General features: G+C 38.4%; 3 protein-coding genes and 1 long non-coding RNA gene across 7 annotated transcripts in view; 2 read left to right on the top strand and 2 right to left on the bottom strand.

Moving 5' to 3' along the window:
• The window catches only part of ANN5 (annexin 5), an 11,186-nt gene extending 5,712 nt beyond the window's left edge, over nt 1-5,474 (top strand). For all 3 annotated transcript variants that reach the window (XM_010272853.3, XM_088903639.1, XM_088903640.1), the window contains exons 2-6: nt 1,467-1,612; nt 1,855-2,073; nt 4,593-4,808; nt 4,887-4,976; nt 5,125-5,474. In XM_010272853.3, coding sequence (XP_010271155.1) covers nt 1,467-1,612; nt 1,855-2,073; nt 4,593-4,808; nt 4,887-4,976; nt 5,125-5,325 — 872 coding nt within the window. In that variant the 3' untranslated portion in view covers nt 5,326-5,474. The remainder of the gene's footprint in view (nt 1-1,466; nt 1,613-1,854; nt 2,074-4,592; nt 4,809-4,886; nt 4,977-5,124) is intronic.
• Nucleotides 5,475-50,703: 45,229 nt separating this feature from the next.
• LOC104607256 (voltage-dependent L-type calcium channel subunit) lies at nt 50,704-89,033 on the top strand. The gene is made up of 3 exons (XM_010272854.3): nt 50,704-51,491; nt 87,464-87,701; nt 88,644-89,033. The coding sequence occupies exons 1-3, from the start codon at nt 51,180-51,182 to the stop codon at nt 88,790-88,792; spliced, it is 699 nt and encodes a 232-aa protein (XP_010271156.1). The 5' UTR covers nt 50,704-51,179; the 3' UTR covers nt 88,793-89,033.
• A 3,055-nt stretch (nt 89,034-92,088) lies between these two features.
• On the bottom strand, nt 92,089-97,913 carry LOC148792207 (uncharacterized). The gene is made up of 3 exons (XR_016085969.1): nt 96,224-97,913; nt 95,222-95,509; nt 92,089-93,873 (listed from the first exon to the last, which is right to left on the bottom strand). It is a non-coding gene; the product is annotated as an uncharacterized LOC148792207 (long non-coding RNA).
• Nucleotides 97,914-100,337: 2,424 nt separating this feature from the next.
• LOC104607257 (transcription repressor KAN1) lies at nt 100,338-109,238 on the bottom strand. 2 transcript variants are annotated; one of them, XR_736925.3, is made up of 7 exons: nt 107,966-109,238; nt 107,744-107,820; nt 107,175-107,220; nt 106,656-106,815; nt 101,125-101,221; nt 100,598-100,882; nt 100,338-100,456 (listed from the first exon to the last, which is right to left on the bottom strand). XR_736925.3 is itself a non-coding variant. In XM_010272855.3 (6 exons), the coding sequence occupies exons 1-6, from the start codon at nt 108,888-108,890 to the stop codon at nt 100,769-100,771; spliced, it is 1,419 nt and encodes a 472-aa protein (XP_010271157.1). In that variant the 5' UTR covers nt 108,891-109,238; the 3' UTR covers nt 100,338-100,768. The 2 variants fall into 2 exon arrangements, 1 of the variants encoding a protein (XP_010271157.1); XM_010272855.3 differs by having other exon boundaries at nt 100,338-100,882.
• Between the last annotated feature and the right edge of the window lie 34,941 nt (nt 109,239-144,179).

The following is a 144,179-nucleotide window of genomic DNA, read 5'->3' as shown; positions in this document are numbered from 1 at the left end:
CCAATTGCCACCCCTAGGGTCGGCTATGTAAGTCATGCTTTGCCATTTCGTTCTATTCAATGTTATCCATTGCAGTGTTTTAAAAGGCGTGGGAGGCGTACGCTTGGAGGTGTGCCTCCAGGTGAGACGCCCCCAAAACACACCTCCAGCTCCAGGCGAGGTCCCCCAAAATGCCCTGAGGCGTATTTCTGATCCTATCCTTTTGAGTTTTTTCACTCATCCATTTCAGCATATATATTTCTGCTACTCATTTTTTGGACATGTTGTTTCTTGATTGCCCAACAACATAGCTGGCTTTACAACTAATTTATAGAATTTTCCTTTTAATCTAAGTGATATTGGCCCATCACATAAAACTCCAGATGCACCTCTTCATTTTACCCATTTTACACTAATTCTATGGGTGACATCCAAGGTTTAAAGTATCGACACGATATGCCTTGTATTAGGCATATCATGTCATAACAGCAAGCTACCGATACTTGAAATATTAGGGGTTTTGGATTTTGGGTATTTTCAGGGGGTAGGCAGGCCTATAAGACCGACCCTCTGACCAATTTTTAAGGAAAAGAATAAAAAAAATATGATGTTTTGTAGTATTGGAACACCCGATATGCTTGTCTTTGCATATTGGTTGTATCAATACTTCAAACCTTGGTGACATCCTCCTTAAATCTCCTTTGTTATGTACTCTGATTTCCTAAGTGTACTCTGATTTCCCTCCTATTGTTATCAAGCTTACATATCATATATTCTTTTTAGTCCTACTTATTTTATAACCTCTTGTTTCAAGGCATGTCCATAAGTTCAATTTTACCCATTGAATCCTTGTTTTTATATGATCATTAAATTCTGATAAATTTGAACTATTATGCTGATAGGTGACAGAATCTGTCTATCATGTATTATTTTATGTACTTCCTAGTCCTTCCCACTTCTTAATATGAAAATTTTATTGTCTTCCATCCTTATGGTAAAGGGATTTTACAGAGTCATCATCTGCGCTATAAAAAATATTATGAGAATTTATATGTATAAAATATTATATTAAGTACAATATATAAATTTTATATGTATCATATTATTATATATTTATGTGTTATAATGTATAACATATAATTTTCATATAATGTAATATGATATTGTCCAAATAACTTCTTAATTTGGTGCTGAGTTTATTTAGAGGGGACCTCACCTATGAGAATTTAAAAGGAAATTTCAGAATTCAGAGGTTCGGATGTTTAACAGAACAATCACCTGACCCCTGGAAAGAAAAATTAATAGGGTTCAGAAATCAGTTTAATGCCACCAAACACAAATGAGATGAGCCTTCAATGTAGTAATTTTGGGATCCAAGTAATCGAATATTGTTTATTGAATATGAGATTATTTTATAGATTTCTCCAAGATTCGATGTTCCTTTCTAAAGGATCTTAATGATCTACACTTTGGTGATGTTTATTCAGGACTAGGTTGTGACACTGCAACAGTTGTCAACATCCTCGCCCATCGTGATGCTGCACAGCGTGGCCTTATACAACAAGAGTATAGATCCATGTATGCTAGTGACATTATGGATCGTCTGGCTTCAGAGCTTAGTGGCAATCTTGAGGTATCAATAGAACAATGTTCAGTCCTTGATACTCTTGTAGGAAAGGATGGTTCTCGTGTTCATCTCCCATTGATTGAAATTGAACCTTTTAATGTTTATGGCTCTTTACATATAATTTCATTAACATGAAATCTACGATTACCTTTCTTTTTCTCTTTAATTCTTTTATTGTATAAATAACTAGTTGTCAATTATTCTTTTATGGGTTTGTTTTGATCCAGTTTATCCATTTTTTGTCTCAGAGAGCAATTTTGCTTTGGATTCATGATCCAGCCTCACGTGATGCAACCATAATAAGGAAGGCACTAACTGGGGACATCATTGATTTGCATACTGCTACTGAAGTAATATGTTCTCGAACCCCATCCCAAATACAAGTATTTAAACAACTATACTATGCAAAGTTTGGCATTTACCTTGAACATGATATCGACTATCAAGCCTCTGGAGATCACAAAAAGGTCCTTGCTCTCTCTCTCTCTCATATGGATGTGTGCATGTATATTACTGAGCTAATTTTACTACTTATTGAGATAAACTTGCTGTAAGTGAATCCCAAAATCAAATTTCCTGCTTTATCGAGGAGCTTGATCCTCAATCCATCTCCTTTAGCTGATCTGAATAAATACAACCTTAGCTAGGGTCAACAGGTATTTATTGGGAGTTGATTGTTTATAACTTAATAAATTAAGTGAAAATTAATAGAAAGAGCATGTTGTTAACTATCTTTATTTTTCTTTGATGACTTGGAATTCAATAGCCATAATTTTACAATAGGGCTTTGGTGAACTAAGTGAGCCTGAGCCTGCTAACCTTAAAAACCTGAGTTTGTGCCCATGGGGTGATTTTGATCCCTATTTTATGAGGACATGAAGATTGATAAATGAAATGGATAATTTTAATATGCTGATCATCAGAACTTGGTAGAAGTTCTCTTTCCAAAATGGCTGCTTTCTTATCACTGGTTGATTGAGGGTGAATATGACAATTGTCTGGAGTGATTTATGATTGATAATGGAAAGGGTCAAGTTGCACATGGATGAACACAAGACAGGGCTGGGCTCATCATGAGCCTATTGCAACCCAAGGGTAATGGGCTCAATCACATCTGGAAAAACCATGGTTCATTAACAACCTTATTGTTTTCCATCAAGGTTCAAAGTATGGATACATATCGGCCCGTATCGGCTGATACGTATCGTGCCGATGGCTTACCGATATGCCCCTCCGGGGGTTGTACTGGGTCAGGCACTGGTTCAGAGGGTAGCCGGGCCTTAAACTGATCCCTTTGAACTGGTTTCGAAAAAAAATAAAACTTAAAAAAAAGTACAGATACAGGCCGATACTTTGAACCTTGTTTCCATAAAATTATAGAATGGGAATATTCCCGATTAGTACCCTGTACTTTGGGCCTGTGCCACTTTTGTCCCCGAACTTTAAAATGCGACAATTCGGTACCCGAACTTTCAAAACATGACAATCTAGTACCTGCTGTTAACTAGCTGTTAACCAGCCGTTAAGTAGCATTTGAAACAGACACAAATGCCCTTCGAGTGTCATTTAATTTTCTTTATCAACCATCCAAACATTGACAAAAGTTAACAGTCTCAAATCCTTGCCTCTTCTATTCAAGAAAGTTAGGGACTCCAGAATGCCCACTCAAATGTGACCCCAACTTTCTTGAATGGAAAAGGCAAAGATTTGGGACTGTTAATTTTTTGTCAACATTTAGATGGTTGATAAATAAAATTAAATAACACTTGAAGAGCATTTGTCTTTTTCAAATGCCACTTAACGGCTGGTTAACAGCTAGTTAACGGCAGGTACTGGATTGTCATGTTTTAAAAGTTTGGGTACTAAATTGTTGCATTTTAAAGTTCGGGGACCAAAGCGGCACTAGACCCAAAGTACAGGGTACTAATTGGGAATTTTCCCTTATAGAATATCTTTCAATGGTTGGTCTGTTTGACTATATATCACAAAATGGCATTTTGGAAGATTCTTTTTTAGATCAAAGCATAACTTTTCAAGAAGGCAAAAAATATAAAAACAAGAGCAAAAGAAGATGACTTCAAAAAATAAGTTTAGAACTTAAATGCAACTAATCCACCTTCATATAACAATATACAATGCAGAATGCCACTCAGAACACCAAAAGGCTTACACTTGAACAAATCAAAACACAAGGATCTATTGATCTACACAATACACCAAAACCAAACAGTAATGCCCTATAGAGATTAACAAACACAGTGCCTTCCATAGAGAGAGTAATTGGTGTTGCCAGCGAGGGAAGAATCTATCTCCATGCACAAGGCCAAGAATTGCAAAAAAACTGAAACTTCAAAATGAATTAATTGATTTACTAACTTCAAACTGAAAGAGTAGATAGCTTTTTTTAAAACAGAAAATATGCATGCTTTTTTTAATATCCTCCTGTTTTCATCTAATGATTTGGTTTTGAAACATAGAGCCTTACTGTGGGCTGTATTAATTAGTCTTAAATGGTGGGATTAGCCCCAAAAAGAATGCCTAGGGTCCCAAAAGAGATGGTAGGGCCTCCCTAGTTGAATCATTGGGATTATAGGCTTGGCCTGCATCACCAAGTTTCAGCTAGAAAAGCCCTTGTCAAGTTTCCAAACTAAGACCTTTTCTCCGGGCACTTTTTAAACACTAGAGCTTAACCTTTAGACAACTAATGTCATTGTGGGAACATTTACCTTATGGTGTGGTATGGACACTGGAGCCACATTACCTCTTCATGTGGCCAAAATGGAGTAGGTCATGTACAAAGAAGCCTAAAATATCTATTAGGAACCTGCAATAAGGTCAAATTCGTCAGTTTTGTCATTTTCCTTTCTGGCATTAAACTATCTTATGATAAGTAGTGAAAAGAATCAGTGTTTGAGAGTTACAGTGTAAAATGCACATGCTATTTTCTCAGAAATTTAAACAAAGATGTACTTAATGTTTTATGCAGTTGCTGCTTGCATATTTAAGTAAACCACGTTATGAAGGACCTGAGGTTGATCGAGCGATGGTAGAGAAAGATGCTAAAGCTCTTTATAAAGCTGGGGAGAAGAAATTGGGCACTGATGAAAAAACTTTTATCCAAATTTTCAGTGAAAGAAGCTGTGCACATTTGGCTGCTGTTAGTTCTGTTTATAAAGATCATTATGGAAACTCACTGAAGAAGGTAAATATCCTGAATGAATCTCCATTCGGCATAATACTAATATACTGGTAATTATTAAACATCTTTAATCCATTTCAGGCAATTAAGAGTGAAACATCTGGAGATTTCGAGTTCGGTCTTTTGACAATCCTAAAATGTGCAGAGAATCCTGCGAAGTTTTTTGCAAAGGTATCTTCTACAATTTCAATCATTCCATCTTTTTTTTTTCAGGATGGTTTTGTTTGTTAGTGGTGGTACAAGCTTCACCAAAGAAAATATGCTTTTCTTATTTTATGAAGCAATATAGTAGTGTTTTAATTCAGTTAAAATTTTACAGGAGTTACACAAGGCTATGAAAGGCTTGGGAACTGATGACAAGACACTTGTTAGAATTGTTGTTACAAGGACTGAGATGGATATGCAGTACATAAAGGCTGAGTACCAGAAGAAACACAAAAAATCCTTGGCTGATGCAATTCACTCGGAGACATCAGGCCATTATAGAACCTTCCTTCTTACGCTTCTGGGTCAACACTAGCCAGGCAAAGATGGGTTTTCATGTAAAAATCTCATGTCATGGTTTTAGAAGTTTCTTTCAGGTTTTAGTCATTGTCTGTTAAAAATGTGAAATAAATTCACCATACTGGTGTAAAACTCTGCATAAGTTTATGGTTAATGTTTGTTCAATTCCTTGGTGTATTATTTCTCTAATAAGCTTGCTATAAAGTTTTGATTAATGCCTTCAGAGGCTTAGAAAGTGCCCTGAATGCTCATCTCAGAACAGCATTGCAATCTGCAAAATTGAAATTGTGAAGGGTATTGTAGCTGTAGAGGTTTTTATTTATAACAGGATCAGCTAGTCCTTAACTTAAAACATAATCACCTTAATCTTGATAGTCAATACTGCCATATGCTATTATATCTTGCTGCAGGAAATGGAACTTGTTACAGCCTTACAGGAAACATCCCAACTCCCAGGTGAGTCAAACACCAATAAACACTGTACAAGCCTACCAATTAAGAACTGAACTTGTTTTCTTTCTCTCTTCTAGTGGGTGTGGATGGGTTGCCATATTGGGCACTCACTTGGGTAGCCAGACTAGCCAGTTAGCCATGTTATTGTTGACAGGGCAAGGTACCCTTAACATTTATTGCCTTGGCTGCACCTGGGTAATGGATAACTGGCTTATGGCTTGTATATTGGCTTGTGAATCACATCTCCCTGGATTAGATTCAACATCTATTCATGTCAGTAGGAAGCAGGAACATCCATTTTCCAAGTATTGGGGGCCAACTTCATCACAAATCTGTCCATTGATCCATCACTATGCATATAAATCAAAACATGCCAAGCAGTCGTACTTGGCTGGTAGTTATGTCGAATTTGGAAACTCTTGGTATCATCAAATGCATAGCTCATCCTGGAAAGTCCAGACCCAGCAAAACAAGAGCCATCCTTAGGCTTGCAGGCTCTATTAACGTTTTGGCCTCTTTCTTTTTCTTTGGAGAGAGGGGGGTAAAAGATAGGGCACAGTTACTAAGTACAATAGTACACATGATGGAGCACACTCAATGTAGTGTTTGGTACTAATGTCATAAATGGGGTACCATGGAATGGAGCAAGACCCTACCTCTGGTACTAATGGCCATAATTTTTTATGGTACCATCATAGTGTAATCCGTGATCCTTTCAAGTTTCAGCTGGTAAGAGTGAATGAGAGGTGAATGCATGGGGGCCTCTCACTGGTCTCCCTGTCAACCATGGGATCAGAATCAGGGGGTGGAGGTGCATGATAATACAGGGTTGTCATGTTCTCTTCATCATTTACATGGGTAATATGGTTTCATGTGATGGACCAGGATTCTGGTTGATTCTCACTGCAGGGTGGTCCAATATGTTACTTCCTCCAGCGTGCAGGAAACAAACAGTTTCTTGATATATCTCTGGCCTTGCAGCCGGACCATTGAATATGATAACAGGCAAATTGATGGGTGATTTGCTGGTACCAAGTTGAGAAGATGGTGTCTGAACTCTGGGATTTATCATTTATCAACGTCACGCTTCTTTGGCTTTTGGGTGTTCACCGTGATTCTTTGTTTCATGAACCAAAGAAGATCAACTGTCGTGTCGGTCAAGAGACTGCCCGATGTAATGGCCGATGCTGATGCATATTTAGTTTTAGACGAACAGAACCAAGCCATGAAGCCACCAACCATGGAAATGCGATCTTTCTTAAGAGTGCGTCCAAAAGCAGTTCTATGAAATGACTTCACCATTTGATTAATGAATTGGTTTTTTGGCCTCTTTGATATGAACAGTTGCTGCTGGCCTACTGCCATGGTTCATGGCCACCCTGAGGAGTCTAATCTCATGGGCTTATATCACAAAATGATAAGACTGAACATGCCATAACCATGATGTGTTATCACTTATCACATGAACAACTATGTTTACACCAGGATTTAGGCTGTCAATTATCTGGTTCACATTCAGTTTCTGATTTTTTGAAAAAAAAAGATCTTATTTGAGAAGAGTAGATCTTGTTTGATCCATCCATGCATTTTGGCTTTTATTTAGGCATCAATATTCAAGCAGTTGGCTTTTTATTTATTTATTTTTTGTTGTTATGACCAAGGATGCAGGCTTCTTTGGATCCGGTGTAAAACGTCATCACTGATGATGTTTTACACTGAACCGTATATATAAGTGACCATTATATTTTGAAAACCATGATAAAAAAGTGCAAAGTTTTACATCGATAAAATCGATATAGTTTTTTCATCGATTATCGTTGTAAAACCTTATACTTGATGATGTTTTATATCGATTCACAATGTAAAACTCCATCCAAACGCCAACAAATCTAAACTGGAGTGAAGTTTTACGTCGATCATAATTACACGCTCCTCCCAAATGTCTATAAAACTGAACCGGTGTAAATTTTGCATTGGTTCTTGATTTACATTACTTCCAAATGCAGCTTCAGTGTCAATTTTGAACAAGAAAGAATGAAAAAGCTACTTGGGGAGGTGGTCTTCTTTAATAGGTTTTTCCAAACACTGTGTTTGGATCTTATAAATAATTAAAATAAAAATCAGAACTGAAGGAAAAGAGAGAGAGAGAGAAGGAATAAACACACTAATTGAAGAAAAGGGATTCTTGAAAGCATTATTTATGCTCAAATAGCTTGACCAAAAAGCTTGCAAGCACTTGAATTTCACCATGCACTCAGATCTAACCTAAATAAAAAGTGGAAAACCAATAAGCTGAGTGATGTCGTTGTAGATGTCTAGCTATGAGTTTGTAGTATGATTATTTGTTTATAGATTTCAAAGAATACTTTAGACTAAGAACCATTTGAATAGTTTGGATTTCTTCCCAGGTTTATCTCTTATCTTCTTGTATACTTTTTTTTCTTACTTGTATTTTATAAGGCTGTGTATCGTATGGGTTTCCCTACCTTTCCCTATCTTTTCCTTGAAACCAAATATAACCTATGGCAAAGAAATACAATTTGTTCAAAAAATAAATGCAACTAAAATTTTGTATACTTGAATGGATGAATGAAAAAACTAGAAATGACAAGGTCATAATAATGAAGTTATTTGAAGAAACTTAGAAATAGTTCTAATAGATGATAAAATGAGAGGAAATCGACTAAATGGTTTTAATATATGCATAAAAGGCCACCGACAATACCCATAAGAAGAAGCGATCTGTCGCAAATTAAAGGGACTAGAGGGACTAGGGGTAGATCAAAAAGGACATGGATCTAAATAGTAATAAATGATTTCAGTGATCAAAATTTAAGAAAGCATATGGCATTAATCAGAAAGGAATGGCAAAACAGGGTTCATGTAGCTGACCCCATATGGTTGGGCAAGGCTTGGATGATGACAAAGGAAATAAATATTTTTTCTCTTGTTTCCAACATCTTTCTTTCATGTCTATCAAGAAAGAAAAATTATTTATTATATTGAGAAAATTTTCTATTATTTTCTTTCTTTGACCCAAAGGCAATTTCCATTCAACTAATTAAATGGTTAAGTTACATCGTTGTTCATGGTAGAAATAAAGAAATCTAGAATAATTGATCATGTCCAAGTGGAAGAAGAAGATAAAGCAAAACAAGAAAATTTATGAGTAGCCTTGTTCCCTGTCCTCGGGGTAGAAGTAATTGAGACATCCGGAAATGCTCTTGCAGCTGGTCATACTTAGGCAACACACATGGTGCTTATTTATTAGGGTAAATTGCTGAAACCTTCCCTGATGTTTTAGGTTATTGTTAAAACCTCCCCTGAAGTTTAGTATTTGTAATTATCTCTTAATTTTTTAACAAAATTGCAAGTAGACCCTTTTTGCTAGAATCCTCTAAAAATAAGCATGGAAATGTTCAAAATACCCATAGAGATATTTTGACCAAAATGTTTATTTTTTAAGTTTTCTCTATATAGGAACAGCTACTACAAATCCTTTCAATCTCTTTTCTGAAATTGATTTATTTTTATAAATTTGTCCTTTATACCAATCACTCAAAGGTAAAGCTGTAACTGTAAATTCTTTTTTTTGTTTTAATAAAGTTTGTATTTTTTTGTGCAAATTTCTTAAACTACCCTTACTATTTAGCTAATTGACTAACTTTATATCTTTATTATTTAACTATTGTCTTAAATAGTAATGGAAGTGATAAAATGTCCCTTTTGCCCTTAAATTAAGAGAAAAGCTGCGAGAGAGACAAACTTTGGAAAGAGTGTCTAGGCTTGGTTTCTTCGCTGCTATAGACGAACTCTGGTAGTCCCTCCTCTCCCATTCTTTCTCATTCTCTCACTCTATTTATCTCTTTATCATCCTCTCAGCCACTCATTTCTTTCTCCATCCCCTGTTATCGCCACTACAACTTTCAGCAAAGGTGGTTTTCCAACTTTTGCCTCTACTTTCTACTGTTGTGCTGCCATTGCTGTTAGTGTTGATGGTATTGCTGCTGATTATGATTCTCATTTCCTTGCCGATTTGGAAGCGTCTTGACTCAAGTTTGATGATCCTCCAAATCAGGTTGCCGAGAAGCGACCACAAGCTCTGGTGTTATGTGATGATGATGAATAGTTCTTGGATGGTTGAGAGGAGATGGTTGCATAGGTGAATCAACTAGTCCTTATGGCCCCACTAGGGATGCCAATGAGTCAGGTTTGGCATGGATTTTCCTCATCCCTAACCAACCATACAATGCCTCAACCCGAACCCGACATGACCCACCCGCCTTAAGCATATATAATTTCACCTGACCCAACCCTATAGGGTCTAACTCAATACCAACCCGACCTAACCCGTAGTATTTCAATTGTATTTTTTTAACATGTTTTAAAGACCTAAATCTATTAATTTAAATTAGGAAATCGTTTTATAGAATTTAAGATGTTACTTTTCCCATTAAAAAAAGAAAAAAAATCAAAACCAATATATAAATAAATATTAAACTTTAAAACTATAGAATTAGAAATCAAAAAATTACAAGAATACTTTACATATATACATGTTATTATGACCCGGCAGGGTAGGTCAGCCAAAACCCAAACCTAACTTGGATTGAATAATCACCACCCTAACCCGACCCTAAAACCAAATATATTGATCATAACCCGATCCTAGGTCGGATTGAGCCAAATTTACCATTTAGCCCAATTCATTGACATCACTAGCCCCAACAACTTTTGTTGTCAGTGATTCCCGCCAAAAGGTTTAAATGGTAGATCCGGCCGACATCTATGACAACATGAAAATCCAACGGTTTATATTCAGTCAACAAAGCCTATCATGATCCGTCTCTTTGACTACACTCAAAAACTTTGTGTTTTTCAACTTTGACCAAAGTGTCACATCCGTTGAGGCACAATACCCTCAAATTTCAATAAATTTACTAAAAAAAGGCACTGTCTCTCGCCCTAATTGTGTCTATCAATCCACCGTCTTGTGCGCCAGCAATTCCTCCAATTTCATTTCTTCCTCTCCAGACCCCTTTTTTTAATTATATGTTTAGCATGAGAAAAAGGTGATGTTGGGTTGGAAGTACCGTTTTTTAAGAGAATGGTGTTTCTTTTTTGTTTGAAAACGTTGTTATTAGATGGAATATTTTCAGGAGCAACAACAACATTTTCTGTTTAGCACCAGTGCTCCGTATTTATTTTTAGCATTTGTATTCATTATAGAAAGTCCACATCACTGTCATATAATGTCCTTGTTGGCAGCAACAAGTTGCATTATGAGAAAATGTCAAATTCGGCGTTACTCAAAACCATTCGGCATTATTCAAAACCATGCTTTTTTGATTTCCGAGACATGGCTTGGAGCATCATTTTTTATGGAAAAACGGTTCCAAACATATTGGCATTTCCTAAAGCACCGTTTTTTTCTGACATGGCGCTGATGTGTCACCATTTTCTGGAGCAATGACATCGATTTCAAACAGATGCTATCACGCTAATTCTCTCTCTTCATCTACGTTACCCCCAATTGCCCATCCAAATACCATTTATGCCGCTGCAACTCGTAAGGGTAGAGTTAGTCAATTAGCTAAATAGTAAGGGTAGTTTAAGAAATTTGTCTTTTTTTTATTTAACCAGCCTCAGTAGTAATTGTATGGGTACTTAAGACATTTTCATCCTTCTTTTTAGAAGATTCTAGTAGAAAGGGTTTACTTATAATTCTGTCAGAAAGTTCAGGGAGAGATGATTGCAATTACCAAACTTTAGGAGAGGTTTTAGCAACTTTCCAGAACTCCAGGGGAGGTTTCAGCAATTTACCTATTTATTATATTTTGGCTATGCAATATTGGTGTATATGATATCTATTTATAATTGGGCCAATTATTCCAATTTAATCTGATTAGAATCTGATCGGCCTAGTTATATTACCATTTATAAATATTAATATAAACATATTCCATTAATTAATATGAATTTATAAATTATAAATTGGTTTTTCAATTACGTTTTCATTAAAAGATTGCTCAAGTCTTATTTTTTAGTTCAAATTCATGGATTTCCTTTTCTGAAGTTATGTCAGCTTCACAACATGGCCCTAGCATTTGTTGGTAAATTGGGCAACAAGTCACCATGGCCCCTGGCTCCCAGCAATGGTTCTATTCTCTAAATTAATGTATATTGTAAGTTGCAGTTGGTAACATTCTTTTAAGCAGGTTTTTCCTGAGTTAATTTTCATCCATGGTGGGAGGTTGGGAGCTGTTCAGTGATGGCTTCCAAACATGGCTGGTTTCAAACAACTGATTGTTTTGTGGATCCTCTGGCTCAGAACCCATGATTCTTTTTTCGTTGAGAGATAATATGTATGTGTATGTTTAGGCTCAGTTTGGAAAGAGTATAAATGCAAATATGTACAGTATAAATACATACAAAATAAAAGGCTTTGCACTATACATATTTGCATTTGTACTCCTTCCAAACTGAGCAATGATAGAGACAAGCAAGCACGGGCTGTAGCCATGGCTGTAGGCCACTGAAAACGTGAAAACAAAGAAATTGAAGCTTAATATGGACTGTGAAGCACACCACATGGGCTATATCAGTGGCTGCCAGAATCCTGTTAAGCACAAAAGAACAGGATTAAAGAAGAGGGTTTAAGCTAATATATGGAGTTAGGGGAGTTATGGAACTGTTTGGGTTTTGTTACTTTTGGCAATTTTGTGCTTAACAGGGTCATCACAGCCATGGCAGGTGGTGCTACCATCCTCTACCTGAAAACCATGTTGGATTATTGTTTGAGACCACTAGTTACATGTTGAGACAGCATAAACGACAGATTACCCACAGACACACAGTCACCCAGAAATTTTATTTGATAGAGGAATTGATGTTTTCGATATAGGGACAGAGACATGCACATACACAGACAACACTTTGGAACAATGTTGTCAGGCTTGGACTGGACCAGATGGATGAACCAGTGAACCAGTGACCTAGTGAGCTTTCTGGGTCCTAGTCATTTGATGGTTCCTATGGGCTCAATGATCTTACAGGCATGGTTAAACCAGTTAAACAGTGGTGCAGTGAAATCTAGGGAAGTAGGGATAGAGCTCCACCTCCACTGATCAGTTCAAATTTTACTGAGAATTCATATATTGTCCTAAACAATTCTTATCCTTTGCCAAAAAGAAAAGCTATTCTTATTCTTATCTTTATCCTTTACTTAATTGTACCTTTAGCTACTGGCCTTTTTAAAAACCTTGTTTCAAAAAAAAAAAAGGTATTTTCCCTCAAACTATATACATAATACCAGCTATATATCAGGTGCCCATAAGTTAGGGACATACGATAGATCAAACTCACCCAGAAACTTCGATTGCAGAGAGAAATTGACATGTTTTGATAAGTTAGAGAAGCACAGCACATTCTCCAAGTGCAGTACTCATTATATTCCCTGGGAAACCCATTTTCTAGTAGAATTTTGTTTCCAATAAAAATGCTTTTTTTTTCTCTCAAAACGATGCATTTTCTGTAAATTAGGGAATCCACAAGGAAAATTCCTCAGAAGCAATATAAGTCATCAAGGAAATACAGACATCAAAGTGAAACGTTTCAGAAAGATAAGGAAATATGTTAATTCCTCAGTGGAATCATCATTTCTCTACATTGGTTCCAACTCAATCCCCACACTTTATCTTTTGGCAATTGGCATCTCTTATGAGTTTGTTCCCTTCACTTAAGTCGTTTCTGATTTCTTTTTCTCTTGTCGTTTTCTGCTCCTTCCTGGTTCCTTCCCAGGAGACTACGCTTCTCTCTCTCTCTCTCTCTCTCTCTCGCACACACACACACACAGGAATTCCTTCACCGAATGAATCAGAGCAGAAGAAATCAAGAGAATAGAAAGCTTACCCAGATTACAAAACAAAGTTAGAATGCAAGGTTCGATGATTCAACATAGTCAAATCATCCATCTTTACATTATCATATACGATCAAGTTAAGTGCACTCACCGCAGTCGGTACAGTAGTACCAGTGCCATCACTTGGTAGATATACCAACGTTAGCCTATTTCTAAAAGGAAGGAGGTTGTGTTACAGTTGTTGGCTGAGGAGCACTATCAGAACCAGAAGAAGCAGTAGCAGACATGATCCTCTTGAGAAGTTGCAGGATGGAACGTGCGATTTGAATGGCTGGGTCTGCATTGGCTGTCTCTCTGAACATGGTATGGACCCTCAGAGCAACCTCCACGCCCACGCCTAGCCTTGCTTGCTCATCTTTGATGGCTTCCTCGCAGAGGCCGCACACCCATATCCCACCAAACCGCTCCTTCACCCACCTGATGTAGCCCACCGTGCACTCCTCCGACATCCCGCAGCACCCACACTGTTCCTTCTTCACCACTTCAGTGCTAGTCGTTTCTTCTTCGATCTTCATTACTTCCTCAATTTCTGTACTAGTATTCTTGCTGGAGGAGAAGAAGAGGCTCTCTGTTTGAGGACTTCGGGCTCAGACTAGACCTTTAATGCAAAGTCCATCCCCTTTGTAACAAGAAAAAGTGAAGCAGCTGCAGCATTTGCTTTGAGAGAGAGAGAGAGAGAGAGAAGGGGGAGAGGGGTGTGTGAGGGAGATCTTTGTGGGTCTCTTTATATTTGTTGCTTATGTAATACATTATAGATTTGTTTTGGTTGTTGTGTAAAGGGAGGTTAGAGAGCTCCAAAATATTTTTGGCAATTTGGCAGTCACTCATTTGGAAATTTGACCCTTAAATTAACAAATAAATTAGTTGATCATAATTTGTCTTGATTAGTTAATAATTGCATTTAGAAATGGAATTTTAGCACCTTAATCACAGTGTGGTAAGGGCACTTTTGTCATTTAGAGTAATGCTCCACATAGAGAGAGAGAGAGAGAGAGATTATACTTTTGGTTGGAATATAGTTCCTTTAATCAGAATCTAGTCCCCATCCCTTTGGTCCTCCAATGGCATGGTCGACCAACTTTGATCTCTGGGTAATGACCCCGTAAACTTAGCCAAGTGTCCTGAAATTGTGCTCTTAGGTTCTGATCAATCAATGACTTGGTAAACGGTGTAAGGTGTGAAGCTTATGAAGCATCATACTAAATTCTCAATTGGAGCACAAAAAAAAAAAAAGAAAGAAAAACCCTCAGAACTTTATATGTCCAAACTGAAGAATGATTGGTGGTTTTTCTTACATGGCATGAAGCAATGGCTTAGTGGAAGAAACCAATGTGCGATGGATATTGAGGGATAAACATGCATTGGTGTCTGTGAGGCTGTAGTGGGTGTGAAGTTATTGTCTTTGTCTTCTTTTAGTTCCTTTTTATTATTAGTAGTATTAAAATATAGAGGAAAGAGACTTAAAAGTTGTGCCCATTCAGTGCACAGAGAATAGGAGAAGCAGTTGATGGCAGTTATAAACATTGGTCCATCTTAGAGTAGGGTCTTAGGAAGCCTAGTGACTTGACCTGTTTGGATCAACAGACAATGGATTAATTGATGAATGAGAGGTTACACTTTGTATTGTCGTCAGATTAGAATATTCTTGATAAAAACACCTCCATCTTCTATTGATAATAGTAGTCCCCATTTGATATCAGCCCAATGTTTTAAGGCGCTTCATCTTCTGTGGGGTCCTTTGGTGAATTGCTTGGCATCCATCTTTTCCTTCTTTCACATCTGTACCTGATGTTGTAAACAAAAGGGCCCATGTTTTACAATTCACTTCCTCTTCACCTGACAACTTTCTCCTCCTAGGGGTTCTGCCACATGGGCTGTTGTTTGAGGGAGAGAGAGATCTTAATGTTCAACTGGTTAGGCATGTACCCACAAAATTAGCAGCCACTGGTTCAGTCTAATCAATTCCTATATGGTCTACTAAGGGAAATTTAATTATTTTTTATTGATTTATCTGATCAATTTTTATTCTTCAATCATTCATGGAAGATTCCAAAAGTGTGATGGAGACCTTATTACTATTCTCCTGTAAATTCAATTTTACTCCAACAAGATGAAAGCTGAATATCCATATTCAAGTCTACTGATATTTGGTGGTCATCAAACTACCTCACCATATCAATCAGAATCCTCTCTCTCCTCTCTCTTCCTCTCTCATTAATCTCTCTCTTTCTCCCCACAAATATTTTTTAAACTCCAGCCCCAACAAGCTAGTATCCAGGGATCTACCAACAAAAAATAAATAAGTAAAAATAATTTAAAGAAAAGAAAAACAAGTATCTAGGGAAGGTTGTTGAAATGGACTAATTATATATAAACACTTAAATTTATTTGTATATCAAATACCTCCTAAATCATGTGGAAAGTGCATAAGACTAGATATTTACTATTTGTTCTAAGAATCAAAAGCCAACAGAGATACGAGACAGGGCTCAACTTAATTATTTTATCAAGTCTAATAAATTGGGTTGACTGATATGGCACTCAGAATATCTATTAGTTTATAGGAAATGGGAAGAACAATTTGGATATCAACTGTTAGAAATCTTCTAAAGACTAGTTTCCTTCTACAAAACACTTCAGAGCTTTGGCTCATTCTAGATACAAGAAAACTCCAACAGAAATAGATAGGAACTTTCCTACGTCCATGAAAGAAAAAAGACAAAAAGAAAAGTTAGAGAGGGAGATTTGAATGAAGAAAGTCAAAAAGATGAAGGGGGGAGAGAGATACGGAGGCATGTGAGAGGAGGGTGGATTCACATGGTCTGAAGCAAACAAAGAGAAAGAAGAGTAGAATGACTACTAGGGATGATGGGTTGGGTGAGAGGGAGGGGGGCTCGAGACCATTTTCTTCATATATTCTTTCACGAGGGGAGATTGGCCAGCATCTTTGTCAAGTGGCCTTAGTAGAGAGGGAAGGAGGAATAGGATGTGCTGTGCCTTCCCTTTTCATGGCTTTTGTCTTTCTTAGAATAATAAGACCCCACGTGAATGTCTCCCCACCTTCCAACAAATTAAAATTCATGGCTTCTTTTTTGCACTCAAGCCAAAGGTAGAGCCAAGCATCCTCAATGAGGCAATCTGCAATAGGGAAAAGACCTTGTGCTAAGTTCATCTCTGGTTATTCTACATAAATGGAACTGATGAGAGCCCATCACTTGACCCTCTTCTCTACATAAATGCACACATAGATGTGTGTGTGTATGTGAGAGAGAGAGATATGATGAATAGTTCAGTCAATTATTAATATATATATATATATATATATATAAACTTGCAAATGGAAATGGCTTTCTATTAGGCAATGCTTGATTTAAAGGAAAAAGTAGGGAAAGGAAGGAAAAGATAGGAAAACTTATATAAGATTTGTAAAGGTTTCCTCACCTTTCCCTCTCTTTCCCTATTTTTTCCTTCAAACCAAATACAGTGTAATTAAGGTTAAATAAAGACTAAGGCTGCATTTGGCATTTATTATTTCAAGAACTTATGTCCTTTCTATTAATAGAAAATTTTTAACAGATAAAAGGAGATGAGCCCTTAAAATAAGGAAAGCCAAATGCAGCCTAAGAGGGGAGTAGAGAAAAGATTTTCTCCGACCATGGTTTAATGCGAGGCTAATGAAATGTGAACATGCTAGTATTTTAAATCAAGCAACATCAGTTGATGTAATGTTTTGTTTTTTCTTTACCACCGTAGTAGCAGGAAGCATGATTCCATGGTTGTCAATGTATTTGATTTAATTTTTTTAAATAAAAGCAAAACCATATATATTGACAAACACCCTGATAATGCTATACATAGAAAAATGCTTGTTGTTTAGCCAAGTGTCCCTAACAATTCAGGAATCTTTGGCATGGCAAGTCAATTTAATCCAAAAATGAGAGAAAACATTACCTACGACCCTGGTCGCAGAACAACCCAACGACCCCCCAGTGAAATGTGAAGACACATATTTGAAATAAGAAATCAACTGACGTGATGTGCTGAATTTATTATAAACAACAGACGTGTTGGCATCTCACTTGAGGTCACTGAAGTGTTCTGCAGCAATGGTCACAGGTAATGCGATCACAAAATTGAGACATGCAACTCAATTTATTCTCCCCACCCTTCACTGACAGTAACAAATTTTGGCCTAAAATGAGTCATTGCCACTTATTCAAATTAGTGTTGTCAGATTCATATCAGATTGAATGGTCGGACCGTCGGAACCGGGAATCGGCAGCCAAGACAGATTTTTGGCTGTCGGGTTAGAATAAATTTGGTCAACCTACCTCAAGTACACATTCAATACCTATTTAAACGTATAGAGTTTCTTGTTTGAACTTTAAAGTTTATTTTGATATAAAATTTGAAAAGATAATCTGGAATTATTTGCCTTTTAAATTTTTCTTTCTTTTTTCATTTTTAGTTTTAGGCTTTGAGCAAAGCGATAGTTGGACCGGATACTCTACCATTCATGGTTTTCAAAACCGGACCAGACCAGACGGTCGGATCAAAAAAATTAGGGAACCGGTCAGGTGACCAGTTCTATTTCCCCCCAAAACCGTTAATTTTGGTCAGTGAACCGTTGAACCGGGTGGTTAACCGTTTGAACCATTCGGACGGTTTTGACCATTTTTATTTTTCTCTTAAATTTTTTTTTATTTTTTGTCAGAATGGGCTGAGCTTTGGGCCAAACGGTCGGACTGTTCGACCCGGTAACCGGACCCCTGACCGGTTTGGTTTTAAAAACCATGCTACCATTCAACCCATGACCAGTAACCCCAACGTGACAACATTGATTAAAATAAGTGTTTTTTATCTCAATAATTTTTACACTAATGGGGTATTCTTTTTCTGGATTTTGAGAGGGGGAAGTTGGTCGATGAGCTTTTGATTCCTATTGACTAAAAAACCCATGTTCTTTTTTTAAATTTATGTGGGGACCAGGGAAAGTTTATTTTCCTAAGTATCATTTACTCCTAAGTGGGTAAATAACTTTTCCACTTGGGGGAAGGTTGTCAACACTTGAATGGGATAAAAATGCCCCCTTTAATATTCGATTTTTATGGCTAAAATGGCCATTTCTGTATTTACATGGGAAATAAAAAAGAACATGGGTAAATGCACTTACCTGGGTAACTTACCGAAAAGCAAAGGAGCCTAAGGGGGTGTCCTTTTTTGGATTTTGAGAGTAGAGAAAGATGGACGATGGGATTTTGGATTCTCTTTGACCAAGAAACACATGTATCAGATTTATGTAGACTAAGGAAAGTTTAGGGTCCGTTTGGTTCGTAGTCGGAATCGGAACCAAAATGGTCCATTCCCATAATCTGTTTGATTCAGACAAGAATGGGAATGAAATTCTGATTTCGCCCCCATTTCGATTCTGATTCCAGACCCCTATTCCCATGAATCAAACGGGCCTTATTTTCTCGAGTACTCCTAGGTGGCCAAATGATTTTCCCACCTGGATGGGGGGGGATTGCCGACACTTGAATCTGACAAAAATAGCCCATCATTGCTTTATTTATATAGAAAATAAAAGAACATAAATAAATATACTTGAATAAGTCTGAAAAACACTTACCCATAAGTACATTTTGAATAAATAACTTACCGAAAAGCAAACGAGACCTAAAATAATCAAAAACTTTGAATCATTTATACGAAACCTTATACCTTATAGGAAGCAGATTAAATAAGGATCTTCTCTATATGACCAGCTATATTTCTATGTACATTAAGGGATTATGTGGCCATTCCTAACGGGGGAACCCTCTGGATTGGCTACATATTTATAGTTTCTCTATCACATCAGTTTGTAGCCCATCTTTGATTATTATCTTCTACCAGCAAGATTGGATATTGTATGTATCAATATTTTAATACTCAACTTTGCCTAGAAGAGGGATTTAATGTGACCGTGTAGCGAAGTGTTAGTGGGCTCAAATTTGCCCCATAATAGGTGATAGCAAGATTAATCTGTGGGGCCACTTTTGAACCCTGAACCAATTTGTCAAGTGGAAGATTCATTTGTGGGGTTCACAGTAAAAGAGGGATTTACTGTAACCATGTGGCAGGGGTCAGTGGGCTCAAAATTTCCCCATAATAGGTGATGGCAAGATTAACCTGTGGGGTCATTTTGAACCCTGAACTAATTTGCCATGTGGAAGATTCTTTGATCATTCACCTTTCTTTGCAAAACGACTCAACTAGCGCGCAGATCATGTGGCAAGGGTCAGGGGACTCAAATTTGCCCCATAATAGGTGATAGAAATATTAACTTGTGGGGCCATTTTGAACCATGAACCCAATTTTCCATGTGGAAGATTCTTTGGTCATCACTCACCGTTCTTTTCAAAATAATTAATCCAATTAGCAGACCCTCTTCCCACTTTTAATATAGGTAATGTTTGGTATATGGCTATTTCTATTTGAGATGCTGCCACATCATTGCCACTTAGGCTATGCATTTTGAGTTTGAATCAATTTTCTGTTTGATTGTGGCTGTTTTAAAATAAAACACAACCATTAAACATCTCTACCAGAAACAATAATCAGGGGATGTTATGGCAATGTAGAGATATATTCTAATGCTTTACATACTTGCAAAGATGGGATATACACTATGAAAAAACAATAAACCCCAACTCCAGAACAAAGGTTCTATTTTTGTTCTTTGCTTCTAGAACCATTAGATCGCAGTTAATCTATGTATTAATAATGGGCCAATCATAAAGAAAAACATTTATTTTTAAATTTGACCATTGGATGAGAGTCAATAAATAGTAGGGTAGTGTCAAATTGAATATAAACATTTCATTTAAATGTTTTAGGTAGCAATACCAATACCAAAAATAAGACTGCTCAAAACGGGATCAGATATGCTACTCACAAGCTGTTCCTATCAAGGGCTATACCGGTATTGTTTTTTTATTTTTCTTAAATCGGTTCAAGGGGGGCGGTTTAAGGCTCCTCCACCGAACCGGTCAGATACACCCTGTAAGGACGTATTGGGGAGTTCTCAAAATGATATATATATGGACTAATACGTTTCAATACTTTGAACCTTGGTTCCTATATCCCTATACATTAGGTCATTATAATTGCATATTAGGAATATCTTCCTTAGCGTTCATGGCCAAAGATGGGAACAGTTTGTAAGTAGCAGATCCGGAGTGGCTCAAAACACTTATTCAATACCTCCTCAGCATTAATACCAACCAAACAAGTTAATTTCATCTTAAAACGCTTGTGTGCCATTACCTCTTTGCATGTTCGAGCTTGAAATGAAAACCGTCCCAAACACAACCATAATTGGGTTAAAAGTTCTCAAAACTAATTAATAATTTGGTTAAAACGACTCTTATTTCTGTTCTCAAAACCGTCCTTTGCTCTTATCATGGTGGAAGGGGTCAAATCTCATCTCAAGAGCTAGAAAGCTAAGCTTTTATTGCACATGGGATGTATAGTTTTCATTAGGTCCAATCTCTCTACTATTCCTGCCTATTGCATGTCTGTATGTTTATTCCTATTGAATTGTTTGTTCCAAGCTGAATAATTTGACTCTTAGTGGGGACCACCAAGGGAACAAAATAGATACATAGGGATCATGGTGATCTTAGTGTTAGAGATGTAGTGATCACCAACAGAACTTTGAAGCTTGGCTAGCATTTTCACTAATAATGGATCTATTTGGAAAGAGGTTTTAAATGAAAAATATCAACATCAGAACCATGGTCTTGAAGCTTGTTTGGCATTTTTAACTAATAATGGATCCAATCTCTCTACTATTCCTGCCTATTACATGTCTACTATGTTTATTCCCATTGGTTATTTGCTCCGAACTGAATACTTTGATTTCTGATGGAGACCCAACAACCAAAAAACTAGGGGTGGCAGTACCAACCCACCCATCTTGACCCTCTAACCCAATGACCACCCATATTTATTAATGTTAGTGGGTCACAGCCCACCCTGACCCACACATATGATCAGACCAGTTTACGTGCTGGACTGGGTTGGACTTTGTCTTTGTATCAATAAAATACATTCAGGACTAAGCCCGAGCCTAGCCAGAAATTAGAAATCAATTTTTTTTTCTTTTTTATTCAATAATAAGTGTTTTATTTACATTAAAATCTCTCAAAACCCAAAAATAATAAAATATTTCACTATTCCTTGAGAGAAAGAGAAGAGGAACAAAGAAAAAAATGTTGTATATATATTTTTATTAAATATAAAATATTTTTTTATTATATAATATATTATCAAGTTGGGTTTGGGCGAGGAGTTTTTGAGAAAGTTTGAGCTCGGCCTGAAAAAAGATTGGGCCTAGTGTTTTAGGCCCGAGCTTGAGCCCGCAGGCCAAAAGTCATGTCCAAGCCCGACTTAGAACGGGCCAGGCTGGGCTGGCCTGTCGGGCTACCCGACCTATGAACAGGTCTAATATATATATATATACACACAAAATATTATGTTTAGAAAAATATAAAAATTAAGGAATAGAAATTGTAGAAAATTGGAAGAAATTATAAAAATCGACAAAAGTTATATAAAAAACAAAAAAAAACAAATAAATAACAAAAAATACAGGAAATGTATAAATTGCAAAAAAAAGAACAGAAATTATTAAAACATTGGAATTATAGAAAAACATGAAAATCCAAAAAAATATAGGAAAAAATATAAAATTTGCAAGAAATTCAAAGAAAAATGGTAAACTGAAACCACTAACATTCAAATAACCAGAAAAATTAATCGGAAAGAAAATTCAAAGAAAAAATAAAAGAAAGCATTTTCAAGTGTTGTATAGACCAGAAACTACTATAGTCGATCAGATCTCGTAGAGAAAAACTTGGATGCATCAGTGAGCTCCGGAGGCAGAGCTCCAACCCCTACATTACTAATGCCTATTGATCCAAGGATTTACTTCCCAAAGTAATCCATTGACTTTCGGCAACAAAAGCCTCGGAATAGAAAATACCCCAAGGAAAGGATCCATGACTAGCAATGTTTTCTACGAGTGTCATTGGTGGAAGAAGAAAATAAAAATGGTTTCTCAGCATTTGAGGGGGCGGAAGAAAGAACAGAGGTCTCTGGAAGAGAGAAACTTCATTCGATTGTTTGACACTTTACTTGACCCAACAGACCCTAACCCTTTATGACCTATTGGGACCCTCGACCTGATGCCACCTTGACCATTTTCCCCTAATCCATTATCGATGCCTTTGGAATGGGTGGATATGAATGGGTTTGTGAGTGGGTGGATCAAATGGGTTGGGGTCAATATTTCCACATCTACAAAAAAGATACATTTGAAAGCTTGGAGAGACTTGATGATTAATAAAGATCATGGTGATCTTAGGCTCTGTTTGGTTTGTAGGAATAGGGGTCTGGAATCGGAATCGGAATCGGAATGGGCTATTCCGATTCCAACTGTTTAGTTGGGCGAAATTGGAATCCCATTCCTATTTCTGCTGGAATGACATTCCCCCACTTGAGAAAATGGTTATTCCCTGCCCTCTCTTAGGAATGAAATCCCATTCTTGCTGATTTTAATTCTCATTCTCATTTTTATCTGAACCAAACAGACTATAGGAATGGATCATTTCAATTCCGATTCTAACTATAAACCAAACGGATCCTTAAATCTTGAAACTTATTTGGCATTTTTAACTAATAATGGATCATTATGGAAGAAGTTTTAATGCTATCTCCTAAATGGCAGTTTTGGGCTGCAAGGTTGGGAGACAAATAGGCAATGCTTCTCGTATTTGGGCATGCACTATCAGCTTTAATGGAGTCAAGCTTATGGTGGGAAGCCTTATTGATCACACAACCTGTAAGTGTGGAAAGAAGATTTTAATGCAAATACTGCAGAATATTGCAAATTCTTTTCATGTCTTTATATTCAGGCCTCATAGGCAAAATTGACACGAAAATGGTCCACGGACACCACATGGGAGATATCAATAGCTCGTGTTATTAAGCTGCGCCCCCAAAATAGAGAAAGTCCATCCCAATTCAACGGCAACTTTTGATGACATGAAGTGGACAGATTGTTGCTGGAGAATCAAATATATTTATATATGTAAAAAATTGTTATCTATCCCTATTGGGAAAGAATTAATCGTGTGATGCAGGACGAGGTGTGCTTTTTAGCAAGGTTTTTAATTAGGGGTCCGGTTCTTGTGTTGAATGATCTGACCGTTCGAATCGAATGGACAGTTCGTTCTGATGAAAAATAAAAAACGGCCAAATCATTAGACAGTTCAAATGGTTCGAATGGTTCGATTTTCTACGTCAGTGGTTTGCTGATCAAATCAACAGTTTTTGGTGAAATAATGGTTCTGGAGTAAAACGAAATCGGTCACCTGACCAATTCTCAGTTTTTTTGACCAATAACCAAGCTTTGTATGATCTCTAATACGGGGTTGTGCATGGGTGATATGAATGGAGAATCAATTAGAATTTTTATTGTTACAAGAATATTTCACTAAACCAATTTTTATTTCATCAAATCACTCTCCTGGAACTCCAATTACAATGACTCTATTTAGACTCAACTTATTAACTCAAATGCCCCTTTTCAGACTCTAATTTGAGATTGGAAAATTAACCCAACACAACTCCTAATTGCTTTAGAACTAAGACAAATCCATAACTAGCCCGACGCTTAAATAACCACAACACGAGTCAAAATGGTTAGATTTAAAATATAGTGCATTTTGCATCTTGACTGTTAAATAAGAATATAAGTTAAGAAGATATTTGTATATTTATTTATATTATTTTATATATACATATTATTATGAGAGGGGGGAGAATGAGACTTTGAGAAGGGTGGCTAATTAAAGCTGATAACAAAGAAGAAGAAGAAGAAGAAGAAGAAGAAGAAAGGAAACACCAATGATAGTAGTTGTTGATCTTATGTGTTTTGATGATAACAAATTCATTAAGAGTGCTAATGGTGCGACTATGTATATAGTTTTCTTATGAAAATTTCTCCTAGCCTAAATTAAATTAAAGCAAGTATGCTAATCAAGATGAAGAAGTGGAACTTTGGTGAATTAGTTGCCTAAGTTTCATGATTTCATCATCATCATCAAATCTCTCGAACTTAGAAAGCTCTCACAAATCAAGCATGACAAGTCTATTGAAGAACTAAAAGAATTAGAGATGTTTCATTTGGTCATCTATTACAACAACTTACTAAGGAGGAAGACTACATCAAATTGATTGTGTTAATCCTTTTATAATATTGATGTAATCAGTTGTTTAAGATGCACTCTCTTGATATTCAACATAGGGGTGAGCATTATTCAGTTAAAACCGAATAACCGAACCAAAAATTTCAGTTTTTGGTTAAATCGATTCAGTTTTTGGTTTTGGCTATTTTGGTTTTCGGTTTTGGTTTTTGAAATTAGAATTTTGGTTAACCGAATTAACCAAACTTTTTATTATTATATGTAATATATAATATATAATATATAATATATAATATATTAATATATAATATACTGAAATTTGATTTCATAATATATATTTTATAATATATAATATATAATATAATATATAATATATTATTATAATATATAATAGAGTATAATATATTATTAAAATTCGGTTTTAACCAAAATAACCGAAAATTTCGATTTTGGTTATTTCGGTTTTTCTAAGTTTCAATTTTGGTTTCACTTTCGATTTTTATTTTTTTAATTCGGTTTTTAAAATTTCGGTTCAGTTTTTAACCAAAAAACTGAATGCTCACCCCTAATTCAACAAGATTGAACTTAGGTTAGGCAACTTTAGAAACCAATGGCTAGAAAAGATTTGATTCCTAAACTTTCCTAGACTTAAAAAGCTTTTTTACAATCTTAAAAAGGGTGGCACCAAATTTCCTTTTCTCCCCCTCCTTAAATCCTTGAACATCTCTCTCTCTCTCTCTCTCATTTTTCTCCCGCTCTCTCTGCCTCTCACCCTCTCTATCTTGTTCTCTCTCTCTCTCTCTCACACACACATACACATTTTTCTCCCACTCTCTCTCTATGTCTCACCCTCTTTGTCTCGCTCATTCACTCACTCTCTCATTTTTCTCCCGCTCTCTTTGTGTATCACCCTCTTTGTCACTCTCTATCTCTCTCTCAACTTTCTCAAAACCGGAGAACAACCTTAGTCAGATTTTCTCACAACCAAACGGGAACTAAAGGGCGATCTCAATCTCGATTTTCTCACAACCAGAGAACGACTTCAGTCTGGATTTTCTCACAACCAGACGACAACCAAAGGGCGACCTCGATCTCGGCTTTCTTAGCACCAAATAGACAACCGGATATCGACATTAACATGTGAGACTCTCTCTTTTCCCTCTCTATGTTCATTGTAGATGCTTCTAGAACTTATTCAGCTGAATGTTAGTGGTTTCTTAACCTTTGTAGGTCTAGATATCCTTTTGTTTGTTTATATTGATTCTTTCTAGTTAATATATTTGAATTTTTTTTTATGATAGTTAAGTCAATAGTAGGTATGGAACATACATTGGCAGTAATCACATTTAATGATGTAACAGGTCTAGTGAATTTGAACCACAACCCTAACAATGATCTTCTTTCATAGTTTTATTTTCTCCAAGTGTTAAATTTGAGGTGATCTCCAGATTTCAATAATAATAGTTCATGTAGAATTGGAGTTCTTTATTCCTTATTATTTCATGGCACAGAGAGTAACTACCATGTAAATGTCATCATTTTAAGGGGCAATTGCAGTTCCTTGTATTATATACCCAAAACATTTTGGAGTTAGGTTTCCAAAAATATCATTTTTTGGGTTCACTATGTTCCTCTATCTTAGTATGGGGTATTGTTCATGAGAATTGAAGCATGATTTTGAGTTTTATCCCTAGGATAGAAAGCAAAGAAAGAAAATATCTCCTAAAGAAGAACCATTTAAGAATTTACAGGCTACAAGGGAGCATGGACTTGCTTCAACTAAAGAGTATATAAAACAGAAATAGTTTTGCACTATACAGATTTGTATTTGTACTCTTCTTAGACTCAACCTAAATAGTACATGGAAAACAAATTAATCAGAATAAAAGGAAGAAGTACAATAAAATATATATCCCATGTTGAGTACAGAGAACAACCATGAGAACTTGAAATGGTAGCAATGTATAGGTTCTCATTGTAAAAATGGATTTCAATGTCAAAGTGATTGTGAGTGGACTTAAGTCTTCTTTAGATTATTTTGGAATTTGTTTAGATTTAATACGATTATTATTAGGTATTTAGAGTTGTATTGAGAATTAGATTCTATATTTGAGTGTCATAGTAGGTTTGTCTTAGTTTTAAAGCAGTGTGCTTTGTTCCCTAATTTAGAATTTCAGATCCTTAATTCCCCTTCTTTAATTAGCATCAAGTACACTGTAGTAGGGATTTTTTCCTTGTGATCTCACAAAGTAAGTGCTGAAAACTGGGCAAGCCGAATCCAAGTTGATCTATGGGATGTTCCAATCACCCAACTACTCTCACCAGCAATGTTGATGAGAAAGCTCATATAAGCAATAAAATCAATTTATTAACGAAGGAAGATGATTATGAATGGCTCCATATGGTGAAGCTTAACTTAGAGGAGTTTTCTCCAGATCAAATAAAGGATCAATTACTACAAAAGTTACTAAAAGAGAAGTTGCATGCATGGCTTCTTTACAAGGTAATTGAAGATGAAAAAGGCCCTAGTGTATTAGATAAGGAAGGACAAGGTGTGCTGTAGTTAGCAGCTGCTCTTGGTTATGATTGGGCCATATCACCAAGAGTAGCTACAGGTATTAGTATCAATTTCCGTGATGTGAATAGTTGGACTGCACTTTCACCGGGCAGCATTTTATGGCAAGTGAGGACCTTTAAATGCATTTTTGTTGTATTTTCATAAAATATGGTTATCTTTTTGTAGCCATTAGGTTGTTGCCTTATCTCCAAATAGCCAACTTAAGAGATAAGATATGAAAACACTCCATGCGCATGCAGAAGCAATCTTTTGAAAACTGTATTTCAGAAAGGGACCTAACTGTATTTTCTTTATTTAACTCTATGTTTCAACCACAAAACTATAAATGAGCTTATTTTATTCTTCAGTTATTTTTGGTCGTTAATAGCCTAATTGATGGATTGTCTAGCTCATATTAACATTATGGTTATGAAGAAGAGTTAACAACATTAACTTTTGATCAAATTGAATTTCCTTCTTCTATAGGACCTTTTTCAGCATTAATTCTGATATGCATGCAACTTTCCCAAGGATCCCACTTTGCCATATTTGTGAACTATTGCTGTTTTTGTTAGAGGAAAAAACAGAACAAAAGAAATATACCTAATTAAATTGTTTTGTGCATTGATCAAGAAGATGAAATTGTTTTGTGCTTAATGGGGCAGAACTGGTTAATAAAATCTTCAAATGCATCATATGACATCCATGGGTTTGTTGGTGAAAGCTTACTGTTTGGATATATTGGATCAATTGTCTAAAATTAAACATTACATGGGTCTAACCCACAGTTCTGAACCATGGGTTTGCTCATGGTCTGGACCATGGGTCTGAACCATGTTCTAACCCACCCATAGGTCTGAACCATGGTTCTCACCCTCCCTCTCTCACATTCAAGTGTTAGGCTCCCTAAAAACAAGATCCAAATTTTCGATGGATATGGCATTGGGAGTGAATGGTAAAACAAGATTCATGTAGAATCTTACCCATTTATAAAAAAAAAAAAGAAGAAATGGATGAATAGTCCAACACCCTGATTTTATATTTTCAATCCTACCCCTTCATGATTTTATATTTCCAATCCTATCCTCTCTTAAAATGCCTGAAGAGAATGGGACAAGTAGAGTTTGGGGGTTTCTAATCTTACCCCTCCCTGATTTCATATTTTCAATCCTATCCCCTCTTAAAATGCTTGAAAATAATATTAATATTTATTAAAAAATAAATAATTAATTTATTAATAATATTAATATTAATATTGAAAGATTAAGCACTAACAATTCCATGTTTAATTTTGAATACCATGCTTAAAATAGAATTTAACAAATAAAGAATGATTGAATAATTATCGAGCAATGTCATGTAGCATAGAAATCACGTACCTACCTCAAGATCATACCAGGGGTGTGCAGCAACTGCCCTCCTAAACATGGATTGAGAGGAGGATGCAGCTGTTGGGTTGATCCAGTGCCTTGTTTGGAGTCTCAATGGTGGAGTCATAACTGAAACCTGAAATACATATGGTCAACTGATTTAAATGTTTGTTTAAGTTGTTCCTTTTCCAAAACATTTTCTAAAGAGAAAAAAATTATTTATAGAAATTGGATTTCAAGCTATTTCATCAAATGGATGCACAAATGAATAGACAAATTAAAATTACCAATAATGCGGTGACAGGGAGATGATGAAATAGCATTTTAGTCAAGGAAAATTAGGGGGATGATTAAGCAGATTTAAGGAGGCTGAAGCAGACAGCCCATCAAATGATTGGCTGACAACCAATGTGGGCTCTTCGATCTTTTTTAACAAAACACTGCTTGTAGTTAGGTTGTCCATGTGAAGCTCACCTCGGAAAGCCAAAAGCTGCTGCACTTCAGCCAGCCCAGCACTAAATGTCTAGTGTTAGCTTTTACAGGGCGTCAAGTATCATGATAATTGGGTTCTTTAGAATACATAAAATTAATATTCTTTTGAGTAATTGTGGTACGTCAAAAATTGGTTGGTTGTCTCACCAATATGAGAGTCCCTTGAAACCATACGGTTATTTGTGGTAAGGTGACAGTCAATATCAGCTTTTATTTGTTGATAGCTTTTATCTTAGATAGGCTAGCTGTTAAGTTGTACTTGTTTTTCTATGAGCTATTAAGCTGTACATTTAGCGCCTCTTTGCGAGGGTTTTCGAGACAGTTTATGGCATTTCAAGTTGGACTTCACACAGAAATCTCTGCAGTTGTGTTTGGTGAAAATCCAAAAATTCAACATGGGCGTTCTGAATGTCAAAATAATGATTGTAACACTTAGACTCTGAATAATTTATCCGGTCAGCTGAGTGGTGGCTTCGTTGGAACGTAAACGGGGTAGTTCCAAACGAGATGTGATTTTGAGCTCTGTTATCGGTATTCACCACCTTTGAGAAGAGAAGAGTTATTCATGTTGATAAAGAAATGGGATTAAAGGCGAATGATTCAATACCAAAATAATAATAACTAGCGGAATGACCCTCTTCTATAATGGAACCATCGATGCGTTGATTCGTTTACTCGGCCTTTGGCCAAAAACTATTAAATCAGTCAATGATCTATTGACTCGAGTGCTCGAACTGTTGATCCATTGATCCATTCAATGGTTTTGGCATTTTTTTTTATTGGGGACCATCCAAGCAACCGGTTTCGCTTGCGGTTGAACCGTTGACCCATTCAATGGTTTTTTGTCTTTTTTTAATTTTTGTTGTCAGAACAGGCCATCCGTTCGAACCGAACAGTCAAACCGTCGACCCGAAAACCGGTGGCCAGAACGGTTTCGTCTTCAGGTCGTATGTGTCACATGCTCAAATGACATAACACGTACGATACTGTTTGATGGACCTCAAACACTCAATTTTTTGCCTGTAACTTTTTTTTGTCAGAACGGGTCATCCATTTTTTTTTTTTTAATTGGGTTCCATCCAGGCAACCAGTTCCATTTTACCCCAATCCCGGTCCCTGGACAAAAACCGTTGAATTAGTCAATGACGCATTGACCCGAATGATCAAACCGTTAACTCGTTGACCCATTCAATGGTTTCTAGCCATTTTTTTTTTATTTTTGTTATTTTTGTTGTCAGAACGGGTCGCCCGTTCGAACCAGACGACCAAACTGTCAATCCGAAAACCGATGGCCAGGACGATTCCAATTTTGGGTCGTATGAGTCACACACTCGAATGACATAACATGTATGGTACTACTTAATGGACCTCACACACTCAATTTTTTCCCTGTAATTTTTGTTGTTAGAATGGGTCGTTCGTTCGAATCGAACAATTGAACCGTCGACCCGAAAATCGATGGCCATAATGGTTCTGTAATTTTTTGCTTGTAATTTTTTGTTGTCAGAATGGGCCGTCTGTTCGAACCGAATAGTCGAACCGTCAACCAAAAAACCAGTGGCCAAAACAGTTCTATTTTCGGGTCATATGAGTCACATGCTCGAATGACATAACATGTATGATACTATTTAATGGACCTCACAAACTCAATTTTTTGCCTATAATTTTTGTTGTTAGAACAAATCGTCCGTTCGAACCGTATGATCAAATCGTCAACCTGAAAATCAATGGCCAAAATGGTTCCGTAATTTTTTTTCTTCTAACTTTTGTTGTCAGAACGGGCCATCCGTTCGAACTAAACGGTCGAACCGTTGGTTGTCAGAATGTTATTAACAACATTTATCAATAATAGTATGTAATTGTACTATTTAATTATAATAATAATTATAACTATTTAATTATAATAGTAATTATACTATGTATCAGTAATAGTAATTATATTATTTTATTAAATAATCGATAACTATACTTTTAATAACATTTATAATTATTTTTATATAACAATAATTACTAAATTTATTAGCATTATTTGTTAATAACAATATTTATAATTTTAAAGTAAATATCTAACTATTAACAATATTTATCATAACAATAATTATTAATTATAATCACTAATTATATATTTATAATCAATAATTATTAAATTACAGTAATTAATAATTGTTATAATAATAATAGTAATTTAAATAACAGTAATTACTGTTATTGTAATTAATAGGATAGGGATGCTCTCACGTGGAAATCTACTTGCACGATTAGATTCCATTTGCTGCACGGAGAGAGCATTCCAATTGTATATATATATAAAGATAATAATAATAATAATAATAATAATAATAATAATAATAATAATAATAATAATATATCCCAAATGAACTCTTAATCTATGTAATGTTTTGTGGAATTTATATCTTATGAAAATAGGTAAAAATTCTCTAGATAATTATTAAGTTCTAAAATTAGTGACATTGTTACAAAACTTTGGGTTGGGAAACACTTAATTGGGAATGGGAAGAAATAGAAAGAGTATATGATGAAGAGAGAGAATAAACTGATGTAGGCACTGTGTTTTAAGTATATATTATGGATATATAATTTCCTGGGTTTTAATTGTCATGCTCGTAATTTATATTTTGCTTTCCATTGTGTGATATTGAAATAACAGACACCCTTTCCAATTCATGTCTCATATTTATCATAGATTATGGTTTTGATTTCCATGTTGGATGGGGTTGATGCCAAATATGAAGACAAGGGCAACTACATAATTTCTAGCGTTCGAGGCCGATGGATCCAACCTGCTGAGAGAAAGAAGATGTCAGAGGCCCCAAGATTTATCCCAAGGGTGAAGGCTTTAACGGTCAAGTTAGTAAAGGGCTCTAAGGGGTTGGACCAAGCAAGAAAGAAAACTTAGAGCTTTAGTTCTAGTGCGTGTCTATCTTAATGTGGGAGCCCCTTTTTATAGTCAGAGTTGCCTGAGAGGAGGAGTAGTTGGGAGCAAGTGGCAAAAGTTGGTAGTGGTTGGAGATGGATAGTCAGGGTGTGTCCGGTTAACGCCACATGTCAGGATCTACAGGATGGTTGAGAAGGATCCGATCGATGCCACGTGTCAAGATCTGTAGGGTAGCTAGATACCCCTACATCACTTGCCCCCCACTCTCAAGGTCGTATCGACCAAGGTCGGTTGGCAGGTTGTGTCGAGGCCTTAGATTTGGCCAAAGAGAGTATAGTACATTCACGTGAAGGCATCAACCTCAATTGTAGAGCTCTTCTTAGCGGTTGTGCGGCAACTGCTCCTCCATTCACCCTTTGAATCAGTAAAGGATCATCCCAAGCCGAGGGGGTGTGACCGTGGCCCATGTGAGCATGGGCTATTCGTATATGCTACCCGTGCCTCACACAAGAATTAAAATCACTCGTCGTATGTCCATACGCAGGATGGGCTTTGTATGTTTGTACGTAGGGTGGGAGTCAGGGTCGACTAAATGAAGCCATGTACGAGACAGTGTGGGGGGGTCCGGTTTGGCTTATCCTTAAGCTAGAGTCGATGGGTGAACTAGCCCTATCTCTTGGCATCATTTCACCTCTTGAGGTCAGTGCCACATGGAGCCCGTCGATTCGGGCTATCAAGTTGGCAGGCTCGCTGCCGTTGGATAAGATGGATTTGAATTGTACATTTTTCTTTAAATAGGGAGGCTGGTTGAGCAACTCTCCACCATTTGCTCAAAACTTTCTATCGTGGAGTTACTGGGGACACCTCATCTATCAACAACCATTCCCTTAGACCTTCTTTAATTAAGATCTTTAGGTAAGGAATTCTTGCCTCCAACATGTCGGCCTCAGATTTTGGTTGTAAGGCTTATAACCTTCCTGGCTGGAGTACTCCTAGTAGTGATGGGAGTGATAGTAGTAACTTTGTGGGCTCCTCTCGAATGTTTAGTGTCCAAGTGTTGAGGGAGAGGGTTGTGTCTCACAGGGTCGAGCATGACCAACAAAGTGCGGACCCTGCTAATGAAAGTACCAATTCCACACGACCAAGGGCCAATGCCCCAGGAAATGTTCTTAGGCACCCTAATGTCATAAAAGTGGAAGAGTCCAAAGAACCCACAGCCGAGGCTGAGCACTAAGGTGTGACGTTGGAGCATTACCCCCGCTCTAACTTAGATAGCACTCTTAACAAGGGGCAAGTTAGCACATTGGCCGAAAAGTACTACATTCTGGGGGACTATAGGGTTAGAGTCCCCTACATGGATGACAGGTTGTGGCTTGCTCTTGACGGGGAGGTGTGTGTTCACGAGCATTACCTTCACTTCAGGTTGTGATTTAACTTGCACCCCCTCATTCCCAAGATCCTGAACCATTATAACCTCACCCTTAGACAACTCGCTCCCAATGCCATTTGGACGATAGTGGTCGTATTGGTGATGGTCCATCTCTGAGAGGTGTCACTAACGCTAAACATATTTCATTCAGAGTTTGTTCACGTTGAGGAAGCATCCTGACGGGGAAGGCTTGTGGTACTTCCAAGGCCGGTGGGGGAAGGGTGGTGGACAACATGTCGTCTGTCTATAATTGGAAGGAGAAAATTTTCTTCGTTAGTTGCCCAAGGCTGGTCCTTTCAGTCCGGTTGGGGGAACGCAGACATGCTGGCTGAGAGGATTACACCACACAACAGCGATGAGGAGAAGGCCATAATGAATCGGCTTAGGCCTGGCGAGATGATTCATGCTAGACCCATGGTGAAGGAGGAGGTCTTGGTGATGGTTGGCCTTAGTCCTGCCCCCTTGGTACAAACGCTCCTACTATCTTCCAGTTGTGAAATTTATTAAGTTTTGTTGGCACTCTTCTGACCTGTTTGGTTCTCTTGTTTACAGAAATGGAGACCAACAAGAAGGCGAAGTTTTTAGAGGCGGCATCTAAAAGAGCCACCGGAAAGGGAGCTATTGGGAGCACGCCTCGATGTCCACCAGAGGAAGGGGCCATGAGACAATGGGCCAAGGCCGAGGTGGCCTATAAGAAAACATAGGCGCAGAAGCACCCTACAAAAACAACCTAAGACCCTTAGGCCAAAAGACTTCAATTGCACAAGTAGCACCAGCCTAAGGGGACCTCAGGTGGGTCACATTTGGCAGAGCCTCAGTCGTCTGATCCCTAGCAGAACGAGCCTCTCATCGCTTGTCGGACCTTTTTTCCGACGTCGAGTGTCCGAGAGGGGGACTCCTTGTCGTTTCCTAGCATCGACCGACAACTGGCAGTTGACATGGTCCTTCCTAGGGACTGCCAGTCCTAGACACAGTATTCAGCGGATTATGTCTGAGGCACACTTTTGGACAAGGCTACTGAGGTCTGCATACACTTCTTCAAGTCTGTTGTATCGTCAAGGTCTTCTTGGTAGTATGTGACTGACAATTTTCTTTTTTTCATGTGTAGATGGTCTCTTGCTCAGTCGGGAGGCGGTCGAGGGCCAGGCATGCAACGAGTATGAGTCTTGCAAGAAAGTCGAGGTGAGGTGACAAATAACCAAGAGCTCTTAAAGGAGCTAAAGTCCACCCTGGCGTCAATGGAGCAATAGTTGGAGGAGTCGGCCGTAAAGGCAATCGAAAAATATAAGACATTGGAGGAGCACGAGATGAATTTGACCACCTTTGCCTCCAAGGCTTACTTAGAGGGCTTTGACAACTACATGGCCCAAGTGATGAAGTTCCTTCCGAGTTTTGATGTCGGCCAACTGGATCCATTTGCCACTGAAGCTCAACAGATAGTAGATATATTGGGTACGAACAAGAACCCAGTTGTCAATGCCACTACTCAGGTCACCACTCAAACTGGAGGGGGGCCAATAAACTGTTTCTTGTTTTCTTTTGTTTGGGCCTACGTGCCCTTAAAACTTGTATATTTTTTATTCTTTTTTGTAAGGGGCTAACACCTCCCCCATAAGAGGCCTTTTTTTTTTGTAAAGGCACTTTGAGTAAATGCAACTTAATTTTCTTGCCAAAAGATGTCCTCCCTTTCTTCTTTTCTCTTCTTTCTCTTCTTCTTCTCCTTCTTTGTTTTGTGCAAGGGGCCGATGCCTCCCCCTGAAGAGTCATCTTTGTAAAGAAACTTGTTATCCTTTAATAAAGTAATTTTTTATTTCGAAATGCTCTTTACTTAGTCTTTTGTGAGGGCATTCCATATTAGAGTCCTTTAGGTCGATGCCAACACCACGAGCCATTCGATAGCAACAATCGAAGTCTTGGAACTCTTTCCCTTAGCAAAAAAGAAGAAAGTCGATTAGGGTTGAGGTTGACATCATGCTCAGTGTGTCATTACATAAGGGCTTTGTGGTTGAGGTCACAAGTGGTTGCCTTAGTGGGGAAGTGCCATTTACTTAGTGTGTCATTTGTCGTGTTTTTCATTAAGTAATAAGGCAATGTTGGCTCTTTGGCCTCCAAAGACTAGCTTCTTTAAGGGTCTTTGAAGCTAAGGCCGAGGTTGTGGCCTTAGTCACAAAAGGTCAAAAGGTAGCTAGGCGTATCACTCATAAAGTTTCATATTCCTTGGGGCTGACGTCTAGTCCGAGCGTAGAACCTTGAGAAAGGTTGTGTGTTGCAATCAGCCAACCAATGGGTCCTAGAAGCTAGAGGGGACAAGAACGTTTATCTGAGGTGAGAGGAACTTGCACTTTTTCATTTAGAATTTTCCACTAAGGTATTTACAACTCTATTGGTAGTACATTTGGAGATTCTCGGAGCTCCAAGTGCAAGGCCCTGATCTTCCACCCATATACTCCAGTTGAATGGTGTCAGATCTGATTATTTGATTGATTTTGTAGGGCCCTTCCTAGTTTGGGCCAAGCTTTTCGACGCCAAGCTCAAGAATGACTTTTTTTATGACAAGGTTCTCTTCCTTGAAGTGATGCTCTTTGACTCAGGAGTTGTAATATCTTGCAACTCTTTGTTGGTATGCCGCAACCCTAATTTGGGCTTGCTCTCGGACACCTTCCAATAGGTTGAGACTGTTCCTCACTATTCTCGACTTCCTAATATGCCTTAATTCGATGCATCGACTGGACGATCTTTGCTGGGATGATAGCTTTTGTCCCATATGTCAAGTTGAAGGGGGTTTCACCATTTGTAGTCTAAGGTATCGTTTGGTATGCCCAGAGAATGTTGTACAGCTCGTCCACCCAAAGCCCTTTGGTTCTGTCTAAATCTTGCCTTCAGTCCATTAATTTGAGGGTAGCCGACCGAGGTGAATTGTTGCCTTATCCCTAGGCTTCCACTACTGCCACGACAAGGTACCTCCTATTCTCTATGGCTGGGGGGAAAGGTCCAAGGAGATCCATACCTGAATCATTTGTAAGTTGGGAATTTATGAAATAATGATTTAAAGGGTGTTTTACCACCTAACAATGGTGTAGGCAAATAATTGATTATATACACCACTATTAAGACACATTCACCCCAAAAGTAGATTGATAGGCTAGCTTGAAATTTTAGCACTCATGCTACTTCAAGAATATGGCAACGCTTGTGTTCGACCACTCCGTTTTGCTGAGGGGTATCCACACAAGAGCATTGATGTATGATCCCATGAGTGAGAAGATAGCCTCGCATTGTTCCAAAAAGGAAATTGGACCCATTGTTAGATTCAACACATTTAACATGGGCATCAAACTGACTTTGTATCTTGGAGAAAAAATGTGTGAAGTACAAGTAACTATTAGATTTACATTTCATCAAGGAAATCCAAGTTCCCCTAGTACAATCATCAACTATAGTCAAGAAGCACTTGGCACTGGACAATGAAGGAGTGTGGTATCCTGTCCATATGTTGCAATAAAGGAGCTCAAAATTGGTTGGAGCTCAGTTGGTTCTTATTGGAAAAGGTTATCGAGGCAACTTGGCTCTTAAGCAAGTGTTGCAACAATTATTGAAATTATTGGAAGGTGGTGAAACTTGTAATTCAGGAATCAATGATATACATCTGTAAGAGGCATGACCTAAGAGAGAATGCCATAGGGTTGAGGTTAAGTATTACATGGCTGATGAAGATACAATAGCAAGAGATTTTGGGTTTTCAATTGGTCCACTCTAATCAATTTCTTGGATGTCATGTCCTATAGAGCACAAAAGGTGGGAAAAAAGAGTCATGCAATTTATATCAGCAATGAGTTTACTAATAGAGATGAGATTGCACTAGAAATTTGGAATGAATAAGGTGTTCTTCACGACCAAACTAGGTGTAAGGGGATTGTCTCCTTGGCACTGTACTTGTAACAGGTTGCCATTCAACAACAATATTGGTCGAGCAATGGTATGTTCCATCATTAGGAGAATACAGGGGATTGTGCCAAGAGGAACCATGCGATTTGAGGCTCTCATGTCTAATATCCATGGAGAACGAGGGAGACAGTACCTACGAAGTTTGTTGAGGCCCTTATATTATCGTCGTCAAGAAAATTCATAAGTTGATGATATTGTTCTACACTGAAGACATAAGTCTTCTATTCTTCCATCTAAGCAATTGAATTTGGTTTGAGACTTGTCTTATCATTATTAGTAGTCAATGGTTTTGTGAATCACCTTGTCTCCTAACCTACTGGATAACCAACTAGTTCATAGCATCTATCTTAGTTATGACTTGGTTTCTTGCAATGGCCAACTAGTGCTTGATGTCTCTCATCCCATATCGCCTCCAATTTCATGAAATAATGGGGACTGAAAGGTTCTCTTGCCACAACAGTGTTAGTTCTCACTTCAGCTGGAAGATATGGGGTGTGTTCCCTTGTGAAAATTATTCTTCAATGTCTTTTCAGATTTCGTGTTCTCTCAACATAGGCTACTCTCTCGTGTAGTTCCTTTGCTAAGGAATTGTAAATCAAAGACACGACTATCGAATTATATTTCATCTAGGCATGCAATTCTACTTGTTTTGTCGGACTTGGCTTCTTGAGTGTGCTATCAAAGAATCCTATCTTATTCTTTTCCCATAGTAGATCCACCATGGCTCTCCTCCAAGTGGTGTAATTTTCACCATTTAGAGGGCAGGAAACAAGCATTGTTCTTGAATTGTTGGATGTGGTCAAGAAATATGGCAACGCTAGATCTGTATAGGCCAGATCTTTGCTACCTATCATGGTTGTCGTTGTCATCTTCAATGAAGAAAACAAGAATAATATTTTAGAAATTACTCAAGGAATGAAGAATGAGAGCCTGTGGTTGTGATATCATATAAGAAATGTATGATTCGAAGAAGAGAAAAGGTAATTGTATTACATTCTCAACAACTATATATAGATACAGGGAGATAGAGCTTAACTGATTTAATTCACTTTTACAAGATAGTTGTACATTGTACAGATGATATACAAGTGTAACAGTCAAACTGATTTTAGTTATCTACAATACCTTGGATCTTTGTTCATCAAAAGTGGAAAAAATGAAGATCACCCAAGCTCTTTCTGATTGTATCTCAATGAAAATAAGATTGAATATTACTACTAAGGTGTTACTAGTAACAAAAAATGGAAATGGAACTTCATCACCATCTGAAAACACGTCGATGGAACCAACAATAGATACCCAAGACTTGTTGGTGCCGATAACAATTGTTGATCAGCTACCAAATCATTCAATTGAGGAAGGCAAGCTTACACTGAGATCATTGGGTGTATGCTTGCCAAAACAGGCATGTGTCACTCTCATCAATTTCTTTCCTCTCATGAATTACCTCTCTATCATGGATATACTAACTGATAGATTTTGGAAATTGTTCTGAATCCTTTGGAAATGAATCAAGGAATCTCTCTAGTGAGCACAACAAACATCATCTTACTACAAATGACTTTAGAACATCCTAAACCCAATGATGGCCTTGTTTCAACTTACATGCATCAGCCACCACGTAGCAGGAGAATCGAGGTGGAGTTCGTTAGCTCAACTTCATTTGAAGGTAGGTCTACATTCCATACTAACGGAGGTATACTTACCAAATTAGTTTCATCCATAGATTCCATACCAACTCCAACTTTGCTTACCTCTAACCCACCCCACAAATTGATTGATATTCCATTTAATTCTACCAATTGTGAAGCTTTCCAACCCATGGTGGTGGATGATCCAATGACTATTACACGTCGTCTATCACTTAAATGAACGCAATGGGAGGATGATCTTGTTGAATACAACCAAAGTGCTTCATTTGAGCTAGCACTCCCTTCAACTTTTTCTATCTCAATCCATTCAAGTTGGACCTGTTTGAAGAAGCAAACACGTTGGGGAACCCTTTCAAATATTCCTTCTACTATCGAACTAGTTGTGGAGGCAGGGTCCAAATTGCCCAACCATTCGCCGTGAAACTTTTATGTTTGAACTATCGATCATATTAAGATCACCCTCCCTCCCACCCCCCCCCCCCCCCCTCCACACACACACCAAGGTTTACATGCAGAAGCAGAGTATGGAAGAATTACATCCATAAATTGACGACAAGTTTGATAGGAAGGATGCACATAGTAGCAAAGTAGATTCCAATGTAGAGAGTAAGGTTGATTAAAAACAGAGACATGTATTGCATTACTAGATTTAATCAAATTGAGAGAAACATTGTGCATCCAACCAAACCAAATGCCATTGGATATTCCAATTGAAGGGATGATTTCTACATTGTAATTAGAAAGCCAATAGAGAAGAGCTTTTGAATGTGAGAAATCATTCTTGGTTTTCGAGAAAAAGAAAATATCTAGCTTATGCTTTTGGAGGAACCTTTAAGGGTATGGAACTGCGAAGCACCCCCTGCACTTCACTTCATCTAATGAAAATTGTGGAGGTCAAGCCTCTACATCAACGGTGATTCATCAAATTTAGATATTCTAGCGAATTATTACCCAGATCTCTTTATTGCATCAAATTTAGATCTCTTAGATTTTCTACTTCCTAATCTTGCGTACAAAATTTCTAAAGAGGAGAACAAAAGTAGGATGTGCACTCCAAGTGATTCAGAGATTGCTCGAGCCCTCTTTAATATCGCCCCTTCTAGGATTGAATGGCTTACCTACTAGAGTACTACAACATTGTTGGGACATTCTGAAAGGTAATATCATTCCATGGGTTTAGAAAGCCTTTATTGAGCCTACTACCATTTGAGAGGTAAACTCTGCATTCATTTGCTTGATTCCCAAAATGGAGGTGGCTGAGGGACCCAAGGATTTCTGGCACATTGGCTTGAGCCATGTTTTATACAAAATCATTGTGAAAATAATTACTAATAGAATGAATCCAATCTTGTCGAAGCTGGTCTCCCCCTTTTAGAGTGCATTCACCCCATGGAGAAATATCATAGACAACATAATTATCGCTCAATAAGTCTTACATTCCATGAAAAAGCAAAAGGGCAGGTATGGCTCTTTCATGCTTAAACTGGATCTCTTCATGGCCTACAACAAAGTTGAATGGCCTTTTCCTATGAAGGTCCTTCAACAATTTGTATTCTATAGAATTTTGTATGCTTATTCATAACTATATCTCAACTACACAATTTTCTATACTTGTTAATGGATAGCCAGTAGAACCTTCACTTCCACACGTGGCTAGGGCTGTCAACGGTATTTGAAATTCTGATTTTGAATTTGATATTCAACATAATCGAATCAAATTTAGATAATTCAATTATCTAATCGGTCGAATTTAGATATCCTATTCATACCGAATAGTTAATCGGATTCAAATTTAGATATGACCTTATTCGATTCGATAAATATTCGAATTCGACCGATTATTTAATTCTTATATATAATATATGAAATATTTTATATAATTTATATATATATATATATATTTAAGTTATATAAGTAATTTATATATTTATATACTTTATATCAATAAAATATTTATTTTATATATTTATTAATTATCTAAAATAATGAATTAATTGAATTCGAATCAAATCAAATATTCGAATATTAATTTTCAATATCCGTTAGATATCGAATCGAATTCATATACCAAATTTTCTAATTGGTTCGGATATTGCCTGATCCGTTTCGAATTCGATCCATTTACACCCCTACACGTGGCCTCAAGCAAGGTTGCCCATTGTCACCTTAGTTGTTTATTCTTTTCACTGAAGTCTTATCTTCCCTTCTAGAAGCAAAACTCCACCAGAACCTAATACATGTCTTTAATCTTGGTAACTTAGGTGTGAAATTAACACACTATTTGTTGATGATCACATTGCGTTTGGAAGGTGCCTTAACTTTAATGTAACTCATATTTTGGATGCATTGAATTCTTTTTGTAAATGGTCAGGGCAAGAGATCAACTTCCAAAAATTCTCCATTTACTTTACTGCCAACACACATAGGAAAAAAAAAAAAGATTTCAGATCATTGATAGCTTTGGTGTCTCCCACCTATAGTCTCATGGGAAGTATTTAGGAGGCCCACTTTTTCTAGGAAGATCAAAAATTTAGGAATGGAACTCCTTAGTTGAAAAGGTGAAATCTAAGCTTTCAGGTTGGAAGAAAAAGACACTTTACAAGTAGTTCCACAATACCTCTTGCAAACTTATCTCCTTCTAAAGAGGACTTGCAATGATCTCAACAATATATGTCATGACTTTTGGTGGTCCAACTTTGATAGAAATAGTGTGCATTTGTGTAAATGGTCTCTTTTCCTTCACCCAAAAGAAAAAAAGAGGTCTTGGATTCCATGATGCAAATGTGAAGAACAAAGCACAAATAACTAAACTAGGATAGAGGTTTCTTCAAGAATCTAATTCCATTTGGACTAAGGTACAAATACATTAAAATTTCCAACTTCTAGAACCTAAAAGGTAAGCCACGAAACTCCTATTTTTGGCATGGTATTCTCTCCTATAGATCTCACTTATGTAAAGGATGTCGATGGATTGCTGGCAATGGTTGGCAAATTGACACACTGTATGATCTGTGGCTACCAAATGGCCCTCCTCCCCTGATCCAAGATAGTGTTTAAACTTCCTTTAAGGTTGCAAAGCTTATTGACCACCACACCATGGAATTGAATCGTGGTATTGTTGATAGTTGTTTTTAATCCTCTATTGCCCAATCTATTTTATCTTTGGAACTCCCATTAAATTATGAGGTTATGGAGGATCACCTAGTCTAGACCTTCACTCACATAGACATCTAACCACAGCCTCATCCTAGTCTAGACCCTCACTCACATGGAACGGAATCGTCCCTTGGTCCAAATTCTAGAAATCACAGATGATCAACCCCAAATTATTCTTATTCTTATGGCATGCAAGCCATGATGCTCTCCCCACAAAAAGTAGGCTCAAAAAAGACATACCCTTTGCCTTTTTAGGATGGTGGGTAAGAAAACCACTGATCATCTATTCTTTCAAGTGTTGGATGGCTAAAATTGTGTGGTTTGTTTCTGACTTGGGTATCTGCACTAACCTTTTTCCCTAGAGGCACCTTGTTGACTGGGTTATTGAATGGATCATTTCAAAGGAACAATTTACTGATTTTTTCCCTTCATACTTATTGGCTCTGTCTCTCCTTTGGCATATCTGGTTAGCAAGGAGTGTGACGGCTTTTAGAAATGATTTGTGGAGACTTGAAGTTATTGTCCTTGATGCTCGTTCCTTTTCTATTCACTCCACTAAAGGTGAATGGACTCACACTTTTGTGAGAACTACTACTCCCACTCTAAGTCATGTTTGTAAGTGGATTAAACACCCTATGGATCTTGTTAAAATTAACTTTGATGGAGCCACATCTTCTTCTCACTCAATAGTGAGAATTATAATCTAGGATCATAATGTGTCCATGATTTATGCTCATGTTGTTCCCTTTGATGCTCATCCAGCTATCATTACTAAGGCTAAAGCTTTATTAGAGAGCCTTCAATTTTCCATAACAAATAGTATCTTTCATGCTATTGTTGAAGGTGATTGTGCTCTACTCATCAAGTTGTTGTTGGAGGATCCCTTGCAACCTCTATGGAGTGTTCTTGCACTCCTTTAATTTCAAGAATATTTTAGCTCACCTTCCTAGTATCTCAATTATGTACTCTCCTAGATCCTCCAATGTAGCGGCTCACACATTGGCTAGGTTTGGTCCTTCTTGTTCTTTTGTACGTACTTGGTCCAATGCACTAGGCTTTTTGGAGACTATCCTACAAAATGATGTAACTGAGCAATCTTGTTGAGTGAATTGCCTAGGGGCTTCTTTCAAAGAAAGAAAAGAAAAAAAGAATTGATACAATATTTTTCTGACTACTAGCAAGGAGGTGAGATGCATTGGTCTAGCAAGGGGTAGATTGGAAAAATCATTGACTATAAAGAAGGGGAAAGAGGAAGGCCTAATTCAAGAAGGGCAACCACAATACAAACCAACTAAACAAGGAAACCCTAGTCTTCCATTGGCCAAGGCTCCCACATTATATAAAGTCACTCAACCTAAGGTATTGTTTACCTTCACAATATTTCACAATTACTCTCATAGAAGCTCTACCTCCCTCTCTAGTCTCTTCATTATATGACTTGAGCATTGGAGAATTCTCCCTAAGGAACAACTCTGAGGTCTTTGATAGTTTTTGTGTATGTAGGTCATTTGGGGCCTTAGATCTTTTAGTTCTCTCCTTGTTGCATATTTGAATAACAATACTTAACTAAGCACAATCTATTTTCCAGAATTAGTGTATCAAATTTGAATATACATATCAGCTACTTTTGATCCTAGACGTTTTTACTCAACTAATTTTTCCTTGGTTGCATAGAAGGACAAAATTATATGAGAGATAAGGGGTTGCTTGACAGTAGGAGTCCCTAAGAAATATCTTCAACAATTCACTATCAATTTGGCTATATTCACTTCATTCAATAGGTTAGAATCTTCTTCTAGAAGCTAATCAATTTGTTGCTTGGCTCCCTTCTTTGAAAATATGCAATGTAAAAGTGCAACCATCTTCTTGATTGGTGATTGATACAATATTGGTGTTCTCTAGCTATAATAGTTTTAATGCTCTAAGGGGACTCCATCTTCTAATCATTGTCTTTGAGTTTTCCTCTAGATAAATGTATTTTGATTAGGGATACAACTCAGGTTGGCCTAAGTTAGCATTTTACATTACTCAGGCTTGGGTCCATTCAAATTTAGACAAAAGCCCAACCTGAGCTTGCCCAAGTTGCACCCCTATTTTTGATGATTGAAGACTCACAATGATTGCTTTTCTTGCCTTGTTGTGTATCTACCAACATTTATGTTTATTTGACCCAAGGACCAAAGTATCAATGTCGAGTACCATATAAGACAGCTCAGTTATGGATACGAATATAGATACATTTTGGAAATGCATGGATACAAATGAAAGATATGGTAATGCTTGGATACACTTGGGATATGCATATAAATCACATAAATCCATTAATAATACTAAATATAAACTTGAATTATCTATGGATAAGGTATAAACACATGAGAAATGTACACTTTAATAGGTTATATGAAGAGGAACATTACAATCACAATATTGGGACTCTAGAACATGTGCAGTGCAAATCATATAATAATTATCACTTTATTTTGATTTGTATAATTATAATTTTCCATATTTTTAATTTTTGGAAAAATATTTATCTAGTATTTTTTATATAAATAATAACTCTATTTTTTCAAATAATAAATATGTTTACATTTTTAACATATAATTTTTTTATTTTACATGTAATTGTAAAATAAAAACATATAAATCATTTAAAGTAGAAAAAATAAACTAGTTTATAATCTTCAAATTTTATTGTGGGAACTTAAATGTTAAATTATTATTTCACTTTTTATAATTATAATTTTATATTTTGCTATTAATTTTGAATTTTTATATTATAACTCTATTTTTTTTAAATAATAAATGTTTTCATTTGTAAAACATAAATAATTTAAGGTAGACAAAATATATTATTTTTATTAAAATTTTGGGAAATTTAAAAAATTAAATTATTTATTTTTGTTTTTATAATTATAATTTTCAATTTTTGTTAAAGTTGAAGAACACTCCAAAAGTAGTCAATATACAATTTCATTGAACTAAGGCACTAATACTCTTTCATATTGGTGTATATCAAACTGCATTCACTAATACAACATAATACGACTTAATACTAATGTATATCATGCCGATTTGCATTATTCATGGGATATGTACCCAATCGTGGCATATCCCGTATCTATGGTCATTGATACGAATATTATATGCCCTGTATCAAGAGTATTAATGTATTGACACTTTAAATCTTTGTGATACCAAAACAAGAAGCAACAACAAAGGCATTACAATATGGATCCATAACTCCAAAATGACGAAAGTTGTAATACAATTGTTGAGTTATAGCAATAAGGGACCAAAGGTTAGGAGAGGAAGAGGAGAATGTGGAAAATACAATTGATTAGGGGTTTTTTGAATTTAGATCATAAAAGATAAACCTGGTAAAGTGGTAATGGTCTAATTGGATTTCAAGAAGGAATTTGTTCATTTTCCCAATGAGGGTATTATAGACTTTAGTATTATATATTATTTATAATGTATAATTATAAATAAATAATATAAAAATATATATATCAAAGTTGGGTTTTTATCGGATTGGATGCAACTAAATTTGACTTCAATCTGATTTATAATTGGATCGCACTATAAACTATCAAGTATTGTTAATAGGTCTAACGACTATTGTTAAACATCTAGAGTGATCAAAGAACAGTGTTTAGATAATAAATTCATTAGTTCAGCATTATCCAATAAAAAAAGGCCCTTAGTATGCTTAGACTTCCTTTGAGGAGAAAACCAACAAAATTTAGAAAGTAGAGCAGACCTAGACAAGTCAATAGAGTACAAGAGCTACAACTATGGATTCATGGGAATTCAAAAACATAACACCATATCTCGATCTCTCATTACTTTTAAAGGCTTAATGAATAAAGATTTTGACAAAACATTCATGAGATGTGTTAAAACCAGCTATAGAAAGGAGAAAAAGGTGCAATTAGAACTAGTTATCCTCTAAACCATGAGGCTCAAAACTCTTACTTACCTTCTCTCCTAACATAACCTATGGGTATGTCGAAACCATGATAGAAGCATGAATTGGGTTAACACCCTGAACAATACTGTTTCTATTAATCCAAAGAAGCCAAGATATGGTAAGAAAAGACCTAATAAAGGGGGGTGAATTGGGTTTATTAATTTTTTTTTTGCCTAAGTTTATCCTCCTAGTATGAATGCAAAGATTTGAAAGAACATGAGCAATAAAACAATATTCTGGTTCAATGATGATTGTACGAACAAGAACGCATAAGAATAAGAATAAGCAAAGGAAAAGTAATAACTACAAGATGCACATAGATTTTATATAGGTTTGGCTATTCACAACCTATGTCATTTGCTCAAGCACACCTCATAAGAATTTTAATCCACTACTTCGTTGAATTTACCGGGTACCAACCAAACCTCTTACAATCACCAAATAGGCTTATATATATATATATATATATATATATATAGGTGTTATTCAATCCTTTTCATGTTCTAAACTAGAACACACAACAGCTAGAAACCCACTAGCCATTTAAGCACAATACAATTTGAAAAATGAATACTGATTCAAATAAAATGCCTCTTAAAGACTGATTTATATATATATATATATATATATACCTTCAAACTATTTAGATAGCAATTCATACACTTGTGTGCTAGGGATTTAGCAATGAAGAATTTTAAGTTTCTAAGAGTGAAACTATCAAGCACAATTCTATTTTTAAGTTCAAAATCTACTCTCTTTTTATCTCTTACTTTTTGCTCTCTTTTCATTTTTTCTTTTTCCCCCTTAGTTTCTTGTTGTTCTTCCTTACAATCATTGCCTTAATACAATTGAAACAAATGAAGAACACATATGACTGTTATAGATTTATTGGGGATAGATCTTTTTTTTTCCTTTGGGAACATTCAAAGATGATTTCCAACAAGTTCCATGGCTTACCAGAAGAGAAAAAAGTTGTTAGAGCTTTAAATGATCATAAAATAGAGAGTTGATAAAAGCAATTGCACAAAGTAGTCAACTATCAAGGCTTGGTAATAAACTTCTTTAATTGTTAGAATTCAAAAACTCTGATAGGCTTTGCTAGTCGTCAACTACCAAGGTTTAATAATCGACTACTGGCATGCACAATAGAGAATCTTTTTCTTTGATAGTCGACTATAACCTTCTAACTAGTAGTCGACTCATTGGTGCTATTTGATTTTGCCGTTACAACCAATTGACTACTATCTTTCAAGTAGTTGACTACTAAGGATAGTCTTTCCTAGGAAGCTTTAGTAGTAGACTCCTTAGGTTCTCAAACTTGATTTTTTTTATTTTATTTTTACCAAAGTTAAGCTCCTTAAAAAAAAACTAAAACCCTTCTTAGGTTAACCATTGGTCTCTAAAATTGTGTGGTAAATTATTTCATAATAGTTTAATCATTGGTCTCTAAAGTAGTGTGGTAAATCATTACATATTAAGTTAATTATTGGTCTCTAAAGTTGTGTGATAATGTTTGTAATAATGATTTAATAATAAATATTTTAAAATCTCAATTAAAATTATGTTTAAATGGTAAATCGTTTCATATAATTAGAAGTGCATGTCACATCTTAAATTTGTGTTCAAGATGCTTTAAATATTATTTTTATTTATATTTCAAAAATTAAAAATGGCATTATGTATATTAGAAGTTTTGGTATAAGAAAACATGAATTTAAATATTTATGTTAAAAATATGGTCTAAAATATAGAAGTTTGTATTAGATGTTCAACATAGGTGAAATTCCACCTATTCTGTGTTAGACAGAGTTGTATTTCATATAAAGACATTCTTTCTAATTTTTATAATGAAAAAATGCCCCATGATTTTATAATCGATGGTCATGATTGGGAAATTGTAGTTTGTATAAAAGATTTTTTTTTTTACAAATTTTTTATGATACAACTAATAGATTTTCGGGTGTTTATTACCCAACATAGGTGAATTTTTTTAAAATATAGAAATAATTTAAATTTCAAAATATTATTGATGTAATGGAAATTAAATTTAAAAAATATTAGAAAAATATTTTTCCTTTATATTGCTTAGTTGGATATTAGATCCTAGGATTAGAAAAGATGATTTAGATGTTTTACCTGGATCTTATTATGAAAATATGAAAAGTGAAATTGAAACAAAAAAAGATGAAGTTAATAATTTATTATTTAAAATGTATAGTGCATATGGATCTTAATTATTTGGATGTAGGAGAACTTGTATAACTTCCACTATTAAAACCTCTAGTTCTAGTAGTGGAGGAAATAGAGTTTGGTCCTTTATAAATAACAAGAAAAAATTAGCTGCCACTTCATCATCAAGTTCACTTATTGTACTTATTTTTATTTATAAGCTAATTTTACTAATTTAACAAATTACTATAGCTCAAAGGAATTAAATAATTCTAATGTTTTAGCCTAGTTAAATGAACATGGAAAAATTTTTTCAATTCTTGCTGCCATGGAATGTGATCTATTAATCCCTTTGGTGTCTATAGTTCTACCAGAGTCTTGCTTTAGTGTAATTACTAGATTGCTGGATGACAAGAGAAGCTGCATGAGCAATGAAAGCTTGGATATGTGTATATGCTTGAAGGATTGGCTAGATATTGAAGATAGATTGCAAGATTAGGGAGGGCATGGCACTTCACTTGATGTTTCAATAAAATGAGATGATTTAAATCAAGATCAAGGAGATGGAGGAACTAAAACTTAATGAGTTGAAGTTGAAGAAAATAATGAAGTTAATATTTTTTTTTGTATACTCAATAATTGTACAACATTTATAAAATTGTTGCAAAATTTGTTTTTCAATTTAAAATTTATTTTATTTTGCAATACCATTGTAAACTTTTTTATTTTTAATTTTATTATATTATTTTTATGTTTTATTCTAATTCCATTGTATTTCGTCAATTTTATTTTTTACTTTTTATTCATTAAATTCAAATGAAATGAAAATTTGAAATTTCCTTATTAATTTGTTGTATATTTTTGTATTTTGGTAAATGTTTTTGTTAAACTTTTATTTTTCCAATTTTTTTAATCATTTTTAATTAACAAAAAATGAAAAAAAAAATGAGAAAAAGACTTTGACCTACTTCGGCATGCCTCAACCCAACATAGACCTACTTGGGCTTGTATCGTGGGCCATTTTGACCTTTGAAGAGATTGATGGGCCATGCTTTTGAAGATTTTTGAGCCAAACAGGCATGGCCTTCCTCGACACCCATACCAATACAGCACGGCTCGCTAAAACACTAATGACTCACAAAAGTGGGCCATGCCCGCTGCAACTATCATTGACCCCACCAAAAAATTTGTTGCATTCTTACAAGACATTGTCTAAGTTTTTATTGATCCATTTGTAGGTCTTGGGCCCTTATCTAGTTATCCATGTTTATTAGCCATTGTATTTTGAGCCACTAAGAAAACAATTTTTTGATATTCACGGTGAATTTGGATATGCTCTCCACGTACCACTCTTCACATTGACATGATATTACAAATCCGCCATGTATTGAGAACATCTCTTTACGAATAACAACATGTAAGTATGAGAGATGTTTTCACGACTAGGACGTACTGTGAATAACAGATCCTAATTCATTCATGGTACTGTTTATTGATAAATCCGGATTTACTTCTCATAGAACGTGTCTTGACCAAGGTTCAAAATATCAATACAACTTTTTGGTACTTTTTATTTTTTTTTTGCAACTGGTTTAGGGGAGCCGATTTAGGCCTCCTCCACACCTTGAACCGGTCAGACCCCCGATATAGCCACTATAGGAGCATATCGAGGGGGTCTAGAGAAGGTATGTATTGACTAATACGTGTCGATACTTTGAATCTTGGTCTTGACCACACATGGAGAACATCTCCGTACTTATATTTATTATTTATAGGAGATGTTCCCCATGCAGGTTGGGATGTGGCTGTGAGGTAAAATAGGTGTTAGACACATACAGACACATGTATATCATGTAACATTCAAGATAAACTTAAAAGTGCAGTTAAGAAATTAATTTTTTTTGGGTAATAGCATATAAGGGCAACTTTTGGGATTTAATATCAATAAAAATAATATTTTAAAAAAAAAATTTCAAATATAGGTTAACTTTTTAATTAGCATAGGGCAACTTTTGGGTTTAATATCAATAAAAATAATATTTTTAAAAATATTTCAAAAATATGTTAACTTTTTAAAAATAATATGGGCAAAACACCGTTGATCATCTTCTTCTTGCCATTTGTTCACCAGCACCGCTGTCAGTCGCCACCCACCACCACCCGCCACCGTCGTTCGCCGCTGCCTCCACTTCTATCTCCTCTCACCTCCAGCAATATTGTCAGAGTTAGAGGCAGAGATGGCGATGTTGGACAAAGAAATAACCACCTGTGCCGCCACCGCCACCTATGCCTTCGACCACCTCTGCCAATGTTGTCGGAGGTAAAGATGGAGATGGGCGGAGGCGGCACTAGTGAATAAACGACAAGTTATTATCCCTTTTCTTCTTTTTCTTCCTACTTACGTAAGCGCGTTAGTAAAATATTATTTGATAAAGACGCGATCAACACGACACGTGGATCAAAAGATAGGCCCCACGTGCATCCAACCGCCACGTGTTTCTAACTGTCACATCAAAATTGTGTTTCCGATGAATTCAGATCGCCACACTCCCTCTCTTCAGTCAGCTTAAGCTCGAATAATACAGTGTCTGAGGAAAAGACGGACATGGACGACGCCGATGAAGGGGAGACCCCTGCCGGCGTAGTTGTGGACGAGAAAGATCGGGAGAAGCTAGGGTTTATAGAGATCGAGAAAATGGGGGATCAGCACGAGGAGACTCTCTACGGTGTTCTTCATCGCCTACTCGCCGATATTTTCTTCCCCGGTTCCTCTGCTCCCGCTTCTCTGCTTGAGAGGACTAGAGCTTCGTTCCGTGATAATGGCCCTTTGCTCCGAGAAGCGTCTAGAAACTCCAGCAGGAACCTTCTCCTGTGGACTCGCCAAGGCAGCCCTCTTTGCGCTTTGCTCGTAATCCCCGTATGTATTGAGTGGCAATTCATTTGTTTTACTTTTCTCAATTTTGTTGCTCGTTCTAGTTTGCGGTATTGGGCTTCTTTCCTATTTTGTTACTATTTTATTTTGGAATTTAATTTTGTCTAGATCAAGTTTCGCTTTGAATTTTATGGAAGTTGCTTATTTAGTTGAGTAGTTGAATTCGATGAGTGATAGAATTTCATGACATGCAACTGAAAACTTTAGTTTGGAACTAACCCTAATATGCAAATTCATGGTTGGGGATTGGAGTTTTTTAGTTTGTGGGGATGTTTGTCATGGGTGTATTACTGCCACAAGCTGTTTGTTTTTCTTGAATGGGTTGCGTCGATTTAATTATAGCAACTGGGCGCGATAAAGTTCTAAATCGAAATCAAGATCTTTAATCTTGTTTCTTCTTTGTCTTGGTGGATTAAGATGCTCTGATCAGTCAGATTTCTTATCTCGTTGTTGATTCTAAACACTAATGCATGAAAAGACGAGCAAAAAGTTCATCAGTTATCACATGAGTTACATTATAAGTGCATCTTTCATGAAGATGAGGTGGACACTTGTCAAAATTTTATCAAGTATTGTTGACTACAGAAAACATGCTATTTTGATGATTATTGGGTCTGAATCCATTTTCCAGGAAGGCATCCAAAATACTTACCTGTTAATTGCAATGAAATGACTGTACTGAGGACATCCTGTCTCATCTGAAATTCCGGCCCCAACATCAATGCTACCCCTAGGGGTGCAAACTTAGTTTAGTAATAACAAAAGGGATACTAGATGGTCAGCCTCCCAATTGTTCATGTGGGGATGGAAATGATGCCTTCATGCTACCTTTCTATGTCTCATCTTATAACAATTAATCATGGATACCCCTTTATCTACAACCATACAATATAGAGAGGAAAAGCCACCATGAGGATTGTTTCCGTTCCATGGTTTTTCCTAGAGTGGCAGCGTATATCCTGTTTTCCATGTCTAGCCAACTCGCATGAGTTTGTGACACTCAATGCCCTAACAACTTATCAAAAAGGAAATAAAAAACAAAGAAAAGAGAACCACCATCCGAACACTAAAGCCATGCGGGATATGAAGATGTAGAGTTTCCCATCAATAGGTATGGTATTCATATGTTTTGGTAAAGGCCAATTGCTACATCTTGTATTTCTTACCTCCAAATGTTTGTTATTCAAAATGAAAATAGATCACCATTTCACAAGGTGAATATTTCCTTAAAAAAGACTGTTCTTGAAGAGACCATCTCTTTCTTATTAGGTAGGTCAGCAATTGAGAATGGAAGAAGGAGAAAAATAAATGGTACAACCATAAATTAGCCAATTGTTAATTTGCATCAGGAGGATATAGAAGACCTAAGTGCTTGGAAGAAAGTGAATCTCTTCTACAACACAAAGTAACTTCTTCTGGATTTTGACTTCCAGCTAGCAAATATCTTGCTCTGTCAAATGTTTATCTAGAGGTCTGATGCTACCCCAAAGTAAACTATGAGAGAAAATCGAGTAAACAAACTATCCTGGATTAAAATACAACCTCACAAGTTAAATAAAAAAGAAAAACATAGGGTAAGATAACTAGAATCCTGGACTCTCTAAGGACAATTCCATACTCTACCTAGTAACCCTATATATTAAAGCTTCTAATTTATCTACCACTGTACCATGCATGCATGCAAATTGTTAAGCATGGGTTAAGTTAAGATGGTTTGTCAAGTTCTCAACCTATGACCAACTCGAGATTAGGTTGGGTTGGGATTTTAGGACAACATCATTAGAATCAAGCCTAACCTAACCTAGAGTTTGGGTCTGGTCCAATCAAGTGTGGTTTTTCCCAACCCAAGTAGCATTCCCTATTCGAAAGGTTCACATATTTGAAGTTTATGTGTGCAAAAACTTTTAGGTGTTTTTTTCGCTGAAAAGGTTTTTCAAATAGTGAATTCTGTGATGAGCACTTGAAAATTTTAGCATACTGGTAAGTAATTTTCTTGTTACTTTCATTATGAATTACATTTATTTTTCTTAGCCATATATTACTTACTTTTGGACCTCATGATTTTCTCTGTCTATCCCTGAGTGATAAACTATTCCTTTTGCCTAATTGTTAGGTAAAAAACAAGATTTATATGCTGATATTCTCATGTTTTTTTTTTCTTCTTACATTTTTTTTTTCATTCACTAAAAGAAGGTGAAAGGTTAGCAAAAAGATTGACAACTGATTTACAGAGCGTTTATAGTGATGTTCCGTATAGGTTTTGGAGGAGGTTCCAGAGGGCCTTAGGTTGGGGGATGCAGATGGAAACAGGATTAGTAGAGGCAAAGGAGGCCAAAGAGGGGTGACAGCAGGAAGAGGGAGGAGATAGAGAGGAACTAAGGAAGATCAGTTGCTTGAGGTAGTTTGGTGGGAGTGGGGAGATTTGGGTATCTGTTTAGGTTGGTACTATGGGTGACTATGTAGGTTAGGAACTTTTCTATTTGTTACTTAGGATTCTTTTGCTAAGGCCTGTACAATGTCCACTTGCCAAGGCGTTACATATGTTATGATAATGATACCTGAATACCTGTACAACGATTTTGTATCGTGTTGGATACTTCAATTTTTAGTGTCAATTTTGTATCCAATACCATATCCAGCAATGTCTTTGCTGTGTTTGAGTCACATAGTACATATGCCAACTATGAAAGAAAGCCTTGATCAAGTTTGGGAAGCACCAAACGGAAAAACTTTATGGCCAAATTAGAGGTAGAATGGGAGGTGATTACAAATCAGGACGAAATAGCCAAAACCCTTGTGACCCACTTTAAGTCCATTTATAAAAGGCCTTTGAATGAAAGATTGTTTATGGAAGGGTTGGATTGGCCATGTTTGGGAGAAGAGAAAGTGAGGTGGTTGGAAAGAAGTTTTGAAGAAGCTGAAATCAAGAAGGCAGTGTTCCTGATGGATAGTTCTAAGGCACCTGGACCAGATGGATTTACTATGGCTTTTTTCCAAGATTGTTGGGAAGTACTAAAGGATGATTTGGTTGAGGTTTTTAAGGAATTTGCAGATAGTCACACAGTGAGCAGGGGTGTCAATGCCACTTTTCTGGCCCTAGTCCATAAGAAACCTGATGCTATTCATCCTAAGGATTTCAGACCAATTAGCTTGGTGATGAGCATCTGCAAAATCCTAGCTAAGGTTCTATCTCTGAGGCTTAAAGAAGTTACCCCCTCCTTAGTCAACCAAACCCAAGGGGCCTTTGTACAAGGAAGAGTGGAAGACAAATAATTACCAAATATTGATTGCCAATGAAAGTGTGGAGGATCGGAGGAGATCTGTTAGGAAAGGCTTTGCGTGTAAGTTGGATGTTGAAAAGGCTTACGACATGGTGGATTGGAAGTTCCTTAGTGAAGTCTTAAGAAATTGTGGTTTTGGTGAAAAGTGGTGTAATTGGATCCTAGGTTGTGTTAGTTCCTGCCACTATTCAATCCTGGTGAAGGATTTCTTCTCATCTAGCGGGGGCATCAAGCCGGGGGACCCTCTCTCACCTTTTCTTTTCACCTTAGTTGCTGATGTGCTTAGTCGTTTAATCTCTAAGGATGATAGAGAAGGTATAGTTAGAGGGTTGAGAGTTGGTAGAAATGAGACCCCATTTACCCATCTCTAGTTCGCGGATGACATATTAATCTTTTGTGAAGGGGCTGACATTGAGAGGGTGAGAAGTTTAAAGATGCTGATTAGGAATTTTGAAAGTATTTTCAACTTGAAAATCAATTTCGAAAAGAGTTGCATTGCAAGGGTTAATTTGGAGTCAAGAGAAGTGGAGGCTATTGCTGAGTGCTTAGATTGTTCTATCTCTACTTGGTCTTTGACCTATTTGGGGCTTCCTTTAGGAGCAAATCCTCGGGAGAGTAGGTTCTGGTGCCCAGTTGTAGAGAAGTTTAAGAAGAGATTGGCTTCATGGAAAAAGAACTACATCTCTCTGGGGGGAAGAATCACCTTAATAAGAGCTACACTTGCAAACCTTCCAACTTACTATCTCTCTATCTTTAGGATCCCAACTAGGGAAGCTAAGAAGCTGGAAAAATTAATGAGAGACTTTCTTTGGGAACCAGGGGAAAATAGGAAAGGCCATTTAATTAAGTGATAGGTGGTGTGTAGGAGTAAAGAGGAAGGGGGCTTGGTACTAGGGAACTTAATTCAGAAAAATACAGCCTTACTGGGGAAGTGGCTGTGGAGGTGGCCGTTAGAGAGAGTCAGGTTGTGGCATGAGGTGATCGGAAATATACATGGATGCTTAGGGAATAGATGGGATGTTGGTGTATCAAGGCGGGAAACTTCGGCAAACCCTTGGAAGGCAGTGCACTATATTCTTCCTCAGTCATATCAGGTATAATGTGTGTGATGGCAACTCCATCATCTTTTGGGAGGACATATGGGTTGTAGATGTTCCCCTGAAAACCCTTTTACCCTCCCTGTTCTTAGTCTCTTGATACAAAAAAGAGGTTGTTTCCAAATTTTTCTCTTTATTGGAAATCCCTTGGGCTCCTACTTGGGATTTTGGGTTCCGTAGAGGCTTAAGGGATGAAGAGATTGAGTGCTTAGTCAGTTTACTCTGCCTTCTTGAGCAAGTTTGTTTGAACCCCTTTGAACCTGACAAAAGAATTTGGATACCTAGATCAGAAGGATCTTTCTCTTGTGCTTTTTAAATCCCTTTGCTGTTCTAACCCTTGGCAGGATTTCCCTGTTAAGGAAGTTTGGTGCAGACCTGTTCCCCCTGAGATTTTGGCATTCTATTAGGAAGTGTACTATGGGAAAGTAAATACCTTGGATAATCTACAAAAGAGAAGACCTTTCCTCTGTATTTCCCCCAACTGGTGCATCCTTTGCAGATCTCAGAGTGAGGACTGTTATCATTTGTTAATTTCTTGTTCCTTTACTGGAGAGTTATGGGATTGGATTCTCTCTTTGTTTGGGAGCAGTTGGAACTTGCCAGCAGAGTTAAGAATGCTTTTTGATCCCTCTACTTTTGTTTGGCAACAGAAAAGGGGTAAAATCATGTGGAGGTGTGCAAGAGCTGCATTGATATGGACAATCTGGGAAGAAAGGAATGCTAGAACTTTTTTGGAAAAGGAAAGGAACCTTCAAGAGATAAAGGACTGCATCCTGGTTAGGGTGATTCATTGGTTGATATCTTTGTACTTGTTTCACCAATACTCCTTTAATGACATTTGGAGGAATTGGGCAGCTGGGAAGTTTTGTATTGGGCACAACTGTAACTTATTACTTTTGTTTTCTTCTTTAGTAGAGAGACCGCAGCTGGCGCCTCTCCAAAGGCTGCTTGTATGTGCTAATTTTTCCAAATTAATAAAAAGTTCATTTATTTATCAAAAAAAAAAGGTGTGGGAAGCACCAAAATAATCTAGGAATCCCCAGAAAGTTGGATCATAAGGTTGTCATGGGATGACAGAAAGATATATGTAACTTTTTTTTTTTTTTTTATTTCTGAATAGTTGGAAGATAGGATATGATCTATAATGTGTATTCTTATTCCCTTTCTATTCAAATGTTAAGACATTTGCCTAATGCTGCTGACCAAACTAGAAAGTCACTTTAGAAGGCATAGAAGGACACTGGATTTTAGAGCTTGTTAGGAAACTTGGAGAGGATGAATTAAGTATTCTAAAGAAAAAGTGGGCTGTGTAGAATCTTGATAAATCTCATTACCATATATTCCTGTCCTGTTGTCCCAATATTGGTTTTTGGCTCTCAATTCTTATGAGAAAATTAGCCATTTCTTCAATCTTCCTGTCACTAAAATTCCTTTTCAACCCTGGGTTCCATACAACTTCTGCATTATGAAACTCTTAGCAGTCGGCCACCAGAAGTCTTTTTTCTTGAGCTGCAATAAAGAGAGAAGGGTTAGGTCCATGAGGGGGGCAGTAGTTGTGCCAGGGATATAGTCAAAATCTAACGTAACTCCAATGTTGTATTTTATACCTTTGATGTATTTGTGTAAGAATTCTCTAATTCTTTTATAGAGTACAGCTGTAGGACTGCTTTAGTAACCTGGGTCCTATTCTAGATTCTTTGCCACTATAACCATTCTCTAAGCTGTTCTCTTTCTACATCTCTAAGACCATTTTCCAAGCAAAGAGGTGTTTGCAGTCTTTAAGTGTTGGATTATATGAACTCTCCACTTTTGGAGCACGCACTTAACACAATCAACCAAATGAAACTTGAAATCCTCCTTCCATCCTTTCCAAGAAAGTCCCTTATCAACATTTTAAGTTTTTCTGACTTATCAAAAGAAAAACATTTTCAGTTTTTCTTCAACACTTAGGGAAATGAGAAGAAAAACATAGGTAAGCTAGGGAGAACATTCTGAATAAGAGTTAAGTTTACCTCCCTTGAATGGATATCATGTTTTCCATGAAGCCATCCTTTTCTGGAACTATTCAATAACAGAGTCCTAAATTCTTTTGGAGATACACCTTGTTCTAGTTAAACCAATGTATCTTGTTGGTAGTATACTGTTATGTTTCTGCCCACAGTATTTGCCAGTTACTCCAAATCGGAAGCCTCATCCACAACCATTAGTTCACTTCTATATATCAGCTGGCTTAGTGTCACTAAAGAAGAGAGTTATCATCAGAAAATTGCAAAAGGAGATGTTGGAGCATTTTCACCCATATCAAAACCTCCCAATAGGCCTCCCTAGTTAATTATCATCCACATACAGTAAAAGGAAAACTGCAAGGGAAGGGGGAGAGAAGTGGGAGGAAGGTGAGGGGAAGGAAGAAGGGATACTTGATGAAGAGTAGAGGGGGGCATTGGAAAGGAGAAAGGGAAGCGGGGTGGAGGTAGAGTCAGTGAAGCTAGTGTCTTGGAATGTTAGGGGCCTGAAAAAAGAAAGAAGAGTGATAGTTAGGAATGTTCTGAAAAAACATAATCCAGATGTATTGATGTTGCAAGAGATGAAGTTGGAGACTTTTGACATGAGAATGAAGAATGATATTTGGGGTTCTAACAATGGGGAATGGGTGGAGGTGAATGCTGTAGGTCTTTTGGGTGGCTTAGTGACCATCTGGGATCCAAGAGTTCTCAGGAAGATAGGAGAGAAGAGAGGTGTGCATTCAATTTCAATTTGATTTCAAATGGAGGGAGATTGGAGGTGGGGACTTACAAATGTGTATGGACTGAATGAAGAAGGGACAGGGGGGAATTTTGGGAGGAACTAGAGGAGGCAAGGCAGGAGGGGGTGGTGATTTTAACATGGTAAGATGGTTGGGGGAAGTGAAAGAGGGAAGGGATGGAAGGGAAAGTATGGGGGTGAGAATATTTGGAAACTTCATTAGGAGGCAAGGGCTGATCAATCCTCCTTTGAGTGGGTGTAGATTCACCTGGACAAATGGGCAATGCCCATCAATATTAAGGAGGATGGACAAGTTTCTGTTTATAGGAGATTGAGAGGATCATATTGGAGAAGTAATACAGGAAGCTTTGTTGTTTTTGTGTCAGATCACAAGCCAATTGTGATTAGAAAATTTGTGGTGACTGCCAGCCCAAAACCTTTCAAGTTCGAAAATATGTGGCTGGATCATCCAAATTTTATGGAACGGGTGGAAGAGAAGTGGGGTGGATTGCAAGTAGAAGGTGCGATAGGGTTCAGATTGGTTAGGAAATTGCAGATGTTGAGGGAAGAGACTAAGGTTTGGAATAAAAGTGTTTTCAGAAATGTGGGAAACAGGAAGAAGGAGATCCTCAAAAAGCTGATTCACTTGGACAGGATGGGGGAGGATTGAGGAAGGAGATGTTACAAGGGAGGAGAAGTTGGAATCTGAGTTAAAGAGGTTAATTCTTAGAGAAGAGAGCTGGAGGCAAAAGTCAAGAGTGACCTAGCTGAAAGCAGGTGACAAAAACACTGCCTTCTTTCATGCCTATGCTAGGGCAAGAAGAAGAAGGAACTTTATTTCAAGAATCCAAGTGGGAGAGGAAATGATGGAAACTTGGAATGAAATACAAGAAAAGGTGGTGGGGTTTTAGAAAAATTTATACACTTCAGTATGGAGCTGGATGTCTCTTGGGGAGATGACTCCCAGGAAGCTGACTGAAGTTCTAGTAAATTGGATTGAGAGGGAATTTGAGGTGGGGGGAATTGTGGAACTTTGAAAGATATAAATGGGGATAAGGCCCTGTGTCCAAATGGATTGAAATTTTCCTTCATTAAGGCCTGCTGGAATCTGCTGGAAGAAGAATTCAATATGATGCTTGAAGAGTTTCAAAGGGACAAAGTGTTGGAGAGGATGGCTAATGCTACATTTGTTTCCTTGATACCAAAGGATGGTGCTGTAGAGTTGAAGGACTTCAGGCCAATAAGCCTAATTATCAGTCTGTATAAGTTGTTATCTAAGGTGTTATTTGAGAATACTTAGGGAAGTGCTGCATGAGATGGTGGGTGAGTCCTAGATGGCTTTAGTGGAAGGCAGACAGATCCTGGATGGAGTTTTAGTGGCAAGTGAATGCATAGATTCTTGACTGAGGAGTGGAAGGCCGGGTTTGGTTTGTAAGATTGATATTGAGAAAGCATATGACCATGTGGAATGGGGTTTTTAGAAGAGATTCAATGATTAATGGGCTTTGGAGGGAAATTAGGAAGCTGGATGTTTGCACACATGTCCACAGTTTCATTCTCAATCCTTATAAATGGTGTGTCCTTGGAGTTCTTCCAAGCATCAAGGGGTCTTAGGCAAGGGAACCCAATTTCTCCTATGCTCTTTGTGCTGGTCATGGAGATGTTGAATTTGTTGTTGGAAACAGTAGTCAGTTGGGTTTGATTGAAGGTTTCAAGGTGGGCAGAGATGGGCCATGTATCTCTCATCTGAAGTATGCAGATGATACCTTAATTTTTCTGGATGCATCAGTTGATCAGGTTCTGAATTTGAGAGCAATTCTAGCAAATTTTTTTGAGCTGCTAACAGGGTTGAGGGTAAATATGTACAAGAATATACTTTATGCAGATAAATTCTGGAGAGGATTGAAAAGAGGTTGGATGGGTGGAAAGCAAAATACCTTTCCTTGGGGGCCAGGGGGGGGGAATAATTCTAATTAAGAATGTTCTCTCAAGCTTACCAACTTATTATATGTCACTATTAAAGATACCACCAGAAGTATCTGAAAGAGTGGAGAAGATTGGGTTTTACTTGGTAAAATGGGAAAAGGTGTGTAGACCAAAGGAGAGGGGTGGGTTGGGTAATTGGGTTTTAGAAGGGTGAGGGTGTTGAAGGGTCTTGACCGGAAAGTGGCTATGGATATTTAGTTTAGGGAGGGAGGAAAATTCACTATGGAGAGGAGTGGTGGTTAGGTTTGGGTGGGAGATAGGGGACGTGAGATCATCTTATAGGGTGAGTGTTTGGAAAGGGATTGTGAAATTCAATCAGGAATTCAGAAGTTTAACAAGTTTCTCAGTAGGGTAGGGAGCAAGAATTAGGTTCTGGGAGGATGATTGGTGTGTGGTAGGCAAGCTAAGTGAGCTATGTCCAAGGCTGTATAGGTTGGCTGAGACTTTAGTGGGGTAGGCAAGCTGAGTGAGCTATGTCCAAGGCTGTATAGGTTGGTTGAGACTGAAGTTACTAGTAGTAGTGGTTATGGAAGAATGGCAGAATGGTTGGTTTGGTGTCCGAAGTTCAGAAGACCTTTGTTGGATAGGGAGGTTGATGAATGCATTGCTTTGCTGGAAAATCTAGAGAAGGTGAAAATTTCATATCAGTCAAGTGGTGTCTAGAAGTAAAGAGAAGAAAAGAGAAGGTGAAACAACAAAGTAGAAGTTAGAATATTTGCTGGAAAAGTGTCAGTGGCGGTTCACTCACTGACTTGTATATTAGGCTGTTAAAATAAATGAGAAAATTACAATAGTACCCTTGGTTACAACTTAACAAAGAAAGATAATAGTAACAGTTTAATAAGAGCCTAACGGCAGCCCTAACAATACTTCTCCTTAAGTTGGGCTGTATGTATCAATCATTCCCAACATGGTACAGATATCAATATGTCGGGCACTAGTAACACCTTTCATGAAGATACCACCCAATTGATCAGAAGAATTAACATATGGGATGCAGACTTCACTATCTTCAATCTTCTCACGAATGAAATGCTTATCCACTTCAATGTGTTTTGTTCTCTCATGCATCATAGGATTTTGGGCAAAATTAATTGCTGCCTTATTATCGCAATATAATGACATTGGGTGTTGAACTTTAATTCGCAGTTCCATTAGCATATTCTTTAACCATAACATTTCAGCTACACCATGTTCCATGGCTCTATTCTCAGCCTCCGCATTGGATCTAGCAACTACGGCTTGTTTTTTTTTTTTACTTCTCCAAGTTACCAAATTACCTCCAACAAAGGCATAGTAACTTGTGGTAGAGCTTCTATCATGAACTAAACCTGCACAATCAACATCTATAAAAGTCTCTACCCTTAAATGACCATGCTTGGAGAAGAGAATACCTCTACTAGGGAACTTCTTTAGGTACCTAAGAAAACTCTCTACTGCAACAAGATGAGTGGTTTTGGGGGCATGCATATACTGGTTTAGCACCCCCATTGCATATGCAATATCAGGTTTGGACATAGACGAGTATAACAATCTCCTAACAAGTCTTTGAAACTGTCTTACATCAGAGAGGGGCTCGCTACCTTCTTCCCCAAGTTTATGATGAACATCTATTGGAGTATTAGCTGGTTTGGCTCCAAGCTTATCAGTGCCATGAGGAAGATCTAGGATGTACTTCCTCTAAGAAATGAAGATCCCATTGTCTAACCCTGCAACTTCAGTTCCAAGAAAATGCTTTAGGGGGCCTAGATATTTCACTTTAAACTCGACACCTAAAACTTCCTTTAGCTTTTGTATCTCTGCCTCCCAGTTCCCTGTAATAACAATATCATCCACATATACAATAAGTATAGAAACTAAATCACCTTCTCTTCAAAAAGAGGGTATGATCACTTTGGCATGTTGTTTTAAGCCATAAACAACCTCTTGAGATGTCAAACTTTTCCTTTTGTTTCTTTTGATGAAAAACTTGGAGGCTAAACCATATACACCTCCTCCTCTAGATCACCATTCAGGAAGGCGTTCTTAATATCTAACTGATATAACTTCTAGTAAAAAATTGGAGCAAGGGAGAGAAGAACATGGATGGAGTTCATTTTAGCAATTGGAACAAATGTCTCCATGTAATAAACTCTATATGTCTGGGAGAAACCCCTAGTCACCAACCTTTCTTTATATCTTTCCATTGAACCATTGGTACAATGCTTGATTGTAAATACCCACTTGCATCCCACAGGTCTCTTACCCTAGGAAGATTAACCAAATCCCATGTGCAATTCCTACTAATAGCATCAATTTCCTCTAACATAGCATTCTTCCACTCAGGACTATTCAGGGCCTCAGCAACAAATTTGGGAATAGAAACACTAGAAATAGAAAAAAAAAAGAGAACGATAGGAGGGAGACAAGTTGGTACAAGTAGTGTAGTGATTGATAGGATGTTTAGTAGTGCATGAACGGGTACCTTTACGAACAACAATAGGAAGGTTTAGATTACAACTAGGGTCATTTAAGGGAACATTACTTGGTTCAATAGGATATACACTACTCTTCAAGTTTACCTCATGAGGTTCTACTGATTCAAGAAATGTAAATGTTAGGTACCCCTTCACCTGGTGATTAATGTTGCTCTTGTTGACAATGTGAAGGAGAACGAGACCTGGACTGAGAGTAAACACGCTGGACGAGAGTAAACACGTTGGATAGGAACATGAATAGGAGAACGATGAGTAGCGACAGGAGGGATAGGAACACCATTAGATGAGACAGGAATCAAGGGAACAAGGACATGCTTCTCCTCCTGACAACTATTCTCCCCATGAGGAGAAGTAGGAAAGAAGGACTGAGACTCAACAAAAGATACGTCCATAGAAATGAATGTACGTCAAGAAGTGGGATCACAACATTTATATCCCTTTTGGCTAAGGGGTAGCTAAGAAAAATACAAGGGATGGAATGAGGGTTAAGCTTACCCTGAGATGGGGATCTTGGATGAAACATTGGCATTGACATCCAAAGGTAAGAACATGAATAGAGAAAAGAGGGGACTTGCGAAACAAAAGTTGATGTGGGGCCTTGAACTTAAGAATATTTGTGGGTGTCCTGTTGATAAGAAACACAATTGTTAACATGACATCAGCCCAAAATTTTTTTGGAACATGCATATGCAACATCAAACCACAAGCCACTTCAAGGAGATGTCAGTTCATCCTCTCAGCAATACCATTCTGTTGAGGAGTTCTTGGACATGTACTTTGATGAATGGTATAGTGGGGAGAAAAAAACTGATTCTGATTGTCTCTAAAATACTTGTGAGCATTGTCTGAATGAAAAATTTGTACTTCTTCATGAAATTGAGTAAACACTATTCTTTGGAAATCCTATACTACATTAGGAACTTCATTTTGTTTTGTGAGCGAAGCAAGTAAATCCAATTACATCGCGAAAAATCATCAATGAAACTAATAAAATATCTATAACCTCCTTTTGCAATAGTAGTAGTAGGGCCCCAAACATTTGAGTGAACAATTTCAAATGAATATTCAACAATTTTATTTCTTGGAGGAAAATTTGTTTTACAATGCTTGCTCAAAGGATAGGTTGGACATTGAAGTGAAGACTCAGACACTAGCTTAAATAATTTTGGGAACATGACTCTTAAGGACTAAAAAGACAAATGTCCTAGAAGATAGTGCCATAGCAAGATTTGGGCTTTATAAGGAATTTGAGATTATCCCACAAAACTTGTATTACATGACTCAAAAGCAACAACATCATCCAATATGTAGAGGCCATCCACCACGTCCCTTACCAATTGTTCTCCCAGAAGTCAAATCCTGGAAAATACAGGAAAAAAAGGTTAATACAACTAATAGATAAACACCTTAGACATTCTACAAACGAGAAGACCATTTCTCTGTCTCTCACCTTCTTGGTGTATTCTTTGCAGGGCACATGGTGAGGACTGTAACCATCTACTAATATCTTGTTCATTTACTGCAGAGTTATGGGAGTGCCTCTTCTCATTGTTTGGGTGCAGGTTGGTTAGGCCAGTGGATGCAAGTTTGATTTTTGATCCTGCTTTCTTCCCTTGGCGTCATAGAAGAGGAAGAATTATGTGGAGGTGTGCAAGAGCAGCGCTGATCTGGTCCGTGTGGGAAGAAAGGAATACCAGAATTTTCCAAGAGAAGGAGAGAAGCCTAGAAGAGATGAAGGACTGCATTCTAAATAGGGTGATCCTGTGACTAAAATCATTGGACCTATTACATCAATTCTCATTTAATGATATTTGGAGGAATTGGTTAGCAGTGGCTAATTGTTCATCCATAAAGACTAAAGTGAGTATGACTTGGGAACCCCCTCCTGAAAGCTTCTTGAAGCTGAATTTCGATGGCAGTAGTGTTGGTAATCCAGGTCCGTCAGGGGTGGGAGGGGTACTGAGGAATGAGGCTGGGAATGTGGTTCTTATTTACTTGGGACCCATAGGAGTTGGAAACTCTACTAGGGCGGAACTTGCAGCCGCTATTCAGGGAGTACAGCTAGCAGTGTAGATAGGTGTGGAATAGTTGATAATAGAAGGGGACTCCAAGGTGGTAGTGGGCTGGCTACAAAACTAGACTCTATAGTGTAGTGTTTTAAGAATGATATTAAAAAATTCAACTGCCTGACAAGGAGCTTGACAATGAGAATACATTGGGTGGGGAAATCGGAAAACTCTATGGCTGATGGTCTTGTAAAGCAAGGGATAAACAAGGAAAGTTTGTATTAGGCTCAATTGTAGACTAAATCTGTTTTCTATCTTTTGTCTTTCTTCCTGCTGTTAGGAGAGGACGCAGCTCGTGCCTCTCCATGGGAAGCTTGTAACTACATTAGTTTTCTATTAATGAAACTTATCTTATTTATAAAAAAAAAACTAATATTTAAAAGGTTATTGGGAAATTTGGGAATATGCTAGACTGGATGTAGGTGAACACCATTTTGTAGGGATACAGTACCTTGACTAGTAATGGTAGTGTGAAAACCATCAACTAGCCTAACTTTGTCCTTACCAGAAAGTAAATGATATGCTAAAAAATAAACTTTGCTTACCAATCATGTAGTTGGTTGCCCAAAATGAATGATCCAAGGGTTGGAAGATGAAGTAGACACATGGAATGTAGAGGCCTAATTACTTGAAGTGGACACATCACACATGTGAGGAAGACAAAGTGACAAAGAACTCATCAAGATAAAAGGTTTTTATTAAAAATAAAGAAAAAATGAGATCCCCCCTTCCTCTTCATCCTCCTCCTAACCCCCTCCTCTTAAGGAGGCTTATGCCTCCTTGTGTTTGGGAAGCTTACGCCTCTTGCATTCTGAACTACGCGTCACGCCTCTAGGTAGTGGAGCGCCTCGCGTCACGCCTCCGCGTTTTAAAGCATTGCTTGTAACGTCTGTGATAAGAATAAGCAAAAAGGGAGAAAGGCAGTCCCCTTGTGTAATCCCATGCCTAATAGGGAAAAAATCCACCACTCTATCATTTACCAAAACTAAGTAAAGACAAGTTTTCAAGGAGCCCCATATCCACTTACGCCATCTATCACCAAAACCACACTGCCTCAAAACTTCAATTAGAAATATCCAACCAACTAAGAAGTAGGATTTTTCCAAATCCAATTTATAGATCAAACCCATTTTCTTTGTGCACAAAAGCCCTGTGATTTGAAGATATAATGGTTAAGAGGATTTTCCTAATCCTCTGAGATAGGACCTTGTCTATTACTTTGTAGACTATTCACCAAGATAATTGGTTTGAAGTCTTTTGGGTGAATAACTCCATTCCTTTTGGGAACTAGGGCAGTAAGGGTGGCATTTAAAGCTAGATTTGTTACTCCCCTTTCTAAGAATCCATTAAAAACCTCCAAAAGATCCTTTTTCATTGTTTCCCAACAATCCTAATAGAATGTCATAGTAAAGCCATTTTCCCTAGAGCTTTGGACCTATCCATTGAGAAAATAGTTGCTTTGATTTCCTCTTTCTCAAAAGACTTTTCCAACCCTTCTTCTAAGTCCTCAAGTAGAGTTGGCCATTCCAACCCTTCAACCCAAATCCTTTCATCAATGGGCTTTCTGAAAAATAAATTTAAAATGATCCACAAAAGCCCTTGCAATCTCTCTTGGTTGAGATAAAACCTCACCATCAATCTCCAACTTGGACACAGAGTTCTTCCTTCTTCCATTAGACTTAGCATGAAAAAACTGTGTTTCTATCTCCCTCTTTAAGCCGCTTATTCCTTGATTTTTGCCTCCAATTGTTTTCTTATTTCAATAAGATATCCTCCAATTTTTTTTTTTTTTTTCTTTGAGGACCATCTTAAAGCTTTGTTCTCTTTCCTCAAGTGAACCTTGCATCTCCTTATTACCCAACTCTTCAATTTGATCATAAACCTCTTGTTTACTTTCTAGTTTGCCAGAATGCAAATCATTCCTTTGCTTGATTTTTGCTTTCAGTCCTTGTAGTTTTCTATGGAAACTCATTCCTTTCCAATTTACTCTAATTGTTGAGCAAGGGTATTTTTGTCAATTTTGTTCTTTTGTATTTGGGCACCAATATGAGGGCTTGCATTTTCTCTCAATAATATAAAATCTCAAGTTTGAGAGAGTAGCTTTTTCTTCTCCATTCGTAACTCTCTTTCTTCTTTTCTCTTCTCTTTTGAGATTGGGTTGATAACACTTGTTTTTTGTTTATAAAGTTTAGTTAGAGTTATTGGACCCAAGGCTCATTAGTTTATATTTTGTTAAGAGTGCTTTATTGTGTTCTTTAGTAGTAAACAACTTACTAAGGGTATACTTGTAGTAGAAAGCTTGCTGAATTAAAAAAATATGAAATAAAAGGAGTTTCTTGAAGAAAGAAAGGAAGAGAGAAGGAGAAAAAGAGAAGAAGAGAGAAGTTTGAAAAGAAAGGAGAGCAATAATCTGGCCACCCCCTTCACTTATTATTTATACTAAAAATAATAGAGCAGTACAAAGACAACTATCCCTTATAGGGCAACAAGACATAAAACAACATATATAAGACACAAAAACATAATAAAATTTGGACTCACATAACTACTGTGGTCCCCGCCTCCTATCTAACAACTAACACGAAACATCTACTCATAAAAAACATCATAAAACCGATTAATCTTCAACACTCCCCCTCAAGTTGGGAGTAAATGTCACACATTCCCAACTTGAGTAGATCATGTTTAAGCTTGTTCTTTGCCACCCCTTTAGTGAGAACATCAGCCAGCTGCAACTTTGAAGAGACATAAGGCAAACAGACTTCTCCGGTTGTTACCCTTTCTCTTATAAAATGTCTATCAACTTCAATGTGTTTTGTCTTATCATGCTGAATTAGATTGTGGGCAATATTGATTGCAGCCTGATTGTCACATTATAACATCATAGGTTCTTCTGCTTTCACCCCAATCTCAAGAGAGATCTAATCCAAAGAAGTTCTGAGACACCATGAGCCATGGATCTATACTTAGCCTCTGCACTTGACCTTGCCACAACCGCTTGCTTCTTACTCTTCCAAGAGATCAAGTTTCCACCTACAATGGTACACACTCCTGATGTAGACCTCCTGTCATCTAAGCATCCTGCCCAGTCTGCATCTGTATAGGACTCTAGCTTCAGATTCTCATGATTTGAGAAAAGAATGCTTCTGCCAGGGTGGTTCTTCAGATATGCAAGTATCCTCTCAATAGCTTCCCAGTGCTGAACCCGAGGTGCATGCATGTACTGACTCGCAACACTGACAACATAAGAAATATCTGGTTGTGTCATACACAAATACAGTAATCGGCCCACCATTCTTTGATATCTCCTTGCATCCTATACCAACTCACCATCCACACCATTAATTCTGTGATTTGGATCAATAGGAGTGTCTGTTGGTTTGGTCCCCAGCTTCTCAGTCTCCCGCAATAGGTCAAGTACATACTTCCTCTGTGAAATGAAGATCCCATACTTGGATCTTGCAACATCAATCCCCAAGAAGTATTTGAGCTCACCAAGATCTTTGATCTCAAATTCTTGCTGCAATGATTTTTTGAGATCATCAATCTACTCAAGATCATTTCCTGTCACCACTATTATCATCTACATGCACAATCAGAATTGACACCAGAGCATCTCTCTTCTTCACAAAGAGAGTGTGATCAGACTGTGTTTGTGTGTATCCAAAACGGATGAGTGCCCCTCTTAACTTGTCAAACCAAGCCCTAGGTGACTATTTCAGTCCATATAGAGATTTTCTGAGTCTGCACACCTTTCCCTTACCAACATTATCATAAAAGTTTGCTGGAATGCCCATATTTACCTTCTCTTGTAAATCACCATTGAGGAAGGCATTTTTGACATCAAGCTAGAACAAAGGCCATGAATAGGTGGCTGCTAGAGATAAAAGGATACGAACTGAACTCATCTTAGCTACTGGTGCAAAGGTTTCCAGATAATCAACACCATAGGTCTGAGTATACCCTTTTGCTACCAACCTTGCCTTGTATCTCTCTATCTTGCCATCAGCCCTATACTTCACTATGAATACCCATCTACATCCGACTGTCTCCTTGTCTGGGGGGAGATCAACTATTTCCCAAGTTTGGTTTTCAACCAAAGCATCCATTTCATCTTGCATGGCTGTTTTCCATTCAGGTTTGGAGAGAGTCTCAATAACATTCCTAGGTGTAGACACAGAATCTAGGGAAGAAAGAAAAGCACGGTAGGAGGGTGATAAGGCACTGTAGGAAAGATGGTGTGAAATGCAATGGGCTTTACACTTTCTCTTCCTCTTACGAAGTGCATTGGGAAGATCAATGTCAGTGGGATCAACTGCAACAATGGTGTTAGGGACAGGAACATTATCATCAGAAAACATAATAGGCTCAGGCTCAAGAGGAATACCTGGAACTGTATCTATCGAATCTAGAGTTTTAGAAGGACTGATAAAGAGTGGTGTGGGTTGAGGATGTGTGGAGTCAACCATTATCTGTCGGCGCTGATATTTTTGTGAGGTTGCCCGTAGTGGCTTAGGTAATGAAACTGGAGGTGCAGGTGTTGGCTGAACTGATGAAGGCACCAAAGAAACAGGAAGAGGAACAGATTGTGAGTTCTCCTCCCCAAAACTCTCCCCTTGAGGAGAACCACTCGAGAAGGAGGATTCAAAGAAGGTAACATCCATTGTGACAAATCTGCTCCTCAACATTGGGTTATAACAATAATACCCCTTTTGGTTTTGAGCATACCCTAGAAAAACACATTTCTTGGCCTTAGGATCTAATTTCTTGCGATGAGGGCTAAGAATGTGAACAAAGGAAACACACCCCAAAACCCTCAGAGGTATATTAAATATCTCCCCATTTGGAAAAAGCAGACTAAATGGCACCTTAAACCCCAAAGTCCGTGAAAGAACACAATTAATCAAATGTACGACTGTAAGAATTGCATCTCCCCAGAACTGCACAGGAATTGAAGCACACACCATAAGACTCCTTGCCACCTCCACAATGTGTCTGTTTTTTCTCTCAACAACTCCATTTTGTTGTAGTGTATATGCACAACTGCTCTGATGACTTACCCCATGTTCTAGGAGATACGTGGTTAGGTCCTTCTCAAAGTACTCTCTGGCATTATCTGATCTAAAAACCTTAGTTCTCACTCCAATTTGTGTGAGAACCATCTGGTGGAATTGTCATACCAAGTTAGGAACCTCATCACGTGATCTCATCAAATATATCCAACAATATCGTGTATAATCATCCACAAACAAGAGAAAGTAATGGAATCCTCCCATGGAAGGGATATGATATGGCTCTCATACATCAGTGTTAACAATATTAAAAGCAAAAGTACTTCTTTTATTATTTGGTTTGAAAGACTGTTTACAATGCTTTCCTAATTGACAACTCTCACACTCCAAAGTAGATAACTGAGTAGACTTAAGCAACTTTGGGAAAAGACATTTCAAAGAACTAAAAGAAAGGTGTCCCAAGCGATTGTGCCAGAGCATAATTTGGTTCACTGACTTTGACTCACTACTACGGTTGCTGCTAACATGATGGCCTTGATGTCTCGGAATCTCATCTAGAAGGTAAACTCCATTTACCTCATGACCACTCCCAATCATCTTCTTTGACTCCAGATCCTGCAAAACACAATTACCAGGAAGAAAGGTCACGGAACAATTCAAATTCTTTGTCAAAGAACTAACAGATAGTAGGTTGGTATGAAGTCTAGGGACATGTAAAACAGAAGACAGAGGTATATCATTGGTCACTCTAATTGTCCCTTTCCTAACAATGGGAATATGTGAACCATCTGCTATAGAGACTGTCTTTACCAGAACACAACTGATAGGAACTGAAAAGGGTAGGGGCATTAGTCATGTGCTCAGATGCTCTTGAGTCTATAATCCAGGGAGGTCCCTCCTTACTTGAAGTGGATGGAAGATTTGCAGTTGCATATGAACTACCTGTATGTGCAAAGGAAGAGGTGTAGCTGGCTCTTGCATTCTGTTACCCATCTGGAAGGCTAGTGCTAGGTGAATCTTTCTTACTCATAAGTTGTCCAAACCTCTCCAATTCTGTCCTCACTACTGCTACTGCAATGGATTCCAATCAATTTGGGAAAGAGGGACCGAAGAGTCTCCTGTAGTGGCTACATTTGCATTTCCCTTCTTGTTCCTTATCTGGGCAGGCATAAGATTTGGATGAAGCTTCCAGTAAGTGTCCCTGGTATGCTTAGGCTTCTTGCAATAATCACACACCAAGTCCTTCTTTTCTTCCCTTCTAGTCTCACTACTCCCCCTGTCTCCATTTGGCTTAGGTTTTGTTGTACCAACCATAGCCGACTGGTCAATCCCAGGCTGTCTCAGTATTACATTCCTCCTACTCTCCTCTCCAAAGACAAAGGCATAGGCTTGAGAGAATATCACACCCTCCCTAGAAAGAATATGCTGCCTAGCAATGTTGAATTTAGGGTTCAACCCTGCCAAGAACTCAAAAACCCTATTCCTCTCTACTAGTCTGTGATAGGTTGCTGCATCATTTACACTTTCCCATACTGCAGTTTCTAAGCGATCTATTTCCTGCCATAGGGTTTTCAGCATGGAGAAATACATAGCAAGAGGTTTTTCTCCCTGTTTCATACATATCACTTGATTCCTTAACTGATAGGCTTTGGCTTCATTTTGTTTATGAGAGTAGGTTTCAGTTACTTCATCCCAAATCTCCTTAGCAGTATTAGCCCATAGGAAGTTTTTTGCAATATGAGGTAACATAGAATTACACATCCAGGACATTACCATGTAATTCTCCTGCACCCATCGGAAAGAGTATGTATCGGGTTTCTTCTCCTCCCCAGTGAGATACCCTAATTTTCCACGGGCACCAATAGCCATCTTAGCTGATTGTGCCCTCTCCAAATAATTTGTACCATCAAGTTTTACTGTAATAATGATCCCAGACCAAAAAATATCACTACTACCTCCAACACCCAGTCCCACAGTACCGGTAGATTTCATCTCGGTATTCCAACTCTCCATCTTAGTTCAAATAGTTCAATAGTAAGAAAAAATAGATTGGAAACCTTCCAACAACAATTTAATATCACACACACAGAAACAAACCCTTTTGGAAGAAGAAAATCCTAGTTGGAGAGAAATCTCTTTCCTCCCCACGCCTCCCAATAGAGAGAACAGTTAATCGATCACTCTAAGAGGTTCAGAAAAATCCAGAAACCAAACTGCACTCTTTAGGAAATCAAAAGAAAGCTAACAATACCTGGCCGCCCAAGATCAGATAAAAAACAAAGAGTCCAACTTTTCTGGGACTCTTCCCCGTACTCCAATTCTTCCTGATTTTGATGCCGAATAGTAGATCACCTTCCTGATGACTAGATCCCACCAAAAAATCCAAGAACTGGGCAATCTACAGCAGATCGATCAGCCCTTTATTACTTCATACAGTCGACTGATCTAGGGCTGCATGAGAATGCTTCTAGAAACCCTAGCTGTTGCTCTGATACCAAGTAGAAAGCTTGTTGAATTAAAAAAAATATGAAATAAAAGGAGTTTCATGAAGAAAGAAGGAAGAGAGAAGGAAAAGAAGGGAAGAAGAGAAGTTTGAAAAGAAAGAAGAGCAATAATTTGGCTGCCCCCTTTACTTATTATTTATACTAAAAATAATAGAGCAGTACAAAGACAACTATGCCCTTATAGGGCGGCAAGACATAAAACAGCATATATAAGACACAAAAACATAATAAAATTTGGACTCACATAACTAGTCCCCACCTCCTATCTAACAACTAACATAAAACATCTACTCATAAAAAACATCATAAAACTGATTAATCCTCAACACTTGTCATTGTATTCAGATTTTTTATGAGCATATAAGATAATGAAAAGGGCGACCAGATCTGATTTTGGCTTTCTCCCATTCTTTTCAATTTCCCTCTACTTTTCTCCTTTGTAGAATCTTCTTTTCTCTTTCTTTTCTATCACAGGTTTCAAATCAGATTGGAGTTTTGCATTTTCTACTTGGTTTCAGAGCATCTTTAGAGATTTTTTGAGTTGTTCCATCGTGTAGCCTAGGTCAACTGACTACATAGTGAGTTAAAGAGCTGATTGAGGCCTTCAAGAGAGCCCAGTCTTGGATTTTTTTGATGGATCCACAATCCCTTGTATCAGATCTGGGGTTCATCACCAAAATCAAGAAGAAATGGAGAAAGGGGAAGAATCCTAATTGTAGTAGGACTCTTCATTTTTGACCTAGGAAGGGGCGCTCTGGTTTTTTTTGTGCTGCTTGGTGTTTTCTAAAGAGGGCAGTTCAAGTCCCAGGTTTTTTTGGAGGTTTCTAGAGGGAGCGGTAGCCTCTTCTCTTCCTTCTACCTACTCCCATGGAGAAGAGAATCTTGGTGGGAGGAGCTTTTGGGGTACTAGGAGGGTGGTTGAGGCCTCTAAAAGGGATAAATCTTTTTTCTTTCATCTCTAGTTAATTTCCTAAACTGTTTTGGGAATTATGAAGGGTCATAGAGTTGAATACAAATCCGCAAGTGAAATGAGACTAGGTGGAGGTGCTAGTGACCCTTTTGGGGTAGGGACCATTGCTACAGTTAAGTTGGTTGGTACAAACTACTTGGAATGGTCTCAATCAGCAAAGATGGCCATTGGATCTCGTGAGAAGTTGGGGTATGTCACTAGTGACGAGAAGAAGCTTGAGACTATCTACTTCCGATGGGTATAGGAGAACTACATGGTGATGACCTGGCTAATACAGCCAAGGAGGTTTGGAATAGAATAGCAAAAACTTATTCATGAAGTGAAAATAGGTGATTGCTACTAGGCAGGGAGATAAAGTTTGTCGTCGTTTAAATTTTAGCCCTCAAAACCTTATGGCAAGAGATAGATCATTTGGAGGCTGTGGTTTGGGAGAGTAGTAAAGATGCAACAACTTATCAGAAGCTGGTAGAGAAGATTAGAGTTTTTGGGACTCAAACCAGAGTATGACATTACACGAAAACATATTCTTTCTCTGGATAGTGTAACTCTCTCTCAGGCATATGCCTGTGTGTCTGGAGAGGAGATTATGAGAAACCAACCCTTGAGTAATCAGCTATTGTCAGCACAATGAAACCTAAGCTGAGTGTGATAACGGTGGCAGTGATCCTAGGAAGGAGGACAAGGACTTGATCTATGACTATTGTAAGAAACCTAAGCATACTAGAGATATCTGTTGGAAGTTCTACCACACCTTATACCAAGTTGGCTTAGAAACAAGAAGGGGAATTTTAATATGGTAGTAGTGGTCGATCAAGACTACAATCAGTCTTGACTCCGAAAGTAAAAGAAAAGATTTCAGAAGGAGAAAAGAAGAAGAAAAGAGGGAGAAAAGCAGAAGCACACAAAGGGTTTTAGAAAAAGGAGAGAGAGGGTCGAATTGTTCTGATCTGCCAACCCACTCTTAAAATTTATATGTTTACTAATTGTAAAGAGGCTGAATTGCCCTTATTGCTTACATGGCAAATAAACTAATAATAAAGCTGAAATAGCAAGCTGTAACAACAAAAACTGAAATAACTACCAACTAACACTGACATAACTAACAAAGAATACATGCTGTTCTGCCATACGAACACAGTGGGGACCACAGCCATGGGGTCCACATCAATGTTCTCTACACTCCCCCTCAAGTTGGGAATAGATATTTGTCATTCCCAACTTGCATAGGTCTGCCTCTAACTTCTTCCTTGAAACAGCCTTGGTGAGAAGATCTGCGAGTTGCATGCTGGAGGTGATATACGGGAGACACTTCTTGAGATGAAACCCTTTCTCTGACAAAATGTCGGTCGACTTCGATATGCTTAATTCTATTATGCTGTACCGGATTGTGAGCTATATTAATAGCAGCCTGATTATCACAATACAACATTAAGGGCTTCTCATAATCAATACCCAATTCTTCAAGTAATGACTTCAGCCATAGGATTTCAGCCACACCATTAGCCATCGATCTATATTCAGCTTCAGCACTAGAACGAGAAACAACACTTTGTTTCTTACTCCTCCAGGAGACAAGGTTACCTCCTACAAAGGCACAATATCCGGAGGTAGACCTCCTGTCATCAGCACTCCCAGCCCAATTAGCATCTGTATAGACCTCTATCTTCATGTGATCATTATTCTTGAATAATATACCTCTACCTGGACATCTCTTCAAGTATGCTAATATTCTCTCAACTGCAAGGAGGTGAGTAGTTCTAGGAGAATGCATGTATTGACTGACAACGCTGACTGCATAACTGATGTCTGGTCGTGTGAGACAAAGATAGAGGAGTTTTCCAACCAACTGTTGGAACATAGCTTTGTCTTCAAGAGGCTCTCCACCCTCTGCACTGATTTTGTGATTCTGTTCAATGGGTGTATCTGCAGGCTTAACACCCAACTTTCCAGTTTCTGCAAATAGATCTAGAACATACTTCCTTTGAGAAATAAAGATCCCGTGTTTAGATCTAGCAACCTCAATACCCAAGAAGTATTGTAGCTCACCCAGATCTTTCACCTCAAACTCTTGATGAAGGAGTTGTTTAAGGGACTCAATCTCACTGTTATCATTCCTTGTCACCATAATATCATCCACATATACAGCAAGCAAGGTCAAAGAAGAGTCCATTCTTTTAATGAACAATGTATGGTCTGACTGGGCCTATACATAGCCGAATTTTTCAAGGGCTTGTTTGAATCTATCAAACCAAGCTCTGGGGGACTACTTTAGTCCATACAAGGCTTTATTCATCCGGCAAACCTTCTTACCTGTCTCTGCATCATAAAATCCAAGAAGTAATTGCATGTAGACTTCTTCCTGTAAGTCTCCATTTAGGAAGGCATTTTTAACATCCATTTAGAACAAGGGCCAAGAATAACTGGCTACAAGGGCTAACAGAACCCGAATAGTGTTAATCTTTGCCACTGGAGCAAAAGTCTCCAAGTAGTCTATAGCATAAGTCTGAGTAAATCCTTTTGCAACTAACTGGGCTTTATACCTTTCAATGGAACCATCAGCATTATGTTTCACGGTAAATACCCATCTACATCTAACCGGTTTCTTTCCTTTGGGTTGGTCAACTAACAACCAAGTATTATTCCTCAGAAGGGCATCCATTTCAACCTTCATTGCATCTTTCCACTCAGGAACTGACAAGGCTTCCTGCACTGTTTTGGGAATAGGAATATCAGCAATGGATGTAAGAAAGGACTTGTAAGAGGGAGACAGACGATCATAGGACAGAAATTGGGAAATGCAGTGAGCTGTGGATGTGGTGCAACGCCGTTTCCCTTTACGGACTGCAATAGGGAGGTCAAGGTCATCCAAAGAAGGTGAAGTAGCAACAGTGGAAGGTATCTCAGTGGGACCTGGATCTGATAAAGGGACTGTAGTACCTGGATCTGGATCCGCAGAAGGAATTGGGGCTGGCCTGGACTGCTGATGACCAAAATTAATCTGCCTCAACCGCCTGTGATAGACTTTCAACTCCTGACACCTCTGACAATCCTCCCCATTACATCCCTCATCACTCAATGGAATGGGTAAAGGAACTTCTGATGAGTTAACCCCACTCTTACAAACCCCATTCTCACTACTCTCCCCCTGAGGAGAAACCCTAGGGTAATAAGGTACCTCTTCAAAGAAAGTAACATCCGTCGAGACGAATCTCCTCCCGAAAGTAGGTTCATAGCAGCAATAACCCTTTTGAGTTTGTGCATAACCGAGAAAAATGCATTTGGAGGCCTTAGGGTCAAATTTGGAACGATGAGGTCCAAGAATCTGAACAAAGCAAGTGCAATCAAAGGTTTTAAGGGGAACAATAAATAATTCTTCATCGGGGTATAGAAGGGTAAACGGAGGCTTCAAGTCAAGAACTCGTGAAGGAACTCGATTAATGAGATACACCGTTATAAGAATAGCATCGCCCCAAAAACGGATAGGCACATTGGAGGTAAACATAATGCTTCTAGCCACCTCCAATATGCGCCTATTCTTCCTCTTGGCAACGCCATTCTGTTGTGGTGTATAAGGACAAGTACTTTGGTGAATAATCCCATGATCAAGTAGATAAGAGGCCAGTGGCTTGGTAAAGTATTCTTTCGCATTATCAGATCTGAGGATTTTGATTTTGACCCCAAACTGGGTTAAAATCATCTGATGAAAGGTCTAGGTCAGAGTAGGAACCTCATCTCGAGAACGCATAAGGTAAACCCTAGAAAAACGGGTATAGTCATCAACAAACAACAAGAAATATCTGTACCCCCCCATAGAAGGGATGTGATACGGGCCCCAAACATCGGTGTGCACAACATCAAAAGAATTACTTCTTTTATTACTCAAGGAATAAGATGTTCTACAATGCTTTGCAAGCTCACAACTCTCACATCTCAAATTTGACATCTGAACAGACTCAAACAAATTAGGAAACAAACTCTTCAAGGACCGAAATGATAAATGACCTAACCGATTATGCCAAAGCATAACCGGCTAATAGGCTGAGAAACAAAAGACTTCTTATCTTCATGATCTTTCCAATGAGAACTCTCTCCAAGCAGATAGATCCCATTCGTCTCACGGCCAGTCCCAATCACCTTCCTTGTCTCCAAGTCTTGAAAAAACATCGGTCAGGGAAGAAGGTTACTGAACAGTTCTGATGTTTTGTAATACTACTGACTGAAAGAAAGTTAGTATCAAGCTTAGGAACATGCAAAACTGAGGATAAGGAAATGGTATTAGACAACTTGATGTCTCCCTTGTCAGAAATGAGAACAAGGGAACCATCAGCAACGGACACTTTATCTCTACCAGAAGATAAGTGATAGGTAGTGAACAGTGATGGCAAGCTAGTCATATGGTCAGATGCACCTAAGTCTATTACCCAACAATGTTCAGTGTTACCTGGAGCTGAAGCATGGTAAGCTGAGGCCCGAGTACCTGCATGAGCAAAGGCTGATGTGGAAGGAGCTGATGATGATTGAGATGATTGAGCTGAATTCCCAACTTCCTTTTCCAACTATGTTAGGGCAGCCCGAACAGCAGCTAAGGTGTCTAGAGGCGTGCCTTTTGTGCCCGATGAGGATGCAGAATCGGTATTAACAGCCATATGGGCATTACCCCTTTTGTTCTTCAGTTTTGCTGGGACTAGATGAGGGTGCAGCTTCCAACATCTGTCTTTAGTATGCTTAGGTTTCTTGCAATGTTCACACATTAGATCCCACTTATCTTCCTTCTTTATATCCCTTTCTATATCACCCCCAGACTTGGGTTTAACTGCTGCCAAGGCTGGTGGGAAGGGCTGATGCTAACCTTTCTCCTAGTCTCTTCACTATGCACCAATGAGTAGGCTTGAGATAAGGTCACACTGTCCCTTCTTAGTATCTGCTGTCTCACAATATCATAATTAGAATTCAGACCAAATAGGAATTCAAAAACCCTATTAGTTTCCACTTGCTTTCTATGAGTCTGTGCATCTTTTTGACTTTCCCACTCAAGTGTTTCTAGATGGTCAATTTCATGCCACAGATTTCAAAGTAGAGAAGTAAACGGAGACTGGTTTCTCTCATTGCTTGAGGTTATTAACCTCACACTTCAATTCATAGGCCCTAGCAACATTAAGGGGTTGGGAGTAGGTCTCTTTCATGACATCCCAGATTTCCTTGGCTGTTTTTGCCCACAAATAGTTTTGGCTGATATGTGGTTGCATAGAGTTGCACAGCCTTGTCATAACCAAGTAGTTCTCCTGAACCCATTTGGTATACATTTGGTCCTCCTTAGATGGTTCTTTCACATCTCCCAATAGGTAGCTAAGTTTTCCTCTACCCCCAATAGTCATCATGGCCGATTGGGCCCATTCTAAGTAGTTGGATCCATCAAACCTCACAGTTGTAATCTGAAATGCATTCTCAGACATATTACCAGAATTGCTAGTCCCAAAAGCACCTTCCCCCTGATTCTTGAACTCCATTCTTGGTTAAGAATTAGCAATCAAAAACTTTTGAAGCTACTGTAATAGGAAACAACACCTAAGCAACTGATAACAGCCGGCCTAGGTCTTCCACAAACAAGGGGAAAACAAAATTCTGTATGGACCCAGTTCAGATCTGATCTGAAACCAATCGACAGTTCTGAATTTTTAGGGTGAACCCAGTTCAGATCTGATCTGAAACCAATCGACAGTTCTGAATTTTAAGGTTTTCTCTCAAAACCCTAAAGAGAAAAAAGTTTTAGCCGCACCTCTCAGAATAGACCAAGATGGTTCTTTCAAGGTTGTTCTCAAGAAAAACTTATTTTGTGAAAGAAGATCTCTGGCCGCTGCCTTCTGTCTGATGTGAAACCCTAATCTTGGGGATCCGAAGGCTTTTCTAATTCTTCCTGACTACTGGAACTCTCCCAGCCTTCTACAATCTTCTTAGTAGTAGCCGTACACTACCAGGAGCCTCCAAGAATCAGCCGATCCTCCTTCTTAGTCTCCCAGCCCTAGGCAACTCTCATGTGGTTGGCTGGATCAGACTCACATGAGAAACCCTAATCCTTGCTCTGATACCAAGTAGTCGATCAAGACTACAATCAGCTTGAATCCGAAAGTAAAAGAAAAGATTTCAGGAGAAAAGAAGAAAAGAGGGAGAAAAGCAGAAGCGCACGAAGGGTTTTAGAAAAAGGAGAGAGGGTCGAATTGTTTGATCTGCTGACCAACTCTTAATATTTATATGTTTACTAATTGTAAAAAGGCTGAATTGCCCTTATTGCTTACATGGCAAATAAACTAATAATAAAGCTGAAATAACAAGCTGTAACAACAAAAACTGAAATAACTACCAACTAACACTGACATAACTAACAAAAAATACATGCTGTGCTGCCATACGAACACAGTGGGGACCACAGTCGTGGGGTCCACATCAATGTTCTCTACAGTAGTGATTGGTGATTTATCAAGACCACCTACTACAGCTTCTCTAGAGTCTATTGCAGTAGCTACAGTTAGGACTGAATTGGAGAGATATCGAGAATTTTTTAGTTAGAGAGATACAACCAATTCCAACTCATCATTGGGTGGATATCAAGGTGTAGGTGGCTCACGAAGTAGTCATTCTACTTCATTTGCATATACAGGTAGTTCACATGTGCTATTGCAAATTATGCCTCCACTACATATAAGGGGGACCTCCTTGGATTATAGACTCAGGAAACTCAGAACACATGGCCGATATTTCCACCATTTTCTCCTTATATCACCTTTGCTCTAGTAGAGATAAGAGTTTCCACAACTGATGGATCCCATGTTCCCATTGTTGGGAAGGGGTTTTTCAAGATAACCAATACCATTACCATGCCTTCGGTACTCCATGTCCCTAGACTTTGCACTTTCTACCTCCTCTTGTTTTTTCTTTCTCAATAAAACCCTAGATATTGCAACTTGATATCAGAGTAACTAGATGGTCTTGGGCTGGGAGAGCCTTTATTGGTTTTTTCTTGGAGGGTGAGTTTTTGATGTCAGACCACCGTTGGATCACATTAGAAGTTTGTACAAGCGGCAACAACAATCTCTAAAAATTGTATGATTTGATTCACCCTGGATTTAGATGAATTTTGGTATGTCTCGCTGTGTTTTGATGTCTTTATAATTTATTGGGGATTTTTCAAGTGGAAAATTGCAGAAATTCCAGATCTGGTTTAAAGGCTTGCTTCTCTTGTTTGATGGGTTTTTATTCTGCAAAACCTAGTTCTTCTAGGTCGTTTTATATTTTGGAAATGATGGGAAGTAATCCCGTATTTTTCTAAGCCTTAAAAAATTTTTGGGAGTTTTCTTCTCCCTCTATTTTACCGTAAGCCAGCTTTTTGGCCTCATTTCTAGCCTTTAACCAAGTGCAACCCTTTCTTTTGGGTTTGTTTATATGATTACCACCGTAAAACTTGATGGGACCAACCTTTTGTAGTGGTCCCAATCAGATAAACTTACCATCATAGGGAGAGGTAAGTTGGGATTCATTACAGGCAAGGAGGTGAAGCCGAAAATTGAATACCCTAAGTTTGCAAACTGGGAATAGGATAACTCACTGGTAATGTCTTGGCTGGTCTGTTCAATGTAACCTCAAATTTCTCGTAACTACATGTTCCTTTCGACCACTAAACATATTTGGGATAGGGTTTTAACAATACTGCTAGAGTATATCAGCTTAGGAGAGAAGCTTGTAGTATGCATCAGGGGGAGAGAACAATGGCAATGTGTTTTTCTTGTCTACAATCTCTGAGAAGAAATAGACTACTTGAAAACTTTCGAATGGAAGGATCCTATAGGTGCCGAGTAGTACGGGAAGTACATTGGGAGGATCCTATAGATGTCAAGTTGTCAACCACTTGAAAACTTTTGTGGAGTTGCTCATATAGAGTTTGAAAATAGTTGAAATGTAGAAACTCTTTTCCCATCTGTCGTGGATGCGTTCGTGGGGAGGACGTACAGTCGTCGGCAGCAGTAGTGAGGGGCCCACAAGGCGGTAGCTTATCTTATCAGCTCTCAGCTTATCTCATCTTATCCTTAGTAGTTTTCCTTATCTTCTAGAGTTTGATTTATCTATTAGAAGTAGGAGTTTGATTGATCTTAAAGTGTGATTTATCTTTATCTGTAAGTAGTCGAATTCTACAGGGAGTCCCTCCCACCTCTTGTAATCTCCTATTTAAGGAGATGCGAATTGAGAATAAAGGCATTCAGTTTTCAGTCAAGGAAAGAGTTTAGGAGAGTTAGGGTGATCTCTTGAACAAATCACCCTTAGGTCGCCACGATAGGGTCTGCACGCAAATAGAGGGGCAAGGGGAAGCTAGAGGTTCTCCCCGTGGACCGACCCGTGACGAGATCCTACGCCCGGGCCCATAACATTTTGGTATCAGAGCCAAACGTCATGGGCGATATGGAGCAGCTATCATCCAGGGTCCACGAATTGGAACACCGACTCGTGGAGAACCACGCGGAAGTGAGAGAAGTCAAGGAAGATGTCTGAGAGCTTCGTTGCCTACTCGAGTTGTATTTCTCCGCCAGGGAGAGGAGCCCTGAAGGGGCGACCACCACCAACAGCCGCCGACCAGATTTGGCGGAGGCATCTGGTGAACGACAGATCGCCACCCCAACAGTAGCGGTCATACCCAAGTATAGTCGGCTGGAGTTTCCCTCATACAGCGGCAGCGGCAGCGGCGACCCACTGGGATGGCTGTATCGCTGCGAGCAATTCTTTCGCGATCAGCACACGGAGGAGAGGGATAAGGTCAGCTTGGCCGCGTTTCTTCTGACAGAAGAAGCACAACTTTGGTTCTACCGGGTAGAGCAGGAGGAACCAGGACTCAGCTGGGACCAGTTCAAGTCCTACTGCCTCCTCCGGTTCGGGCCGCCATTGACAAGCAACCCATTGGGGGAGTCGATCAACCTCAAGCAGACCGGGACCGTAGCCGAGTACCAGCGGAAATTTCAGACCCTTCTCGCCAGAGCCTCCTCAGTGCGCCCAGATCAGCAGGTGGATATGTTCACCGCTGGATTAGCCGAGCCCCTGAGAGATGATGTAGAAATGCAGAGCCCTCCCAACCTAGTCACCGTCATGAACCTAGCTCGCGCTTTCGAGCGCAAGCTATAGATCAGCCGAGGGTCTTTCAGCATGGGGCGTTCAGCGACTTCATGGACAAACCCAAAGACAACTGGAGGAGGGTATTCTTTGGCAGCCAGCAGGGAACAAAGGTTTCACACAGGTAGCACTTCCAGATCGGCACCCAACATAGGAAGCAGCATGACGGCACCTCCCATCAAACGCTTATCTAGAGCTGAGATGGCGGAGCACCGGGCAAGAGGGCAATGCTTCAACTGCGACGAGCTGTACTCAGTTGGGCACCAATGCAAGCGGCTATTCTACCTCCTGGTAGACGAACTGGAGGAAGACGAGGAGGAACCCACAACACTAGAACCCGATATCTCCCTCCACGCCATCACCGGGATACAGAACTCTCAAACCATGCAGCTGTGGGCACAGGTGGCAGGAAAACCAGTATGTATTCTGGTGGACTCGGGAAGCACGCACAATTTTGTCAGCAAGCAAGCGACACTTCAACTGAAACTACCGGTGGAAAGTAGACCGCAACTTCAAGTTGCCGTCGCAAATGGGGAGAGAGTTCACAGCCCTGGAATCTGTCGGAACATCCAAATACAGGTCGAATCCGAACCCTTCGCTGATTTACTTGTATTGCCCCTGGACGAGTTTGATATAGTGCTTGGAGTTAAGTGGCTCATCACTCTAGGCCCTATCCTATGGGACTTCAGTGCCCTAACCATGTCATTCCACCTGAATGGAAAACAAGTCACCTGGCAGGGAACCAGGGTAAAGGCAAAAAGATCGCAGGTGCATACTCTCCATGGCGAAGCCATGCACACCGCAGAGATTTTGAGACTTCTCACCGACTTCCCGGACGTGTTTCAAGAACCCAAGGGACTCCCACCTGCCCGATCGTGTGACCATCAGATTCCTTTAATACCAGGTTCAGAACCCGTCGTCGTCCGACCATACCGCTACCCGCATTTGCAAAAAGATGAGATAGAGAAACAGTGTGCAGAAATGTTGAAACAAGGAATCATCTGCCCCAGCCGCTCCCCCTTCTCTTCGACGGTTTTATTGGTACCGAAGCAAGACAGCACTTGGAGGTTTTGTGTGGATTACAGAGAACTCAACAACAAAACCGTCAAGGACAAATTTCCGATTCCCGTGGTAGACAAACTGCTGGATGAACACCACGGGTCTCAGTACTTCTCAAAGCTGGATCTCAGATCAGGGTACTTTCTGGTCCGGATGGCCCCCTAGGATGTGGAAAAAACAGCCTTCTGGAAGCATCATGGCCACTTCGAATTCCTAGTCATGTCGTTTGGCCTCACCAACGCTCCATCCACATTTCAGTCATTGATGAACGAGGTATTTTGACCCCACCTTCGCAGATTCGTCCTAGTATTTTTTGATGACATCCTGGTTTACAGTACATCATAGGTTGAGCACGTTCGTCACCTACGAACTATTTTGGAACTACTGCGCCTACACAAACTCTTCCTAAAGCGGCCCAAATGTTCCTTCGGGGAGCGCCAGGTCCTTTATCTGGGACATGTAATCAGCGGGCAAGGTGTCTCGGTAGATGGCTCCAAAATCCAAGCAATTCAAGAGTGGCCCAAACCTCAGTCCACCAAGGCTCTCCACGGTTTCTTAGGACTGACCGGATATTACTGCAAGTTTGTAAAGAATTACGGACTCTTGGCTGCCCCATTAACCAAGATGCTAAAGAAGAACGCGTTCCAGTGGGATGAAGCAGCGAACTCCGCCTTCGCAAACTTAAGGGATGCACTCTCCTCCACCCCAGTGCTGTAGTTACCAAACTTTGACCTGGAATTTATGGTTGAATGCGATGCTTCCGATATAGGCATTGGAGCAGTACTACAACAGCAAGGGCACCCATAGCCTTTTTTAGCCGCAAATTAGTTGACCGGCATTTAAAGCTACCGGCCTACGAGCGCGAGTTGATTGGACTAGCCAAGGCCGTACAACATTGGAGGCCATACTTGTGAGGGAGACCCTTCGTCGTCAAGACGGACCACTATAGTCTCAAGTATCTACTATAGCAGCGGCTTACCACTCCACCTCAATAGCACTGGGCGAGTAGGCTACTCGGGTTTGACTTCTGGGTAGACTACAAGGCAGGGACCTTAAATCGGGCCGCGGATGCACTGTCTAGGCGTGATGAAGATGCTATACACCTTTGTGCAATCTCTCGGCCCCGCGTCACCCTATTGGAAAGCGTTAGAAGCGTTCTGCCCCAATCACCAGAGTGGAGGGACCTAGTTCAGAAGATACAGTCCGGAGCAACCAACCCGAACTAGTCCATTCACGACGGGCTAGTACTATACAAGGGACGGGTATATCTCCCAGCCGATTGTCCATTAATTCCCTCCGTCATCTCCAGCATTCATAACTCCACACATGAAGGTGTTTAGAAGACATTGCACCGCGTCCACGCCGATTTCCATTGGCATGGTACGGGCTTCGATTCGGGTTCATCCAGAATTGCTCCATGTGTCAACAACAAAAATGGGAAAACTTACACCCGATGGGCCTTCTCCAGCCTCTTTCACTTCGAACACAGATCTGGGCCGATATCTCCATGGACTTCATTGAGGGCCTACCCAAGGTCGGCAGAAATCCGGTCTTATTCGTGGTGGTGGACCGTTTCTCCAAGTATGCTCATTTCATTCCCTTATCCCACCCGTATAGCGCAGTTTCGGTTGCCCACGTCTTCTTCACACATATTTTCCGCTTGCATGGGCTACCCGAATCCATCGTCAGTGACAGGGACCCGGTTTTTACTAGCACCTTCTGGAAGGAGCTATTTCGATTGCAGGGTACAACCCTAGCCTTTTCCTCCGCCTACCACCCGTAGACGGACGGGCAAACGGAGGTAGTAAACCATACCATAGAGATGTACCTCCGCTGTTTTGTGGGTGACCAATCATGGCGTTGGGTGGATTGCCTTCCGTAGGCCGAATACTGCTACAACACGGCCTATCACTCTTCTCTTGGCATGACTCCATTCCGGGTCGTCTATGGTCGGGAACCCCCCCCGCCTATTGTCCTATGAACCCGGTTCGACACGACTAGAAGAAATCGATCGTAGTCTACAAGATCGCGATGCCCTCCTGGATGAAGTCGCTCTCCGCTTATAGCAGGCTCAAACACGCATGAAGAATGTCTACGATCAACGCCACAGAGAATTAGCTTTCGAGCCCGGACAGTTCATGTGGTTGAAGCTCCAACCCTATCGGCAACACTCTCTCAAGGGCAAATCTCCCCCTAAACTGGCTCCCAAATTTTACGGGCCCTTCAAGGTGTTACGGCGAATCGGGAAAGTTGCATATCAGCTTGAGCTACCAGAGCACAGCAAACTCCATGATACCTTCCACGTGTCCTTGCTCAAGCCATTTACAGGTACTCCTCCTGATGAGGTACCTTCCCTACCACCCTTAAGGGACGGCAGACCCATTCTCCAGCCTCGGGCTCTGGTTCGATCCCGCGTCAATCGGGGTACACTCGAAGTCCTAGTGGAATGGGATGACCTACCATCAGCTGAGGCCACCTGGATCCCCTGGACTATTCTTCAAGACGCCTACCCAGATCTCGAGCTTGGGGACAAGCTCGTCGCCCAGGAGGGTTGTAATGTTGTGGATGCATTTGTTGGGAGGACGTACAGCCATCGGCAGCAGCAGTGAGGAGGGGCCCACAAGGCGGCAGCTTATCTTATCAGCTCTCAGCTTATCTTATCTTATCCTTAGTAGTTTTCCTTATCTTCTAGAGTTTGATTTATCTATTAGAAGTAGGAGTCTGATTGATCTTAAAGTGTGATTTATCTTTATCTGTAAGTAGTCAAATTCTACAGGGAGTCCCTCCCACCTCTTGTAATCTCCTGTTAAGGAGATGCGAATTGAGAATAAAGGCATTTAGTTTTCAGTCAAGGAAAGAGTTTAGGAGAGTTAGGGTTATCTATTGAACAAATCACCCTTAGGTTGCCACGATAGGCTCTGCACGCAAAGGGAGGGGCAAGGGGAAGCTAGAGGTTCTCCTCGTGGACCGACCCGTGACGAGATCCTACGCTCAGGCCCATAACACCATCAGTCTTTTAATTTCTTCCCATGCTATGGTTGCTAACTAAAATAGTTGGGTTCTTTCAATCTTTACAATTTTCTACCATGCAATTGATCATATCCTTAGTATTAAAGCCACCAAATGAACTTGCTTATGGACTGGTACTTCTTTATATTGAAGCACACTGTACTCACCTAATCAAGGTAATCATTACTCATGAGCTTCTAACTCTCCTGGAAGATTTGGAATCTCTATTTTAATTCCAGTGTTTTCATTGATTGTTTTGATGATTCATGGGCTGAACCTGAAGCCTAGTTGGCTGGTAGTGCGACTGGAATTGATGTACAGGTATGGTTTGCCTTACACTTTAGCTACCTAGAAATTTGTTGTTCTTGTAGTTTCATTATTTGAGTAATGGGAGTGCTAAGTTATTCTTTGATTTTTGTCATATTTCTTGAAGTTCATTTGGATTTCTTGCCTGTGGGGACCCTGCAGAATAACTTTAAAGTGCATTTGGTGTGTTGTATTTGTTTCCATTTGGCAAGTCAGTAGACCATTTCTCCATGTTATTAAAATATAACTCATTTTTTCTAATTGAATCTTCTATTTTTCCTTGTCAATAATGATGCAGGTTGGCACAATCGTGTTTCTGGCTTTGACTGGATTACTGGTTTTTATGCTTTTCTTTCTGGCAGCAACCTTCAATGCAATTATTATTTCACTTCTAATGTCCTTGGCAGCTGTGGGTGGCTTTCTGGCTCTTTTCTTTGCCTGCATGACAGCAATCTATATTGGTGCATTATCAATAGCCGCATGTGTTATTTCCACAGCAGCAATTTCAGCAATATTTGCTGTTGTGATAGCTACAGGTTCCTTTGCATTTATTATTATTATTATTATTTTTTCATTCAGTTGCTTGTTAACACATTTATCTAAGGTCTGCTTGATTAGACGATAGACATGACCAGCGTTTTCTTTGTTCATATGCAAGGGAGTTCAACCCAGCATTTGATGTGTCCTGCACCAGTAGTTGTATGACTATAGCATGTAGTCTCAGTTTAGGAAGAGAACAAATACAAATATGTACAGTGCAAATACAAGGTTTAGAAATTCTGTTACAAGGTTTTGCACTAAATATATTTGTATTTGCACTCTGCCCAAACTGAGCCTCAACTCTTTTGATTACACCATTATGGTCATGCAGTTAATTTTATGTCATAGCCTATTTTGGGCTATGTGCATTGTTGGATTTATTCTATAATTTGTGGTTGGCCAAGTCCAGCTGGTGAACTGCTTGTATGATCCCAAGCCCTCCTTGGCCCAAAAAATTACTTGAGGTTATTTTCCAGAACCTCTATTGTTGTTATAGTTCAGTCACACATGAAGTTCAGAAAGCCAGTGCACAGACGTGGAGTCAAGATTATATCAACCTAGGAGGGGTTTTCAAATGGTTAACCAACTTCCTTAATATGGTTGACTTGTTCTAGCTAGTGACTGCCATTTTGGGATATATTCTCTATGTTAGATTGATTCAAATACCCAGTGTCTTGCCATTTATTTATCAGCCTTTGATATCCTCTATAGTGACCATGCAAGCCCTGATGTGCAGGTGACTGGCCCTAAGTGCTCCTTGTGCTTATCTAAACAAAGGCTTCTCGGAATCCTCTTTTAAGAAACGTTAATATGTAGTGATTGATGGTCCATCTCCATGTGTTCAAGTTCATAAGAAAATTCATTCATTTATGTTGCCTTTTAATTTGATTCTTGCTTCTGTTGAAACCTTAAATGATTTGTGGAAGCATTTTCTACAGGTTGGATTGGATTCTTGTGGACTGTGTGGTTGGCAACGAAGAAAACTGTGGGCCTCGCCAAGCACTCATTCTGTATTACTGGATCAGCACTATCAGCATATTCTGCTGCTAGACAAGTTCATCACCATCGAACAAACAAGGTTGACTGAAGGCAGGTAATGGGAGAAATTTGGAGCTTTGTCTACATCTGGTCATGTTTACCTTGATTGTTTATTTATGTTTTGCTTCTTTGTCTACTCTCCTGGGAATGATGTAAACCTAAATCATTCTGTGTTGGTTCTGTTAAATATAGTGCCATGTAGTGAGTCCGACCTAGTTTTTGAACTTTCATGCATGTATCAAAGAATATGTAATGACCATTACTAGTTATATACTGAATTGAGGATATAACTCCAGCTGTGGAAAGCCCAAAGCCCTCCCAAACTGGTAATTGATCACCCGTTGGCATAACCGTTGATTTGGGAGAAAATCAATATTCTCTTGGGTCCCGTTTGGTTTTTGGGAAGTTACTTACCTCCCTAAATGCACTTACCCAGATAAGAAACACTTACCTGGGTAAGTGCTTTACTCGTGTTATTTTATTTTCTAGGTAAATAAAACAATGATTGTTTTAGCCATAAAAAGTCATTAAAAGTGAAAATTTTGTCCTATCCAAGTGTTGGCAACTATCCCCCAGGTTTCCCAATTGGGAGGGTAAGTTATATCCAGGGAGGATCCCACATAAATCTGAAAAAAGAACATGGGTATCTCGGTCAATGGGAACCAAAATCCTATAGACCCACTTTTCACCCTTTCAAAATCAAAAAAACGAACGGGTCCTTGAATCTTCTTCTATAATTGGATTGTTAAGTCAAAGTTATGTGTCTTAAGAGTAATATGTTAGACCCACTTTTCACCCTTTCAAAATCAAAAAAACGAACGGGTCCTTGAATCTTCTTCTATAATTGGATTGTTAAGTCAAAGTTATGTGTCTTAAGAGTAATATGTGAACAAAGAATATTATGATGATCCAAGTTTTCAAATCATGGGGCTCATTTGGTTTGCGGGAATGGGGGTCTAGATTCTAGAATTAGACTGTTTGGTTGGGCAGAAACAGAATCCATTCCTGTTCCTTTTGGAATGGCATTCCTCCATATTCCATTCCAGTTTATTCCAATTCTGATTGTAATTCCTGTCTGAACCAAATAGACTATGGGAATAAACTATTTCAAGGGATTTTGGTTCTGATTGAAAATCAAACAGGTCCATTGTGTTTTTCTAATTTCTACTTGTAGGTAGGGATGTCAATTGGACTGAATTTGGTCTAATCCGATTCAGTCCAATGTGAGTCCTTTATAAATGGACCAGGTTCAATTCAATCCAATGAATGTTTTGGACCAATTTGAACCGGTCCAATTCAATGTCTGGACCATTCAATCCGTTCAAATTTATTTTGATTTAGATTGGTTTCAATCCAAACCCAGTCCATTGACACATATATTCTTATCTTATACCAATGGATCTGGATTAATCTAACCCAATTCAATATAAATTTGTTACGGATGGATCAGGTCTAATCCAATCTAATAAATATTTTAGATCGGATTGGTTCAATCCAATATGTCTTGTTGGTGTGTTCAATCCGTTCAAATTGATGTTGGACTGGATGGGGTCCAATCCAAAACCGATCCATTGATACCTTTACTTGTAAGAATTCAAGGCTTTCCAGTTATCTGGCTTTTTTCTCATTCATTTCTTTTTTTTTGTTCTTTCGTTTTTTCTTTTGAATGCGATTGAATCATCTTTGATCCCTTTCCCATTGGCTTTTCTGTGTATATTCATGCATGTGCAAGCCAATGGATTTTGTTGATAAATGATAAATGTGCAGTTTGGGCAGGCTCTATATAGACCTGACCTAACAAACTTGGGCTTTTACAGTTTTACATATTTTCAGGCTTCAGGTTAAAACTGTGCCTCGAAAGCCACCTCAGCCTTCCCAACTTAACCTGATTCTTCTATAACACGCATACATAGCACGATTTCTTGGGGTCAGTTTTGCACTTTTGCCCATCCGATTCAGTGGTAGTACAGTTGATGCTCAGTACTTTTGCCCTTTAGGCTTCGTTTGTTTAAAATGCAAATCTGAATCGGATAGAAATTTTTTACCCAGTTCAGTTTTAAACCTATTTGTGACTAATATACACTCTTATCTGATGAAAAATTGCACTTGTTTCATATGCATCAATTAGCAGATGCAAATTTTGCATCTGAGAAACTGATGCAAATTTTGCACATCCTCCTACCTTAATTGTCATATAAAATGGGGAATTGGGATAAATCAATTTGCTTCCTACCTTAGTACTTTACTTCCCCCAATAAAGAACCTCGCTTTTGTCTCACTTTTCTTTCAGAGGACCACATCATTTTAGTTCCTATTTTACTTACAAACAAAACAAGGTCAAATTTGAAACAAAAGTAATTGGGATTCACACTCAGTCCATGGATTTGCACAAGTGCAAATGAGTTCACACTACAACAAATGGGTTCTTAAGTAAATAATGCATTAAACACCATCTTGTTTATTAATATACAAAGGCCCCGTTTGGTTCCTCTAATCTCTTAACAATGAAGTGGTTTTATACAACTTTCTGCGTTAAAGAGGTTTTCTGTGCCTTTTGATTCTGAAGAAGCATGATGGCTAAAGTACAGTCGGGATATTTTTTAATGAATTTTACCCATATTGCCCCTCTAACGTTCAATTTACCTATAATATCTCAGATCGAGACCCACCGGATCCACTGGACCCACCAGTGGTCTTTCATTTTCTCCATAATATTTTTAATATTATTATAATATTTACAATATTACAAAATTAATACTATAATATAATATTATAATTATAATATGCTATAAAAATATTCTAATAGAAATTAATTATTTAGAATAAAATTTACTAATTAATTATATTATATTAATTATTGTTAATAATACTGTTATACTTATTGTAAGGTATCTTAATTTTTGTTAATATTAAAATGTTATTGACTTATTGTAATAATTTTTAGTGTTGTTTTTTTATTGAATTATATAGGCAAACAAAAATTCTCATATATATGGTTAAAATAGTCATTTGGCAATTTTTAGAATTCAGATTTTAAAGTTCAAGTAACATTTTCAGAGTTTAAAGGAAAGAAAAATTCACCAAATCCAATACACCTCTTAATGTAATTATTACACTTTCAAATGTTGGACCTCAGAGCAAAACGTAGCTTTAGTTTATTAGTATTTTAAATAAGTGTTTATTAAGACGTTTAGGAGTATTCGAGCCAAACACAGCTTTAGTGAAAAATTGTGGTGCAACATGTTCCAGTGAAGAAGGTCATGTAAATTCCTTAAATTCCTTAAAGAAGTTTCATAAAAAATGGAAAGAGAAGGGACAATTTTGTATGCATGTGTTTGAAATTGATTTGCATGATTCCAGATCTGCTCCTCACAGAAAACGCCTCACATTGACCTCATAGCATGCCTTGACTACACATCAGGAACATCTTCCGTACTTGTATTTATTATCATCCATGGGGAGATGTTCACAATATAAGGTGTGATGTGGCTGAGGTCGGTGTGATGTTATCTCTGTGAGGAGTAGATCCCAATTTGATTTACACCTCTACCTGATTAAAAATTTGCATATTTTGTCCAATATCACTTTTGCACCTCATTTTCTCTCATATGATGTGGGGACCACTTGTACTTCCACCATGAATTTGCAATCCCCAATTGCATTTCAAATCATGATTTTTAAAACTGAACTGGTGACCAAACCGATCAAGGGTCTAGTTATCAGGTCGAATGGTTCGACCTTTCGAACCGAATGCTCGGCCCATTTTGACAAAAAAATAAAAAAAATTAAAAAAATTAAAAAACGGTCAAAACTATTCGAACAGTTCGAATGGTTAACTGCCAAGTTCCGTGGTTCACTGACCAAAATCAACGGTTTTGGGGGGGAATCCGATTTTTGAGAAAAATGGAACCAATCACCTAACCGGTTCTCGGTTTTTCTGGTCCGACTGTCTGATCCGGTCCAGTTTTGAAAATTATGTTTCAAACAAACAAACAAAGCAAAGCTTGAAGCAAAAGTTAACCAGCATTTGCATTTACCCTATTTGCAATCCCATGCATTTACATCAGTGCAAATTTCATTGGCACCGCAAACAAATGAAACCTACATTATTATTTCCTAGGAATGGGAGTTATTTATAAGTCGTCAAGATTTTTCTTTTCTGTTTTAACTTTTTGATAAGAGAAATGAAAATTTCTTCATTGTTTCTCTGAATATATCTTCAGTGAAAAATTTAAAGCAAGAAGAGAAAATTCTTTTTTCTTTCGACATATTGCTTTATCTATTTTAGTGGAAAAAATATTTAAATAAAAAACGAGGATATAGTAATCGAACCTAACTTCAGCCAAGGTACTCGCAATGTCAAAAAATAAAAGCTAAGGATGCAATTTGGGTTGGGTTAGGATAATATTTGCCAAATTTTGAATGGGCTCAAGCTAGGGGTGCAAGTCGGGCAGGTTGGAACGGGTTTATGGTCACTTAGGTCCAATCCTAAAATTTAGGCTTAATGCCTGAGTCCGGACCAAGTCTGAGGTCAAGCCCGAGCCTAGCCCACACTGTAATTTGAAGCATTCAGGTTGGGCTTAGACTCGAACTCGGGCTCGGGCTCGGGCTCGGGCTCGGGTTGGTCAATGAACTAGTCCGAAAAATAAAAAAACCCAACTTCTTGGGCCCGAACCCAACTAAAGGACCAAAAATCCTAGCCTAACCCATATAAAATTTCGGGGTGGGTCAGTTTGTGCTTGATCTAGGCCCGTTTAAGTTGCACCCCTAGCTCAAGCTCAACCCAAGCCTAGTGTAGTTGAGCTCTTGAATTCGGGCAATCCGACTTGCTTCCCCACTAAAAGCTTATTCTGAAAGATAAAGAAGTAAGTTATTCAGTTCAGCCATTTTGGCTGTTACATAACAGTCACTCAGTTTAGCTTCTACCAAACATGTTGTTACTGCCTTTTTCTTTCATCTGTTTTTAACAAGATGGCAGGAAACCATCAAATCTCTATATCACCTCTACCCTAACCAAAAAAGTAGAAGGAATGTTTGGTTACCCTTTTGCCCTTGTCGTTCATCATCATCATCATCATCATCATCAACAACTAAGCCTTGTCCCACTATATGGGATCAGCTACATTATTCCTGTTTTGTCATTTTGTTTTGTTTAATGTCATATCAATCATTAAAATTAAGTAATAGTGTAAACTAGCAATCCGAGATATGAAAATAAGAAACAAAAATACTTAGATTTACTTTAAAAGCAAAATATATAACAGATAAAAAAAATGTTTGTTTTATTGATAAGAGGCAGAAAATTGATTCTATCAACAAATTATGTGCATGGGTTTTGTTCATAAAAAATTTATCAACAAAATTTTATGTTTTTGAATGGTTCTCTTCTGTCCATCTCTAGACCGCCAAGGGGCCTTCTCTTAATTTTGACTTCAATTTTAATTATTTTTCTCAAAAAAAGCAAAGAGGAGGCTAGCTTCCGCGGGGAAGAAGATATACAGTTGGAGATGAGATTACTAGTTTAAGAAATTTAGTTGCCAGGGGGAAATAAGATCATTTTATGGCTTAGATTTATTGGAAAAAGAACAAAGATAAAATCTCTCTTAACAAAACGAAAAACACTTAAACCAGTGAGTGGTTTCCAAGTAGCTAAAAACCCTTCACCAAAATTACTTTATATAAAATGAAAGGCTGAAATTTTTCTGTGGCATATGATTGATTCTCAAAGGCTAGCTAGTATAACCCGAAAATGGTTACAACTTAAAAAGTAAAACAGCAACATTACTTATAACAAGGATGTCAAAGAATTGGCTCGGGGAAGGGGATAGAGGACCTTTTTTTTTATTTATTTTTATTTCTTTTGTAAGGGCTACACAACGGGGGTAATCCATCTCCAATCCATCACCCCCAACCTAGGTGCAAGTGGGATTTGATCCTAAATCTCAGCTATGATCAACAAGAGACCTTACCAACCAGCTGGTTGGCACTGGACTATTAATTGCAAGCTGGGATCCTCACAACTTATCAGCCCGGCCCAAACAGATTACTAACCAGTTACATTATTAATTGGAATAATCAGTTCTGACCTGATTAGACCCGATTATTCTTGAGATCATTAATTACCTATGATAAATTGATAATAATAATTTTAAATTTTATGTTTTGATACTATAGTCTTAATAAAAATAATAGCAAAATAGTAAACTATATATATATATATATATATATATATCAAAATTATCTTATATACCTATGAAATTTACCCTTTGGGACATTAAATAAAACAAAACTTATAAACACCGAAGAGGCCTATACATACAATTGGTCGGATTAAAGAAAGAAAAACATTTACCAAATCATTTAAAGCAATCAAGGAATTCAAATCATTTACCAAAATTAAAGAAAGAAAAACATTTACCAAAAATTGAAAAAGAGTTCAATTTTCATAGAAGTTTGCTTTAAAAAAGAGCACACTCACTTGTATTTTGGCTCAATTAGTCTTCAAGGTGGGACCATAGGCGGGTCTTCATCATCCCGATGTATGACAAATGAGAAATCGTGGAGCTCCACAAAATGGGTGGTCCTATGTTTTCAGATCCATACTTTTTGCCTTACAAAAATTTGTATGCACTAAAAAGATTTCTTCCATGCCATGGTTTATGCCATTTCAGTATCTAATTCCAGTGACTTAGACCCTGTTTGGTACTAAATGATTTCTGGCAGCTTGCGTTTGAGTCTTCCTCTGTTTGGCTGGAAGATCTTTTTGCTGAAAATCATACCCCAAAAAGATGCAAGAAACTCGATTAGAGCTTATTTTGGAAAGCTAGAAACAGAATTTTTTGCCTGTTCAAGTTTCATTTTTGCATGGAAAAACACGTCTTCAATCAAACGGTTTATTGGCTGCCAAGATTTTTATGTAAAAGCTTATTATCTTTTTGATTATAGGATCTTTTAGAAAAGACTTGTTATTTTTATGTAAAAGCTTATTATTTATTGGTTTATTATCTAAATCTCTCTCCTTCATTCGTTTTACACATTATCATGACTTTTCAAAACTGCTATAGATCCCTTGTGAGAATTTTTGTCCAGCTAGGCCATTAATTATTTTTTATAACCAAGCCAACCCTGACCCTCTGTTAAATAATTTAAAAAAAAATCTTCTTTTATCCTCCTCCATGTAGGGCTGTCAATGGATTGGGTCTTGTTCAGGACAGGCTGTACCGATACTGTTTCAATTATAGAACCGGACTAATTACTGATCGGGACAATGGGGTCTGATCCGATTAGACTAGTTTATACTTGACACATCTATAATTCCCAATGATAATAATAGTTTAGAACTTCGTTTTGATAATAAAATACTGAACTGTTAGGTTGATAAAAGGGCTTTTTACATAAAGTATGACCATTTAACAAACAAAATCAGATATGATTTAAAAAAAATAACCAAAACAATGAACATGTTTTGCTTTTTTCTCACCTAAAATACCCCCAACTCCTGTCCATCATCAGTGTTCATTGGCTATCATGAGAAACGGGGAGAGGACGAAGAATGGCTTGGGATGTGAAGACAAGCAATGCTGTGCTTGACTCCCACTTCAACGCCCGGCTGGGCAATATTGGCTTGGCATGATGGCTGGAGCATGAGCTTGAATATCCAACCACTCCAGTATACAAGTCCATGTCCATAAGAGGCCACCAGTTTCGGTTGGCAAACACAATTAGGACCGGTGGCGCAATTGGGTATCTGCCACCTGAGAGCTTCCGGAAACGAAGCATTTTGCGATGACAAAATCTGATGTTTTCAACTCTGGGATTGTTGTTTTGGAGGTGGCCTCTGGTTGGCAAGCGATTGATCTCACATACCCAGATGAGCAGATCATCCTGCTTGACTGTATAAGAGAACTATCTGATGAGGGCAGGTGCTTGCAAGCTAGGGATGGTAGGCTCAAGGATGGATTTTACAGGGTTTCATATCGAGCTATTGTTTTCTCTCAGTGGCCCTCAATCTAGCTAGGCCTACTTAGACCTGTTAATGGGTCAGGCTTTTACTTGTTATCAATTAAAAATATCGAGACCTGAGCCCGAGCCCAATCAGACCATCGGGCCTATATCGTAAGTTTGAGCCCGGCCCTAATAAAAGGCCCAAGGCCCGAGAGAGTTACATTCTAGTTCAGAGATCGTCAATTTGTCGCAGGAAGGGTCGACAAATTGGGGAGAGAGAGAGACCTGATGGAGTTCATTGGTTGTTGTTTGTTGGCTTTCCGTTGTAAATGTCATCGGCCATTGTTGGGGAGTGTTGGGGACGCCGCTACTATGGAGTCTGGACTCAGAGCTCGGAGAAATGGGGACACCGTTGAGTACTTGAAGTCAGAGCTCAGAGTTGGTTGTTGGCTGTGCCACTGCAGATGCTGCCAACCATTGTTGGAGACGCTGCTACTCTGGAGTTTGGACTCAAAGCTCAGAGAAATGGGGATGGCGGGACGCTGCTGATTACTTGGAATTAGAGCTTGAAGAGATGTCATCGCTAGCTCGCCGTCTATAGTATAGAAGATAGAAGATAGAACTACCACCAGCCGCCACTGTGAAAGGGAAGAAGTTTCAGTTTGTTCAAATGAGTTAGGGTTAGAATATATATATATATATATATATTATAGTATTTAATATTTAAGTTATTATCGGATCAGGCCAGGTTCGGATAGGGCTTTTTTTGTGAAATCCCAAGCCTCGGCCCAAAATCAAGTCGGGCTTAGATAATAGGGCCCGAGGCCTGACCCATGGACCTAATAATATGTGCAAGCCTGACCGCAGCCGGGTCTGGTCGTTGGGCTACCTGGCCCATGGACCTAATAATATGTCCAAGTCCGACCGCAGCTGGGTCGGGTCGTTGGGCTACCTGGCCCATAAACAGGTCTATGCCTACCATGAAATGGATTCTGTTAGCACTCACCAGAACTTGTATCGGTCCATTGCCTGCTCTTCCATCGATCGTTTCAGTCCCACCCTCATTACATATCTTTGTCATCGTTCCATCGTTTCAGCCCCTTTGCAACGGGTAATTGAAATGTGGATCATGCACCCGCTCTCGATGCTCACATCAGGCTCCATTTTCATTGATCAGAAAAATGATGGAAGTCGAATGGGGAAAAGGGAGACGATGAACAGTGGTGTGAAGTTTAAGAAAGGATAATTTGGTCCAAAAAAAGTTAATTTTTTGTCTTGTTCACTATTTTTGTAATATTTTTGAAAACATATCTGGTTTTTCCAATTCATCAAACTTTATTATTTTTTTTGATAAAATGTGTTTTAATTCATAATTATCTTATTATTTATGAAATTTACCCTTTTAGACATAAAGTATAACAAAAATTATTAAAAAATCAGAATATCTTTATATATTTTTTAATATATAATTGATCCGGGTCTAAATTGATTCAAGAAATAAAAAACCAATCCCACTTCATTTATAAATCGAGACAAAGCCATAGAGCCAAAACCTACATAGCTGGCTTGGTTCTGTAAGATGGACCAGACCCATTGACAGCTCTACGTCCAATACAAAGGTCCCAAGCCCATTTGGATGAAGAGATGGACCCCCCCAAATCTCTGTTGGAAGGGAAGACTAATAAATTTCACCATCACTCAATTTTTGTCAGGGATGGTGTAATAAATTTATAAAAACCATTCATCTCCTAATGATAATGATAATAGGGGGTTTTTGAAGGTTTTGAAAAGGAGAAAGGGGGAAAAAGTGAAAAGAAGATTTACAACATAACCCTTATTTATTTTCTCTCTATTTTACAATTTTTTGCCATTTTTAGCTTTTAATTGAACAGCTAGCTGAAGCTCTGATAAATACTAATGCAATCTGGTTTTGATTAATAAAAGAATACTAAACCAAAATTTATCTGGAGGAAAGGATGAAGGTACTACAGAATGACATTCTAAATGTCATAATAGACCTTCCACATACCTTTAATTTCCATGTAGGGTTTTAAGTACCATGGGAAGCTTGGGTTGCTGGTACTTTTAAAGTTGGGACGGTTGAACTAACCAAACTCCTAACTAGAGTACTTAACCTTACTATAGTTAATGGTTGGTAGGTTTATAGGCCTGTGTGATTATACATCTTTACACGGATGCCTACTGATAGTTCCCAGGTCTATGCATATGGTTATAAATATTTGGCTTTTACTGCCTTACCCCTAATCCCCTATCTAGACATTATGGGCAGTGTATGGATCATTGGGCTCAGTTTGGAAAGAGTACAAATATTTATGGTGTAAATACATACAAAATACAAAGTTTTACATTCTACATATTTGTATTTCTACTGCCTCCAAACAGAGCCTTAGAATAAAAAAAGGTGGATTATCTTTACGAGGTAGTTCCAGGCCCATCAAGTTGCAAAATGATAAACCAATAAGTGGGCCTCGATCGGTAATAAAAATGAAAGCAATAAGGTATTCAGTTCAGCCACTTCAGCTGTTATCCATAGGCAAAACCTAATTTTTAAAATGACAAGCATATTAATATTGGCAAATCTGAATCCTATGGTGAACTGCTGGGGCTCACATTCACAATGGTCTTTAAGGATTGGCCAGAAAACTCTTCTTACATTTACAGGTTACGGCCAGAGCAATAGGACCCAAGTAACCACTCCGGTCTGCTCATACAGAGCTTCTGGACTATAACTAACCAAACACTAGGCTCCAATATGAACCAGTTTGGAATGGAGGCCACGTCAACCATTGTTGGATATTTCAGTACCACCACTATACAATAAACCTTCATGGAAAGAGGTCCCTAGGCTATGTTTGGTTTGATAGAAGATAAGAGAGAAACAGAGAGTTGAGGTTGTAAAGGAAATTTGTGAAAAATCCTAACAAACTTCCCTCAGCTCTTTTTCTGTTTTATTTAATTTTCTATTTCTATCAAACCAAACAAAGCCTTAGGCTCTACCTAGGCTCACTGTCATGGCATCTAGCTGCAGCATTAGGAAGCAATTGCACGTACGGTCTGTTTCATAACTGAATACTTGATCCAGCTCAGTTGTGGCCTGTGGGACATCCACTCCCAACAAAAGATTCAGGTGAGGGGATGAGGTTGCACCCCATAATCGAAACATATCGATCACTTATTAAATTGCACTCTGTCTCAGATTAGTGTCAAATTCATCCATGGAAAAAAAGTTAGCAACTCCTTTTTGTTGGTAATCAGATGAAGTCACCTGGCGGTGGATAACAAAGCTGCGCCACCCATTCTTGACTCTTGAGTGATCAGAGAATCTTAAATTAATTTTACACGAGTTGCGTTGCCGTGTTTTTCACCGGTCGGTGGTCCTACCACCCTAATACTTAAACTCATCGTCTGAGGTAATTTGGAGCTTATAATGGTCCAGTTTCTTAGATGAATTATGCAATGGATGTGGACTACTACTACATCATAGGAAAGTAGGAGTCGTCTTTGCACCATGTGCTGTGAGGCTTTTCTGGGGTACGTATCAACGTTAATAGCAGAGAGGCCAGGAAATGACATAAAGAGTTCCAAAAGTCAAGCCTTTCACACTCTAGGGCGACAATGGACCCATAAAAGGATGAAACACTGCATCAGAAAAGATTTTATAGTAAAGGAAAAAAGAGAATATAACCCCAAATAATGCACCACTGAGATCTGATTCCTTTTTCTTTCTCCTTCTTCTTCTCCTTCTTTCCTGATTTCCATGCATGGAATAACATCAACTCAAATTAAAGTGCATCAATGCCACTTACAACACCCAGAGAGAGAGAGAGAGAGAGAGAAAAAAAAAAGCTTACAATACCCAAAAAAGGTGTATGTCTGATATGAGACTTACATGCACGGAATAATTAGATATGGCTTCTTCATCCAAATCTACTCAACACCCCTCTTCTTCTGTTTGTATGCCCATATATTTCTATATCTATATATCCCTTCTCACTGATGAAGATACTGGACCAATCATGGAATGCCAGCTTTAAATGTTGAGACAATGGGTTCTAGTTAATCAGTCATGCTCTTGACCACACCAGTCTGGTCTTCCTAAGGTGAACTCCAAGCTTGGGTTCTTGAGCTCCAAATGAGATCCCAGAAAGCTTTTTGTTCGGGTCAAATCGCTTTCCTGTTAAGATGAAACCATGTTAATTGTCATCTAATGACACCCATTTGTTAATTTTAGTTAATTTCAAAATAATATTCATCTCCACAGAACTCATGCATGGATTGTATGTATATTAATTTGAGGCATGCATGCATCATTGTGGAGTCTCTGGTCATGCACACCCCATCATTAATGGTCTTAATTGTGTGCATGTAACTGAACATAAATAAAAAAAAAAAAATTGAAACTTGGGTGTGAGTCACCTCAATTTGGTGCCCAGATCTTTGCTGAGATGGGAAGGTTTCTGATCTATGTCCATCCATGTCACTTGAGTTAGTTTGCAGCCAGCTTCCTCTATTGCTGAAAGTTGCCATAAAGAGTAGAGTTAGATTTCAGCTATTCTAATTGGTTGTCAACGTCTTCTTCATTGGGTGGAATAAAAGAGTAAGAAAAGTTGCAAAAAGTTGACATTCATGAAAGGCTAAATACCAAAAATGGCTAGTATTTTAGAGGTTGCAAAGGGGCATTTTAGATGAGTAGTTTTCCCTGCAAAGAAGATGATGGGAAGTCTTTTGTAGAGTTCCTTATCTCTTTTTTCTTAGTTTGGGGAGAATTACTGCTCTTGTCATGTTGCAGTTTTTGGAAAATCAATACATAAATTCATTTCTATACCACTATGTTTTGGAAAACCCTACTTCCTCATTTACTTTCTTGTGCATTTGGTGTTAACACCAATAAGAAAATGGAATGTGTGAAGAAGTCTCATCGAGTAGCTTATATGTAGAGAATATTAACGACACACGAATGTTCACGAGGAAGTGAGAATTGAGAATCTAGTTATCACATTTCTCTTCCAAAATTATCACTTCAACAAGCTGAAAGACCTATCTATTCTATGTCACTGATGGGTGTACAAAGATTAAAGATTAAATGCAACCTAGTTTCCTTTATATGATTAATAATTTCTTCTTCATTAGACTACTTCCAACTTTCTCACACACAAACACACAATAAATAAATAAAAAATCAAGTTCTAAGAGAAGAATAAGGCTTTAGTTGCAGTGATATTTATGAGCCTCTATGGAAATAACTGCAAGAATGCCTGTGAAATTATTCGATTAGTTAAATTTGCCTACTTGCTTTGACCTAAAACCATAAACAAACAAGGAAGCCTCAAGCAGAAATCAAATGAGAGATCTTGTAAATAAACCTAAATGCTTCCTGCATCAGTCAAAAGGGTTCTTAAAGATAGGCTGAAAGGATAGATCAAGATCATGTAATTATTTGTGTAACTTTCCGACAAGAAATAAGCTGTAAAGGACCTAACTCTGCAAATAATTCTGAGCAATATTGCTTTATTATTTATTGGAAAAGCTTGAAAGCTTAAGAAATGCTTTCAAATATGTGAAGGACAAAACTTCAATGATAGATGAACTTCTGTAGGGAAATCCACTTAATTATAGAATTTTAAATGGAGATTAAAATGGTTGTTAGAAAATGAACACACATTTTTATTACTCCAACTTCAGGGAAGGAAACCAGGCTTGATATAATGAATGATAAGAATTTAATTAATTGAAATGATCTAATTTTAATTGAAAATAATCTAGGTTTTGGGAAGATAAATGAAATAATGGAAAAACTCCTTGAGATAAAAGAGCAATTATTATGATATGGTGGCAGTGAAAGATACTATATCCATGAATGACAGACATTTAAATGAAAAGAAGTGTTGCCAGAAAAAAAAAAAAAAAGTGTAAACACTCTGACAGCACTGCATCAAACTGTACATCAGGAATATCTCCCATGCGCGCCTGATACATTCATTCATGGGGAGATATTCCTGATACGCAGCTGGATGCTGTGCTGCCAGAGTATTAGCACGCTTTTTGATGGCAGCAGATCCTGTCGCCATTAATATAAGAGTAGTAGGAAATAGGAAGGTTACTAAATTAGAGGATATGGTAGTATTGGAACATCTAAATACATGCATTTACATATACATGAGATGAAATAAAACGTCATAATCGTATTACTTGTTCCCAATATTGTGCATGGCTTAAATCATTTTCTACTTTAATGACATGTGATACTACTACTGAGAATCTTTGGTGACAATGAAAGTTGCAGAAGGTATCTCTGCAACATTGCCCCCCGTGCTTTAATAGATAAAGGGTCCACAATTCACATCTACCAAAATCACTAGCATTTGGATTGTGACATAACAACCCAACATCTATAGCAGTATGCCTAAATATTTATCATGAAAATATAAACCATCACTTTTTGTATTATTTTGTATGTATTTGTATTGTATATGTTTGTATTTATACTCTTTTTAAACTGAGTCTATAGGATTAAGGTGATGAATTGCAATAGAAGGCAATGGATAAAACACAACTTGTTTAGTATCTTAAATGAAAGTTCGTATGTTATCTATCTATCTATCTATCTATCTATCTATGCATAACGCAAAAAATCTGGTTCGGATACTCGAAAGATGGGTTTAATTTCTGAGTATTTCGGCCTTCAAATGTGAATTATAGAATGAGGAATGCTAGTAAACAAGTTCATGCAACTCCATAGACATGGTGGGATCCATGAAAGGCCACATTACAAGTGTAGGGCAAAGAAAACCAAGTTGTTTTTTACTAGCATTCCTCTTGGACATTTTATTGTTTCTCATAAACTATGTTCATATTAATTACATGGAAATAAATTAATTGAAGCTTATATATAAGTGGACATTGGTTTTAACTAAGAATTCAACTTCTAAAGAAATAAAAGTTGAGCTGGGGGTGCTGGCCTCCGTTTCTTTTGTTGGCCTGGGTTCACTTATATTTATCTATCCTTTTTCCTTTTTAATAAATTTTTTATTTTACTTATCAAAAAGAGTATAGAATTGGTCTCTTTTAGCCTCTAAAACAAATAATAATAATAATAATAATAATAATAATAATAATAATAATAATAATAATAATAATAATAATAATATAATGCCAATATATAAGAACCATGACAAGTTCACCACTAGGATGCAACTTGAGTTAGGCAGGGTTAAGCATCCATTAAATTTTTTAATGGGGCTCAAGCTGAATATAAGACTGGTGTAGTCGAAATTCTTCAAGTTGGGCAACTGGATTTGCATATTCATGAGCAAAAAGAATCTTTCCAATGAAGTCTATAAAATGGGTATGATAGGTAACTATGAAATTTCAAGGGGTAAAATGAGAACAATATGGATCTAACCATGAAAGGAATAACGAAAATTGGATAATGTGTTTTTGTATTATTCCGTGAACCAGGTTAGTGAGTGAGTAAATTTTCCTTAAGTAGTATATATATATCATAAAATGATGGAAATCTGACAAGTTGTTAATTTGAATATTAATGCACATTGAGAGAATTTGCAGTGATTTATGTGTAAATTTTTAGTGGCTTTCAAAGGTGTTGAAGTGGCTGCCTTGTGTCCTGAATACTTTGTACAAAAAAAGTTTATGGCAAAAATTGGGTTTCCAAAATGTGCTTTGAACATGGTAGATGATAGTTCATTGTCTTAAAATGATCCATCAATCTAAATTGAATGAGATTAATAGTATTAATTAGATCATTACAATAACCATAAGGGTTTATGTAGAGCTTAACTGTGCACATTATGTTGATTTTTAACATTTTTCACCACTACTTATCCCATAAAATAGAATACTTTATATCTTAATACCAAGAGGATCAAATATTTTATTAGTTTAGTAATTTCTACTATTATCTTTTTGATGTCTTTGATTTTTTTTAAATGGAAAGGTTTGAATTAGAAGATTATTATCTATTTACAATCCCTATATGAGGTTGTTATTTACTTATGATTCCATTAACAATGAAGGGCCATTCCTCACTGCAAATTAAAAATCAAATGAAATTAAGTAATTAAGATACACCTTGGAATTTTGGAGAAATATTAGAAAATAAAAATAGAAAACAATTACATTGAGATTAGTCAGATGATTACAACCACCTTATTAATCTAAAGAGAGAAATTCATCTAATCCAATCTTAATTATCCTGTAAACCAATTCTATCTAGACTGACCTAATTTACGAGGAACATAAATACTACTTATGTTGTAAATCAATACTACCAATTCAACCACTCCATTTCTGGTTATCTTATACGAGAAACAGCAAGAGCCAATTAGTTGTGTCCTGATTTCTCAAGGACAATTTTGCCCTTCCAACTTAGTAGTATATATAGTTCTTGAATATTGAGTACTCTCAACATTTTTGCCCTTGAAGAAAATAGTATATTAATTACCACCTTATTTACTAGTCTAGCTACTGACTATATATATATATCCGACTATCCTCACAAATTACTGATACGATTTTGCTTAATTTAAAAGTAAACATCTCATTAATTTAATGTTATTACATGTAACAACTTCTCATCTCTCTTCTCTTCACATTTGGAGCTCTATCCTATATTCCTTTAATGATTATATATTTAGAGTATATATAAACTTTCAACAAAATTATAAAAATTAAGATTCAGAAGCTCTTCACAGCTGATCGAAATAGTATATGAGAGACTCCTCCTCCTCCTCCTCAGCCATTAGTAGATTTTACTGTCCTCACCCTTTATAGCACACTCGCTATTTTACTATGATAATAACTTTATTGAATGTGTTGTACAGTTTCTGTTATTTCACTTCAGAAGTACCTTTTACCCTGGTTGGGTTAAAGCTGGTCATGCCTCCAAGCTTTTGTCATTATCATAAATGACAAGATTTTAAGTTTCATGTACAGTTTGTTGCTTGTAATGACTAAACCAAATTATTTAAGTGTTAAAGAGTTAATTAAAGTATCTAATTAATAGCTAGCTATAGCTGAACTGCCTGAACATATCCCAATGTTTCTGATCTGGAACTCCGCAAATTTAGGACTCCAACGTTATCTCTCATCACATTCTCACTTTTCAACATACATATATAATTAATCTCAGCGTGGAAAATGCAGTGAAGGGAATCCAAAGAGCTAGAGTAACGATGTTATATCAGACTGCATCAATCTATGGCTAATGCCACAAAACATCTAGAGCTCCGGCTTGTGTAGGTCATAGCTTCCCAGGAATTTTCTTTCCATGGGAAGAGAAGGAAAATGAGAAGAAAATATAGCTAGAGATTGGAATTAAATAATCAACAAGGAAAGACAATGTGAAGCATAATATAATGCATTATTAATTAAACAATGAAAAGAGGGGGAGCTCTCAAGTCAAGGGGTAGTCTTTTTGGTCATATGTGCAAGCTCCTCGTGGAGAGAATAAGAACCAAAGTTCAGTCATTATATATACTAAACAATAAATAAGGATTAACAGTAAAAAGAAAGAGAAAGAAAAGTGCAGAGTCGTTGCTTTATTTTTTTTATCTCTCCTTGTTGGTGTTCTATGTTTATAGCTTTGCTTTTAACTCATTCAAGCTCAACACCGCATCTCCATTGAAAATCGAAAAATTAAAGAAAGAAAAGAGAAGAAACAGAAAAAGCTAAAGCTGCCAAAGAACCCTTTTATTCTTCAGAAATGGAGGACGTGTGTTTGCGTTTTTCTAAGCTAAGCTATCCATGCAAAAGCAAAAGAAAGGCATTTATCTGTCGATTTATACCTGAAAGGGCACGTGGACAAAGATTTCTCGGATTTCATCTATATATATATAGAATGGAGGAGAGAAAGACATAAAGAATTAAAGATAAGATATGTAGTCTCATGTACAGAGAGAAGAGATGCTTGGGGCTGTGGGTGATGTTACCTTGAAGAGTTACTCCACAAGGTAGCAGTAGAAGGGTAATCTGTATCTTGTTGCACAGACCCATCTGTCGATCCTCTCTGGTCGATAAATCGGCGTAAATTCAAATCGTTGTTAGTGGCTGCTGGTGAGAAATCTTCTTCTCCAGATCCATCCGATTGACCTTCAACAAAGAATGGAAAGTTTAAACTACTGTAGCAGCGCCCATAGAACGAGAGAGGGAGAGAGAGGGTTTGGTGCATATATGGATATACGTGCTACATAAGGACACAAGTAATATAAATTTACATAAAAAATGGAGTTATATTTATGTATTTGTGTATGGATGGATGTATATGTGCATGTGTACTAATGCTGGTTTGGTGTTTGGTTTCAGTAAAAGATGAGGAGTGGAGAGAAAGGAGGATTTTGAAATGGGTAGATAAGTGCAAAATAAAGATGACGGGGGGGGGGGGGGGGGGGGGGGGGGGTTGTGTGTTAAGGCTGCTAAAAGAAAGCTGAAGGCTAAGCAATACGAATTACCTGAAGAAGCTGCAGGCTTGTCAGTCGTCTTAACAGTTCGATACATCTGCAAAGCCAAAGAGATAAACAATATACAGGTTAAAGATAAAGGACGGAAAACTAAAGAAAATAAGCAAAAGGAAAACCGTCCTCTCTCTCTCTCTCTCTCTCTCTCTCTATCTCTCTCTCCTTCAGACCCCTCAAGAAAGAAAACGAATTATTAAAAAAGAAAAATCTCATTCAAAAATCTCATGGGAACAGTTTCTTCTCTCTCTCCCTCTCTTTCTAGGATTTCTTGGTTTCTTCATTAACCACGAGGTTCATGTTTGGTAAGGCCAGTAATGACCTGTATTATTGAGAAATGATGGCTACTTTTTCTCTTATCATTCCTGTTCACTCTCTCTATACCGTCTTCTCTCTCTAAAAGTAGAAGCTGTCCTGTCTCAGGAAATCAGACTCATCTATTCATTCATTCATTCATTCATTCACTGCATTCATCGGCTACTGTGCCGGAGGGATAGATGAAGATCGGACCGATGGCAGAGGGAGAGAGAGAGAGAGAGGAAAACAAATATCTATTTTAGCAGTACCTGCAAATGACTCTTAACATGAGCTAATGTAAGATCTTTGACATCCATGAGCTCAAGAACAGACTTTGGAGTCGCCCCTGAAAGCCAACCATATGAAGATGAAATTAAAGGAGGAAAAAGAATAACCGAAAAGACAAACGGGATCAAAATTATGTATGTAAACCAGAAAATTGGAAAAGAAGATGAAAACATCAAACAAGACACTGGGCGCAAATGCTTTACTTTCATGGCCACCGAGGAGCTCCACGGCGTGAACGAAGCGAGCATGAAGAGTGCTTGTCCATCGCATCCTTGGAGCTCTCATGTTCCTCTTGGTCGGTAGCTTGGGCATAAATCTTGATCTAATCATCGCATGAGATGCATCCGAAGGTCCAATTCCATATTGGTGGGGGTGGTGGAGGCTATGAAGTTGGTGGGGTTTCAGTGTATCTGATGATAGTCCATTGAACCTCGAAGCAGCAGCTGCTATCCGATAAGCTGATGATGGAGATGGGGAGTTCGGCCCGGAGTGTAAGATTGCCATGGGATCGAAGCCTCCTGCCATGAAAGGGGAAGAAGGAGAAGCTGAAGAAGGACAAGACGAAGAGCAAACCGAAGAGGGAGACGAGGATGAACACAAAGATGAAGACCAGGAGGGATAGGACATTTGGTAGAAGCACATCTTTCCATCCTTCTCTCTTGAACGTTCCATGGGGATGAAGGGAAACGAGCGGTTATGATAGACCGGAATCCCTTTTATCGGCCTCAGCCCGTCTGAGGCATCGAGGATTGAGGGGGCATGGTTTAGGTGATTTAGTCGGTTGCTGTTAGGATGGCGAAGGTGGTGATGTTGAGAATAGTGGTCGGTCGGTTGTTCATGGCGCAATTCATCTTCTTCAGCTCCTCCTCTAGTGAAGCTTCTCCTCCACTGGCTCTCGGCCTCAAATCCGTTCCTTGGGTTCGCTAGGGAGAGTTCAGTGTAAGCTTGTGAATCAGGTCTCACGGAGCTGTCACTGTTGGACCTGAGACCATCATGACGACGCCAAAGGTCTAAACCAGTAGTATCTTGGTCGCTGTTGCCATTGCAGATCGACGATGGAGCGCTGTTAGGGGGGCTAATATGCAAGGAAAGATCAGGAGTGGGCACTGAGGAGGGCTCAATGAACATTGTTCCTTGAAAGGATACGTTTTTTATCTCGAATAATCCTAAGGAAAGCTTGCCGATGATATTTATATTCAAGCTGCAGTCCAATAGAACCTGGCCACTCCTCTCTATCTCTAACCCAATTGGGTCTCTCAAGAATAAATATCAAGAGTCCAAACAAATTAAAGCTGTGATCTTTTAAGGTGGGTTTGTGGGTGGTGTTCTTTCTCTTCTTTTCTCTTCTCCCGGAAGAATTTGGAGAATGATTTGTAGGGAGAGACAAGACTAGATATGGCTGAACAAAGGAACACCTTGAGATGCTCTGAGAGGTGAGTCCGAAAAAGGGCCCAAGGTAGAATAGAAAGACCCTTCTCTCTTCTTCAACCAACAGACATGCTCGAGAGAAAGAGAGAAGACGGAGAGAGATGGATAGAGAAGAGGTAGATATGTGTTACGAAATAAAAAAGAAATATAAAATAAAAATGAACCAAGTATGGGAAGTAGAGGATTTGGGTCTTCGTTCCTCGAGAGTATATCACAGATAATGACACTGGAACAAGGTCTCTCTCTCTCTCTCACTCTCTACCTCTTTTTCTCTCTTCTCTTTCTTACTGGTCAAAACACGCAAAGCAGCAAAAAATGGGCAGTTCGACTTCCTTCCCCGGAGACGACGGGTTAAAAAATGAAGGAGAGAGAAAGAGAGTCTTATGTATGATTCCTTTTCCCCCACCCTCTTCGCTTGTCTGCCCCCTTCTCTCTCTCTCTCTCTAATATTTTAGTCATAAAATTATATAATAGATAAATGGATGGAGTCCAAGCTTAAATGGGTTTTGCAAAATATCGGAGATATAATGAATTTATCACGAAATATTGAGTTTTATAATAAAAACTCATTGACCTGAGAGACCCCAAAGAGTTGTTTGTTTGCTTTCATATTGTTATCATCGTAAACCCTAATTCCACATACCTTCTAATTCCCTTTCATCCTCCCAAATATTCTCTTCTAATCTTTCAACAACCTTGTCTAGCATCATGGGTTTATTATATATGCCATCCCCACATGACCATGAATGATGAACCTTCCCATTGACTCCAACATGAATAGATTTCAAAACCCTAGATTGAATCAAGATAAAATAATATGAGGCCCTCTTATTTATTTATTTTTCTTTTTGGGAAGTACTCCATTACCATTAATGCCTTCACCCCATCTAATAAACATGCTCTAGGGTGCAGCCCTCTTGGGTCACTACAACAGAGATGATTGAAGATACCACCACCCTCATCTTCCTCTCTTGTAGTCCAAAGTCTACAGCTAAGACTATATGATCCAGTATAGGGGATGGATGGTGTGGGATATGTGGTATGGTCCATATATATGTACCACAGTAACTCTGATTATCTGGAAGTTGTAGACCAAACACCAGTGGTCCATCTCACCATTCAACCATTTATCCTCTTTTGAATGGCCAAGATTAGTGAGGCAACTAGTAGTATGCTATCTATAACTTGCTTAAAGCCATATCCTATAAAAAAGTATTACTGCAGTGCATTAAATATTGGACGGTCGTGATGGATCTAATTGTGCCTGTGTGATAGAGAAACATTACAAGTACTAGTGCGACTTGCAAAGCTAAATGTGTGTGTAGGAGCCTGCATCTATTGTACCTTTACAACAGTACAATCTTTACCATATCAGAAATGTACCTTATCAATTTGAGCCATTCAATTATTCAATTCCATATAAATGGTTTTTATGGACTCAATTCGTCTCAAATGATATAAATTATTGTACTCTAATCTAATATATTTTATAATAATTAAAAAAGAAAAACCCCTACACACATTCGTGTGTGCACGTGTGACCAGAAGTTTGCTGGAAGAGTCGAGCCTAATTGGGGGCCCAAAATAGTCCACGTTTTCATCTTCCTCTCTACCCATTATTAATTGGGCAGCTTAAGACGAACAACAATTCCCTTACTCCCGGCCTAACCCCAAATTAAGCGCTTTTTGAAATGATTATCAACGTGAAAATCAAAGCTTTCAATTTCAACTCTTAATTAATTTCCAAACTTTTCTACTTTTCAAACATCTGATAAATTTAAAGGGTATTTACTATATACACGGTTGGCTGGCATGGATAGGGAAGGTTAAGTGACTGCCGGGTCAATCCAAATGTGTCTCAAATCTGAATGTATAGCAGATTGAATTGGCCACATGCATTATATACGTCTTTGTGTGAGCTACTACTACCAGCACAGCAGTATATATACCCTTTCCACGTGGCAAAATAAAGCCCTTCTTGTGCATTCTCTTCTGATGAAATAATCCGAAACTTCAACAGGTTTTGGTCAAGGCTGGGCAGAATCAGCCACGTGAGGTTGAAATGGCATATGTGTATATCATCTAAATAAGAAATCTAATTGGGTAGGGTCTCTGTTTAGTTGAATAATTCAAAGAATTGGGTCTGATATTATTGAACAGGATTCTTATAACGTGTAACAATGGCGTTTGGTGGATCAAAAAGTTTCTCTGTGTTTCCTTTCACATCCCTAGTAATGGGTCAAGTTTCATACCAGCAGCCCCAGCAGGAGCCAAACGAAGACTTTCTTCTAGGCTGTTTTTTAATTAAAAAAAACTGAATCAATCTTGGTAAGGACAAACTGATTTAGAAAAGGTCTAATAAATGATTGGAAATAGGAAATCATTTAGATTATGTAAGCAAACGCATGGCCAAACTAAAAGGTCTCTTCATTTGATGGATGGTCCAATTAGTCACCTAATCTAGAGAAGAAGTATAGCTTTTCTAAATAGTTATTTGACAAGAAGCCAAAGTAGTTCTTTAATTAATTTGGAACTCAACATTTAGTTGCCTAGTTACACAATAACCACTCTGAACATGAGAATTAATTTCATTTCTGAATAATTCACCAAATCTGTTTCTTCTTTCTCTCTTATTGCTAATCTAAACCATCTATCAAATGGGGAACCTCTAGATTGGCCATGAACTCAATTCCCCTGCCAATCCTCCATGAAGTGTCTACAAAGGCAAGGAAAAAGCAAGAAAGTAGTATCACATTTGTTCTTATTTATTCTGTCGCTGCAATTGTTGTTGTTGTTCCATGAAGAGATCTGCAGGGATTTATGTTCAATCAGTAATGAGAGAATCTCAGGTCTGCGCCTGAAACCATTTTCCGTCCTGGATAATTAAGAAAAAGGATATCTTATACATTTCTTATCCCAATCCCAATAAGAGGCATGCAGAACAAAGACAACCACAGCAGATAAGCCCCAGTTCATTATGGATTGTGGGACCTCAGTACCTTAGACATTTAATAGAAAACAGTAGAATGGTTTCAGGATTTAGGGGCCATTACTTGGTATAATGGTAAAATAAAAAAAATACCAAAGGTTAATTAGACAGCTGGGACCTACACAACATTGGGTAATGGCCTTCTATATGTATGCCTCTCTTGTAATTTTTCTTTTTTGACCCCCCCCACCCCCCAAATATTTGAGGTGGAGGAGTAGCCAGCCACCTTATAAAATTATTATTAATAATGGGGGATAATGTGAGAACCTCATCCACCAAAGGAAATATACATTTTTAAGTTTAAAATATTAACAACCACCAATAGAAAATTAAACCTCTACTACTCCTATTGCCCATCTCATGTGACTTAAGGTTATGTTTGGTTTATAGAAAATAACAGAGAAACAGATCTGATGTTGAGGGAGAGCTCTTAATTAACAACTTTCATAAGATTCCTTAACATCATTTCCTGAGCTTTAACCAAAGAATAAAAATCTTGATATTGAAGAGGTGTGGATGGTATAAATGAGGATAACATTTATACCTCTAAGCATCATCGTGTCTTGTTCAAGAAAAAAGTTAATGTCTTTAGAATGATAGGTCAATTTAATTTGTTATTCCCTCTAAAAATGTATCACTAGCCATATGCAAGAAAATAGATCATACCTCTGTCAATTCATTTCTTGTCGGGGAGTGCTACTGAAATTTGAGTGTCACTACCTAAACCTTGGTGATGATCTGGACATACTTGTGAAGAAAACAAAACAGTAGACACTTTTATTGACCAAAGTGTCCCCGGTAATATTGTCTACAAAATTACCCATACAACACAACTTGAGTTTAATTTCCTTATTAGCGTCTTTATTTATAGGGCACTAGCTAGCCTAGGAAGAAATGATTGAATACTCCTAACTTTGTAATTAATGAAATTATCTTTCTACTAGCCCAATATATACATTTGGAAAATCAAAAACTCTATTTAAACTTAAAAGTGAACTTCATTTAGGTGGTGTTTGGCAGGGCTTTCTAAAAGGATCTTTCAAAGCTCTAAAACTGAAAGGATCTTTAGGCTTCAAAAGATGAAGATAAAGCTTTAAAATCCTGTTTAGTAATACTGTCCTCCAAACCCTCGTCTTTGGTAATACTGAAAAGGGTTTGTTTGGTTTGCAGTTGGAATCGGAATTAATAAAATCCATCGGAATTTGCCAGAATCAGAATGGTCTATTTCCATTAGTCTATTTGTTTCATACAGTAATCAGAATGGGAATTGGAATCAGTTCCCACCAGGAATAAGAATGGGATTCGATTCAGACTCTAGACTCCTATTCCCGCAAATCAAATGGGCCCTTTATAAATAGCATGTTTGATCTGTGCTTGTCTTAAAAATGTTGTCTTAATTGCTCAAACCCACCTTAAATACATGTGTAAATATGTGCTAAAACCTATTTCAATGGCAAATTGCATTTAATACCCATTACATGTTCTTTTGGTGAAAAGGCATTAATGGATAAATTGCCAAAAGGACTTACACCCTCTGCTCAAGTACACACAGAACGTCGTTAACATTCAAATTTACTCAAAATTGTCAACATGATGATGATAATTACAATACTAGCGGCTGGAAATCTGGTTGGGTTGAACCAGAATGAGGGTACTACACACCAACAGGATTTTAATGGAAATAATACATATTGAAATCAAGGTGGTACTCTGGGAATTCGACCTGGTGATCCTTTTCTTAAAATTTCAGTCAATGTTGTTAAATCTCTGATCGTTTTAACCGTTGCTCGTTGCTGTCACTAGCAAAAAGCTAGTTTACTCCTGTCATGGTGATAACAACCTACCAGATTGCATTAATGTCTATCGTTGATTTTACTCTACAAGTACATGAGTGCAGATATAGGTATTCTTTCTTTTATTTCACCTTGTATATACTTTGATATAGAAAGGTTATTATCAATTGGATATTATTTGCTTAGATAACATAGTGAGATGCAATCTAATCTTTCCATGAATTGAATAAGCTGAATTGTATGGGCTGTTAGTTCATATAAAAGAATTTGATGTAATATGAGTTTGATCAGAGATTGTTCATTTTTTAGTTATTTACTTATTTGGTGATAATGGAGGAAAAGACAGAAAGGATTTCGGAAACGTGGGAGAGCAACATATATGCTTTAGACAAAGGTAAAGTAGTAGAGATATCAGTTGCACTTAAATTAGGAAAAGCTATAAATTAATATTCTCTGGCATCAATGTTCAGGGCATCCTAATCAAAAGCTTTCATGTTTTGAAATCTCAAATTTTTATTGAATTTAAGCAGTTCGACAAAATATTCTTTGTGTTTGCAGTATTTGTCAGATGGGTACTACTACTTGTGTAAACTCCATTCTACTTAATAACTTCTAGTACTAGATCTCTCTATTGGTTAAAGTGAATCATGATTTTGTGGGCTCCTTGTATAAAATATTTCGTTATACAAAGTTTACTTGGTTTCCTTCAAGAAGAAAGAAACAACTTTGGATTTTCTTGGAAATTCAATTAATTGTTTAATTAAAAATCATTTTGATACAAAAGTTGAAGTCCTTATTGCACAAATATCCGAAAGGAATGACGGAAACAGACTCCAGTGGGGAAGAGAGAGCTGACATGAAGGCACTTTCCTCCGAATTACATGATGCATCAAAGCTGATTTTGATGACTCCCACATTTAGGCGCTTTCCACACGATTGGCTTCCACTCCTTGGAAATTCTAGGACTAACATCAAGAAGAGAAAGACTAGAGTTAACTTCACAGAGAAGATGGAGAGCATTTTCAAGTAAGATCGGAGGAGGTGTGGATTTATTATTAAACACAGAGTTGTTCTTGTCTTTTCACATAAATCACAGATGGACAACAAGCTTTTCCTTAGTTGGAGGGTCCGTAGATTGGATATTAGGCATAGAGATCCTCTCCCACCAGACATAAAAGGAGTCCCCATTGGATGGTACAGGAAGATTACAACTAACGACGCTCATCCAAACTTGCTTAGCATAACTACAGTTCAAAAAAATGTGTTCTAAATCCTCCTCCTCACCACATATACTACAACCCCATCAATATTAAACTCTTTACCTATAAGTTTGAGCGTTGGAGGGAGCTTTTTACTAAGGACGAGAAACATTAAGACTTTAATTTTTGGAGGTAGGTTTAGGCTATATTTGGTTCATTACTGTGGGCCTCATTCTCTTAATTCTTTCTCGTTGTAGGCAAGAATGAATAGCATTAGAGTGTTTAGTTACAAAATTCTTTCTAAGAGCCCATTTTTTTTAGAATGAAGAATCAGTTTTATGGCACAAAAATTGAGTAACTTGCAGCATGAAAAATAATCATGCCCCATCTTGCCCATTTCATTTTTTGAGGAAAACTCTACCTACAAAAACCGTTGCCATAAGTGTTTACTTTTGCGAAAACACTTATGTAAAAATACTTTTACATGAAAGCACTTTTATGAACCCACTTTTACGAAAGCAATTTTATGAAAGTACTTTTACATGAAAGCAATTTTTTGAAAATACATTTATGAAAACACTTTTTATGAAAATACTTTTACAAAAGTACTTATATAAAAGCACTTTTGTGGAAGTACTTTATAAAAACACTTTTATGAGAGTACTTTTATAAAAGCACTTATGAAAGAACTTTTATAAAAGAACTTTTATGAAAGCACTTTTATAAAAGCACTTTTATGAAAGCACTGTTATGAAAGTACTTTTACAAAAGCACTTTATAAAAGCACTTTTACGAAAGTACTTTTACAAAAGCACTTTATAAAAGCACTTTTATGAAAATACTTTTATAAAAGCACTTTTATGGAAGTGTAAGAGTGGTCCTTGCCGTATCCTTTTTTTTTCTTTTAATAATTTTATTTTATTTTTACCTTAAAAAAATAAGGGTAGGGCTAGGACCTTGGAGGAATGTGTTCTACTATGAAATAACTATAAAGATACTTATATGGCACTAAGAATTATAGCATTCAAATTCTTTCTCAATCATCCTCATGTTTATATGACTTTTCAAATGCTATGTGGCCCACGCACTGGTGACCCATCATTATACTATTGGATTAATTTGAAGGAATTTTTGGTACCCAATCCTAATAGAATAATCCATTTATCAAAACCCTATAGGTTTGGGACATGTTTGGATTTTGACCTAGGATACCTAAACCCAGTTATACTTCAACAATACCTAAAAAATGATTAATTTTGGATTCAAGTATGGAAGCCAAAAGAAATCCCCAAAATTTTTAATGAATTTACTTAAAATAAAAATGTGAAATTTTCCTAGAAAAAGTGGTATTTTGTCAATATTCTGTCTTTGTATAGAACCTATAAATTGAATTATAAACACAACTATGCTGTAAAATATTTATAATATTAATAAACTAAGAATTCAACAGAATTTATCCATTTTTTCTTTAACTTTTTAAAAGTTACATCATATCCTAGGCCTTTTGTGGATGAAATTTCCAAATGTAAAACCTTAATTAAAATAGATTGTTTTTTTAGCATATTTGATATATGATAATCAGGTGAGAATGGTCATAAAAGTTATATGGTTTTGGGTTCAAGGGTGCTTATGCAGGTTTAGGAATGAGAATGACAAATTTCATGGATACACTACCCATTGTCGTTCTTATATATTATGTCTTTCTCAGAGCTCACTGAATCTTATTGGCTTTTGAGAAGTAGGCTATTGTTTCTCAGTCAACTATAGAAATAAATTATCAAACATTAGCTTCTTCTTTTCATGACATTACAAGGATATATAACATATCTCTTATATCAAAATGGTTTCCCTCCCTCATCTTCTTGTCATAGTTTTTTCATAAACTCGATGATTGTGATGTAGCCTTTCATGCATGTAAGAATCATGTTGTAATTATCTATCACTTTATACGAGATGAGATTGTTTAGGTTCTATGGTTGCTAAGTTTTTGTTTCTTTTCTCATCATTTGGTTGATGTGTTTACAAAGACATTAGATAAGGGTAGTTTTCCCTTCTTTATTTCCAAATTGGGGAGTTTTCTCTCTTCTTCAAACTAACTTGTGGGGGTGATGGAGGGAATTCTAATGTCATTCACGATGATGGAGAGAGTTGTCTAATTAACCAATCAATGCAGGCATATCAAATAGCCACAAAGTTGCATATGTGTTTTCTTGTAAAGCTAAGATTTTGTTTTGTTTAGAAGATTTTTCTTTCTTAGAAGCATCTTGTATGGAAGTTTTTTTTTTTTTTTGTTGTTGTTTTTCTTCATCATACTGTGAGTGGTGAAAGCAACTCAACAATGTGAGCTTAAATTACATTGCTGGTCCCAAGTCTAGATAAAGGAGGAGGGTTGTGTCAAGTTGGTTTCCAAGATTAAGACTTGATGAGATCTTATGAAAATGGATCTTGAATTGTCATTTTTAAAATTAATGAGGGGATGTATATAAATTTGATTTATAGACAAATACCTCAAAAATAAGAGTTCTTAAAATAGGTAGCGCTAAAATAGAATATGTAATATGAATTTAACATGTTGGGTGGAAGTTCAAATCTTGCCAAGGGAGTTGTGTAGTGTATTTGCGATGATTCTTGTTGCAGTCCAAATTCGAGCAATAGATACAGAGGAAAGAGGATGAAATGAGGTGATAAAATGAATTGAGTTGCTTCCAAGGACATGCAAAAGGGTAAAGAGTCCTGAGGTGTGTCCTAGAGTGAGGTCTCCAATACTTGAGTTAGTAGGTGAGAAAGAGACAGCTTCCTAGCAAAATATGCCTGTTGGTGAGGAAAGCAAGAAAGCAAGGAGGCTAGAGGGTGTTGTATTATGCATACCCTTTTCTGGGGATATTGTACCAATATATAGAAGAGATGTTGTGCATGTCAACGATTTAATGTCATCGTTGCAAATGTTGTGACCGATTTCGTCATGATTTGGCACAGACGTTTAGGTCATATGAGCAAGCAAGGACTTAAGGTACTTCTTATTCAAAATCTACTTCTTGGTTTAAAATTTACTGATTTGAATTTCTGTGAAGATTGTTTATTTGGGAAACACCACATAGTTAGTTTTCCCAAATCTAAAGCTAGGAGTAGAGATGTATTAGATCTAATACACTCTGATACGTGGGAAGCTAGTATAGAATTTCTTGGAGGTTGGTTATACTTTGTATCTTTTATTGATGATTTCTCTAGGAAAGTATGGGTATATATGTTCCAACGGAAGAGTGATACTTTTTCCTATTTCAAGAAGTTCAAAGCTCTAGTTGAAAATCAGAAGGGGAAAAGAATTAAGTGTCTAAAAACCGACAATGGAAAAGAATATACTTCGCAAGAATTTGAAGATTTTTGTAGTGAGCATGGCATTTCGAGATAGTATACGGTTCTTCGAATTCCACAACAAAACAGAGTTGCTGAATGGATGAATTGTACACTTATGGATCGAGCTAGAAGCATGTTGAGTGCAGCTGGGCTAGAGCAGTGCTTTTGGGCAGAAGCAGTTAATACGACATGTTACCTAGTAAATCGCTCTCCCACTACGACACTTGATTGCAAAATTCTAGAAGAAGTATGGTTAGGAAACCCTGTTGATTATTCTTTCCTATGTACCTTTGGTTGTGATGCTTATGTTTGGATTCCTAAGGAACAGAGGACCAAGCTAGAGGCAAGGTCCAAAAAGTGTTTTTTTCTTGGCTATGCAGAAGGTACAAAGGGATACAGATTGTGGGATCCTACTGCCCACAAGATAGTTGTTAGCCGAGATATTGTCTTCAATGAAGATTCGATGCAGAAAGAATCAAACTCTAAGACAACAGAGAAAGTTGAAGTGGAATCTTTTCAAAAGATTCAAGAGCAACAAATTGATACAACTGTTGATGTACCTGAAGAGCACGCTGAAAATTTTGAAGGAGGAACTCACGATGATCAAGGTTGATTGAGGAGAGCTACAAGACCTCCTGTCTGGCTTCAAGATATGTAACAACTTATGCTTGCATTACAGAAGAGTACGAGCCTTGTTCATAACAAGAAATATGCAAATGTCCAAATGCTCGTCATTGGCAAATGGTAATGGAGGAAGAAATGGAAGCTCTGAAGAAAAACAAAACTTGGGACTTAGTCAAACTATCTAAGAATCAAAAGGCCATTGGTTATAGATAGGCGTACAAACTCAAAAAGGACACTAGCGAGAATATCGAAAGATACAAATGTCGACTAGTTGTAAAAGGATATGCTCACTTCATCATTTTGTTGTTATATGTTGATGACATGCTAGTTGCAGGTACTGATAAAGGAAGTATCTCAACATTGAAAGCTCGTTTAGCTAGGGAGTTTGACATGAAGGATTTGGGGGTGGTTAATCAGATTCTTGGGATGATGGTATATAGGGATAGAAAGAACAGGAAATTCTGAATAACTCAAAAGAGTTATGTTCAAAGGGTCTTGCGGCGCTTCAACATGCAAGATTCCGAACCAGACAGTATTCCATTTTCTATTGGTTGCAAGTTGTCTTCAGAACAATCACCTAGCACAGAAGCTGAGAAGATAGAGATGTCCCACATACCATATTCATCAGCAGTAGGGAGCCTTATGTTTGCCATGGTGTGCACCAGACCAGACATTGCATAAGTAGTGGGAGCAGTCAGTAAATTTATGGACTGCAGTGAAGAGAATACTTCATTATTTGAAGGGTACTTCTGAAATCTCCATTTGTTTATAGTGGCCAAAGATTAAAACTAGTTGGTTATGTGGATGCAGACTATGCAGGAGATCGCGATAATAGAAAATCAACTACTGGTTATGTGTTTTCTTTAGCTAATGGTGCAGTGAGTTGGGCATCAAAATTGTAATCTGTAGTGGTCTTATCTACAACAAAAACAGAATATATGTCAGCTACACAAATATGCAAAGAAAGTATTTGGTTAAAGAAGTTGCTTGAAGAATTCCACATCAAGCAAGAAGTGGTGACTATTCATTGTGACAGTCAAAGCACATTACACTTAACAAGAAATCCTGTCTTTCATGCACAGACAAAACACATTGATGTACAGTACCACTTTGTTTGTGAGGTAGTTGAAGATGGGTAGATCTCGTTACAGAAGATCCACACTAACAACAATGTTGCTGATATACTAACAAAGCCGATGATGAGAGAGAAGTTCATCTGGTGCAGAACTTCTCTGGGACTTGAAGCCACATAGCAAGAGATGATCGGCAGGTATTCTCGAGAGGGTTTTTCGCTATGAAAATTGTCTTCAAGTGGGAGAATGTTGAAAAGCAAAAAGGTGGGCCAATCAGTGGCTCACCGAATTTGCAATCGGCGGCCCATCGAGCTGAGCCCACCATTTATTTAGTGGCACACCAATTAATCGGTGGCACACCATTTGCAAACCACCGGTTATGGTTCGCTTAGCCATGAAGAATTTTTTTATAAATGCCCATTATACCCCTCAGCTCAAGTATAAATAGGGGTCCCTCTTATGTTATTTCTTATTTGCATTCTCCATTTCATTTTAGTGTATAGTGTATACAGTGTGTTGAGAGGAGTATTGAGTTGGGGGTATTGAGTGTCGGGTATGGGTGTGATTTCGGTGAGGTCATTTTGTATTTCCTCTTATTTATAGTAAGAAGGAAGCTCTGAGTTACTGCCCATGGACGTAGGCAATTTGGCCGAACCACGTAAATCTGGTATTCTTTCTTCTTTCTTTCTTTATTGCTATCTGCTTTTATCTGTTTCTATGCAGGTACAAATTACGTTATTTTCACTGTGCAATTTCAACATAGCTCAACCACCATTCCCTATCGAACCTAACTCAGGTCTTTAGGGGCTTGGGGCCCCGTTGCCTTGCCTATAGATTAAGATCTTTGGAATGAAAACTAAATTTTATTCATACTTAAATTGCAAGGTAAAAGTGTTGTTCTAGAACTTGTCACTATTTTGCTATGGATCAAGAACTACTTAGCCAAGGCTTCTTCATGTTCTTAGGATGTCATCAGCTCATTGTTAGTTGGTTGTTTGGCTCAAATTCCTATTCTCAAGCCTTGCCTTTTGTTTATCATTTATGGGAGATGTAATTGCCCAAGTACCCTTATCGAATGAGGTATTCAATTTTGTTCTTGAGTTCTCAATAATCGTCGATGTCATGCCTAAGTGGAATCTATCATATTTATCCTCATCTCCTTAATGGGATTTTAACTTGTAGGTCACCCAAGGAAAGGTTTATCTGAAAATCCAAGCTAGATCTGCATCGCAAGATGTTTAGGCTATGGGCTCGGTTACCTATGGGTCGAGGTCCGATCAAGGTGATTGGCTTGGGATCTGTTATGGCCATAGTCTATTATTGACCATGTTGATCTTTTGAGCAATGGGCTCGATTACCTGTGGCTCGAGGATTATGGTTATTTTGGGGCATCCATTTTACCAACTACCAAGGTAGTTGGATGAAATGGTTGGGTAATTAAGGTCTCAACCCTATTGTTTATTCTAGTATCTCTAGCTATGAGTCCAATTTCCTTGAGACAACGAGGGTTCTTCTAAGGTGGCTATTTGATTTGGTTGCCAATAGAATTGTGCTGGTTGGTCAGTTGTTTGGGATCTTGCCTTTCTACTAAGGTGTTTCTTAATCATCAGCCAACAAGATAATAAGGTCATCAAACTGATGTTGGTTACTGAGGATTTGATGGTGGAGGTTGGTTTTTAGGTAAGTTTTGTATGGATGTCGAAACTTGCTAAGATGTGGACTGATTCCGACAGTCTCTATTGGTGTTGGTGTTGGTGTGTTTTTTTAGAGGCATGGTGGTATGGCTTCTTGCTCGATTCTCATAAACGATATTAATTTATTCCAATCTAAACCCAAGCAACAAATAAAGAGGAGGAAAGAGGATGAACCGAGGTGAGCAAATTAACCAATTTGCTCTTGAAGACCTACAAAAAGGTAGAGAGTCCCAAGGTGTATCCTTGGGGTGAGCTCTCTATTGTTTTAAGTTAGTAGGTGAATAAGAGATTGTTGAATAGAGTAGCATTGGCTCGTTAATAGGCTAGAGGGCGTTGTATTATTGTACCTTTTTTTTTGGAATATCATACCTACAAATAAATGTCATGCTTGCCAAGGAGTCCTATTCTTGTTGGGAGACGACTACTAGGTCTGAGGTTCTCAATGGCTTATCCTTATCTAAGAATGCCTCGTTGATCTGTATGAGATCGACTAGTTGGATTGGCTTTTGAACCAGTTTAGGTCGTTAGGGAGCTATCTGGTTCGTTCCAAGACACATGGCAGCATGGGCCTAGGCCACACATATGGACCTTCCATAGAGAGTGATGAGAGAGGAAGGGGCTCACGTCTTTTCAAAATTCAAATCAAATGCAATATTAAAAAGCGTGGATAATCAAGTCAATAAGATAATACATTATGATGTAGCATGACGTAAATTTGGGCATAAGATCAGATTCTCGTGAAGGTTAGACCGAAGTTAGGGCAGTTAGGTCTCTAGTGGTTAAAAAGTGACCCTAAAACCATGATGTTTAATGGTTCGATTGTTTGGTCCGAATGGATCTATCCATCATGTTTTGAAAAATAATAAAATAAAATAAAAAAACCCCAAAACCAATATTAGATTGAATAGTTTAGTAGTTTAACGATTTGGGTTAATAGTTTGTTAACCAACTTAAAAATTTCAGGTGGCTAAACTGTTTGACCTAAGAATTGGTCAATTGTCTAGTTCTATTTCATACCTAGGCGGTTGAGCCATTCAACCCAATCACCGGTCAATTGCCCAATTCCATTTTATACTTGGCTCAGAATGTTTCAGAAAACATTGACTTGATTAACAAACCATTGTCCCAGACAATTGAACTGTTAAATTATTATTTTTGAGTTATTTATTTATTACTTTAAAAAATATATTTTTGATTTTTGATTTTAATTATATTTTATTCAATTTTATGGGTTAATCTATTTGGACCAAACGACCAAATAGAGACCTAACGTAGACCTAAGTGTCTATTTTTAAGAGTGCAGCATACTCAAATATCTCAATTGAAAGTTCGGAATACGTATCTATCACTACCCCCAAAATACAGGGTATCTATCTATAATTTATGAATAATTAATTACCGAAAATATAAAAAGTTTTCAGTCTTTGAATTAACTGTAACTAATTAAATTATCAACCTTTTGATTTTCCCGGGGCCGCCAGTAACCAATAAATAAAACTTTCTTGAAATTTCAAGAAGTTTCAGCAGCCAAATTAAAACCGTGACCTGGAAAAGCATTTGGTTAAATCAATGTGCCAAGACATGGAGCGGATGCCAACCTATATATGTTTGGCATTCTGTCTGTGACAGGTCAAATTGTTGGATCATCGATCCTATCTGAAATCAAGCCCTTTAAAAGGTAATGGCATGTTAAGACAACCCTGAAAAGTTATGCCATGCATCAACCAATCAGATAAGGGATCCTTTAAAATTAAATCGGCCATATTTTCATTCTTCAATCTATGAAAGCGGAAAGCCACCCTCTATTAATTCCATCCTATTATATCGGAATTAACTTTCTCTGTAACTTGTATATTAATCGTTATGAGCTGCTGTCAATTGTTTTAATCCGAAAGTTGCAGGAAAATATCTTAATTAATTTTGTCCTCTGGCTAAGTCATTTTGGTTGAAGTTTGTTGTCACTGTTTGCAGAGAGTGGAGAGGGCAATAAGTGGCTACTTGCATTCATGCTTTGTTTTCAAGATAGATTATCAGCTTGTCTATATCTATTATCTAAACGCCAAAAGGATCCTGTTCCTTGACTAATGGCTTTGAGCCTTGTGGCGACAAGGGGTTTTCAGCTATATCAAGTGCTGAAATTGTTTCATCCACACACACACATTCCCTTCAATTAGATGACTGGTTGCCGGGGAAGAAGGCTGGTTTTTCTTGTCCCTATCACTCTCATAACCTATGTGTTTGGTAGCACTTTTTTTGTTTTGGGTGCAGAAGATCCTTCAGTTATATGAAAAGATGAGGCACACTTTTTTGTTTTAGCTACCAAGGATTTTGAATTTTGATCTTAGACTAGCCTCGTGGAAAGAGGTATTAGGACCCATTAATAATGCCTGCAACCTCAGCTGGTGGGTGCAATAATCCGGCGGTACAAACTTTGTTTTGGGTTTGGGTTTGGGTTTGGTGATTCACTCTATTTAGTTTTCTTCAAGGTGGAGTGATGAGTGATAAAATACTCAAATACAGATGATGAGCTTTTTCATGATTAAAACAATTTGGGTAAGGATCAGGCATGTTTCAAATCCTCTGATATCTAATCCAGATTAATTTGATCCGCCCTAGAGATATGTTTAGATTTAATTGAGAAACAGAACTGCTTTATCCACTGGTTTCTTGGTCAACAATCAACTTTTCAGGTCAAATGGTTCAACCTGGAATGATTATATAGTAATATTATTAGAGAAGAGACAAGAGAGTGATAAGGGTGGCTGAGAAAGAAAGAAAGAAAGAAAAAAAAGGAGGCAACAGAAGCAGTGGTGCCGGTTGAGATACGAGCAAATTAAAGCAGTTAATTCGATCCTTCCATTTTTGGTTATTTTAATTTTTATAAAATAATTTTCTTTTTTTTTATTATTGATATACCGCTGTCCAGGTCAAATGGTTTAAGGGTTCAATCATCTAGATCAGCAATTCATTAACTAATTCAACGATTTTTGAAAAAAATATGAGTCAATATAAAACAGAACCAAACAAGTTACCGACTCCCCTATCAAAAGGTTAAGTTACTGATTCCCCTATCAAAAGGTTCGACCACTCAAGTCAATAATGGTTTTAAACCTTGTTTTAAGTGACACTTCGATATTTATAAATAGGTGTAAAGCATGGACATTTTTCACACACTGATTCCCTATTTGGGGAAGGCTTGCATATAGTTGCCTCTGGCTATGCAAGCTGGTCTCCCCATGAAAAGCCAGGAAGATATGTTCTGTCAAAAATCCAAAGAGCCCCAATATATACTTTCATTCAGCTAAGAAATCAACTTTTCCATGAAGCTAATTTTAGTAGCTTCTTTCAATGTGGTTTGATGAAAGCAGCTTAATCAAAGCTAAAGCTCTTCCAAAAAACCTTAAAAGTTTCTTTCCAACTCTATCTCTTAAGTGAAAATTACTGTTATATTATAAAAGATATTTCAATAATATAATAATAAGAAGAAGAAGAAGAAAAAGAAGAATTGAAAATTTTTATATTTAATATTCAATTATTTATTTATTAGTTTCATTAATGAAGGTAAGAGTAAAATTGGAAAAAAAAAATAATGCTTTCAAAGATTACAACAACTTTTACTTTTTTTTAATCCAAGGCAAGACAATTTGATTGTATCTCTCAATTAATTTAATGCTTTAACTGAAATAAATTTAAGATGTTACATACAAGGTTTTTAAAACCGAATTGGACAATAAACCGGTCAAGGGTCTGGTTCTCGGGTTGAAAGGTCTAACCATTCGAATCGAATAGATGGCCTGTTTTGACAAAAATAAATAAATAAAAACAGCTAAAACCGCTGAATGGTTTAAATGGTTCAATCACCCGGGTCAGAGGTTTGCTGATCAACTCAACGCTTTTGGGCAAATTAATGGTTTTGGGGTAAAATGGAACCGGTCACCTGATCGATTCCTAGCTTTTCCGGTTTGACCTTCCGGTCCAGTTCGGTTTTGAAAATCATGGTTATATGTGTGTTAAGTGGGTACTAGCTACAGCCCCTGAAACTAAGACGAATACAACAAATCAACAAACAATACTTGACGACCAATACTAGTATATATTAGGAGTGATCATGGGTCAGGCCCTTGCCGGGCTTTGCACTTATGATAAGGGCTATAGCTTAGGCCCGGGCCCAGCCTGGCCTAGGGTTCCGGGCTTGAAACATAAGCCATAGCTCAAGTCTATAGGGCCTGGGCCGGATTTCAGGCAATATCATTCATTAATGAAACATTATATATCTATATTAAATGACATAACATGCATGTATATAAACTTATTTTTTACATTATATAAAATATTACATATAATATAAATTATATATATCATGTTATAATATTTGTATATAAAATATACATATATATATATATATATTACACAAAATGTGTAAATTTAAATATATGCGGGCCAGACCGGATTTGAAGTATTAAGTTCAAATCCGACCCTAAAATTTATAGGCCTGATGTAGATTCGAGCCTAAACACAAAACTCAGACCCAAACCCGAAATTTTCAGGCCGGACTGAAATGATCACCCCTAATATATATGACACATTCTCCTGTACTGTTACTTAAGAAGTATAATTCTACACCGGCCATATAGACGAAGTTGCACCTCATCTTAGACTTTGTTGCACCGACACTGAAGCCTCCAATGGCTTTAATTTCCCACATACATCAGAGTACAGTTAGAGAAGACAATTCATCATTTAATAATATTTTTTTACTGCCAATACAGAAAAGGTGTCCCACTCCCCATATATCTATCGGTAGTCTCGTAGTATAATAATACACGGAAAAACCTTCCTTACACGAATTGGGATCTATTGGCAGATAGGAGACTACCGGATTCCCCTCATATTCAATTTCTAGTTACATATATTTATCATTTGACCTAGCTGTTTAAATACTGAACATACTTATAATTATGCACCTATTTTGTACACATGACAAAGTGCTTTTGGGCCAGAATTTTCCTTTAATGGAATTATTGAGGGTAGGTAGAGGAACTTAGAGACTCCTTTAGAGCACTAAATTATTTGCCTCTCTCATGTAAGATTCATTAGTCATCTGGAGAAGCTCACTACCTAACCTAACCCTACTAGTAAGGCCATTCCCATAACTTTCACACTAACTACTTTGAGCAGAGGTGTTTCTATATTACCAAGTTTACCTTATGATTTTAACAGCATTATACTACAAATCTTGGGCTGTTCATCAAACGAATGAAATCAATCAACCCAATTCGAGTTAGTCGATTTTCTTTTATTTTTCGGTTGGTTTTGGTTCAGTCATTATGTTAATATGAGATTGGGGTTTGGTTTCAGCTTAGTCATATGTGGATCGATCAAATTAAGCTGACTAAATTTAGTCAGTTACTGCTATAATTTAGTCATTATGTTATTGTTATAATTTTTAAATTTAAATCTTTTGAATTTGTTACTGTCAAAGATGGGGCTGAGGGCAATAAAGGAATTTTACTGGTGTCTGAGGCCGATTGGTCCGACCTGCGAGTAAGAGAAGAGTATACGTCAAAGGCCCCGTGTGTTATCTCAGGGGCGGAGACTCCGACGGTCAAGTTAGTCAAATGCCAAAGGGGGGTTGGACCAGGTTTGAGATGAGGGCTTAGAACTTAGTCCATCATAACTAAGGGGAGATCTTTCGAGATTCTAAATGTAAGAGAGTCAGATGTCTTTACCTTAAGATGGACACCCCTTTTATAGCTGACCTTGCCATGGAGTGGTTGGAGGCAATTAGAGATGTACAGCCAGGATTCCATTTGGCCGATGCCAGGTGGCACGATCCGTGACTTGCCAAGTACACTTACATCATAACCAACTAACTACATTGATAAACCAACCCAAACCGATTAAACTGAATTGGTTGATTTCAAAAAACCAACTCCTCAACCCGATCAAATCAGTTTCATTGGCCAAATATTGTACAAATAAACTATCCCAACCTATGAACACCCCTATATATAAGGATCTCTCCACATGACACACTAGTTTATATGGACTAATTTTAACATTATTGGAGTTGGATGCATATTTAAATTAATGCATCATGCATGTAGGGCGAAATATTAGACATCATCCATTTCAATTATTATGAGAACCCCCTAAATGGTGAAAAGAAAATGATCGTTTCTCCAAGTTAAATGTTAAGTTTTAGAATATCTGTCTCTAACTTTATTTATTACGTACCTTACTCCTATTCATCTTAAATGATGCAGGTCCCTCTTTACTCATTGAATGAAGTCGCTTAAAAATGTCTTCTTTTTTAATTTTTTTTTTCTTGATGGCCTTTCCACCGACTCCAGTTATTTTATTCCAGTGGTCCAGTCTCAATTGTGAATTGTCACATCTTTCTCGTGAAAATTGATTTCAAGGTTTCTTTAATTCCGTTGGCCATTTAGTTCGGTTTACTTAGCATTTTATCTGGTTGAACCCATAAGTAAAATATTAGATAGAAAATAAACTTTTTTTTTATTTTTTTCATTAATCAGCTGATCAGTATAGTTCTTGGTATGGAATCCCGCCTGTGACTACCTCCCATGCTTTCTTAAAAAGAAAGAAGCAGAAATATATTTAGGAGCTCTTAGGATAAAAGGTTTTGGTTTGACCAAGTGGTCTAGTATTTGTTTTTGTTATCTCATTTTAATTAATTAAATTTTAGCGCAGAACATATGTGGGCTTGTATTTGTCCATGCTTCAAACCGAATAGGCTTTTATACGAGAGGACGTACGTATTAAAAATTAAAAATCTATTTAGGGAGCTCACCTAACAGCCAAATCTAATCTTTTAGGTTAAATGGTTGATTAAGACTAAAGGTGTCAATTGAACTGTATTTGGTCCGATCCAATCAATGCAATGTAAGTCTATTACAAATGGGTCAATGAATATTTCTCTGGACCATCCAATCCATGGTTTTCAATAAGCCATTGACTCGAGCGGTTGAACCGTTCAAACATTTTTTATTTTTTTGTCGGAACGGGTCAACGTTCGGTTCGAACAATTGGACCATTCAACCCAGGAACCGGACCCTTGACCGGTTCATTGTCCGGATTGGTTTTAAAACCTTGGTCCAATCTGTTCAAATTTATTTTAATTTAGATTGGTTTTAACCCAACCTGGTCCGTTGACACCTATATTCTTATCTTCTATCAATGAATCAGATATTGTCTCCATCCAACCCAATCCAATATAAAATCATTATGGATGGACCAGGGCCAATCCAATCCAATAAACACTTTGGACCATGAAGTCTGAATTAGTCCAAATCAATATTTATTGTTGGTCCGTTCAATCTGTTCAAATTGATTTTGGTTTAGACGAAATTCAATCCAAAACCGGTCCATTGACACCCTTAGCTAGTTGAGACTAAGAAGAAGAATCAGAGAGACAACATAGATATAGGGAAAGATCTGCCCATCCATGGCGGCTGTAGTTAATTTCATAATAAATTGCATTCCTATTTAATAGTGCACATCAATGTTGTCACATAATTCTGACCAAACCAAATGGCTGAACCGTAGGAATTGGGAACTTGATTTTTTTGATTGCTTGGTTTTCAAAACCGGACTGGACCGGAAAAACTGAGAACCAGTCAGGTGATCGATTCTATTTGACCCCAGAACCATTATTTCGTCAAAAACCATTAATTTGGTCAATAAATCGCTGACCTGGGTGCTTGGACCATTTAAACTGTCTAACAGATTTGGCCGTATTTTATTTTTTTATCAAAATAGGCCATCTATTCGGTTCAAACAGTCGGGCCATTTGACCCAAGAACCGGACACCTGACCAGTTCGGTTTTAAAAACCTGGTTTTCAGAAATGTTGATTAATTTGGTGATTTGATATACTTCTAATATTTATTATTTTAACCGGTTTTGATATACATAGCTTTAAAAGATAATTTAGGAAATTTTAATTTCTTTTCAAGTTTTTTTTACAGTCAAACTGACCAACTCATGGCCAAGATATCAATGTGGTCTAAGTTTGACAACAATATTTTTAATTTGGTTCATATCTACTGCGACCATGGTTGCAGAAATTCTTGCAACTACCCAAATACGATTCCCATTTTTGTTAAATTTATAACACCCAGTGATTTGCATTTTGGCTGTAGTCACAAGACTTTTGTGTGAAATGTTACAGCAGATGAGAACTCCAGGTAAGTGAAAATATATATATATATATATATGAACTGGGATTATTTGTTTGCACGGGATCTGCTGTGAGGTCCCATGTATATATACAGAGCACTGATATATTCATTCATAATTGCTCGGATAGTCTGGTTCGCACACTTGTGTCTGCATCAAATCCAAATTCATCCAATTGTTGAGATAGTCACTTGGCACCTCTCTAAATAGGAGGCATGAGATCGTACTCGCAGGACTGCATGCTTTTCATAGTATGGCCAGTGGGCCTAATGATTCACCTTGATCTGTCGAATTCTAAATCCCTATTCTGTAGAATTGGGATTTATTTCTCACAGAGCGCTTTTTATATTGATCTCACAGTCACATCCCACCGTGTATTGAGAGTATCTTCCCATAAATATTAAATATAAATATGGGAAATGTTCTAAAACATGTTGTGATGTCGGTGAGAAAAGTGAAGAAAAAAATTTCCTGAGGCAATGCTGGCGGCACGGTACCTCATCACAAAAAGCCAAAAGCATGTTAAACCGGAACAAAACCCATTTTAGTTTTTGTCCTCTTGTGATTTAGAGGTAGTACGAATCTGCTAGGGCTGCTTCTTGGTTAATGCAGTAAAGTGGTCCTATAGTGCAGTGCATTGTAAGCATAATTACCAAAATACCAAGCAATAGAAACTTTCGTATGGACATTTTCCCAGCAGGCCCAGAGCATCTCTTCTCATATAATTTCATAAAACTCAGTTTGGAAGGAGTACAAATACAAATATGTAGGACGCAAAACCTTACATTTTGTATTATTTTAATTGTATATATTTGTACTATACATATATTTGTTTTTATATTCCTTCCAAACTGAGCCTAGCTAAGGAGTAATTATCAGGCCAGCCTAGAGATCTATGCATAACGTAGAGAAAGCCAAACTGGAATATTGGGGGCAGTAGAATCCAATATTCCTTATAAGATGTGGTAGCTGCAGGGTTGGAAGCTTGGCCTAATTAAGCTCCACACTACAGTCGCAGCACACATTATATGGGCCAATTGCCCCATCCAGAGTTGCTCTGCAAATTTTCTTTTCCTCTCTTCTCTCGCCTCATTCTTTGTCCCTCTCATCATCTATCTCTGGCAATGGGAGATTCTCCTTGGTCCAACTTTTCTAGCCACCTACAATGGCGACAACACTACATACCACATGACAACAATGAGCTAGCTATGACTGATGTAGAGAGAGTCAGGACTCAGGACCCTCTCCAAAGCGTGATGTACACCTGATATATGGTTAAGAAACCGGTACAAAATTTTGCTAAATTTGTTCTCTGCGCCCAAATACAATTTGGTACGGGTACAAAAATTTGCAAGAATTGATCTTTGGGAATGACAGTTGGCGAAGGTTCTATCTGGTTTTTCAACTATTCAACCACATCCTTGGGATGCAATTTTCTATGGTAGTAGAGCTAGGTCTCTAGCTCTGTTGTAGCTCCAAAAGATTCTATTGATGTGATTATGACTGTGTTTTTTATTTGGGATGGGGTTGAGGGGTAAAATTGTAGCAGTAAACCCTGTTTGGCCCACCATACCAAGTACTCCAGGAAATTTGTCCCGGGTTAAGTGTCGGAATGATATTAGCTACCTGCCATACTCTTTCAACCTTTAAATATAATTCAATTATCATGTCTATATATATAATAAGAAATGTCCTACGAATTGAGTGCTATTCTACAGATGCATCTTACACCACACATCTGGAATTTTGTGCATGGGACCCAAATACTGGGGTACCTACATCAATGTACACATTAATCTTCTACATAAATGGTATACAGTGCATTCCTAATAAGGGGTAAAAGTTATCTGCTGTTGACCACTGTTGAAATGACTGAACTGAACTGAAAAGCTTATTGTAATGTCTTTTAATGAATTGGGTAGATTACAATGCATTCTTGAAAACCTTAATGTTTGATTATTTTATTCACTAAAGGACAAAGTACTTAATTGCTGAATGATGAAATACAGGCATTAAAAAGGCCCCATTACCCAATGTTGGTCTGGTCCTAGCTAGCTATCTTGGGGGGTCTTGGAAGGGGTGGATTAATTAATATATTTCATTACTCAATGAAATAAAAGGTATTGCAGTGTTTATTTTAAACCTAAAAATAATGATCTTATCATATTGCCAACAAATTTTCTGTGTTCAAACCTTTTTCTATGACCATGCTTCATATTATCACCTATGAACTTAGTTAAATTCAACCAGTTATTAGGAATAGGTGGGCATCAGTAGGTAATAGCAAAAGCTTTGTGCAGAAGAACACTACTAGCCTCCTTCAGTTACCAGTACTTGCACTACTAGAGATTGATAACTCACAACTAATTCAACTGGAATCAGAAAACACTTTTGCAGCTTGTGGGTGTTTTGTGAATGAGAAAGAATGGTGAATTGAAATGCTCTTACGGTTGATGGCGAAGGACTCTCAAGAGAAGCAAACTTAGTTTTTATCAGTCTATTCTGAGTAAGCTGGTAGAGGTTGTAATGGTTTGGTTCCAGAGGGTGTGTCTCAGCTCATGCTTATTTATAAGTTGTTGGACACATTGACCCATTGAGGAGTTTGCTTTCTCTTCTTCCACGAAGAATGCAAGGGCCCTTCCGAGTGCCCGGGGGGGACTGACAAAATCTGGACTTTTTAGGGTCTGAACAGTCTCCTTTCTGGACTCTGATATATTAAGGCCTGGTTACTTGCCCATCCCTAGGGAAATGGGAAAGGCCAAATTTAAGCAAACACATTGAAGCCTTAAAATATAGGAAAAGTAAATAGGAGTCATAAGACCTTTCCCTGAACCTCACCTGAAAATATCCTTTCTACAAGAACTTGACCAATCCTAGATAAAGTCTTAAAATATATGTAAAGCACATGCAAACCAAGTGAACTACTTCTAATTTTGTATGCATATAAATTGTTACATATCAGCTAGATCTCAAGCTACTAAATAGTTTTTGGCAATAAATAAACAATTCTATTAAAATATAAAAGAGAGAAAGAGAAAGAGATTACCCAATTGTGCAAAGTGCCTCCCAACCCCCTAATGGTTCAAGAATCAAGTTCAAACTAAATAGACTTTGGCTAACCCAATTTTAAAGCCCAAAGATGTGGAATTTAAGTGGGACCCACTTCATTTCAGATTGATTCCATCTTCTTACTAGATGATGATATGTTCCTGGAAGCATCAGAGATTGGCTAGGGGGTATTGTTATTGGTTTCATCATCGATTAAAGGCATGGATCTAGCAAGCAATATAGCTAGGCTTCAACCTCTATGGAATGAGGCCTTGCAAAATCCTTAATTTGAGCACGACCAAATGGCAGAATTTGGGTACAACTTTACCAAGTTTGGTATGAGATGTCACCTGTGCCAGAAGATAATTTGTCAAGCTTAGAATAGATACCTAACTAGCAAAGAGTCTTTCACATAGAAGTAGGTCTAGTGTACAACACGCATCAAAGGAATTTGTCTGTGGTTATGTCTCATATCCTCCCCATGAATGTCTTTTGGAAGGGTGGGATTATTTCATTTGTGTAGGGGTTTTACTGTCAGGGATGGCCTCTTTATATATATTTCCAGTAAAAATTTAGGGGATTCATGTTTCCTAATTGAAGCAAAAAAGATCCCAAAGGAAAAAAGGTCTGATCAGTGGAATTCACTCTCAATTATAAATTTTAGCACAGGCTAGCTCCATATATATTACCTTGATATTATTGTTTCCATAATTCTAGAAATGGAATTCACAAGAAGAAGAGTTTTGTCAAACAAAATTCTTTGTTTTCTGTCTCAAAATTCCATAGGACATTTCCATTAACTAAGGAGCCATAACCTTGAAGTTCAAAGTGAAAAGTATATTACCTTAAATTCCATTAAAAAATTAAAATGGTCATACACCCAAAAGGTGGGAAATCGGCCTTACCCCTTAAGCCCCTAAATACAATCACTTGGAGATAAAATTAAAAAAAAAAATGAAAAGAAAGTTTGGTTCAACCTAAAATCAATTCAACCAAAATAGAGGTAGGCATGGACCTTACATTACCTCTTTAGAAAAAGAAAAAAAAAAAACACTAAATAGAAATCATTCACTAAAAATAATTCTTATGTTGATGCCACTAGTGCACAACATATGATCATGATTCCTTCTATCTGAAGGAAGACTATATAATTCTCAATCCCCTCGAATTCCAAATAATACAGTTCATAACAGTGATATTGCTTTCAAGACAAGATTCCTCACTCTCCATTCTTCCCCTCCTATTGTTTCTATTCCTGTTTTCACAATCAGTGAGTTCAAATCTGGTTTATTCTCAAGGACGACCTCTTTATCATATTGACCACACCAGCAGTCTTCATTTTCTTCTTCCTCAATAAATAATTCATCCCAGAGAGCAGTTATTTTGCTTTTGAGTGCTTTTAATGCCAAAGCCTAAAACTAAATATTAATCTTATTCTAGCACACCCTTCTCGATTTTGGATTATTGACTGAATACAATTAAAAGAGACATGTTTTGGGTCAATCTATTCCCAGTAGTCTGATCTTTTGGGTTGTTTGTGTTTGAGGGCTGATTGTACATGATGTATAGCTCCTCTGCAGCCTGCTTTGTTTTTTTCCAGTTTGGGCTGCTTTTCTTGTAATCTTTTTCTCTTTTCTTTTTCTTTTTAATAAAATTCTTATTTTACTACCCTTAAAAATAAAAATAAAAAAAGACATTATTAATTTGCAAGTAAACAAAAGAAAGAAATGGACAGATGAGAATTTGATTTACTTCCCATGTTTATTATTCAGCAAATCCAAAATCCACATGGGAGCTAGTGCTACTGGGTCAGGTAAGATAAGAAAATTCCATTGAGATGTTTAGACAAGATGGAGTTCTAAAAGTCAAGCTGGAGAAAGTGGCATCTGGTTCAAAGAAAAATAAAAGAATGAAATAGCTAGTCAGGCAGATTAATTCAAAGTTCTGACCCAAATCTAAACCGGGATGGGACCAAATAAATGAATTAATCAATTGACTTGGAAATTAACCTTCAAGGTCGGAGTATTTGGTTTGGTTATCTAGGTCAAATTTTGACACCTATGAAAGCCATCTGACATGATAAATTCCCATTTTAATTTAGTTGTTCAATTGTCAATCTCCATGTCCCCAAGAGAATAAAACAATGTGAATGTCAAGAAGACACTAAAGATGAAATGGACCTAACAAAGAAAACTCCATACACAAATGGAAGTCATATCTCTTTCTTAGAGACCTAACCAGTGAGAACTCTTGGCCTGGACTCGCTCGCTTCTTCCATATGGCTACATCTGTTTGGTGTGTCGACGCAGAAGCAGGTGATCATCTCGACTGACATGCGAAGGATGAGTGTCAGATTGCCTATTGGGAAGGTGGCTTCTTTCTCCACCCCAGGATTTGCGTCATGACTTAAGTCACTTGCTTGAGAAATGCCAATAACAACAGACGAAGAGGAAGAAGAGCCCTTAAGGAGTTATATATATATATATGATTGTTGATCAACAGTTACTACTCGCGTAAGATTGGCAAATTAATCAAAAAATGCTATTAGAGCTGCATAGGGCTCAAAACATTTTTAAAATTAGAAATAATGTGGCCAATCTACACTTTACATCATCATGCATGTCTGATGATGGCATATATTTAACAAATATATGTTGTGGCCAATGAAGATGCTACTGATCGAGTGGAATTAATGTTACAATATCCATTTCTATATGTTTTTCTTTACATATATCTTCTCCATGTTTTGTAATTAGGCCACATGCTCAATGCTTTGATCCATACAAGTACTGCCAGCACCCAATTTTGGCCCCTTTTTAAGTTCATTGAAATATAACCACTCTTTCTCTTCGAAGAATTATTATTTTGCACCTATAGGCCATTACTTGGACTCCTAAATAGATAGGAAAAGTACGTTGCAGTCAACTGCAGAATTCTGAATTTATTGTAGATCTACAACAATTCAAAGTGTCTAACACCCCCACTTTATACATCAATATATACCTACCCATAAATTGGCATCAATTCCGAATTGGCACCTACTTCAACTGTATGGTGGGACTAAGAATTCTGACGCTGGGCTGAACTGTCATTCTCCCTAAATAGTTTTGTTTTAATAAAGACACGGATGACTCTTCCATATGAAAAGGTGGGGGACCTGACCCACAAATCTATACAAAGAGGAAAATCTCCAAATGCTAAACTATATTCAGAAAACAAAAGAGAATTCTCAAGAAGCAAAACATTGGTGATAACCTTTTTTGGATCTTAACGATTATCGAGCTACTTCCATTGATTGGTGGGTATCATCTCCTAATCCTCCTTAGAGTTGAACAAGATACGAACTCAGAGATTCTAGGTAAAGTTCAGTGTGTATATCACTCGAACCTTGTTTCATTTATACTTGAAGGTACAAGAGTTATAATGGGAAATAAAAGTGTAATAACAGGGGAGATAAGATAGATAACAATACAGGAGAAAAGGTAAACACAAACAACATGATTTACACAGGAAACTAATTCAAGCCTATCTGAAATAGAGGTCACGTATCTGATGTGTCAACGTGCCTCCTCAAGCAAAACAGGCTAGAATGAATGTGAAGCTTGGATCTTAGGAGTTGGAACTGAGAAGAAGAAAGTGGCTTTATAAAGATGTCAGCGGGCTGGTCCATAGATGAAATGTAACAAACTTGCAGCTGATTTTTGAGAATGAGGTCTCATAAAAAGTGGAAATCAACTTCGACATGTTTTGTGCAAGCATGAAAAATTGGATTGGCAGCCAAATATGTGGCACCGACGTTGTCACAATGTATGGTAGGAATCGAGGTGCAGGAGTAACCAATGTCGTCAAGAAGAGAGCGGACCCATAAAAGCTTCGTAACTGAATTTGCTAGAGCACGAAACTCAACTTCATTGCTTGATCAGGCAATCGTGGGCTGCTTTTTAGAGCTCCAAGCAATAAGATTCTGACCTAGATAGATGCTGATGGTGCGCAATCCGGCTGGTCCTAGCTGTCAACGACCTTGCCTCTGAACGGAGCTACAGGGAGCCTGAAACGGAGAAGATGAGGAAGCTCCAGGGGGAACCCGGTATGAATGCTCCGAAGCTCAAGTTAGAATTCTCTCAAAGGCAAGATAAAACCAGATGGCGCAAAGTTCACATACCTCGTTCTTGGGGGGGTAGGGAGCCTTTTATAACCACCTCGTGCACTCACTTCTAAGCTTCTATCAGGTCGGGTATGATTACCTCTGGGCCCCTGCCAGTTCGGGCGTCATCCCCTCTACTGGACAGAACCACCACTGCTCTCTTTGTCAGAGCCGTCTCTGCGACTGGCGATGACGGTGGCAGGTGGCGGTGGCAGGTGACCGTTGAAGTGTGGCTGTCAAGCGTCAGATCCCAAGTTAGTCAGGTGCGCCGCCCTTGGATACGGACCTCAGTGTCAGGTATGGTACGTTTGTTCAACTCGGCGTCCTGGAAGCGAAGTGCCAGAGTGGTGAGCGAGGTGAAGTCTTGAGTTCGGATAGGGGAGTGTCCCAAACTGCCATGAGGCGGGCCAGTTCGGGTCATTGCCTTGTGTGAGGCTCGGGGTCAAAGGGAGAGTTCGGGCTCTTAGTAGGGAGTTCGGGCTCCTAGTAGGGAGTTCGGGCCCCTAGTAGGGAGTTTGGGCTCTTAGTAGGGAGTTCGGGCTCCTAGTAGGGAGTTCGGGCCCCTAGTAGGGAGTTCGGGCTCCTGGTTCTTCCCTTGGTGCTCGCGCCTTGGGCGTTCTGTTGTGCTGAGCTATTCGCATTTGCCACATGTTGAGTGGTTACGAGGTCGGGCCAAATCTTCTTTCATCAATAGCCCCCCACTCCTCGCGCTAAGGGTCTTGCCCCGGCGCGGGGAGTTCGCGAGCTGGCCATGGATTTGTCCCGTACTTCGAATCTTTGTTGACTGATAGCGCGGAAAACGCGCCGACCTGCCTACAAATGCTGACAGACGTGGCAGTGCGCTCCTTATTTCAAAAATTCAAAAAGCGTGCCGTTGGGAGACGTGACAACAGGCTTCTTTTCAATTTTGAAAACATGCCGCTGTCGCCTTTAATGCGAGGAGACGTGCGCTGGTGCTCTGTCAGTTTCAAAAAGACGTGCGTCGGTGCATGTCAGTTTCAGAAAGACGTGCGCCAATCACGTCTCGGTCTCAGGGGACGTGCAGTTAGCGCGACTGCGGGCTGTCGGATCGGCTTTGATCTGCGTTGTTGCTTCTCGGTCACTGTGGGTATAAATAGTGGGGGACCCCAGTCGCTTTGTCACTTCTACGTTGCCTCTTGAGCTCGCGTTCAAGGTTTTTGCTCGTTCAAGTTCCTAGTCTCGTTCAAGCTTTTTTCTGGGTGAGTACCTTCCTAGAATCCACCTTCCCTCCTTGATGTCTAGCTCGGATAGCTCAGGCGGTTCTTCAAGTGGGTCAGATGCAGGTTCCACGAACCGAGTTGCATCCCCTGATAGTTCTAGCGAGCCGGAGGTAGAGCTCAAGGAAGAGTTCGAACCCGTAGGTCGAGTCGCCTCGGGTAATTTGGCATCAACCTCTCGTCGGGGTCGGACGTTAGACAAGTTTGGCCCCTCGACCATGACGCCTGAGGGGCTCCAATCACTTATTACCTATTACAATTTGCCTGGGGAGTATGCTTATTTCATACCTTCGGGTAGCTTTCCTTGGGAACACGGTCCTGATGAGATCGTGGTATTCCGGGAGCAGCTCGCTGCGGGGCTACGATTGACTTTCCATCCCCTCTTTGTCAAGGTCTTGAATCACTTCGGCGTTACGGTCGGCCAGCTTCACCCGAACTCCATTCGTAATTTGGTGGGGACAATCTCTCTATTTTGCGAACAAGGCTTTCCTTTAGACTTGGAGATCTTCTCTTCCATCTTAATGCTTAAGAAGCAAGCAGGTCTCCTCCCCGGGCATAGGCGGGCGTACTACCTATCTCCTCGCCCGGGTTTTAAGCTTTTACATGAACTTCCTAATAAGGTCCCGGCGTGGAAGCGGGACTACTTCGGGGTGCAAAGTGTGCTTGGGCTAAAGTGCCAATAGTATCTAACGGAGGCCAAGCTCATTGAGGCCGGTCTGAGTTCGGGTAGATTCCATACTTAGAGGTTCTACTTTGCTCTGTCTCTTGCTTTCTTCTGATGCCGAACTCTTTTTTGCAGGTGTGATGGACTTAGGAGGGACCCGTGGTGGGCACTTGTTTCAAGGCATGAAGAGGAGGAAGCGAGTCGCCAAGCGAACTCGCATCGAGATGCCCCGGGATGCGGAGCCCGAGGTTCTAGGCTACCCGTCAGAGGATCCGCTCAGGGAGCCCGAGATGGCTCCTCCAATGCAAGAAGCAGCAGGGGGCTGTTTGTTGAGACTACTTACACGGGGGCTCCAACCTACTCTGGGTTTGCTCATACGCGAGCTGGGCCCTCGGGCTCGGGGGCCCCAGGGGAATTCAGGAGTGTGCTGTTGCCGACCCACGCTCTTCAAAAGAGTAAGGAGGCAATTTTTCCCGAGGAAGTCGCGGCGTGGACTGATCTCCCTCTGCACCAGGTGGCCTGTCATGCTGTTACTCATGCCATGGTGGTAAGTCAGACTTTTTATCGAGCTCTTTTGCTTTTATCTTTCTTGCTGTCGTTCTTTTGATCACTTGTTCTTTCTTTTTGGTAGGTAAACTCTTCTATTCATGCCTTGGTGGCCCAAGTGGAAAGGAGCTCGAGGCAGGCACGAGCTACCGAAGAGGCTCTTCGTGCTGCTTGCACAGTCCAAGCAGGCGAGGTCTCAGAGAGATGCCGAGGCCATGGGAGTCGTAGTGAAGCATATGGCAGACTTGAGGCTGGATTTGCAGCATCAGGTCGAGTATCTTCAGGAGGACATTAGGGAGAGGACGCAGATCTTCTCTCAAGGTATCGAAGATGCCAAGAAGAAGGCCGTCGATGAGTACATCGCCTCGCTGAGCTTTGACGACCTGATGGTGAACTCGTACAAAAGGGGTTTTAAACTAAGCCGGTGGATGATCCGGAATACGTACCCCAAACTTGATATCAGTGCCATATCCACTTCGCGCATAACTCAGGAGATGGCCAATGCTACAGATGGTGAGCCAGATTCCGAGGGCGAGGCGAGACCTTCGGGTATTGTTGAAGTGCCTTCTGATAATGAAGAAGTAGCTCCGGGCTTGTACATTTTTTTTCTCGAAATGTACTCCCTTATTTTGAAATGGAATGACTTTCCTTTTGGTTAAGTGTTGGTTGTTCTTTCTCCCAAACTGAACGTATTTGCCGAACTAACCATACGTCCGGTCTGTTTCCTGCCCGGGTTACCGCACTCGCGTGACCCGTTTTGGTGCTCTGAGATGCCGATGTCCCTATTAGTTCGTTGTCTCCGTTTCGCCTTTGGCTGACTTTTCTTTGCTTGCCTATGCCGAGGTTCCTTCGTTAGCTCGGCATCCTAGCCCTTAGGCTTTGGTGGTGATTTTATCCACTTCGCTTGGTGGTCTATAGGTAGTATCGCCTTAAGTTGACGATGTTCAATGCTCGGGGTACTTGCTTACCCTCTAAGGTTTTGAGCTCGTATGCCCCCTCGAGTGCTTTCTTTACTCTGTAGGGTCCTTCCCAATTTGGTCCGAGTTTGCCCACGTCGGGTTCGGGTACCATGATCTTACGAAGGACCAGGTCGCCGACGCGGAAGCTCCGCTTCTTTACTCTGGCGTTGTAGTACCGAGCTACTTTTTGCTGGTAGGCTGCTGTTCGGATGTGCGCGAGGTCTCTTACCTCATCCAGTAGGTCAAGGTTGGTGCGTAACTCATCTCCGTTTTTCTGATCGTCATATGCTTCTAGTCACAGTGTAGGTATTTCGATTTCCACTGGGATTACCGCTTCGGTGCCATAGGTGAGGTTAAAGGGGGTCTCTCCTGTGGCGGTTTTTTCCGTAGTTCGGTGAGCCCATAGAACACTTGGTAGCTCGTCCGCCCACAACCCTTTAGCTCGGTCTAGTCGTGCTTTCAGTCCGCGAAGGATGGCTCTGTTCATTACTTCTGTCTGACCGTTTGCCTACGGGTGTGCGACTGATGTGAAGTTCTGACGAATTCTCATATCTTGGCACCATTCTTGGAACTTGATATCCTCGAACTGTTTGTCGTTGTCGGAGATCAGTATCCAAGGTAGCCCGAAGCGACATACTATGTTCTTCCAAAAGAAGTTCTATATGTTTCGGGCTGTGACTATTGCCAGAGGTTTAGCTTCTATCCACTTTGTGAAGTAATCTACTGCCACCACTTGGAACTTTCTCCCACCTGTTGCTGGCAGGAATGGCCCCAGGAAGTCGATGTCCCATTGTGCGAAGGGCCATGGACTGGTGAGGTACTTGAGGTCAGCAGCAGGCTGATGGTGGATATTGGCATGCTTCTGACACTTGTCGCATTTTCTGACGAGCTCGACGGCTTCTGCCTTCATCGTTGGCCAGTAGTATCCTTGTCGAAGTGCCTTTTGGGCGAGGGCTCTGCCCCCCAGGTGTCCGCCGCCCAAACCTTCATGAGTGTCGCGGAGTACGAGCTCGGCTTCGACAAGTCGCAAGCAACGCAGGTAGGGGAGCGTGTAGGACCGTCGGTACAACCGTTCGTCTATTATGACGTATTTGGCTGCCTGGCACTGCACCCACTTGGCTGCATTGCAGCCCTCAGGGAGGGTTTCATCTAGCAAGAAGCTCACGAGTGGGTCGGTCCAGATCGGTTCTGCTTCACAAACGAGAGCGACCTCTTCTGCCCCACCGAGAATGCTAGGCCGAGGTAAGTCCTCTATGTACACGATTCTCATGGTGTTGTGACTCGTGCTGGCTAACTGGGACAGGGTGTCGACCTCAGTGTTCTCTGACCTCGGGATTTGCCTGATGAAGTGTGACTGTAAGTTGAGTAGAGCCTCCTTTACTTTTGCCAAGTATGCGATCATAGTGAGCTCGCATGCTTCGTATTTGCCCGTAACCTGGTTGACCACGAGCTGGGAATCACTACAAATAACTATGTGCTTTGCTCTTACCTTGTGCGCTAGGTTCAGTCCGGCTATCAGTGCCTCGTACTCCGCCTCATTGTTGGATGCCGTGAACTCCAAGCGTAGTGCATATTCCAATTTCGTGCCACTTGGGCCGCGTAGCACTATTCCAGCCCCGCTGCCCTGCTGGTTTGAGGAGCCATCTACGTGAAGGATCCAGGGTTCCTCATCCAAGTTCGCGTTTGGCCTAACCAGGAGAGATGCCACCCTGGCTGCTAGTTTACAGGGTCCAGACTCTATTGGCTTGGGAGCTCCGGGATCGCCCAAACTGGGGATCTCGGGCTCAACCAGCCCAGGGTTTTCGAGGCTAAACGTGCACTCGATAATAAAATCTGCTAAGGCTTGGGCCTTAATAGTAGTTTGCGGCTTGTACTGGAGGTCGTACTCGCTGAGTTCGATGGCCCATTTCGTCAGTCAACCGGAAACCTTGGGCTTGAGTAAAACTTGCCTCAGAGGTTTGTCAGTCAAGACGATGACAGTGTGAGCCTGGAAGTACGGGCGGAGTTTCCGGGCTGCTATTACCAGTGTGTATGCTAGCTTTTCTATCTGCGGGTACCTTGTCTCTGCTCCCTACAAAATTTTACTAACATAATAGATGGGTCGCTGGACCCGATCTTTTATTAGTACCGAACTGACCACCTCGTCACTTGTCGAGAGGCACAGTTCCAAGACCTCGCCCTCCTCGGGCCGGGCTAAGGTTGGCACACTAGCGAGGTAGCTTTTTAGCTCCTCAAACGTGAGCTGGCAGTCTCGGGTCCATTCGAACCCTTTGCCTTTGATTGCTTTGAAAAAAGGCAGGCAGCGGTCTGCTGACTTGGACATGAAGCGGCTCAGAGCGGCTATACAGCCGTTTAGCCTCTGAACTTCTTTTACTTTCCGGGGTGGTCTCATATCTAGGATGGCCTTTATCTTGTCCGGGTTGGCCTCAATACCGCACCGGTTGACAATGTACCCTAGGAACTTGCCCGAGGTGACACCGAAGACACATTTGTTAGGGTTCAGTTTCATGCTAAATTGACGCAGGATTTGGAAGACAGAATCTAAGTCTTGTATTAATTCCTGTGAAAACTACGTCTTGACGACCATGTCATCTACATAACATTCTATTTCCGTGCCAATTAAGGGCCGAAACAGCATATTTACAAGTCTTTGGAAGGTCGCCCCGGCATTTTTTAATCCGAAGGGCATGACCTTGTAGTAGTACAGGCCGAACTCGGTTATGAATCTGGTTTTTTCTTCATCGAACTGGTCCATCCTGATTTGATTGTAACCTGAGTAGGCGTCCAAGAAGCTTAGCAACTCATGTCCCGAGGTCGCGTCCACTAGGCGATCAATTCTGGGGAGGGGGAAGCAATCTTTTGGGCAAGCTCGGTTCAGGTCGGTGTAGTCGACGCACATGCGCCACTTGCCGTTTGCGTTTTTCACCAACACTGGGTTGGCTACCCAGCTCGGGTAATGAACTTCCCTTATGAAGCCTGCTACGAGGAGCTTTTCGATCTCCTCGTCGACCGCCCTCCAGCGTTCTGGGGCTAAGTTGCGTTTCTTCTGTCTAACGGGTCTGACTACAGGGTCAGTATTAAGTTTGTGAGTTATAAGGTTGGGGTCAATACCGGGCATGTCGGCCGCGGACCAGGCAAAAATATCTAAATTTTGAAGCAAAAAACTCACCAGTTCGGTTCGTAGTGGTTCCTCGACGGAAGCACTGATCTATAGTGTGTGAGCTAGGTCTGTAGCCGAAGTCGGGACTACGACCATTTCCTCTATGGGCGAAGCTCGTTCCTCACCTTGCTCTGTAGGCTGCTCCAGTTCAAGGTCGTCGGCCGCCTTGGTTTTTCCCTTTAGGGCGACAACATAACACTTGCAGGACTCAAGCTGGTCGCCCCGCGCTACTCCCACACCGAAGTTTGTAGGGAACTTCATTGCCAAATAGTATGTGGAGATCACTGCCCGCAGGATATGCGT

The sequence above is a fragment of the Nelumbo nucifera genome, chromosome 4, assembly GCF_055504915.1.
Source record: "Nelumbo nucifera cultivar China Antique chromosome 4, China Antique-T2T, whole genome shotgun sequence".
NCBI classification, from domain to species: Eukaryota; Viridiplantae; Streptophyta; class Magnoliopsida; order Proteales; family Nelumbonaceae; genus Nelumbo; species Nelumbo nucifera.
Note: the sequence above shows the minus strand (reverse complement) of the source record. Positions and strands in the feature narration are given on the sequence as shown.

Excerpts from the sequence above, each read along its gene's own strand:
- LOC104607256 (XM_010272854.3), top strand. The coding sequence starts at position 51,180 with ATGGACGACGCCGATGAAGGGGAGACCCCTGCCGGCGTAGTTGTGGAC. Across the intron at positions 51,492-87,463 it reads GCGCTTTGCTCGTAATCCCC|GTTGGCACAATCGTGTTTCT; the intron begins GTATGTATTGAG and ends ATAATGATGCAG. Across the intron at positions 87,702-88,643 it reads TGCTGTTGTGATAGCTACAG|GTTGGATTGGATTCTTGTGG; the intron begins GTTCCTTTGCAT and ends CATTTTCTACAG.
- LOC104607257 (XM_010272855.3), bottom strand. The coding sequence starts at position 108,890 with ATGTTCATTGAGCCCTCCTCAGTGCCCACTCCTGATCTTTCCTTGCAT. Across the intron at positions 107,221-107,743 it reads ATGTTAAGAGTCATTTGCAG|ATGTATCGAACTGTTAAGAC; the intron begins GTACTGCTAAAA and ends TTGGCTTTGCAG. Across the intron at positions 101,222-106,655 it reads TTGTGGAGTAACTCTTCAAG|CAATAGAGGAAGCTGGCTGC; the intron begins GTAACATCACCC and ends GGCAACTTTCAG.